Consider the following 112,444-nt stretch of genomic DNA (forward strand, 5'->3'; position numbering starts at 1 on the left):
CTCCAAATGTCCTGAAACGGATTTGGTCACAAGAGACCTAGGGTCTAAGATCGTTATTTCGACTAGGCATTTTGTGACCGTATCAAATGATACATACCCTCTCTAGCCATACAGCTGGGGGTATAATATGTTCCCCTTACCGGGCTCTTTATGTTCTTCACTAGAAAAAATACAGTGCTGATAAAAGCCACCACAAAAAACTTGTGCCAATTTCAATGCCCATCATCCTGTCAATTTATAATAACTACAATCAATAAATCCCTAAAAAAGTTTGTCAACGAAGAATGTGAAGTGTTATGACACAAGCTAGAATGCAAAAATAGGACTATAAGTTGTAGAAGTAATACGATTGTTTGTATTTGTTCTTATAATTTATTCAACAACTATACATTCATATTAATTTTTAATACAGCAAAACGGTAATTACGGCTATTCGTTGAGCGAATCAAACATTGTGGCTGCTTGAGGCGACACTGTTGACATAATTTCAAAAGTTCGCGTAACCCCTCGACTGTGACATAGCCTACACCACCAACATTGCCCTCGGTTAGGCAGAAATGTGCTGTTGTCATATAACCAAAACAATCACGAGTTCCCTGTTTCCGAACACTATATAGTGTGTCGGTGTTTTCGGGTAGCCATAATTTACACATTGTCCTCATGTGTTGCAAACACATGGCAGTGGTGTTGGCTGGCCGTATGACAACTTTTGTTGTGCTAGTTTCCTACAAGAAATGGAAACATATGTTTTTAATAAAAAAATACAATAATTACTTCTTAGGGGTAACCTACCTGTTTCTTGCGTTTCTCTCGTACACGTTGTCCCCTCAAACGTTTCAATTGTTTCTTGTGCTGCAAGCGAAGTCGTTTCCTTTCCTTTTCATCGATGTCAGGTAGCAATGGTTCAACATAAACTGGTTCATGATTGTGATTTTTTATTTGTTTAAGTTTCTTCTTGAAATCTTTACGATTTGGCAAACATATAAGGGAGAAATCCCCAGGATTTCCCCTTGAAGTCATGCTGATTTTTACTTGTATTAAACACTGGCCGGTGGGTAAGTCTTTGGGAAACTTGTATAGATTACATTTCCGCAGACACTCTGAAAGTTCTTGAAGTTTAGAGCGATCCCTGAGTACAAAGAAATCGGTTGTAGGTGTTCCACATTTTGAGCCATTGGTATCCCAGTCTCTTAATAGTTGGGGAAATGGTACTCGAAATGGTGATACAATGGCAAATTTACGATAATTACAACGTTTAGCCGGAGGTAGACGAAAATATTTGTTGTACATTTCATTGTAACGATGTCCTGATGTTTGCAGGCCTGTAATAAAATTAGATAAAGAAAGAAAAAATAATTCTGTGGCCTAAACTACTGGGAAATTTTTTAGATAAATCAATTTGTTTAAGTATTACATTTTGTTGTGTATTCTTTACCAAATGAAGATAAGATGAGACCCAACATCTTTCACACATTTCATATCAGCATCTACTACGTGCTCTACATATCAGTGGGGTGTAATTCGATACCGATGAAAATAAAAAAATTAACGACATAATGATAGATAGCAGTTGTAATAAATATAGTTTATTTCTTCATAATATCAGCGGAGATAATTTTAATAGCCAATCTATTTTAAAGAATTGTTTCACTCATTCATAAAAAAACTAACATGTGGAAATAAATTAATGCTTAAGAAATGATAGCTATATATTCTTGTCGTACTGATAAAAGAACGCTTCTGGAACATATAGGAAATTAAAGTCGGCTGATATAAATGGAAGATCCCTTTAGATATTATCTAAGTATTCGAGGTTTTAAAATATGATGTGTGGGGGATAGATGATATTTCTTTAACCCGGCACTTGTTAACGAATCGGCTGATTATTAGCTAGACGCCGCACTTAGTGAAATCGCACAACGGATCTAGGCATGTTTACACACCACAACAACAAATGGGTCATGTCATCTAAACGGGTTCGAACCTTTGCTGTCCTACTATCGAAAGCTATTTCACAAAAGGTTCGGGCTTTTGGAGAGCATAGAACCAGCTCGTACAGGGTGAGATGAAAAAACTGCAACCAACTTCAGACTTCTAAATTAATCTATTGGGATCTGAAATAGACAAGTAATTGGCGTGGTACACGTGGATTTAAGGTACAGAGCCATATTTTATATCCAAATTGACTGAAATTGTCATTGTAAAGTTTTAAAAAATGAAAATACTAGAAAAACTGCAACCAACTTCAGACTGCTGTCATTCCTAAGCCACTCGTCCGACAGCTGTTAAAATTATTCCAGTGACAGCGCATCATATTGCATACAAGCGTATAAATGCATTTTGGTGACAATTTTCCAGTTGTAGTATGATTTCTTTATATTTGGCTGGAAAACTACGCGTGGCTATTCCAAAAAGGGCAAGAACTTACACCGAAACTTAAAGAAAATAGGCTAAAAAGAGCTAAAGGGTTGCTTCGCTTGGCAGGAAGTGGTGAACCGCCGAATTTGGTTTTATCCGATGAGAAAACACTCGTTGTCCAGCAGTTTGTAAACAAACAAAATTATCGTGTATACTTGCCAAAGAGGTCAGCTGAAAATGTGCACATTCGGTTGGCCACCAGAACTCAAGCGCCGGCCATGGTGGTGGTGTGGGCCGCCATAACAGCCGATGGTCGCTCTCCGCTCGTATTAACCGACCGTGGCATCAGAATAAATGTCGAATATTATCGCGAAAATATTTGGAGGGTGTATTAAAGCCTTGGGGTCGCAAACATTTTGTCCGCAGATCTTGAACATTCCAACAAGACTCAGCACCATAGCACTCCCACTCGCACGGGCCACCCACGAATGGTTACAAAATTAGGTTCCTCGCTTCATTTCCAGCGCACAATGTTCACCAAAATCTTCGGATACCAATCCGTGTCGATCACCTCAAGCAAGCGCTTCGCCGGGAATGGGCCAAAATACTGCAGAGCAACATTCGGGCAGCGTGTAACGGTTTCATTGGCCGTTTGAAGGCCATAATTCGTGCCAAAGGTGATCAATTCAAACAAATCTATTTTTTTATATTTGATGCCATTTCCCGATATTTTTTTCTTTCATTCAATAAAATGTAAAAATTATTGCGTTTGACTTTGTTGCATTTTTTTATCTCACCCTGTACTACCATCATTTTGGCTATTAATTTCTTTACCTCGTAATGAATTAGCTTAGATATAATCCCAAAAAAAAGAATATTTCTTTAAATAAGTAGAAGAAATTTACATGTAATTACTTACCACCAACGGTATCAGGTAAATGTTCTTCCGTTCCTAGTTCGCGGGCAATTGATTCGAATTCTCTTAAACCACCCGGACGAGCACCCCACATAATTAATGACAACCATATGGGCATACCATAGCCAGCTGGTGCTATAATATCCCAACCACATGCATACGAAAGACGTTTATAATCGCCCTCCTGGGAGCCTGGTCTCTGTACCAACAACACGGGTATGGGTTGCATTGAATCTTCAAATTGACAAGCTTTGCCAGGTACTATAGCATGTTTTGCTCTTAGAGAACAATAATCATGTGTACTTAACATTTCATCAGAAATACGATTCCTCGTCTCTTCAGACCACAGTGGTGATGAACTCAGTTCTGGTATTATATCGCATAGTAGCTGTTGACTTGACTCATGAAATGCTTGGACATCATAAGTTATTAAAGCTTTTGTACGTTTTTGCGGGCGATTTAAACGAGGATCTTCTACATTCAGGCCCAGTATCATATTGGATAGTAGCTCGGCCGGTGAGGTAATACGTTTATGACACATATTCCAAAAATCTTTTTGTCTTTGATGCAATTTTGAAAAATTGCCTTCCTCTATTTTCCTACATATCCAAGTGTTTTGCTTACAGTCAACATCATCAATATCAATAACTTTAAAAGCTCTTTGCAGAACACTTTGGCTCAGGGGTCCCGTTAGACGGAACCTGTTCAACGTGTCCTTTAGCTCTTTGAGCTGAACAGCTGAGTCATCGCTTTGATAAATAGGAACTTTGCGCCGTGTTTGGGTTTTTGTCAAAAATTGCAAACGTCTTTGGACTTTGGCAGATTGTAGCGTTTGCTTTTGTGCATCCACCTGCTTTTCCACGGGATCTTCTAGGGATTTTTTTTCTTTTAAAGGCACTTTAATGGTTTTTTGACTTTTCAGCTCAAATACTTTAATTAGTTCTTCTAAAATCTGATTGTAGCTCGATGGATGTAACCAAAGCCAAACTATTCTAGGAATATTATCGTTACTATCGCCATCTTCCTGACAGCGCCATAAAAAGCTTACTTTACCCAATGCGTTGAGAGGATATTGCCGATCTTTAAATACATCAATACATCCTTCTCGGCGACCAGTCACAAATGTTTTTGCAGTTATTGACAGACCACATTCCCTGCTAGTTAACCTATCGAAACCTTCCTTTAGTCTACTTATTGTTCCCCTCATTTCGATACAAGCATGAAATGAAATATCCTGCAAAAGGCAATGTTCAGCGGTGGCCCGGTAACATGCCCGATAAGTTTTATCACAGCTAGCATATGGAAGTTTATAGCCCCACTTCTCGATCATATGAAAACGTTTGGCATGCCATATGTGGGTCTCCAGCCATTGATGTTTCCTTTGGCGTCTCAAGTATTCCTTTAAAAGATTCTGAGGGCGTCGACGATGTTTCCTAGAGGGTCTTTTTGTCTGTTGTGGCTTTCCCGATTTCGACATCTGATGAATATGACCGGCTCTATATTTCCGTGGCAGTCTTTTGGGATGATGGGACATTGCCCTCCGACGCATGTGTTTGGGCAATGATTGGAATATAAGCTTCGTTGATGTTGTTTGTTTTGTGGCGCTGATCAATTCCTTGAGTTCCTGCAGTGCGGAGGCAGCATATTTGTATGTGGGCATATGAGTGCCCAGTACCACTGGGCCTCCCAATGTGGAATCATATTCGAGTTTACGTTCATCCATTGTCTTTAATTGAAAAAAAACGATATTCTGATATTCTAATTTGAAATTAAAAAACACAAACAAACACGTCGAAAAGCATGCCGCACGAACAACGAGGCCGAGTAATTTTTTTGACTGCGTGTACTCACCAAATATGTGACAAAGAACGGCGGCGAGAGATGGTAGCTTTGTTCATCTACGGTTGAGGTGCAAGTACATAACAAGCTTGAAGTCATGGCTAGATATATTTATGTCAAATTATAATGGAAAAAGACGGCAGGATTTTAGTGCGGCTCTGTAATCCCTTTATGAAATGTCACAAAATATGCCTAGCTTAGAATACATAAAATGCATTTTGGCTGGCCTTGGTGAGAATACACAAAACGTTTTTTGATTGGATTAAGTCAGTGGCTGTTTTCTTCGTAAAGGAACAAGAAGTTTTAGGTTGAATTTGTTCGGTTGACGCTACGCTTCTTTGATATTATGTGGCGTTTCCACTGCATTTGATTCGCTCTCTATTCGTTGTTTGACCCTTAACTATGAAAAAACTACTTAATTCTTCACACAAAATTTCCTGAGCGAACACTCATATTTTTACATTGTTCAAATCAAATCACTTTCAGAACAACAAAAAAAAAAAACAAATGAGAGCATTTATCGAAAAAATAAATTATGACATTTAAAAATTGAAAATAGAAAAATTTAATGAAATTTTGATAATTTTTGGGAAGACTGAAAATTATGAATTGAAACTACAATGTTGAATAGTGTATGTACATTCAAACGAAAGTAAATTGTGTTTTCTCTCTCATCCGAGGTACGCATTTTGTCCACGAGTTGAAATTTCCACAGAAAACTGGAAACAAAAGAGGCAATATTTTCAAAATGTTTGTATCGGCAGAAAAAAATGTTTGACAGGTGTCTCTCCATCAGAAGTAAAAAAACAGAAAAATACAAAAATATGTTAAAAATGGCAACATTTACACAAAAAGTTGAAAACATGAATGAAAATTATAAAATTAATGATATAATAAATCTTTGGGAGAAAAACAATCATTTCTTCTACTCATATTAGTGAGAATTTAATGTATTTTAGTATAAATTCCCATTAAAATCAACAAACAAAATGTTTGAAAAAATGAATTATTTTACTATGAATTACGAATCGTGCCGTGTGAAGGGGTTAATTCGTGTACCTAATTCTGAGAGCGAACAACGTTGTTCGGATTTCAATGGAAACATGCTATTAAGAAAAAAAAAAAAAACAGCAGATGACTTAAGCCATTCAAGAAAGCATTTTATGTATTCCCACCTTAAGTCATTGATTGCCTTCCTTCTAAAAAAAGGGGTTTTAGGATGACATAGTTTAATTTTGGCCTGTTTCAGAACAGCAAGAATGCAAAAGTTTTTGTTACATTTACTGATTTCCCCTTTATGATATCAAAAAGAATGGTTATAAAATGAGGTTCCTCGCTTTATTTCCAACGTACAATGGCCGCCAAATCTCCGGATACCAATCTGTTGGACTATTGTGTCTGGAGTATTTTGAAAAACAAGGTTGGCACTAAAAAAATACCAAAGTTTCGATCACCTCAAGTAAGCGCTTGGTGGGAATGGACCAAAATACCCCAGAGCAACATTCGAGCAGCGTGTGGCGGTTCCATTGGCCGTTTGAAGGCCATAATTCGTGCCAAATGTGACCAATTCGAACAAATCTAAACTTATTCTAAAATTTGATGCTTTTTCCGACAGTTTTTGCTTTCATTCAATATTTCCGACATTTTTTTTCTTTCATTCAATAAAAAATGTAAAAAACATGGCTTTTGACTTTGTTGCAGTTTTTTTATCTCACCCTGTATATATAAGCACAAAATTGGCAGAAGTCAGGCACACTCAGAAAAAAATGTAACTAGCTGGTAGATTTACCCTTCATTTTTCATGTGCCATGAGAATGATACAAATTGTTCTTATGTTAATCAGTCTATTTCGGCGCTATATTCAAATAGCTAAATTTGACCGTTCGAAAAATGTCAATTTATACTTAAAATCTGCATTAAATAAAAATATTCATCGAATAACTCTAATATTGATAAAAATAAATGTGATGGTATTAGGAACTCGACATTGTGAAATATTTTCCCCGTTCCATTCATTTTTCGTGATTTTCTGTTCAATTACTATTTCTGCGATCTCATTATAATGGGAAAAACAATTATATACACAACATTTTAAAAATGATGTTGTTTTCATGCATCTCTGTACTTAAAAGCATTAACGTTAGTGAAAGTCTGCAGGCGTGACCACAGACTCTATTGTCACAGTAATAAAAACGTGCTGAGCGTATACGCCTTTGTGTGAGGTTGAATAGTCAATCTGTATGCGTCAAAAAGGGCTTAAAATTGTAGTTTCAAACACAAAATGTATATTTTATTTAACATATTTACACATTTTGAAACATGAACCATATTGAAATGTTCTATACAATTTTTTGTTTTTGTTTGCGTTTTCGTCTCCGTCTCAGTAATGGAATTACCGGCGTATTCACACATGCCGGGTTGCAAAGTACATTGTCATTTTTGCAAACGTTTTAACGCCGTCTCATAATTTGATTCGGCATAGTTTTCACCAGTTGTAGCGTCATACAGCGTCAAAAAATTTTGTGGATCTATTGTGTGTGAAGATAGGGAAACATTTGGAAAATAATTTTAGTCTGTTATTTGTTTAAATAATCGTTTTTATATTATAATAAAATATACATATTTTATGTATAGACGATGTATCTGTTCGCGTTCAAACGTATAACATAAAATTTGTTATTTCTCGATTGAAGAAAACTCGTATACATAGAATTTCGGAGTGTTGGTGGTTGAAAGAAAAATCTGTGTTTGCATTGTAACGAAGAAGAGAACCGAACAACATGGTTAAGTGTATTCTGTGTCTGGAATACCCTACGATACCGGGGCCAAAGTTCTTGGATATATTTTCTGAGGATGGATTGCGACTGGGCATAAGTGCGATTATTAACAAACACTTTTGGATAAAGGTAAGTTGGCGTTTGCAAAAATCGATTTTTCATCTATGAAGAACATCAGCCTTGAATGCAATTATTTTGTGTGTATACAGACATATCGTAATGGCGACGAGAAGCAGCAAGTTTGCATGACATGCTGGGAAGTTGTGCGAGACTTTCATATACTGTACGAAAGAGTCGAAGAAGCCCACAAACACTTGGGAGCTGTACACACAATAGATATACTAGATGATCCGCTACCTCAGCAAGATGTGGTTATGCTCAAATCTGAAGATACCCCCGTGCCTATGATGCTACAAGATCCCATAATGGGACACTCTTCCATGGGCAATAACTTGTTTGATCCTGAAGTCAAGGTGGAAGTAAATGACTTGGATCTGCTGCCACAAATCGAAATCTTGGAAACTGAACATGATATGTCATCGATGGGGGGAGTTGCAGGAGATGTAGATGATAACAATGAAGATGTAAAAAGTAGACGCACCCGCATTGCATCAGCGAGGGGTGAAAGTCCTAAACCAACGACAGCAGCGAAACGCATTAAAAAAGAGTCCTCACCTGCACTAGATAAGGAAATGGACGATGATGATGGCGATGTCTTTGGTGATAGTGCTCATGTGTATCACGATTCCAGTGATGAGGATTCTGATAAACCATTGCTGCCACCCCCTTCTTTGGATGTTCCACAAGAGGAGGATAATAAAGAAAAAGAAGTAGCACGGCCCAGGAGAGGTAGGCCTCGCAAATCGGAAGCTGAAAAAGCTGCAGCAAAAGCCGCATCACAGGCAACCAAAAAGACTCCCATCGCACGTAAACGTAATTCCAAAAAATCACTGGCGGCCACAGTTAAAAACGAGGGCGGTGAAAGCGAAGAGCCATCATGTTCAACATCGGCGACGACCACACACATCAAAACCGAGGGAGAAGTATCGGAGGACCAGCAAAGTAGAGACAAACCAAGTACCGCTGATCCGAGTAATGAGCCTTTCGATATACCCGACTTCACAAATGACAACGAAGACGACGACGATGATCCTGAGTATGGAGACAATGACAATGATTTTGTAGCCAAAGACTCGGATGAATCCTCCAATTCTGAATCCGAAGATGAAAATGAAAATGATTCGGATGCCTCTGACTGGGTGGCCGATAAGGTTAAATCAGAGAAATTTGCTGTTATTTTGAAAAAGGAACGCAATACGCCTAAAATGTATAAGAAACGGGAAAAAACCGCATCCGAGCCTAAACGTATGTCCAAGGAGGATATTGCTGCCCGCCAAGCTCAACAAGCCGAATACGATAACATCATTACCAAGTTCTTTGAGAAGTTACGTTGTCCCAAATGTGAATTGATGGTGCACACGTTCAGTGAGATGCGTGCCCATTTTCGACTTGATCACAACGATGATCACGGTTTTGTCGAGTGCTGTGGCCGCCGATTTGCTACACGTAAATTTTTGGCTGAGCACATTATGGTCCACTACAATCCCGAGCACTTTAAATGTAAAACATGTAATAAAATATGTCGTGATTCAACACAATTGGAAGCTCACGAGCAAACACATCTGCCCAATCCACCCGAATCAAAATACAAAAAGACCTTCCAATGTGAGAAATGTTCGAAGACATTCTCATCGAAAGCCTCGTTTGAACATCATATGGTGGCGAAGCATGTGCCACGCGAAGAATTTAAGTTCGAGTGTCCTGAATGTAAGAAAAAGTGAGTACCGAATTTTCAATTTTTCTACTATCTCTAGTCTTATTTTGCAAAAAAAAAACATAGTAACGAAAGTTGGAGTTGTTTGAGACAACGATGAAAAATGAAAACACAAAAAACAAATGCTTCCCTACCTTAAGTGGCCTAGAATATTATGTGATATTAGTAAATATTCCTTCTTGCTCTCTTTTTCTATTTGAAATTTGAAAACAAACTAATATCAAAAAAAAAAATCTTTTTTGAAATACAACCAAACACTGTCTTGTCGTTTTGATAGGGAAAGACTTTTTAAGAGGAAATGCGTTTTACAACGTTTTTAAGATTTTTCAATATTTTCTATTATTGGTACCTATAGAAATAGGCTTTATGGTTTGGTTTTCGTAGAAGGACTCTTGGAATACTTAATATAACTGGAATAGATAATCACCCAAATTTCAGGTTAAATTCATCCTTTTTTTCTAAATCTTGCTGATTTGGTAGAAAAACATTAGAATTGCCCCTTTTATAAAATGTAAATTGAAGAAGGTATAATATAGATATATTAAACATATAATTTGAAACCTTCGACGGATTTAAATGGCCTCAAAAAGTAACGTTTGAAAGTTAGCATTTGAGATACTATTTTATATTGACTCGTTTTTTTTTTGCCTTTTCACCCACGATAAGTAGTTGTGTAAAATGACTTGAGCTACTAGGACCTTTCTCAATTTGTTGGACTTTTTAGTTTGGTGTTGGGTAGAAATGTATGCCTTAGAAAAATGAAATTTGTGTTAGTTTAGTTTTCCTGGTATTATACCATAATAATATGGGGAAATACTTGGTTTCGTTTTTGCTCTTCTAAGATTGTAGTACTAATTGTGTCAGCCCTATATGTTTAAGAAGGTTCCCATTACTCAGAATGTGAATGTGAATATTCGCGAATAATGAGTTGTTCTTTATTCAGCGCAAATTCTTTTTAAGAAGGAACAGGCATTTTCTCCATTTATGAAGTAAAAATTTCCAGATTTGTTAATGATCCTCATCTTAAATCTTATTGACGGATTTTCTTTCTCCATGTCAGACGGATTACGAATTTTTTCATTTAAAAATAAAATGAAAAATAAAATAAAATGAAGCCACCCTAAATTGCGGTATAAACGAATATTCTGTAATTTAAAATACTCAGCGCGGAATCTTCTCGACGATTTTATATATCCAGGTTTTGTTACAAGTTACATCTTACGACACTGGCAGATTTTATTTTAATAATGGATCTACCTATATTATTCACCTGTAGTTTGATACATTGAAGTTTTACAGAGAAAATGTTAATATAATTATGTCCAAATATTGGGATATCCCAATTTAAAAAAACCGCCAAACTATCCATATTTAGTGTGGGCCAGGAGTTAGGTTGTTTTGTAGCAACTCGCAGGGCTGTTTTCGTTTCGAACTGCAAATTCAGAAAGGAAGTGATCCTTATAGGTTATAGATTTTTGGGTTTCATTTTACAACTGATTGGAATGTAATATATATTTTTTTTTAAATTGGAGCGGATGACCTGTCAAAACCGAATGACATGTTTAGAATTTAGTTATCCTTACAATCGGTTTCCAAACTTATATCGACACTCGGGGTTTTTCAGATTTCTAGCGTTGACGACGTAACCCAGCTTTTTTGAAAATTTACATTTGTAGACCTAATATGGTTTTATTTTCAATTCTTTTATTTAATTTTCAGAATTGGTTAAAAATTAAATATTGTTAATTTTGCTTTATTTACTCCAAACAGTAGATGCAAAAGCATTTTGATTAAATGAATAATTGATACAAACGTCATCTTGATCAGAGAGTTTTCTATGTACCTGAGTTTTTTAAAATGTTGAATAAATATTAAAGGTTTCATTTCATGTCCCGGGATAAGCAAAACCAAAGAAAAAAGTATTAGTTGATAATCCTAGTGGTTGACGTTGGATAGTTTAATGGTAAAGCGTTTCCCTAAGCATTGAAATCAATATTGAAAACATAATATTCAATTCTATGTCGGAAAGTTTTCACATTGGAGAACAATGTGTTTGTCGATTGAAGCTGTATTAAATGTTCCCTAAATTAATAACTCAAAATAATTTAAAGTGAAAAATAAAACATATTTAACATTTTCCCATAAATCTTAAGTAAAGTCCGAAGCATTTTTTCATGGATACTACGCGATTCCGCTTAATCATATAAGTTTCAAGTCTGGTGGTGAAAAAAAAGTGAATCAAAGAAATGAAAATGAACAAAAAAAAAAAGAAAACTAAAACCCTGTCTGTGGATCCTCAATAACAATTTTGTAAGTTACATCGCTATTTTGTAAATTTTCAATAAATCTCTATCCATTATTGTCTCTATTGCAGATGTACAACAGATCGTAAACTAAAAGATCACATGAAATGTGTGCATGATCCAAAACGAGCGGTAGACTGTAATATATGTGGTAAAACTCTAAAAAATCGATATAATCTTAAAAAACATCACAATCTACAGCATTCTGATAAACCAAGACCTATACCGATACCACAGCAATGTAAAATTTGTGGCGCATGGCTGAAGCATGTGGCGGGTTTAAAACAACACATGAAAAATTTACACGAATCAGTTGATGATGCCGCCGAGCATCGTTGTCATATTTGTAATAAGGTCTCATCGACGGCAAGGGCATTGAAACTGCACATTTACCATAATCATGAGTGTGACAAGAAATTCCAGTGTACCATGTGTGAGAAGGCATTTAAAAGGGCTCAGGATTTAAGGGTATGTTGTGGTGCTATATATAAAATATATAATTTTGATATTAATTCTCTTGTCTTTTTTTCTGTATTTTTTAAGGAACACATATCTGTACACACCGGAGAGGCATTATATACCTGCCCCAATTGTCCCATGACATTTTGCTCCAATGCCAATATGTATAAACATCGCCAACGTTCACATCGTACCGAATGGGAGGCAGATCGTAGTAAACCCATACCTCCCAATATAATGAGACAAGCCAAACAGGGCGGTAAAATTATTAAGAACGAAAAAGGTAGCGATAATTTTGATTCTGAAGAAGATGAAGAGTTGTTGGTGCCATTGTGCATAAAGTATTACCCGCCGCAGACATAAATCCAGCCAGCAGCCGACATTTCAAAGCTCCTCTTTTAATATAACATAATCAATGGTTATGTCTTAATTTAATGAGTCAAACAAAATGTTTTTTTTCCATAATTTGAATTTCAGCAAAAATACGATATATGGCATATATTGTTGTAAATAACTATTACAGTTTTAGAATTTATTTGAGTATGGTATTAAGTTTTTTTCCAAATCATGGACTGTCTGCTTCAATTCTAATAACAATAAATTAATTTATTTTCCCCCCCATTCAAAGATTCTGCCGTAATGTGCAAAGTTTTTGTCTCGCCCACTCGCTTTCTCTCTCTCTGTCTGTCTGTCTATCTATCTTCGTTTAAAGACAGTTTTACTCCAAATAATAATGGAAAACAACAAATTTTGAAATGATATTGAAATTGATTTTAAGGTCACCTAAGGTATGGAGGAAAAGTAAGATAGGCTGTAGTTTTAAAATTTTAGTTTGTAAGCTAACATTAAATTACTCACACTCACACACGAATATGGCACATTATTCATTTGCGAAAAAGAAAATGCCAAGTTGTTGTTTATATATTATCATCTTCACATATATATACAATTGTAATACCACAAAGGCGAAGAATGCCATCAGCAAACAAAATATTTCTGAATGATTCCAGTAAATGGCAGAAGTTTTAATAAGGTAAGTACTATTATCTTAATATATATGTATGTTAATTATTATTTTATTAATTATATATTTTATATTTAAAAACTGGACAATGCAATATTTGACACAATACGATGATTATATGTAATATGATAAGCCTTTATTTGAATTGGCAAGCCAAAAAAAAGAATTGATACAAAACGCTATTGAATAATTGACTACTATTAATAAAAATTACAATTTTCCTTGGGTGACATTCTCTTCCAAAATACCAAAGACTATTGCGAATGACAATATGAATGACTTCTTGATTATATTCAACATTAAAGACATAGTTTTTCTGATGGTTCATACAAAACGCCGAGAAAGTGATTTTTGCTAATAACTCCCAGCAAAGGAAATACAATTATGGTGCAAAACCAAACCGATACCAATGCCAACCAGTATCAATAATTTGGTTACTAAACAAAATTTATTTGAAAAACTCAACTATCCTCTTATAACACCGGGGCCACTTTAAAATATTTTCTATGTTAAGTTGGAAATCAAAAAATTATACGGAGTTTAAGCTTTCCTCTTTTTTTGTATGAATTGAATATATACGTCGAGCATGTAATGCAAATATGCTGTTTTGAGAGAATATTTCACTGATTATATAAACATATATGTTGTTAAACTTGTGTTTCAAATCGTTTTTAAATGCGCACATCGTGATAAAAAGTGAAAATAAGTTCTGTTATGAATTGTGAATGAATAATGAATGCAAGTCTATATGATGGATTTCTATATAATATTCAAGGAAAATCTAAGCCAATATATGAAAAAATGCGAATTAAAAACACTTTGCTGTTCAATGCTGCAAAATACTGGAATCATCGGAAGCATATTGAAAAAATAAAATAGGTAAGTTTTTCCTTTAAAATGTATTTAAGATGTTATAAAAAAAAATTTAATTAGGCTCTAAAGACTGCAATATTTTTACAATTATTCTGGACCATTGTACAAAGAACTTTTTGAGATGGGAAAAACACCCTAAGTAATAATTTGAACATAATTTAGAAATCCAATTTTTTCTCAAGACAAGTCAGGGGGAAATATTTTGTTTAATTTATATTATTTAGAAAATGTTTGAACTACAGAAGAGTATACAATTGTGTTTGCATTAGATATTCAAGATAATTGTTTATATGGCTCTATGAGAGGATTATATTTATATAATAAAAATAACTGCAATTTCCCAAGAATCCACACCTCCGATTCGTAACACGAATTGAATAATGCTCGAAAAGGGAAGTTCCCTACTCTTTGAAAACAAAAATTTTCCTCTTTATGTGGGAAGCAAAATTATTGAGACGACAATCACTCACCATCTTCACTATTCTTTAGAATATCTTAGTATATCTTTAAAATTCTTTACAAAAAAATTTATGGAAGAAACAACGTTTAAAGAGTGAATATTTTCAATAATGGAGACACGTTTCTGGGGGAAAAAGTGAGAAAAACATTCATTGTGTTTCTCGAAGTTTCGTCCTTATACAGGGTGAGATAAAAAAAAACTACAACAAAGTCAAACGCCATAATTTTTACATTTTTTTTCATTTTATTGAATGAAAGCAAACAATGAATGGAAGCAAATGGCATTAAATTTTAGAATAACTTTAGATTTGTTCGAATTTGCACCTTTGGCACAAATTATGGCCTTCAAACGGCCAATGAAACCGTCACACGCTGTACGAATGTTGCTCTGCTGTATTTTGGCCCATTTCCGGCAAAGCGCTTGCTTGAGGTGATCGACACTTTGGTATTTTTTAGTGCCAACCTTGCTTTCCAAAATACTCCCGACACAATATTCCAACGGATTGGTATCCGGAGATATTGGTGGCCATTGTGCGCTGGAAATGAAGCGAGGAACTTCATTTTGTAAACATTTTTGGTTGGCGCGTGCTGAGTGCGATGGTGCTGAGTACTCTTGGAATGTCCAAGGTATGCGGTGCCCAATGTTTGCGTGTCCAGGGATTCAATACACCCTCCAGAATATTTTCGCGATAATATTCGGCATTTATTCTGATGCCATTGTCTGTTATGGTGGCCCACATCATCACCATGGCCGGCACTTGAGTTTTGGTGACCAACCGAAGGTGCACATTTTCAGCTGACCTCTTTGGCAAGTAAACGCGATCATTTTGTTTGTTTACAAACTGCTAGACAACGAATGTTTTTTTATCGGAGAAAGCCAAATTCGGCAGTTCACCACTTTCGGCCAAGCGAAGCAACTCTAGCTCTTTTTAGTCTATTTTTTTTGTTGCGGTGTAAGTTCTTGCACTTTTTGGCTTTACCTCGAGCTCATTTTTCAATTTTTCCGAATGGAATATTGCGACATGTTCACCTCACGAGCCATTTTTTGGACACTGCGACGTGGGTTTCTATCAAGTCGCTTCTTTACTTTTCGAACCATTTCTGCTGATGTTGCTGTTTTCTTCCGTCCACTTCCTTGACATCGGGTTACGCTACCAGTATCACGGTAACGAGCGATGGTACAAGACACAAAAGATTTATTAACATTTAAATGCTGGAAATTACACTATCACGCTTAAATTCCATCACGAATAATTTTTTTCTGGAAAATTCTTACTAAAATGCTTTTGTACGCTTGTAATCAATATAATTAGCTGCCACTGGAATAATTTTAACAGCTGTCGGACGAGTGGTTTAGAAATGACAGCAGTCTGAAGTTGGTTGCAGTTTTTTCATCTCACCCTGTACATACATGCTGCTCAGCTCTTGATTTTCTTCCTTAGAGACACAAAATGAACGCAAAAACGTTTTGTGTTCAAAATGCGAGTATCAATCACCACGGTGGTATAACCATGATCTTTTAAGCAAGATCCGTAGCGCCATGTTATCTGCCATGTAGCCCTCCCAACAAATTTCAAACAGAATGAACTTTAATCTATCATTCAGATATGTCGCTTCCTGCTAAAAAAAAAACCTCATTTGTCCCTTATGCATTATACCCCCATAACAAATACTACCTTCTGCTTATAGTATTTTGGAAATATCTAGATGCACCTCCCGTTTTTAATATTTAGAATATTTCAGATTTTATTGCTTGAGTATTAAATCTTACTCTCCATTACAGAGAGCAACCATTTTCAAAACGAAACTGACAGCTAACAACATTTTTGTTTTATCATGATTTTAACCCGTCGAAGGGCTGTAACGACTTGGGTGACTCAGGCCGACAAGCTGCACCTACCAAAGTCTGTTTGATATGATATTGAGATTTCAATTCTGGAAAAATGCTCAATTCCCTGTTTTTCGGGGATGGTTTTTACAGATTTTTTCTGGCTACAGCGAATTTTAAAGTCAATTGTTTGGGCAAAGTTTAGGTATTCCCACAGTAAGGCCTTAAATTAATGTCTATTTTGTGGTTTTGTATCCTTTTATTGTCTTTTCACATTCAAATTTATTAAGGCTCCATTTCATCAATTAATCAAAAAATTCCTTCATTATTTTTTCCATATTCTCCTCATACGGTTCCTAAGGATTTTCGATATCAGCCGTTTTCAGTGCTTAAATTCTTTTAAACGGATCTGATTGGCTACGTTCTAAAACATTCAAAATTAAGTTTTTACAGAGAAAAAATGCACGGTTATGAGATCATATTATTTTTTCTTTTTTTTTCAAATTTGAGAATGTATGAATGATTTGTCATAAAATCGCACTGCAATAAAGAAAGCTCTGCTAATCACTTATTTTACCTTTTAAGGTAAAATAACCTTACTTGCCTACCTAATGATATAAAAACAAATGCTGAAACTTTTGGCACCTCCATTTGGTTTTAAAAACAAGTTAAATACTTTGTTTTAAGCTGAATTTATTTGCCAAAACTTGTGCGGCGTAATATTCAGTTCAATATTTTGTTTGAATATTTTGCGATTATCTGTTAAAGTGTAGTGAAATTGGACAATTGTGAAAAAATGTGTTAAATATGTGATCGCTGCAACAAAACATTTTTTTTAAAAAAGAAAAGAAAATGATTTGAACGTGTGCAGAAAATCAAATTCCAGAGAGCCAGAAAAGGTGGGTATTTATTAAAAGCAAATGTGTTTAATATTTCGTATATACCGATATTTTTTTACCATTGAATTGACACACCTTTAATTCTAAATACATGGATTATTTGTATTTGTAATTTCAAATGCTATGTTTGAAATTCAAAGAATTGATTGAATGAAATATGATAAACAAAACGAACAATTAAACCTACAAGCTTATAATTGAAATTGCGTGAGTAATGAAAGTAAAAGTGTACCCAACATACCAAAATGGCTTGAGAATAATATTACAATAAGCTTATGATCATAAGCCTTAAGCTTGAGAAAATCTTGAGAAAACATTGAAAAATGTTTGTGTAACAAGTATAGAATAATCGAAACGGAACCCTTATTTATAAGCTTATACTTGAAATTGTAGAATAAGCTTACAAAAATAATATTATAATAAGCTTATTTTTGTAATAGTATATAATATTATTATTTTTTTAATTTTTAATAATTTTTCACATTTTTTTCTTGATGGACATCCCAGTAGTCACTGCCTCATGTGGCCTTGATACCCTGACGCTTTCTTCTCCCTTATTTGAACTTCTGCATCTCTTCCACTAAGACTACACATCTATTGAATTCCTTCAACTTTTTTGATGCTTCCAATCTGAAATGGGATTGGAATAATTTATGTGAAAGATTCCCGGATTTATTATTCATGCATACCTTAAGGGTTCGGTCCAGAAATGGGTCCTAAATTCGCGTGATTTTGTTTTTTGCCAAAGAAAATAATTTCTTGCTGACAATTTTCACAAAAAATCAAAACTAATTTGTCAACAAGGGACAGATTTGAGAAATGTTTGTGGAACATAAGTGTTTCTCAAGCATCGTTGAAAAATTATATTTTTATAATATTGTTCTCAAGCTGTATTGTATTTTTGGTATGTTGGGTATTGAATTCAAAAATTAACTTTTTTGAAATTAATTTTAAAAATTCTAAATATTCTTATAAGTGTTCAAGAATCCTCAACATTGAAGTCCTTTGTCAAAGTCAAAGGCCATAATTGTTACATATTTTTTAAATTTTATTGAATGAAAGCAAAAAATATCGGAAATAGTATGAAATTTTATAATAAGTTTAGATTTGTTCGAATTGTTCGCCTCTGGCACGATTATGCCCTTCAAACGGCCCAAATGTTGCTCTGCGGTATTTTGGTCATTCCCGGCGAAGCGCTTGCTTGAGGTGATGGACACTTTGGTTTTTTTTAGGGCCAACCTTGCTTTCCAAAATACTCCAGACACAATAATCCAACGGTTTGGTACCCTCCACCATAGTATGGAGGGTATATTAAGTTTGTCATTCCACACCTCGAAATATACATTTAAGACTCCACAAAGTATATATATTCTTGATCAGCATAATCGACATAATTCTATGTCGATTTAGCGATGTCTATCCGTCTCTGGAAATCACTCTAGCTTCCGAACGAAATGAAGTAGATTGATAAAATTTTACTCCAATGTATATTATGTCTGCAGAACTTTTGGTATTGAAAATGGACCACGTAGTTTCACGTTTTGATATAGCCCCCATATAACGAAACCTCCCAATATTCGTTATTTTGATGATTTTAGCGACATTATTCAATGGAATTGTTTCAAATTTGGTATTTGAGGTTCGTAATGGATACTACAGCATTTGACATGAAATTTGTCTATGCAGGTCCACGTCTTCGTATAGCCCCCATATAACGGTACCTCCCGATATTTTGTATTTTGATGATTTTATCGGAATTGTTTCAAACTTGATATTTGAAGTTCGTAATGAATACTGCAGCCTAAGACAGAAAATTTTCTTTGCAGGTCCACCACATTTGGTATAGTCACATATAATAGTACCTCTCTCCCAATATTGATGAATTTAGCTACATTATTCACCGATTTTTTCAAGTTTCGCATTTGAATATTGTAATGGCTTATGAAAAAAGTTGCTTATGGAGATCCACTCGGCTACATTTGGTATTTTTAAGATTTTAACAGAATTTTTAACGGATTTTCTTTTTCTGAAAATTGCTAATTCGTTCCAAAGTATATTCAAACTACGGCCCAGCTGAACTTACAGCTTTCTTGCTTGTTTTTTTTTTTTTTTTTTTTTTTGTGACACATATCTTAAGAACATCCGTTCTTGGGTCATGATTTGATTTCTGCTTTCTGGTACATTTTTTGACAACAATTCAGCAGATTTTAGTTTTTTATCTAAAATGTCTTATTTCAAAAAGAGTTTTCCGAAATAGTTTTTCTTATGGAAAATGTTATTTGAGATGATGGCTTATTTCTTAAAGAAAAGTTGAAGTTTATGGAAAGATTTTTTAAAACATATCTTCTTTTGTTGATTTTCGTTTTTTCTAATAGTCATATTGATGAGGGGGGTATAATAAAATATATACCGTTCTCTATGCGTATTGAAATAAAAATTTGTTTATGCAATTGAATTACTGATCCCCGTAATAAGTTTTTTATTCGGATCTAAGTTCTTGCAACTTAGCTCCCATCGTTTGTTTTTTTACTATTGAAGTGTGTAAGTGAATGAGTTTCTCTATTCTGATCTACGTTCTTGCAACTGCAACTCTCATCATTCGTTGTTTTACTTTTGAGAGTGTGACAAAGTGAAAAATTTAAAAGAAAAAATGAAAAAAAGGGAAAAAGGAAAATTAATACAAACAAAATGGAAGTTAAGAAATGTGTCCATTTATCCATTACGAAGTTTGAAGAGTTGTTGGAATAGAGATCACTCATTTAAGCTAAATTTTGAAATATGTTTTGTACTGCAACTTATGACAATTCTGTAAATTTTGATCGCGATTAAAGCGATTAAACCTTTCTGTGATACCATTATACATGTGATAACAAAAACAACCATCAATAAGAGCCACTTAGGGTAAGAGAGTATAATTTCCAAAAAAAGAAACCTATTCTCAACTAAAAACAAATTTTACTAAATCACTTTTTTTTGTTTTATTTTGCTCCACTTTTTTGCATTTCAATCCAATTCAACTTCGCAGATGGCCCTCGAAGGCAAAATTACAAAAACACATGACCAGCCACGATATATCGAAACAAAAGATATGCGATCAATGTGGCAAAACGTTCCGTTGCAATACGAGCATGCGTAAACATGTGGAAGCTGAACATTCGGAAATCAAACCCGAACCACAACAGTGCACAATATGTAATACATGGTATCGGAACTTATCCGGTCTGAGGACACATCAAAAATTCATGCATGAAATTGTGGGTGGAGAAAATCGTTGTCACATTTGCAATAAAGTCTCCTCAAATTATCGGGCCTTGCGAAGGCATATATACTTGAATCACGAATGTGAAAGGAAATACAAGTGTCATATGTGTGAAAAAGCCTTTAAGCGGGAACAGGATTTAAGAGTGAGTTGGAAGAGGAGAATCCCCCGAAAGCGAAAAAAAAAAAACATTGTTACTATTTTTGTTGTATTGTTTATTTGTTACAGGAACACATATCCGTACATACCGGTGAAGCTTTATACACCTGTCCCAATTGTCCCATGACATTCTCTTCCAGTGCAAATATGTACAAACATCGTCAGCGTTTACACAAAGCCGAATATGCGGCACACAAACAACAACCATTGGCAGTTAATATCATTAAACAAGCCAAATCGATGCCGAATACGATACGCACCAAACGCCGTATGCCAACAACTACAACGGCTGACACGGCTCAAAACTCCAATAATACAGCCATAACAGATTCTTCGGCATCAGCTTCAGCCGTTGCTGCAGCAGTGGCCGCATCATCATCATCACCAGTTATTTTACCATCTACAACACTGAATTCGGCCGCAGCTTTTGTTAACAATCATTTAATACCTCCACATTTTTTGGTTGGATCACATTTTCCCACAAAAATGTCGGAATAATTTGAAAACATGTTGAATGTTTCTCTTTTTTTTTATTATGGATGACTTTTTTGAGAAAATCTAAGATGGTTTTCCATAAAACAAATATTTTGTGAAATGGTTGAAATTCTCTGAATTCTATAGAAAGTTAATCTGAAAAGACTTCTACAGGTTCAAAAGTTCATCTGAGATGACTTTTTCTATAGAAAAGTTCATCTGAGATGACTTTTTCTATAGTAAAGTTCATCTGAGATGACTTTTTCTATAGAAAAGTTCATCTGAGATGACTTTTTCTATAGAAAAGTTCATCTGAGATGACTTTTTCCATAGAAAAGTTCATCTGAGATGATTCAGTTTACCTGAAATAATCAGATAATCATCTAGGTTATCTGAGATTACTTTTTCGATGGAAAAATTCATTTGTGATTACTTTTTCTCTAGAGAAATTTGACTGTGGTGACTTTCTCTACTAAAGAGTTCTCTGATATGAATTTTCTCAAAGCATTAGCGTTTTAAAAGTTCATTTGTAATTGCTCTTCATTTAGAGTTCATCTCGAGATAATTTTCTTGCAGAAAAGCTCGGTTTTGATGAGTTTTTTAAGTAAAAGTCGTCCATCGGAGTTAATTTTTTTCTATAAAAAAGTTAATCAAGCCTGACTTTTTTACAGGAAAAAATAATAATAAATATATATTTATTACACTTTTTTAAAGTAATTTAGAAATTAGCACCTATTTTACGATTCAACTAGTTTATAGAATACTCACTTTTTTTTAAGTCGAAATTTTGGTTTGATACCATATAAGCAATTTATTTAATTTTTATAAATTCGAGTTATGAGTTAAATTCATTTCAAATTACTTCTATAAGTAATCTACTTAAGGTATTTCAAAAAATTCTGTTTATGATAGCAATAAACAAAAATACAAATGAACTTGTTATTGTTTTTCTGCAATGTATATTGGGAGTAATACAGTTTGAAAAATATTAAGGGTTTTGAATGTAATTTTTCTCCATGACATTAACAATATAAAAAAAATTATGCGAGGAGTGACATCTTTCGAACTTAAGACCCCACTTCATTTATGGAAGATCTGTGGCGAAAGATTTAGTGGACCTTTTTCATTGATTCTAGTATAGTAAATTGATTTTGATTCTTGAAAATATTTTTTTAAATTAAGTTTTCCTTATTTTTTAATGAAATGAAGTTTGAAAAAATCCTAAATATTGTAATAAGTCCTGAAAGATCTTAAAGTCAAAAATTTGTATAAAGCTTTTTTATTTGAGCTTTCGAATATAAAATCCCATCTGAAGTGGTTTTTTATAACGAAAGATTTCATTTAGAAATGACTGACTACCAGGAGAGGCACTCGAAGACCTGCAATTCATTGTGTCCGTCCTGGATATCAAGAAAGGTCCAAATTAAGAAAAGTGGATTATAAATAATCAAAATTATTTATAAAGCAAATCGAAATAATATTCCGGAACGAATTTTGAAGCGAAATCCCTCGCCAGAGTCCTTGGAATATCACATTGCAATTGTCATCTCAAGCCTAGTTTTCTAGTTAATGAAATAGCTAATAGGTGGTTTGACAGTTGTCTCATCGATTAGCAGATTGACCATGAGATTCCTGGGCTTGTTCCGACAGCAATTTCTTTCTATCTCTCTATTATTTTTGCTACGATATAGAACAGAGTCAAGCCAAGCTGTGTCACATTTCTTAAGCACAACCGTTTTAAGGTCAACAATTCAGCTGCTTAACTGGCTCAGTATTTCAGACTTAAGAAGTTGTTTTTATTATTAAGCTCATATGATTCGTTAATAGGGGATAGAGCAATGAAAGCCTTACACCAGATCAGATTTAATAAAATGTTCACAACTTAGTCGCCATGATGCTGCTGACTCACGGGGCCTGAAGCTGGTTTCATCTACCCCCGAATAAAAAGACCCAGATTAAAAAGAGACTTTTCATTAAGTACGGATTGAGTAGCTCACGTAGTCAGCAGGTTCGCTCTCTACTCGTATTTAATTCGAGTGGCTCTGCTTTTTCTGCAAGAGCTATGGGAAAGTTTGGAGATTAATTCAAGCAAATGTTTAACGCGATTGAGCTTCAAACAGTCCATAGGCTTAGTCCATTTTTATATCCTACACCACAAGGTGGTCCGGGCATTTGTGCATTTGTTTGTTACAGGAAAAAGTAAACGAGATAGACACATAGTTCCTCTCGACGATCTGCATACAATCACATTTTGAGTGGATTTATAAAACGACCGTCTGCCCATGTATTTTTGTAAACAAAGTACAGGTCACATCCAAATAAAATTTCGCACAAATCATTTGTTTGACCCAAGGACGAAGCCTATTGGAATTGGAGATAATCGGTCAAAATTTAGATATAGCTCCCATACAGGGTGAGATAAAAAAAAACTACAACGAAGTCAAAAGCCATAATTTTTACATTTTTTCTTAAATCTTATTGAATGAAAGCAAAAATTGTCGGAAATAGCAAAAAATTTTAGAGTAAGTTAGGATTTGTTCGAATTGATTACTTTTGGCACGAATTATGGCCTTCAAACTGACAATGAAACCGTCACACGCTGCCCGAATGTTGCTCTGCGGTATTTTGGCCTATTCCCGGCGAAGCGCTTGTTTGAGGTATTCGACACTTTGGTATTTTTGTAGTGCCAACTTTGCTTTCCAAAATATTCCAGACACAATAGTCCAACGGATTGGTATCCGGATATTTTGGTGTCCATTGTGCGCTGGAAATGAAGCGAGGAACTTTATTTTGTAACCATTCTTTGGTGTCGCGTGCTGACTGAGTGTGATGTTGCTGAGTCCTGTTGGAATGTGCAAGGTCTGCGGCCAAAATGTTTGCGTGCCCAAGGTTTTAATACACCCTCCAGAATATTTTCGCGATAATATTCGGCATTCATTCTGATGCCACGGTCGATTAATACGAGGGGAGAAGAAAATTGAATTCAGCATTTCACCACTTTCGACAAAGCGAAGCAACTCTTTAGTTCTTTTGAGTCTATTTTCTTTCTATTGCGGTGTAAGTTCTTGCACTTTTTGGAATTCCAATTGCAGCGTTATTTGTTTGTAAAAGTTTCATGGCTTAATTTATACGAGTCTGTAGATGTGTAGATGTGTCAGTGAAACCAGAGAGTTAAAAAAAATAATAGCTAAAAAATCGCCATGAATTCACGTATGATTTGTAGACAAAGTCCCAAATTTTTGCAAATGAAATTCTTTCAGACCTCTGTTTGCCCTCTTCTCTCCTCCTGTTCCAATCTATTTAATAGATGTATATAATGAGATATATTATAAGATATTACGGGTTAATAAGGTATATTACGTCCTCTCAAGTAGGTTTATTAAATCCACTCAAGTAAAAAGTTAAATTACAATGAGGTTTCGAATTAAATATTTCACATTTGTAATACAAAGTAATTGACACAATGGGTGCGAGCTACCACCTACAATCATTGATGAAAGTGCAAAAGTGACAAATAATATTGTTAGAATCATCCATTTTATGATAAATTCTACGAGAATGATTGCGATTGTATGATGGATTTAATATTATAAATTCCAATTTTCATATTGGAAATGTGTGAAAATAGTTCGTTCAGAAATTCTATAATTGGCCAAGGCTTTGTGTAACTGTGTTTTCTAAAAAACCATAGAAAGAGGGAGACAAACTGTTATATATCCCGGTCTGCTAGTAAAACAACTGTTGCCTTCAGGTAACTCATAACAACTGAGTGATGGTGTTTATTACATATGCTTACATCGATAGTAGTTTAGTAGTTACTGAATACGTAACGTATACAACACCTCTCCCCTCTCTTATAACAAAAATAATAAAATGAATTCAATAAAATACTATTAGCTAAAAAACTCCGAACACTAATACCTTTCAATCCGTATCGATAACATAATCATTTAGTCGATGAGGTCGCCGTATATTCCTCCTAGGATTCGTTCTTATGTTGACTGCCTCGCCATTCCCTGCTGGCTCTTCAAATCCGATGAATGCTGACCCCGGAGAACTTGGGGGCGTTGCGAAGGACTGATCTCGATTGTCTGACATCACGCATTCGTCTGTTGCTTCTCGTTCCGCATTACTCATACTTGTAGGGTTCTCTCTCTTCTCCAAAGTCAAATCTGATGGCTCATAACTAGCACTATGTGTTTCCTCAACTTCGTTATCCAGCATTACTCTGCCATTAATCTTTCTCAATTGATCAATGTGTCTGTTCCAACACCTACCATCTTCCAGCCTCACTTTGTAATGCAAATCACCAATTCTCTCTCTTACTATTCCAGGCTTCCACTTAAGCTTATCCATATAATCCCGAGCCATTACAGCGTCTCCTACTGCTAACTCTCTTGTAGTTTTTTGTCTTTCGGGGTCTCGGACTTCATTGTTGGGCAGTAGGAGGTCCAATCTGCTTTGTATTTGTCGCCCAAACATTGTCATAGCTGGTGATTTATTCGTGACCGGGTGAATTGCTCGTCGATATGCCAATAAAATTTGATCAATTTTTCGCTGTAACTCCTCCTTACGAGGCATTGCCTTCAACTTGGTCTTGAAAGTTTGTATAAAACGTTCTGCTTGACCATTCGTTGCAGGGTGGTACGGTGCCCCCAACTTATGCATGATACCATTTTGTTTTAAAAACTCTTGAAATTTCGCGCTTTTGAACTGCGTCCCGTGGTCGCTGACTAGAATGTTTGGTATTCCAAATTGCGCAAATATACTTCTACATACTTCGATTGTTGTCTCCGTGGTAATGTCTCGAACTATCCTTACCTCCGGCCATTTACTAAAAGCATCCACCAGTACAAAAAAATATTTGCCCAAAAAGGGACCAGCGTAATCCACATGCACCCTTTCGAAAACTTTCTTCGGAGGTAACCAGCAATGAACCGGTTCTTTCTTTACATCTGGTCGCCCGATCTGGCATTCATAACAGTCAGCAACCGCTTTTTCAATGTCCTTATCTAAATTTTTCCACCAACAATACGCTCTGGCAAGTGACTTCATTTTTGATACACCAAAATGTCCCGAATGTAATTCTTGTATTATTCTAGTTCTCAGCGGTTTTGGCACATACACTCTTATGCCTCTTAATAAGCATCCTTGTTGCAAGCTAAATTCGGATGGGTCGATTCCAAAACTGTCGGCAGGATCACACTTCCGGCCATATGACAAACTGTCTACTAAACGTCTTACTTCCGCATCTTTTTTTGTGGCTTGTCCTAATTCCTTGACGGTGATTGGCAAATTCTCAATTAATTCCATTTCAATTTGATCAATCTCGCTGATTGTTTTGCTGCATTCATTTACAGGAAGCCTCGATAGCGCATCTGCATTCCCATTCTCCTTAGATTTACGCAAACGAATCTTGTAATCAAAAGATTCCAGGAATACTGCGTAATGTTGCATACGCGTTGCAGACAATACCGGTAATCCCTTGTCAGGCGCAAAAATCTGTGATATTGCTTTATTGTCGGTAATTAAAGTAAATTCCCTTCCATATACATATTGGAAAAACTTTTTTACCCCGAATATTACTGCGTATGCCTCCTTGTCTACTTGGCTATACCGTCTCTGTGTTGCATTTAAAGTTTGCGATGCAAACTGTATAGGTCTTTCCGTTCCATCGCCAAATTCGTGACTCAATACGGCTCCCACACCCGTAGGGCTCGCATCCACTGCCAATGTTAATTTTTTTCTTGGATCATAATGTGTCAGCACCACCTCTGATCCCACTTGTCTCTTTACTTCTTCGAAAGCCCATTTACATTTAGCATCAAAATTAAATGGAACTTCTTTGTGCAGTAATCGATTTAGAGGGTAAACTATAGAGCTCAAATTTTTTATAAAACGACCATAATAATTCACTAGTCCCAAAAATGATCGAACTTCGTCCTTGGTTGCCGGATATCTCATTTCTTGAATAGCCTTAATCTTGGCTGGTATCTTACGAATTCCTTGTCGATCAATCACATAACCACAATACTCAATACTCTCTCGCAGAAATTCCGACTTAGCAAGATTTATTCGCATATTGTATCGGTCTAATCTTTTTAACACCTCTTCTAACCGGTCTAAGTGTGTCCTCTCATCCTTGGCTGTTATTTTAATGTCATCCAGGAACACCTTAACACCCGGTATATCCGCTAATAACTGCTCCATTAATCTTTGCCACTGAGACGGGGCGCTAGCAACGCCAAACATTAATCTTGTTGGTTGAAATAATCCTTTGTGTGTGCTCAGGGTTAAGAACTTTTGGTCATCTGGATGTACTTCTAACTGCAGATATGCCTTGGACAAGTCAATCTTCGAATATTTTTCACCGCCTGCCATTGTACTAAACAATTCGTCGACTGTAGGCAATGGGTGCTTGTCCACCACTAAGACCGGATTGATCGTTATCTTGTAGTCTCCACAAATTCGTATCTTGTCATCTTTCTTTCTGACCACCACGATTGGTGTAGCCCACTCGCTACGTTCCACTTTTTTCAATAATCCAGCTTTTACTTGGTCATCTAATTCATCTTCCACTCTCTGCAACAGTGGAAAAGGTACTCGTCGCGCCTTCATACATTTCGGGACAGCATCGGTTTTAATATTCAAACGCGCCTGAAACCCCCTAATTTTGCCCACTGACTTCGAAAATAAATTTGGATATTTCTCCAAGATACTCCTTAACTGACCTTCCAAATTCGCCGACTCCTGAATTTTGTTTACGCTTACCGATGACACACTCTTTCCTTTTAACATCTTCAGCCAGTCCAATTTAACTAACCGCAGCCACTCTCTTCCCAGCAATGGTTTCCGATTGGCCCGTACTAAATACATTTTGACTTTTGTTATGTCTTTGGCTCTTACTTTCACCCATATGTATCCCGCGCAATCTATAGGCGTCTTGCAATAACTATAGAGTTCCAAATCTGGTTCATGAATTCGTATTTTCTTCGAAAAATATTTGTACGCATCGGCAAGACTTATGATGGTGACCGGCGCTCCCGTGTCAACTTCAAATGTGATATTACGATCATTTACTTCCAATGTACATAGAATTTTATCCCGTATGCTGGGGCTCTGTCCATTACTTTCCATCTTACACAATTCTTGCTCTGAGTCCTCCTTTCCACTGACTTCGCCGTCAGATATTTGTTTCATTGTAGATCTTGCTTTAAAACACACACGCCTTAAGTGGCCTCTCTTTCTGCAAAAATTGCATACAGAATTTATGTGACGGCAATCGTTTGAATTATGCTTACTGCTGCCACATCTGTCACAGTTTGTATTCAGTTTCGATCTCGCTCTTTGTTCTGTCTCTCTGACTCTTTTCTCCCTCTCTTTTGTCTTTCTCATATTCACCATGTCAACGGCTTCTTGCTGCTTATTCATTTCCAGGAACCCCTTTTCAGCTTGTTCAAACATGTTTGCCAAATGTATTGCATCATCTAATGTTAAATCGTCCTTTTCCAATAACCGGCCTTGAATCTTTCTGTTCCCTATGCCGTACACAAACTGGTTCCTCAGTGCTTTGTCCAGGTATTCACCAAATCCACAGCCCGTTGCTAGATGTCTCAAAGCCACTAAATATTCTGCGGCGGATTCTGTAGGTTCTTGCTTACGTGAGTGGAATTTAAAGTTCAAAAATATTTCATTGGGTTTAGGGTTATAATGCTTCTCCAGCAATTCACAAATATTATCATACTGCAATTCCTCTGGTATCAAGGGTAAAGCCTTGTCACATAGCTTATTATAAGCCTCTGTACCCATGAAATGTAATAGATATTTAGCCTTCATCGCCTCGCTCGTACCAAAAATCGCCAACGCCGTCTCAAATCTTTTCACCCAACGATTCCAGGTTGTAGCCTTTTCATCAAATGGCTCCATTTGAAAATTGCCACGCGGTTTTGGTTCACTCGTCGCCATAATTGTTATATATCCCGGTCTGCTAGTAAAACAACTGTTGCCTTCAGGTAACTCATAACAACTGAGTGATGGTGTTTATTACATATGCTTACATCGATAGTAGTTTAGTAGTTACTGAATACGTAACGTATACAACACAAACAAATAAAACAGCGCCACTTAGGGTAAGGCACATTTCCCAAACAAGAGCTTTAGTAGTGAAATTTCAAAACAGTAAAAACTCCATTCATCACTCCTGTTTCTTCTTTTTTTGCTTCTTTTAGATTCCCTTCATTAGCCAAACAGAAAGAGCACATGAATACTCACGATCCTACAAAATGTCACATCTGTCCGAAATGTGGCAAATCCTTTAAGAGCATGTACAATATGAGAAAACATGAAGATTCTGAGCATGCCGCGGTTAAGCCCGAACCTCAACAATGTCTAATTTGTAATACATGGTATCGCAATCTTGATGGCCTCAAGACCCATCAAAAGAATATGCATGTTGACGAGGGTGTCGAACATCGTTGTCACATTTGCAACAAAACGTCGACGACAAATCGTGCTCTGAAACGTCACATATATTTGAATCATATATGCGAGAAGAAATTCAAGTGTACCATGTGTGAAAAGGCATTTAAGCGAAAACAGGATTTGAAAGTGAGTTGTATAATTTTGTTGCACCCAAAGGCGATTTTTGTATTCATGCCAATTTTCTGTATTATAGGAACACATATCGGTGCATACGGGTGAAGCTCTATACACTTGCCCCAGTTGTCCCATGACATTTTCCTCCAGTGCCAATATGTACAAGCATCGTCAACGTTTACACAAGGCCGAATATGCCGCCTGCAAATCGCAGGCAATGCCTCCCAATATCATTAAAGCAGCTAAATCATTACCCAATACATTGCGTACCAAACGACGTTTTATGCCCGCTGAAGCTAAACAAGAGTTTCTGTTGACACCTCCGCCACCCTTGCCATCGGCAATAAATTCCCAATCACAATCACAGTCACCTGCATCCCAACAGTTACAATTACAAATTCCACCACCCATAATAACACCCACCCATTCACAGTCTCAGCCGCACTCCCAACCACATTCGCCCATATCATCAACGGTTATTCCAAGAAATCCATTCTTAAATCCTCCACTATTGCCCATCAAATTTGAGGGCTACAATCAGGGCTATCAACAGTAGCCGAAAAGGCAAAAAAGAACAACAAAAAAATGCCTAATGTATTCGGAGAAAATTCTATTAGATTATAAGTTATCTAAATAAATAAACTTATATAGAAAACAATTGTGGATTATTTGTTATTTTGTTTAAAAATTCTTTTAATTTAAAAGTTGAAAAAATGAGCTCGAGTGTAAAGCCATTGAAATTCAAAAAAGTGCAAGAACTTACACCGCAACAGAAGAGCTAAAGAGTTACTTCGCTTGGCCGAAAGTGGTGAACTGCCGAATTTGGTTTTCTCCGCTGAGAAAACATTTGTTGTCCAGCAGTTTGTAAACAAACAAAATGATCGAGTTTACTTGCCAAAGAGGTCAGCTGAGTTTGGTTGGCCACCAGAACTCAAGCGCCGGCCATGGTGATGGTGTGGGCCGCCATAACAGCCGATGGTCGCCCTCTGCTCGTATTAATCGACCGTGGCATCAGAATAAATGTCGAATATTATCGCGAAAATATTCTGGAGGGTGTATTAAAGCCTTGGGTACGCAAACATTTTGGCCGCAGATCTTGAACATTCCAACAGGACTCAGCACCATTGCACTTCCACTCTCACGGGCCACCCACGAATGGTTACAAAATTAGGTTCCTCGCTTCATTTCCAGCGCACAATGGCCACCAAAATCTCCGGATACCAATCCGGTAGACTATTGTGTCTGGAGTATTTTGGAAAGCAAGGTTGTCACTAAAAACTACCAAAGTGTCGATCACCTCAAGCAAGCGCTTTGCCGGTAATGGGCCAAAATACCGTTTGAAGGCCATAATTCCTGCCAAAGGTGCCTAATTCGAACAATTCTAAAGGTATTCTAAAACTTGATGCTATTTCCGATATTTTTTGCTTTCATTCAATAAAATTTAAAGAAAAATGTAAAAATTATGGCGTTTGACTTTGTTGCAGTTTTTTGTATCTCACCCTATATTCTTGGGGCAAATTTTACAAATTTTTATATAAGTCCACTATTAAACCCCTAATACTTCAAATAAATTACTTCATGACAGAATATTGTGTCCAGGTTTTGGCTTTGTAGTTGAATACAATCTTGCGGGAAATGTTGGATGTTTGGTGTAGTCGGTTATAGGCATTTGTTAGTATTGGTCACATATTTTAACCGACTTGACAGAAAACATATATTTTAGGCTTTTAGTGAATGTAAGATACCGTTATATTGATAATTTATTATCAAGAAAATGATCCGTGAGATTAAAAATATTTTGACCACAAATTGAGCACCTCTCAATTTCAACCGAACTTTTGCCATTCGAGATTTTTAGTGTTGTACCATCGCATATTTTTATGATTATTCCACAGAAGTCCAATTTTGAATTCTTCCAATTATTTTTTTTACTTCACATAATAATCTCAAGAGCCACTTAGGGAAAATCGATTATGGGGTAAGCACAAGCTTATACTTTCAAACAAATTTCGTAAGAATTTTCCTCACACTTACCCTTTGTTATGCCATCTACTTCTAGATTCCCCATAATGTCAAAATTACGACTTCACATGAAAATCCATGGGGGCGTTACACGACAGATATGCGATAAATGTGGCAAAACTTTTCAAAGTAAATACAATCTTAGCAAGCACATTGAAAACGAACATTTGCGCGTTCAATCTGAACCGCTGCAATGTCTAATCTGTAACACGTGGTATCGCAATCCGGATGGCCTCAAGGCCCACAATAAGAATATGCACTCGAATTCGGATACCGAACATCGTTGTCACATCTGTCAAAAAGTCTCAACGACACATCGTGCCTTATTGCGTCACATAAATTTCAATCATGTGCGTGAGCGAAAATTCAAGTGTACCATGTGTGAGAAGGCTTTTAAGCGTAGTCAGGATTTGAAGGTGAGTTTGGAAGAGTATAGAAGAAAGTTGTTTTCTATAAAATCTGTGGTTTTGTCTATTCAAATTAGGAACACATTTCTGTGCATACTGGCCAACCTCTCTACACATGTCCCAAATGTCCCATGACCTTTGCTTCGAGTGCCAATATGTATAAACATTTACAACGTTCGCACAAGGACGAATACGAAGCTCAAAGAAAACAAAAGAAACCACCAAATTTCATAGAACAAGCCAAAGCTGGAACGGGATCACTAATGGGTGATAAACTGGGGAAAAGGAATGTGCCTAACAAGAGTGCGATAATGACAAATCAAGCAGAAGAAGAGACACAAGAATTCTTGCCGGTTGTATCAACACCAGCAGCAGCACCTGTGCCAAGTGACTTACCCGACTCGATTATACAAATTGACTGGACCCATTAGATAAAGATGATTGTAAATTGTTAGTTTTTTCTTTTTTGGAATTTTGTTTTTGTTATTTATATAAAAATAACATGAATTGAATTAGTTGACTTTATGGTGGATATTTATGAATTTGTAAAAAAAATGAAGAAAATGTTTTCAATAACCTATTTCCCCTAAATTAAGTTTTTCTATTTATTTTAATTATTTTATTTGGATTAAAACATCACTTCAAATGAAATTTGATGTAGTTAATGCTAAATTCGTTTTATTTTTAGTTTAGGGGATTCTAATATACACTTCTAATTAAAGTTTACAGGGTGAGATAAAAAAAAACTGCAACAAAGTCAAACGCCATATTTTTAACATTTTTTTAAATTTGTTGAATGAAACCAAAAAATGTCGAAAATACCATCAAATTTTAGAATAATTGGTCACCTTTGGCACGAATTATAGCCTTCAAACGGCCAATGAAACCGTCACACGCTGCTCGAATTCCCGGCGAAGCGCTTGCTTGAGGTGATCGACACTTTGGTATTTTTTAGTGCCAACCTTACTTTCCAAAATACTCCAGACACAATAGTCCAACGGACTGGTATCCCATTTTGGTGGCGATTGTGCGCTGGAAATGAAGCGAGTAACCTCAACCATTCTTGGGTTGCGCGTGCTGACTGAGTGCGATGGTGCTGAGTCTTGTTGGAATGTCCAAGGTCTGCGGCCAAAATGTTTGCGTGTCCAAAGCTTTAATACACCCTCCAAAATATTTTCGCGATAATATTCGACATTTATTCTGATGCCACGGTCGATTAATATGGGTAGAGAGCGACCATCGGCTGTTATGGCGGCCCACACCATCACCATGGTCGGTGCTTAAGTTCTGGTGGCCAACCGAAGGTGCACATTTTCAGCTGAACTCTTTGGCAAGTAAACACAATCATTTTGTTTGTTTACAAACTGCTGGACAACGAATGTTATCTAATCGGAGAAAACCAAACTCGGCAGGTCACCTCTCTCGGCCAAGCGAAGCAACTCTTTAGCTTATTTGAGTCTATTTTCTTTCTGTTGTGGTGTAAGTTCTTGCACTTTTTGGAATTTCAATGGCTTTACCTCGAGCTCATTTTTCAAAATTTGCCGAATGGAATATTGCGATATGTTCAGCTCACGAGCAATTTTCGGTCTCTGCGACGCGGGTTTCGATCAAGTCGCTTCTTTACTTTTCGAACAATTTTTGCTGATGTTGCTGTTTTCTTCCGTCCACTTCCTTGACGTCGGGCTACGCTACCAGCATCACGGTAACGGGCGATGGTACGAGACACAAACGATTTATTTACATTTAAATGCTGGAGTGCTCTAACGATAGCCATTTGTGGTTTTCCAGCCAAATATAAAGAAATCACACTATCACGCTTGAATTCCATAACGAATAACTTTTTTTCTGCAAAATTGTCACCAAAATGCCTTTGTACGCTTGTAAACAATACAATTAGCTGTCACTGGAATAATTTTAACAGCTGTCGGTCGAGTAGCTTACAAATGACAGCAGTCTGAAATTGGTTGCAGTTTTTTCATCTCACCTTCTATACTTCCCCTAAATTAATTCCCATCGAGATTTTCTATTTATTTTTTAAAATTATTTTATTTGGATTAGAACATCACTTCAAATGAAATTTGAAGTAGTTAATGCTTACTTCGGTTTATTTTTAGTTTAGGTATACAGATTATACACTTCAAATTAAAGTTTATATGAATTAAATTCGAATTCATCAAAATGTAGAATACTCAGCGCAGCGAATTCTTTCAATATCGAATGAAGGAATTTTTGCCCTTGGCTGCCAGTCATAGGGATGTCCAGTCGTCCAGGCCTTGGTAGGAACGTTTAAAAAATTGTGGAGTCTTGGAGAGTCTTTATTTTAATGGAAATAAGCTTGATCCCTAGCTTTGTTGCTGATAGAATCATTTTAATGACGCAAACGCCTTTCTTTGTTATGGGTCTTTAGGTTAGTCCCCTTTTTTTGGGGCCCATTTACAGCTCATTTCTTGCTATGTTCCAATTTAACCACTATGTGATTTAAAATTTCATATTTTTCAATTATGTCCCATATCACAACACCGATTGAGTTTGTTTCCGTTCTCATTACTTATTTGTTTCCTTTCACATGAACCTAGGCATCATTTTGGATGACATGTTCACGAACATTTGTGAGATAATGAATGCTTTTATGAAGTTTTCAATAAAGACCACTATTATATTCATTTGAAAAATATTTGAATTTAGGAAAATTTTTTTATACTCCGGTTGAAAGAAAATAATAAATGTTTCGACATAAGTTGAAATAAATATAATGCGTAAGAAAAACACCAATTTTATGTGTGTTTTAAAATTGTTAAATATTAAAATAAAAATCAAAATTTTGAAAAATCGGAATTTTATTTTAAACTTAGTTGTTTTAGTTACCAATGTGCTTTTGACAATCGCAAATTAATATTTCTCTGATTTAAATTCTAATCTCAAAAATATTTCAATTTCGATTTGAAACTTGGTAAGAGATTTTTAGAAACAATGCCCATTATTTGTTCGATGCCACAAGAAACAATTAATATTTATACCCTCAACCATATGGCTAGATACGGCCATTTGATACGGCCAAAACATCCCTCATTGAAATAACGGTTTTAGAACCACGAAATTAACATCCGAATTCATTCAAACTTGGCAAATTTCAATATTTTTATCCGCACAAGATCTGTTATAAAGATGGTAGGGAGCGGACCATTCCTTCTGGTACCTCCCAAACAAAGGGTCAACGTTTTGAATAACAAAAAGGATCATAATATCCAAAATAAGCATCCGGTTCTCTTCAAATTATACACATCACAATATTTTATTTACCCAAGATCTGGTGTGAAGATGAGATAAATCGGTCCGCTCCTTACGATACCTCCCCCACAACGGGTCAAAATTTTGAATATCCATGAGGCTCATAAAACGGGAAATTAACATCCTGTTCTATTCAGACTTGGTACATCTTGATATTTCCATTAACACAAGATCTGTTATAAAGATGGTAGAGATGGGACCATTCCTTCTGGCATCTCCCCCACAAAGGGTCAAATTTTTGAATACCAACAAGGATCATAAAATCCAAAATAAGCATCCGGTTCTCTTCAAATTACACACATCACAATATTTTTTTAACCCAAGGTCTGGTGTGAAGAATTTTGAATATCCATGAAGCTCATAAAATGGGAAATTAACATCCTATTCTATTCAGACTTCTCAATATTTCTATCAACACAAGATCTGTTATAAAGATGGTATTTCTCTTAACCATAAATCTGGTATGAATATGTAATTCGATCGGAATTTATGATTTCGCATAAAATTGGATATAAATGTTCGATTTTCTTGTAATTTTCCCCATACCAATATTTTTATCGGCATTAGATGTGATATAAAAATGAAATACTTTGGTCCGCTATATCTGTTATCTCACGTTTATTTCCACATTTTCAAAAATTTGCACAAATCTCATATAAAGTATAGGAAATAGTCGCCTTCAGTCTTAGATCAAATACGAATTGGTCAATATTGACCAACTGCTTCGGAACCTCCCCCATAAAGGGTCAACAGTTTGAATAATCATAACTCAAGGTTGGGTGTATAAATCTGTCGGCAAAACCGATTGATACTATTTTACTTGTTTAACGACATGTTAATACCAAATAATTTTTATGATTTTCTTATAAAAATAGAAAAAAACTTCGCCGTGAATACCTATTGCAAAGCAAACCTAATCTTGGCCATGATGACGTTCCATAACTTTTCTAATGACTTTCCTCGATTTCTAAAAAATGCCACTTCAATTCCTTTTCAAATTTAATATTCACCACTTATGGTAGGGAAAAGCAAGATCTAATTGTCCGCAACTTCCAATATTTTCCTGAATGTGATGCTTTCTTTTTCAAAAATAAAAGATATCTTCTCTTCCCCTCCAACTTGAATTTTGTTTTTTTGTACCTGCTTCTAGATTCCCCATTAGACGTAAACTAGAGTCACACATGCTAACGCACAGTGAAGTATATAATTCGATCTGTGATATCTGTGGTAATAAATTCAAAACAAAATACACTCTTAAGAAACACATACAATACTACCACACGGACATGGTACGCACCGACAAAGAGCCGCAACAGTGCAAGATCTGTTTCAAATGGCTGCGTGGCATGAAGGGCGTCAAGGCGCACATGAAAAATATCCACGAGGATCCGGGCGGTGAACATCGTTGTAAGATCTGTAATCATCTGTCGACAACGGCCAAAGGTTTGCGCGTGCACGAGGTATTCCGGCATGAGCGTGAAAGAAAACATAAATGTTATTTGTGTGATAAGGCATTTAAGCGTCCGCTGGACTTGAGGGTAAGTTGGGCGAAATGGTGGCATGTTAATATTTTTAATGTGTACAATATTCATTTTCATTTAAGGAACACATTGCCACCCACACGGGCGAATCGTTGTACAAGTGTGCTGAATGTCATGCCACCTTTAAATCAAATTCAAATTACTACCATCACATACGACGTTTCCACAAAGAAAAACCGAAAAAAGATTTAATGATTAAAATCGAAGAAATCCAACAGAAATGAGTTGTTGTGTTTCTCGGTTAACAGAGTCTGTTTTAGACTTTTTAATTTATTAAAAGTAATCAACGTTACGTATCCTGTAAATTATAGTGTCCATATAATAAGTCTGCAACAACAATTATTTTAATTAAGTAAAACCATGCCAATTTTTTTGAAAAAAAAAAAACTCAAATATTTGTTTTTATTTAGTTGTAAGAGTCTGCCTGTTGGGGTTTAAAAAATGTATCTCTATATGAGAAACTATTTAATTTTCAATTTCTTAAGACTTTATGGTTTTGAAATGTATTTCTATGTGACAAAAAAAATGTATCTCTATATGAACCCCTATTAAATTTGCATTCTGTCAAGATATCTTATGTCTTCAAAGCTATATGGTTTTATTATTGAAACTAAAATTTTGTTTCTTTTAATATCAGTAAATTTTTATCTGAAAACACACAGTAATTAAATTTTAAATGTGTACAGGGTGACATAAAAAACTGCAACAAATTCAAACGCCATAATTTTTACATTTTTTTTTTTAAATTTTATTGAATCAAACCAAAAAATGTCGGAAATAGCATCAAATTTTAGAATAAGTTTAGATTTGTTCGAATTGCTCACCTTTGGCACGAATTATGGCCTTCAAACGGCCAATGAAACCGTCACACTCTGCCCGAATATTGCTCTGCGGTATTTTGGCCCATTCCCGGCGAAGCGCTTGCTCGAGATGATCAACACTTTTGTATTTTTTAGTGCCAACCTTTCTAACCGAAGGTGTACATTTTCAGCTGACCTCTTTGGAAAGTAAACACGATCATTTTGTTTGTTTTTAAACTGCTAGACAACGAATGTTTTCTCGTCGGAAAAAAAACAAATTCGGCAGTTCACCACTTTCGGCCAAGCGAAGCAACTCTTTAGCTCTTTTGAGTCTATTTTCTTTCCGGTCTTACCCCGAGCTCATTTTTCAATATTTGCCGAATAGAATATTGTGATATGTTCAGGTCACGAGGCATTTTTCGACCACTGCGACGCGGGTTTCGATCAAGTCGCTTCTTTACTTTTCGAACAATTTTTGCTGATGTTGCTTCCATCCGCTTCCTTGACGTCGGGCTACGTACCGCTAATTTTAACAGCTGTCGGACGAGTGGCTTAGAAGTGACAGCAGTCTGAAGTTGGTTGCAGTGTTTTCATCTCGCCCCCTGGTACCTTGGAATGTATTCAGTATTTTTAATTTTTTTGTCTTATTTTTCAATCGAATGATTTGAAGTGTGATATTTCGCTTATATAAAGGCTTTAAAAATGTAAGCCTCATTTTTTAAAGTAATTGTTTGGAGTTCTTCAAACTCTTACCAGAAAGTGGCCCATATAGGTCCACTTTCGTATAGCTCCGATAAAACGGCAACTCTCGATATTCAGTATTTTAACTATTTCAAACAAATATGTTTGAAAGTTGGTATTTGACTTTTCTAATGACCACTATTTCCTCTGCCAGAAAAATGTCGTCTTCCTATAGCTCCCATATAACGGTACCTCCTCATATACGCTTTTTTAATGTCTTTAGCCATATTTTTTAAAATTCGATATTTAGGGTTTGTGATGGGTCCACGCTTTTGAAAAGCTCCCAGATAATTGTGTTAAATTTACGGCTATTAGCCGCAAAAATGTTAGCATAAAGGTATGTATGAACTAAACGCAAGGCAGACAAGGTTCCAGCGATCATAAAGAGTCAAAGTCCTAATGTTTTATGTGTAGCTTTGCCTATTGTCCATATAATTGCCTAAATGAACGGAGTTAAGATAAAAATGTGATTATGGAAGTAACCATTGTGTACGAATGGAACTAAATTTGTTACCATTTGTTCAGAAAGACATTATATAAGTTTCGCTTTCGGTCTTGGTGTGGAATAAAATATTATTCAATAATTTGTTCTGTAGTTACCAGCAGTACTTAATTGTACTAAATTTCCTAATTTGTACTATTAGAAAGGATAGTTTTGGAATCTTGAAATTTGGCAGGAGAAACGCTTTTGGTGTGCTGGTTTGGTACGGAAGCTTCCACATATCGCAAACTGGGTTTCGGAAACTTGCGGTAACTTCAAATTTTTATTTTGACAATCTGTCAATAATACTTAATGGTCCCAGCAAACCAATGATTTGCTAACCAATTTTTTTATAAACGTAAAAACTTACAAATCAACCTTTTAAATAGAAGATATATAAATCACTCAAAAAAAAAAAGATGTTTTTAAAACTTTTTGAAAATTTATAGATGCAGTGACGTATCTGCAATCTTGAGCATATCTTATTTCTTGTTTGAAGGTATATTAATTAGGTGAATAAAACTTCTTTAGATTGGCTGGCCATTTATAATTGTTCATGTAAATATATAGTTCCTAGTTTTCCCTCAACTGTGAATATTTTCGGTTTTTAGTTCCCACTATTTTTTGTGTATTGAAATGATGCATCTCGAGTGTCAAACCCATTTCAACTATGGACTATGATTTTCTAACCAGCTTTTCCAAGCTTTTATTTAAATTTGTCATTCAAATTCATTTCGTCCCCCAATCCCTAGTCCATAATTTGTGTAAATACTGTGCAAAAAATCTCCACTGCTGTATTCAGGCCATTTTCCTAATTATCCAAAAACAAAAGAATCATTGTTTCTCCTCAAAACTAAAAACTTCAACTTTCTTCTTCCAAATCTCAAGACTAAAATATAAATTCTTTCCAAAAAAAACAAACAAATCTTCAATATTTGTATAATACTTCTCTTTTAGATTCCCCACATCTGAACGTCTGAATAGACATTCAAAATTACACAATCCGGAGAAACTTTTCGTCTGTGATCAGTGCGGCAAAACATTCCCCGATTTGAGTCGACTCAAATTGCACAATAGACACGAACATTTCAATGAGCCCCGACCTGAAAGAGTGCCACAGCAGTGCGTCTACTGCGGCAAATGGTATTCAAGTGCATCGTCGATATACAAACATCTGCGAAATATTCACAGCAACAACGATGTTGAGCATCGTTGTCACATTTGTGGCTTTGTTTCCACCACCGCCACGGCACTCAAGAAGCATATACAGTTTAATCATGAAATGATTCGAAAATACAAGTGCAGTGTTTGTGAGAAGGCCTTTAAGAGGCCGCAGGACTTGAAGGTATGACCTCTTGTTTTTGATGGGTTTAGTTGTTCATTGGCTTTGTGCTCTTTTTCTCTGTATTGTAGGAACACATGGCCACACATACAGGTGAAGCGTTGTATTCGTGTGCCACCTGTGGCACAACATTCAAATCCAAGGCAAACATGTTTCATCATCGTAGACGTTTTCATAAATCCGAATGGGCCTTGGATTGCACAAAACCCTCGGCGACGGCAGTGAAATTGGAAAAACCTGATTTAACAACACCGCCACAAATGGCAACAGCGCGAACAACACAACAATTGTCAACATCGTCGGAGTTATCTACACCAACACCGGCACCGCAGCCACCACCACCAGCCCCAACATTACTACCAACCCAAACACAGTATTGAAAAAAGGGGTCAGGATGGGGCACCACATTATTGAACACAAATAAAGATTAAGTAGAAACGTACTACAATGCATATTATTTTTATCAGGGGACTTCTTTGCTAGATGAGGGCGATACTAATTTTCGGATGGGGTCTCAATATGGAAATAATGAAGTATTGAAGTCTTTTTTTTCATCGAAAGTTCTATATTGAACAATCGTTGTTATCATAATTTTTCCTATAGAAAGTACTTAACATAGTTTTTCTATAGGACGATAACAACTATCGTAACCGTTTCTATTTAAAATAGTTGTTATCGAACAATTCTCTTAGGGAAAAGTTGCTATCGACCACTTTCCAATGGAGAAAATTTGTTGTCGTCAATTATTTTTACGGAAAAAGAGTTGTTATCGACTACTTTTCTATGAAGAAAATCTGGTATCGACAACATTCTTACGGATAAAAGTGATTATCGCCAGCTTTTCTTCAGAGGTTATCATTGACAACATTTCTATACAGAAAATTATTATCAAACCTCGAAAAACTATAATCGACTGTTTTCTACAGAGAAAAGTAATTATCGACAACTTTTCCATGGTGGAAAGTTGTTATCGACAAATTGCCTATGGAGATGAGCTATTATCGACAAATTTTCTATGGAGATAAGCTGTTATCGACAAATTTTCTATGGAGACAAGTTGTTATCGACAATTTTTCTGTGGAGACAAGTTGTTATCGACAACTTTTCTGTGGAGACAAGTTGTTATCGACAATTTTTCTGTGGAGACAAGTTGTTATCGACAACTTTTCTATGGAGACAAGTTGTTATCGACAATTTTTCTATGGAGACAAGTTGTTTTTATGGGTAACATTTGTTATCGACAACTTTTCTATGAGAAAAAATTGTTATCGACAACTTTTCTGTAGAGAAAAGCTATTATCGGCAACTTTTCAATGGAGAAAAGTTGTTATCGACAACTTTTCTATGGAAAAAACTGTTATCGACAACTTTTTTATGGAGAAAAACCATTATCGGTAACATTTCTGTGAAGAAAAGTTGTTATCGAAAAATGTTTATGAAGAAAATTTGTTATTGACTTATTTATTATTTTCTATGAAGATGAGCTAATCAACTGTTATCGACAATTTCCCTATAGCAAAAACGCCGTTATTGGTATATTTTCGAAAGTGAAAAATTGATATCGCCAATTTCGCTAAAGAGCAGTTGTTATCGACACTTATTGATCGCAGAATTTGCCACGCACTGTTTCACATAGAGAATCGAGGTTGGTCGTTAGGATAGCTTGTAGTTTCGCATAAAGGTTCTCAGTATTTTCGTTTAATAGAGAAGTGACACATATAACTACCCTTTTTTCTGAGCTTCAGACCTATTCCATATTTTAATCTTATCTAATAGTCTTTCAAACCCCAAAACTCCTCAAAATTTAAAAAAAGAGAACGAGTTTCCTTGACTTTAAAAAATCAAAACGTCTCTACAACAAGCACAACAACTTTCAAAGCCACTCCTCCTTTCTCCCTCGAATTTCTTCGATTTTGTTTTCTTTGTTGTTGTTAATTGATGATGATGATCGCCTTCAAATCATATTCCTATCTCTTGTACATTTTGTATTTTCACATTCACATTTCTTTTAGATACCCAACATCTAAACGATTGAGTTCCCACCTAAATGTACACAATCCGGAAAATCATGCGATCTGTGATCAGTGCGGCAAAACCTTTCAAAACAAACACCGTTTGAAATACCACATCCGTTTTGATCATTTCAATGAAATGCGACCGAAAAAAATTCCCGAACAATGTTCGTACTGTGACAAATGGTACTCCAGCAAATGTTCGCTGTACGAACACATAAAGAACATGCACACCGACACCGGGGCCGAACATCGTTGTCAGACGTGTGGCTTTGTGTCGACCACATCGAAGGCCCTCAAGAAGCACATACTGTTCAATCATGATGTGGTGCGCAAACACAAATGTAATTTGTGTGAGAAGGCCTTCAAACGGCCGCTTGACTTGAAGGTATGACAAGATTGAGTTTTTTTTCTGTTTTGATTTCGGGGTCCACAGACCTCTTCTTGGATATTGACCCTCATTTGTTTAATGTTTTGCAGGAGCATATGGCCACCCATACAGGTGAACCTCTGTACACTTGTGTCAATTGTGGCACCACCTTCAAGAACAAGGCAAACATGTTCCACCACCGCAGACGTTTCCATAGGGCCGAGTGGGCTGCCGATCGCACGAAGCCACCGAAAGAGAAATACTCACGCAATTAGAGAGGGATTTGTTTTGTGGGGGAAGATTTTTTTTATTAAGAATAAACAGGCAGATTTAAATGAGTCTCGCTCGGAATTGCAAACAATTTCAACTTTTCTATTGTGTTTTTATTTTTTCTTTCTCATGTCCTTGTTGTTAGGTTTCTTTTGTTTTTGTGCTGGTACTGGGATTATTGAGTGTTTTGTTTTTATTTGTTTTGAACTTTCAGATATCCATCCGAAAAAAGTCTAAACATACATCGGGAATTACACAATCCCACAGACACAGCCGTTTGTGAGCAGTGCGGCAAGCTGTTGCTTACCCGCAATGCCCTAGCCATGCACATGAAGGCAGTCCATTTGCCCAAGGCGCCACGCACCAGGCAACAGTGTAAATATTGCCAAGCTTGGCTGGCCTCCAAGTCGGGTCTGCGCACGCATATCTTGAATATGCATGTCCATGCCGATGTGGAGCATCGTTGTGAAATTTGTGGTTTTGTTTCAACGTCGCGTGAGGCCAAAAAGCGGCACATACAGTTCAAACATAATCCCGAAAAAAGGCACAAATGTTCGGTCTGTGATAAGTCGTTTAAGGTGGCCATCCTCTTGAGAGTAAGTTGCGCTGAAGTTTTCTCAGTTGTATTTTATGTTGTAATTCAATCTCCTTTGTTTATTTCCCAAGGAACACATGGCCACCCATACCGGTGTCGATCTGTACAAGTGTCTGTATTGTGATGCCACATTCAAATCGAAATCGAATCGTTCAACCCATTCAAAACGTGTCCATCCCGTAGAGTATGAAAAAGCCATTATAAGGCGACCCAAGCCGTGTGGCATTAAGAATTTTGAAACATCGTCGTAATAGATTTAGTTTTGTTTTTTATGAGAATGCCAAGTTTTTGTTTTATTTCTTGTACATACGCAAAAATTATTGTAATAAATATTCTTAACTTGACAATTTGTGAAATTGTTAACATGGAATCGTACAAAAGTACGGGAAGCTGTACCATTAGTTTTGATTGAAAGAAAATAATAGAACTGTGGAAAATGGAGAAGAAGAGATCATGTTTACATCAAAGAAAATGTGATGTATAAAAATCAAAATTTTGGAAATATTGACATTGGGGTACTTTTTAAGATTGTTTTCGGATGTATTGTTTAAATGAAATTGTATAAAGTATAAAAGGAAGGATTCCAGTTGTTTTTTATTGAAAATATAAACTGCAAGACAATGTACAAAATGCAGAAGCAGTTCCAACAGATCATTTCGGTATCCAGTTGAGGCTCTGGAAAGACCGTTAGAATTGTGGGGGAAAGTAAGGAAAGCATCCAGAATTTGCACGACGATAGGAGGGGTGTTCAAGACCAGACCTTCAAATAGTCTTATAATAATAAAATAATGTCTTCCGTCCTTGAAAGACTATTAAAGACCTTCAGGGTTTTATGCAGACCTGTAGAAGGGTTCTATCCATAGAAGACCTGAAGATGATATTCCAATCCCCAAGGACGGATAGACCGTCTTCCAACTTGAAACATCTTCAGAAGGTCTTCTTCTTTGTAATCAAATTTTTAACCTTAGAAGGCCTTCAAAAGATCTTTTAGACATGAATATATATAGATGTCAAAACCATAGATCGTCAAAAGGTACTCTGTCCACCTTAGACTTTTTGGAACCCCTTAGTGGTATCTTCTGTCCATAATCCACTTTGGCAGGTCTTCTATACATACAAAAACCATAGATGTAATTTTATCCATAAAATGCCTTTATCAGGATTTCTAAGGTGGTAATCTTGCTATGAGAAAATGCTATCAATTTTACCTTGGCCCTAATTTCTTAAAATTATCCAAAAAAAACATCGGAAGTTTACTTTTGAGCCATATTGTACATTCATATGTACTTGAAAGATATTCCGATGTTTTTTGGATGTAATTAAGATATTAGGAGCCAATCGTAAAATGTATAACATTTTTTGATAGGAGGATTACTTTTGTGCAACTTCTCTTCGTAGAACACTTTATAGACACAGGACAGATTTTTTAGAAGGTTTTAGAGCATTGGACGATTGTCTATGGATAGCAGATCTTTCAATTGTCCTCTGATATAAAATACCTTCTAGTTGTCCTCTTCTCCAAAAAATTAATACCTTCCTCTTTGTATAGATACTTTCTATGGACAAAAACTTTCAACGAATCTTCTATGAAGAGAACTCCTTATTTCCTAACGGTTTTCTGTGGAAGAATGCCTTTAAGCGGTCTGTTATGGAGAGAATACTTTCTACGGGTCTTTCATAGATATAAGGTTTTCAGCTTGTAGACGATTTTCTTCTATGGATATAAGTCCGTCTTGTCTTCTATAGATTAAAGACTTTCCATATGGGGAAAACCTTTTACAGGTCCTTTGTGTGTAGAAGACTTTACCATTTTTTTGTGGATATAAGACCTTCTGCGGATCTTCAATGATTAGAAAGCCGTTCTCAAGCTTCTGTAGGTCTTCTATACATAGAGTTCTCAGAGATATTTTTATGGAAAAATCTCTCTAAAGGTATTCTATAGCCCTAAGCCAGCAAAAGGTGTTCCATTGATTCGTGCTTCTTTCTGAAAAGGGGTGTTATGGAAGACATATTAAGAATTGAATTTGTTATTTGTTATTATTAATATTTCATTGGAGAGTTTTAAGCAGTTTTTGTATTTATGAGAAATAGACCTTTTCCAATACTATTTCATTAAAAAAATAGTTCATCTGGACATTTTCAATATTTGAGGACCCACTTAATTTCTTTAACATAAAATCGTTTTCTTCAAACACTCCAATCATCAGAAAATATCCATATTCTTTTCCATTTTTTTTTGATTTTCTTATCCCCCTCCTTCTTCTACCTCAAACAACATCAACCATAACAAACTAACGAGTATTCTGAAATTGAATTTCCACCCTGTGTGTTGTTTCATTGCAATTTCAGATTCTCATGTGAAAAGTTATTGGCCAAACATCAAAAAGATCATCCGGCCAAAGAGTACATTTGTGAAACATGTGGCAAAGTGACACCCACACTGGCCGTACTCAAGCGGCACGTGCGAAAGGTACACGACCCCAAAGTACCGGCTCAGTGCACCTATTGCGGCAAATGGTATGTGACGCGTTCGCTCATGTTACGGCATGTCCTTAACATGCATACAACGGCCGATAGTGAACATCGCTGTGATATTTGTGGTTTTGTATCATCGACACGTTCGGCGACGCGACAACACAAACGTTTCAAACATAATCCCGAAAAGCGACACAAATGTACGATGTGTGAGAAGGCGTTTAAAACGCCCACACTCTTGAAAGTAAGTTCGGTGCATTGTGTTGTGAAAATCAAAATGTTCTAATAACTTTGCTTCTTGCAGGAGCATCTGGCCACCCATACCGGCATAGATTTATACAAGTGTGCCTATTGTGAGGCCACATTTAAATCGAAATCGAATCGTTCCACTCACTATAGGCGTCACCATCCGGTTGAATATAATGCGAATATGATAAGACGGCCTAAGCCCACAGCTATACCAAAGTATGAGCAACAAGTTGCATCATCTTCCAATGTAGATATGCCATCGTCCAGTTATGATACGACGTCTTTACAACCACCTCCTCCAGTCACGGATCAGAGTCCAGGTCTTGTCTAGTTGAAAGGGATTTTTAAAATAATAGAAGTTGGGGGTTATTTATGTAGGAAGAATTTATTTTTATAAAAAAAAAAATACTTACATATAATATGTACATAATATTTATTGCATATTCATGAAATCTAATTTAATATTATGTGGAAAATAAATTTTTTAAGAATCTTATTTAATAAAATTATGCATTTCACCCAAAATACATCAATAACGGAGTTAATGTCAATGGGAACGAGAGAGAGAGAGAGAGATAAATTCCCGTGGGGAATTTATGAACTTTTGAACAACATATTTGAAAAATTTAATGGTTTTTGAACAGGTGCCGATAGCTTTCGTAAGAGTAGGCCATCAGTTGGGGCTTTTTGTTTCTTAGCATGAAATGTGTTCACAATTTTTATAAAAAAACTTTATGATCTTATGATATCTATAGCAACGTTAAAGCTTCTCAAATTCCAAAGATTTAATTTTATGAAATTTTATGAATTTTATGAAACTATTTCGTAATAAGGCAATTTCATTGAAGTTATGAAATTCTTTTTTTTTGAACCTATGAAACTGTATTATTAATTTTATGAATTTTTTTCATTATACTATGCAACTCTAGATTATTGACATGAGATTTGTAATGACTGTTACGTCATTTTGTAACAATACTATATTATTGATGTTATGAAATTCTTTCATAAACATTATAAAGCTATATCATTTATATAATGAAACCCTTTCCTTGTTTCTATGAACAGTGCTTTGTAACCGCTGCTACCTAAAATCTTCACTTCGTATTCATCGGTTATCTCTAGCTAATGGAGGGTCCATTGAACTACATCGTATCGACTTCTTAAGAGCGAGTTGCTTAATTATACCCTCCACCATAGTATGGAGTATTTTGGATTTTTACATTTTTTTTTAAATCTGATTAAATCAAAGCAAAAATTTCGGAAATATCAGCAAATTTTAGAATAAGTTTAAATTTGTTCGAATAGGTCACCTTTGGCACGAATTATGGCCAAAAAACCGTCACACGCTGCTCTGTGGTATTTTGGCCCATTCCGGCGAAGCGCTTGAGGTGTCGATCACCTCTCATTTTTTAAATTTTATTGAATGAAAGCAAAAAATGTCGGAAATAGCATCAAATTTTAGAATAAGTTTATATTTGTTCGAATTGGTCATTTCTGGGCCGAATTTTGGCCTTCAAGCGGCCAATGAAACCGTCACACGCTGCTCGAATGTTGCTCTGCGGTATTTTGGCCCATTCCTTGAGGTGATCGACACTTTGGTATTTTTTAGTGCCAACCTTTCCAAAATACTCCACACATAATAGTCCAACGGATTGGTATCCGGAGATTTTGGTGGCCATTGTGCGCTGGAAATGAAGCGAGGAACCTCATTTTGTAACCGTTCTAGGGTGGCGCGTGCTGAGTTTAATGGTGCTGAGTCCTGTTGGAATGTATAAAGCTTTAGTACACCCTCAAGAATATTTTCACGATAATATTCGGCATTTATTCTGATGCCATGTCGATTAATACGAGCGGAGAGCGCCCATCGGCTGTTATGGCAGCCCACAGTAACATGGCTAGCGCTTGAGTTGTGGTGGCCAACCGAAGGTGCACATTTTCAGCTGACCTCTTTGGCATGTAAACACGATAATTTTGTTTGTTTACAAACTGCTGGACAACGAATGTTTTCTCATCGGAGAAACCCAAATTGGACAATTCACCATTTTCGGCCAAGCGAAACAACTCTTTAGCTCTTTTGAGTCTATTTTCTTTTTGTTGTGGTGTAAGTTCTTGCCAACGTGGATCATAATGGATATTACAGCCTGAGACAGAAAATTGTCTGTGCAGGTTAACGCCTTTGTATAGACCCCATATAATGGTACCTCCCTATTTTCGGTATTTGGGTGATTTTAACGACATTATTCATCGGAATTGTTTCAAATTTGGTATTTGAAGTTCATAATGGATATTACAGCCTGAGACAGAAAATTGTCTGTACAGGTCCACGTCTTCGTATAGCCCCTATAATCGGTATTCTGATTATTTTAACGACATTTTTCACCGGAATTGTTTCAAATTTGGTGTTTAAAGTTCGTAATGGATACTACAGCCTATGGCAAAAAAAATGTCTATGCAGTTCAACGCCTTCGTATAGTCCCCATATAACGGCACCTCCCGATATTCGGTATTTTATTGTTTTTAGCGACATTATTCATCGGAATTGTTTGAAATTATGTATTTAAAGTTCCTTATAGGTACTACAGACTGACAGAAAATTGTCAATATAATGGTACCTCCCTATTCGGTATTTTGAGGATTTTAGCTACATTATTCACCGATTTTTTCTAGTTACGCATTTGCATATTGTAATGGCTTATGATAGAAGTTGCCTATGCAGGTCCACGTCGTATAGACCATAACAGAATTTTTAACGGATTTTATTTTTTTGAAAATTGCTAAATTCTTTCCAAATGAGGGAGGGTATTTCTTTGTCTTTTTTCATGTAACATGTACTATACTAAAGCAACAAAAATGTTCATTAGATTTATGAAATGTTTTATTAACATAATGCAGTCAGAGATGAGAAGAGGGGTCTTTTTGAAATAATTTTTACAGGAATACATTTGTACGACTTGTATTAAAAATGCAAAAACATTTTTCATTAATTTAATGACATATTTCATTTATCTGGTTTCCACGAATCATAAATATAGACGGAAATAAATCTTAATTTTTTTTTAAATTATTATTTTTTTTATTTTGAAATGTAGATAGAAACTTCATAATAGAAATTAATACCTAATAGTAATTTGATCTTCGTATTGGGAAGTTTTTGGTGTTAAAAAAATGTTTTCGTCAGACACTCCAAGCTTTCATACAATCAATATTTACCAGATGTAACTGGTACCTTTGTCCCCCACATCTTCCATCTTATGAGAAATTCTGACAATTCTGTCCCTTCTAGATTCCCAAGCGAAACACAGTTGACTGAACATCAACAAGAACACGAAAAAGTAAAACACTCAAAGGAACAACTTCCCTCAAAATTATTCATTTGTGAAATATGCGGCAGAGCCTTGCCGAAACGCAAAGCACTCAAGATTCACAAAAATAAAGTACACGGACCGAAGATAAAGGCCCAGTGCAACTATTGCGGCAAATGGTATGCAACGCGTCAACACATGTTGGCACATGTCTACAACATGCACACCGCGGCCGATATTGAACATCGCTGTGACTTGTGTGGCTTTTGTGCATCGTCACCCTCGGCCTTGTATCAGCATAAACGTTTCCGACACGATCCCGAAAAGAAACACAAATGTTCAGTGTGTGATAAGTCGTTTAAAACTCGTGTTCAATTGAAAGTAAGTTTAAAACAGACGAAGTTTCGAACTCAAGCAAGAAAAGACTTAATTATTTTTCAATCACATTACAGGAGCATACGGCCACCCATACCGGAATTGATTTGTACAAGTGTGCCTATTGTGATACGACATTTAAATTCCAATCGAATCGTTGCACCCACTATAGACGTATGCATCCCGAACATTTTAACAGAACCGTGAGGCGTTCAAAGCCAACAGTGCTTACAGACACAACTATAAAAATGGAGACGATGGAGGAGGACAATGATGATAACGCTGCCGATTATGATTTGAAAAGTTTGGAAATAGTAATACTACCAATGAGTCCAAAAATGGAAGACATTGTCGACAACTACTGTTGATTCGATGAGAGCCTATTTAAGATGATTACATTCTGAATTAAATTAATTGATTTAAAGTTTTAAAGAAACTCTCTGGAATTCTGTAGTTATTTCCAATTATTAAAAAAAAGTCAAATATATAATGGATTTTTTTGAATGCATAAAATCTATGTACATTCCTTTTGTTCTCCTTAAATGCAGATTATATGTGGGGTCTTATTGTTTTTTCGAACAAGTTAATCAGTTAATAAAAATATTGTGATGTGTGTAAATTGAAGAGAACCGGATGCTTGCTTCGGATTTTATAATTGGTGTGGTTATTCAAAACTTTGTTAATTTCGTGTTCTATGAGCTCCATGAATATTCAAAACTTTAACCATTTGTCGGGGAGGTACCAGAAGGAGTGGACCGATAGGTCCCATCTTCACATCAGACCTTGGGTTAAAAAAAATATTGTGATGTGTGTAATTTGAAGAGAACCGCATACTTATTTTGGATTTTATGTTCGTTTTTGTTATTCAAAACTTTGACCCTTTGTGGGGGAGATACCAGAAGGAATGGATCTGATCTCTACCATCTTTATAACAGATCTTGTGTTGATAAAAATATTGAGATGTGCGGAGTATGAATGATTATGAGCTCCATGAATATTCAAAAAGGTTCACCCTTTGTCGGGGAGGTACCAGAAGGAGTGGTCGGATATATCCCATCTTCACACCAGACCTTGGGTTAATAAAAATATTGTGATGTGTGTAATTTGACAATCGAACTTTTATTTCACATTTTATTACAGTTATAATTGTTCAAAATTTTAACCCTGGATGGAGTGTACCGAATTGTCCATTTTCTCACCTGACCTAGCACTGATGCAAATATTAGGATTTGCAAAGTTGGTTCAAAATTATATTATCCTTTCTCTTATCTAAGATTGACAATAATATTACGATGTACCAAGTTTGGATTAAATCGGATACTCCCTTCGAGAGTTATCGAACACACCAGCCAGGCAGACAGACGGACATCGCTATATCGACTCCAAATATCCTGAAACGGGTTTGATCCAAACTGACGAAGGATCTAATTGGCCGTATTAAATTATATATACAGGGTGAGATGAAAAAACTGCAACCAACTTCAGACTGCTGTCATTTCTAAGCCCCTCGTCCGACAGCTGCTAAAATTATTCCAGTGACAGCTCATTACACCGTTTACAAGCGTACCACTCGTAACCGTGATACTGGTACCGTAACACGACGTCAAGGAAGTGGACGGAAGAAAACAGCAACATCAGTAGAAATTGTTCGAAATTGCAGTTTCCGAAAAATGGCTCGCGAGCTGAACATATCGCAATATTCCATTTGGCAAATATTGAAAAATGAGCTCGGGGTAAAGCCATTGAAATTCCAAAAAGTGCAAGAACTTACACCGCAACGGAAAGAAAATAAACTCAAAAGAGCTAAAGAGTTGCTTCGCTTGGCCGAAAGTGGTGAACTGCCGAATTTTGTTTTCTCCGATGACAAAACATTGGTTGTACAGCAGTTTGTAAACAAACTAAATGATCGTGTTTACTTGCCAAAGAGGTCAGCAACCTTCGGTTGGCCACCAGAACTCAAGCGTCGGCCATGGTGATGGTGTGGCCTGCCATAACAGACGATGGTCGCTCTTCGCTCGTATTAATCATAATAAATGCCAAATATTATCGTGGAAATATTCTGGAGGGTGTATTAAAGCCTTGGGCATGCAAAAATTTTGGCCGTCGCACTCAGCACGCGCCACCCAAGAATGGTTACAAAATTAGGTCATCGCTTCATTTCCAGCGCACAATGGCCACCAAAATTTCCGGATACCAATCCGTTGGACTATTGTGTCTGAAGTATTTTGGGAAGCAAGGTTGGCACTAAAAAATACCAAAGTGTCGATCACCCCAAGCAAACGTTTCGCCGGGAATGGGCCAAAATACCGCAGAGCAACATTCGCGCAGCGTGTGACGGTTTCATTGGCCATAATTCGTGCCAAAGGTGACCAATTCGAACAAATCTAAACTTATTCTAATATTTGAATCTCTAGCCATATGGAAGCCTTTAAATTTTCAATTCTCTACTTAACGCTTCGCCAAAATCTACCTGTTCTTGATCATGGTTTTTTTTTTTTGTGTTCCATCAAGCTGTATTTTTTCAATCACTTGTGACTTCGTCGTTCGTATGAGGTACTGCCAAAAATATTATCTTCAACTGAGTTTCAATACTGTCAAAGAAAAAATTACTTTAATTTTTCATTAATAGTATGAAACAATTTCATAAAATTTATAAAAAAACAAGTAAGCAAAGGCTACAGTCGAGCGGTGCCGACCGTTGAATACCCTACAACACTATAATAAACGATACAGTTTATATAGGCGAGATACTCGAAAGAATTCCACAAGATATTCTGATAAATAATAAACGAAAACCATCAGGTTTCGTTATCTAATTTTCGAATAATAGCAACTTAAAATAATTTGCTCATTTCCAATTTATTGGTAGATGTTGCACGTAAATGGTCTTCCTAGATCTGGAACCAATATTTCCCAAAGACCTATAATCTCTCAGAAGTGGCAAAACAATAACATTTATTATTGGTTTTTGACTGAATCGCATCTATATGTGATACAGACATTTGACTATATTCTTCAACGAAATCAGCGTTAAAGAAATAGTCAGAAGTGTGTCACTGGAAGAAAGTCACTGGAATGGATATTTTCGTATTTTATCTACAAAAATTGGCAAACAATTTCACACATTGAATATTTTTGGATGGCCATCCAAAACTGCTTGGCTTATGCAATGTCCGGTAACCCCATTCAAATGTGCGTGAGGATCGGGCGATAATTACGACCTGCTGACAATTTTGCAGTTTTTTTGGTCCATTTCAACCCCAAAATATATTCCGATCATCTTCAAAAAGAATAGGCTTCTATTCTGACCCTCTTCTTATCCCCATGCAAAATTTCGTAAGTATAGGGCCATAAATGCGATCTGTATATGATATCCTGAAATCCTAACTACTTAGTTTTGTTAGCTGTAGAAACATTACCAAATGTTTAATTCAAAATGAAAATATGCCAAAAATATGACAAAATTGAAAAAATATGAGAACATTTTACAAAATCAATATTTTCATCTTTAGAAAGATATTTTTATGCGATTTTTTTAGACGTTGTTTCTTTCCTGTCAAGAGGCCATTCTGAATTAATGAGAACTGTCGAAATCAGTTCAGCCGTTCTCGACATATAGGAGATCTTTCAAGCATATCTTTTTTGATAGACATATATATCGCACATATTTTGCTAAATATCCGTTTTGTTGGATATTAACATCAATGTAAAGATTAGAAGTAACCTTGTCATGGCTTTGTGATTTCGCCAGGATTTAAAATATTCGTGGTTTAATGAAAAATTTTGAATTTTTTCAACACGAAAGATATGGTGTATTTTACCCGCTAAATATTATCCGATGACCACCCAAATTGGTAGGCTTCTTCCTCGCCCTAAACTCTAGCTACATGCGAAAATCCGCGTCGATTGGTCTATAATTGCGACCTGTAGAGCAACTGAAAAATCAGGAATTTTTTCAGTTTTTGGTCCATTTCAACCCCTATATATTATGCGATCATCTCCAAAAGAAATAGGGTTCTATTCTGACCTTAACCCCACCTACATTCTAAATTTCGTGAAGATCGGGCCGTAATTGCGACCTGTAGAGTGATTACAAATTAACATGGACAGACGGACAGACGGACATACATAGCTAGATCGACTCAGCTCGGCGAGCTAGGAAGATCCATATATACTTTCCTATATGGGAAATCAATATTTCGAGGTGTTACATAAATTCTGGCCCAATCAAACTTATAATACCCCCAACACATAGTGTTGTAGGGTATAAAAATCATTAACTTTATGAAAAGCCTTATTAAAATGATATAACTTTTTCACAAATGTAACGAAGTCGTTTCAGTAATACTATGCATTTCTTTCTTTCATATTTTTAAAAATGTCATTCTTTTTCGTCATGTCAGTTGTTGCTTTTGTTACAGTGCTGATAAATCTGGCTCTGATAAAACTTTATTAATTGTATGATGCAATTTGATTAATTTTATGAAAAGCTTAATTAAAATAATGAAACTTTTTCACAATTGTAACGAAGTCGTTTCATTATTGTTACGAATTTCATTCATTCATATTGTTAAAAATATCATAATTTTTTCATCACGGCTGTTGTGTTTTTTTTTTTTTTTAGCAGATTCTGTATCTAACTAAAAAAAGCGTTTCAGCAAAATGTACATGACCTTGATCACGATTGCCTTTCAATGAACATTTTGAAGCTTCTTCAAGCTTCATCCCGTTTCATTGTTATCGATGTTATATTCTATATTCTCTTACACCAAAAATTAATTAATTTCTCAATTTAATCAATTTGACAAATGTCAAGGATTAACTTATAGCTTAATAACATCGTCCTGGCATATCATGCAATTTAAAAAAAAGTGTCTGTTAACATTGAAATCAAGTGAATCTTTATCGTTGTTGTGCCAAACACTCCATCTTGTAGTGTATATTATCGTTCTGCCAAATCTCCTGCTTCTTACTATGAATATATTCTCAAAAAATGCAACCCCCCCATTTTCAGATTCACAACCAAAGCTAAATTGGCCAAACACAAACGTGAACAACATCCCCAGCGCTATTATATGTGTGAAACATGTGGCAAAGTTACAGCCACACAGGCCATACTTCGAAGGCATGTCCGTAAGGTGCACGAACCCAAAATTCGTACCCAATGTACCTACTGTGACAAATGGTACTCGACGCGTGCCCTAATGCTTATGCATGCCCTCAATATGCATCGGACGGCTGGTTTGGAACATCGTTGTGATATTTGCGGCCATGTGTCATCGACACGTTCGGCCTTGACGCAGCACAAGCGATTCAAGCACGATCTGGAACGGAAACACAAATGCTCGTACTGTGAGAAGGCATTTAAGACGCCCACCCAGTTGAAAGTAAGTTCTATCGTGGTCGTCTTCCAAACAAATGTTAGATTATTTTTTTTGTTTTCGGGTTACTTCCAGCAACATGAGTCCACCCATACGGGCATAGATCTATACAAGTGTGCCTATTGTGACATGACTTTTAAATTCTATTCAAATCGCTTTACTCACATCAAGCGAATGCATTCCTTGGAATATGCCAAAACGGAAAAGCGTCCCAAGCCCAAGGCGATCAGTGAATATGAGGCGGTAGTGGGCCATAACAAGCGGCGAGGTGGTCGTGTGGTTAATGTTGATGATGAACCACCAAGGCCCACTGCTATCATTGGCTATGAAATAGCTCTAAAGAATGAAGACGAAGACTATGATGATGATGATGATTCCCAAATCGAATCCAAAGCTATTATTGAATATGAAATACCTCTGGATGAGCAGGATGATGCTGAATTTGTTGATGACGACGATATGGAGACCCAATTTGAAACAGTTGAAATATCTCGTGTATATGAATCATAAAGCCTTACTATTTTAAAGATTATTATTTTTTTTATTTTCTGTCTTTTTTGTCTGTATGTATATGAAATATTTGAATATTGAATGAATATAAAACATTTTCTTTGTTGCAAATGTATTGTTTATATTTAAAATTAAGTGGAAATTGTACATATAATGTAAAGTAGATGCATAAAATTCCGTTGCACAGATCTAAGAGATCTTCCACAGGAAGAAAGAGATCTTATTTGGCTCTTTTGTAAATAGAAACCTTTTTGTCATATTCTTTGGCTAGAAGGGCTCAATGAAACTTTCTATTGCTACAAAAAATTGAGAAATTTGGTCTTTTCCAGAACTGCAAGAAGGCAAACATTTTCCCTACGATAACAAATTTTCCCTTTATGATATCGAAAAATGGCAGAACTAGTAGATTTTTACAGGTTCTGGAACAGACGAATCATATATGGCTAGGAAACCTTTAAGAGGATTTCTACACAGGAAATCCATTAATGGTCTGCCAGTACTTAAGTAACTTTGAGAGGCCTTCTGAAAATCTAGATTCAGCAGACCTCGCAATGGTCTTTGATACATTTTCCAAGTCTACAAAACCTCTTTGAGTTCTATGACTTACACTCCTCAAAAAGGTCATCTATCACTAAAATACTATAGATGGTTAGAAGACCTTTAAGAGGTCTTCTGGCGGTAGAAGATCTGTGGAAAGTCTTCTGTAGCTAGATGAACTTTAAACATTCTTCTGAAGCTACATAACGCTTGAATGGCCTAAAGTTCTTTGGTCCTCTATCACTAAAAGACTATAGATGGTTAGAAGGTCTTTAAGAGGTCTTCTGGCGGTAGAAGATCTGTGGAAAGCTTTCCGTAGCTAGATGAGCTTTAAACATTCTTCTGAAGCTACATAACGCTTGAATGGCCTAAAGTTCTTTGAGAGGTTTTCTACGTCTAGAATACTTCTGAGAAGTAATCTATGGCTAGAATACTACTGTCATAAAGAACTTTAAGAAGATTACTGAAGCTAGAAGGATTAAAAGATGAAATTTTAGTTAAAGTCTTTAATGGCTAGATGGCCCCTCTGCTTCTAGAATACCTTTGGTGGATCTTTTCAATCTCGAAGACCTCTTCGGATGTTTCAATGCTAAAAAGATCTTTCAAAGATTTGCTATGTTAAGAAAACCGCTCAGGAGTCTTTTGTCTATAGAAGCCCTGTAAAAGGTCTTCCTTTTACAGAATAATTTTCTGTCTGTAGAAGATTGTCTTTAGAAAAGACCCCTCAAGAGGTCTTCTGTTTACAGAAAATCCTTCAATTACATGTCTTAAGAAGGCTTTTTAATATCTTTCGTCTATAGAAGATACTTCAAAGGTCTTCTGCCAATAGAAATAATAAGTCTTCTGTCTATAGGATACCTCTGTAGAGGCCTACGTCTATAGCAGGCTTTTCGAAGGTCTTTTCTCCACAGAAATAAGTTCAAAGCTCTCTTTCTCTAGAAGGCATTTCAAACTTTTTTCGAGAAAACCTTTTTAAGGCCTACAGTCTATCGAAGACCTTCTGTTTGTAGAAGATCTTTTGTCTGTACAAGACCCTTCGCTGGTCGTCTGTCGAAAGATGATCTCTTGTAGATCTCCTGTCAGGTTTAGAAAATATTTGGAAAGGAAGGGGACCCTAGACACCCTTTCAAACGTTTTTCACCTACAGATCTTTGGAAGGTCTTCCACCTATGGAATGCTTTTCGAAGGTTTTCTGTCTGTAGAAGATCTAGCGAAGTTTTTTGTGTCTGTGTAAGAGTTTTGAAGTTTTTTTGTCTTTAGAAGTCCTTTCGAGGGTTATTTTTCTAAAGATGATCTTTTGAAGGTCTTTTGTCTGGGGAAGAACATTCGAAAGCGCTGCTGTCTCTAGAAGACGTTTGGAAATGGCTTCCGTCTATAGAGACCTTGCGAAGATTTTTTTCTATAGAAGACCTTTGAACGATGCGAATGAGTTATGTCCAGAAAAGGCCGTTTGAAGGTTTTCACTCATTATTATGTAATTCAAAAACTCATTACTTTTTCATCTACTGGTAATGTCAAAAATGACTTTCACCAATATTTCGTGAGGCGTATTTTAAGATTTTTTTCGGTTATGTTGTTAGACTGCTGATGTCAGCTATGTTTTTGTCATTATTTGGAAAGGCATATTTTAAGATTTTTTCGGATTTGTTGTCAGACATTTACCTTCTATTTAAAAAATCATTACTGTTTGACTTACTGGTAATGTCAACTATGTTTTTTTCTTGTCATTATTTCGAAAGGCATGTTTCGGGTTCGAAGTTAAGATATTTTTGGACTTTATTGTCCAGCATTTACAGTGTATGCCGAGAGCATAATAGATTGTTTTGCGAATTGTATGGGGTTAACTCATGATATTGGGGCCTCCTGGTAATGCCAAATGTAGGTCGTTTGAGCAGCTACCTGTCAAACTTGGGCTGGGAAGCCATTTCAAATAAAATAAATCATTTATTTTGTGTCAAACACTCCATGCTTCGGTAATCTAAAATTAAATACCCTTCCACACTCCTGTCGTGTTCACCGTTCACAATTTTTTGCAGATTAACAACCAGAGAAAAATTAACCAAACACTTGCGGGAACAACACTCCAAACAAGACTATATTTGTGAAACATGCGGTCGAATTGCCGTCTCGAAGGCCAAACTTCGAAGGCATGTACGTCGGGTGCACGAACCCAAAACCCCATCACAATGTCCCTACTGTGGCAAATGGTATTCGAGTCGCCCATGCATGCTGGTGCATTTCGTTAATATGCACGAAACAGCTGGTGCAGAACATCGCTGTGATGTTTGCGATCATATATCGTCGACCCGAACGGGTTTGGAACAACACAAGCGATTCAAGCACACTCTGGAAAGGACCCATAAATGTTCGTACTGTGAGAAGGCATTCAAGACGCGTGGTATGTTGCGAGTAAGTTTGATCTCCATTCACACGAGAATGTCGGAAAATTATCTCAACACTTTTTTTCGTTTGGTTTTTGGATTTTTTGTTTCCAACGCAGCAACATGAGTCAACCCATACCGGTATTGATCTGTTCAGTTGTCACTATTGTGACATGACATTCAAGTTCAACTCAAATCGTTTTACGCACATGAAACGTATGCATCCCTTGGAGTATGCCAAGATGACAAGGCGACAAAAGCCCAAGGCGATCAGTGAATATGAAATGGAGGCAATGGAGGATGACAATAATGGTGATGATGATGATGATGCTCGGGCTGATGATTCCCAATCACCATGGCCCGAAACTATTGTTAAATATGAAATAATTCTTGACGATGGTAGTCGGAATGATGATGATGATGTTGATGAAATAAATCTAGCCTGAGCTATGATGACATAAGAAGATATGCGAATTGATGATTCCCAAAAATAATGTGCAAAAAATGAAATACCCCGCTAAAGCCTTTTAGTTGAATAATATGTAGTAATTTTTGTTTATCTATATACATTTTTGAACACTGAATGAAGATGAATTCTTTTTGTTGCTAACATTTTGTTCACATTTTAAATAAATGGAAAGATAATAATCAAATGTCAAGCATTAAGTAAATGATTTATCTCTTTTATCTAATCTAAGTATACCCTCAGCCATATGGCTAAAGGGGGTATATATCATTTAATATGTCAAAACGTGCCTCATCGAAATAACGGTAGGTCTCTTTGGACCAAATCCGTTTCAGGACATTTTCAGTCGATCTAGCGATGTTCGTCCGTCCGTCTCTCGGTCTGTCTGGCGGGCGCCCCATAGCTCTCGAAGGGTGTGTCCGATTTGATCCAAACTTGGTAAATCGTAATATTATTATCAAACTTAGATCGAGTTCGGAGATGGGCAATATCGGCCCACTCCTTCTGATACCTCCCACACAAAATGTCAACATTTTTAAAGAAAAAAATTTACTGCACAGAAAGAGAAAGAATAATCCGATTTTGCTCCAACTTTGCAAATCCTAATATTTACATTAGTGCTAGGTCAGGTCCGATAATGGGCAATATCGGTTCACTCCATCAAGTACCTCTCCTCCAAAGCACACAATTTTGAAAAAATATAAATCTTATAAAATGTTATGTAAGATGTTCGATTGTCTTCAAATTTAACACATCTCAATATTTTTATTAACCAAAAGTCTGGTGTTAATATGGAATATATCGGTCCACTACTTCTGGTGACTCCCGCACAAAAGGTCGAAATCTTCAAAAAAAAAATATTTTCTGCACAGAAAGAGAAAGGATAATTTGATTTTGCTCCAACTTTACAAATCCTAATATTTACATCAGTGCTAGGTCAGGTGTGAAAATGGATGGACATCGGTGCACTCCATCAAATACCTCCCCCACAAAGGGTCAAAATTTTGAATAATTATAGCTCTCTTACAAATTAGACACATCACAATATTTTTATTAATCCAAGGTCTGGTGTGAAGATGGTAGAAATCGGTCCACTCCTTCTGGTACCTCCCCCACAAAGTTTCAAAATTTTGAATATTCATGAAGCTCATAAAACACGTAATTAAAATTCGATTCCATTTAGACTTAGCACATCTCAATATTTCCAACAACACAAGATCTGCTATAAAGTTGATAAAGATAGGACCATTCCTTCTGGTAGTTCCTCCAGAAAGGGTCAACGTTTTGAATAACCAAAATAATTATAAAATCCAGAATAAGCATCTATCTCTCTTGAAATGTCACACATACAAGCATTTTTGCTTACACAAGATCTGTTGGGAAGGTGATATAGCCCTGCGAACATCTTTTGCTACCTCACCCACAATGGGTCACAATTGTCAATACTTTTGTGTGTCAAAACATTCAGCGATTCTATACAACGTGCTATATCTAAATATTTCTCTCAATAAGAAATCTGAAATGAATATGGAATTTATGATTTCGCATAAAATTGGATATAAATGTTCGATTTTCTTGTAATTTTGGCCATATCAATATTTTTGTCTGTATTAGATGAAGTATTAAAATGGAATACTTCGGTCGACTACATTTAACATTTTCTACAAATTATCACATTTCTCATATAAAGTGGCACCTTACAATATTTATATCATATTTATTTATGGTCCTATACGAAATACGACAATATTGGCTCATTCTTTCGAAACCTACTCCATAGAGAGTCAATAGCTCATTGATGGGCAACATTTCTTGAAGAATTTTAGCAGGAAAAGCTGAACCATTTGTATAAAAATTTGTAATTGTAGTTGTTAATGGGTTCTAGCTCCGGTGGCGAAATGTTTTCCTATATCGAACATATAACGATATCCACTGATATTCGGCATTTTGATAATCCTACCCACGAAATTGTTTGAAATGTGGTATTTAAGAAAATTTGGTAGATGAAAATCCTTGAAGTATAAAATTGCCTATATAGGTTCCCGTTTTGGTATGACCCCCCATATAACGGCCTCAACTATTTTATTGTTTTTTGAAAAGTTTCACAGCATTATCCAAACGGTTTAGTTGTAATTTGCAAGTTGGGTTCCAATTTGTATTTGGGTTCCATAAAACCATTGGTGATTTAAAGCAGGGTACAAGCGGGTTTCATTCTCTATTCGAATCCGAGCGGGAGTACTCCTGTGGGTTTTACTATAATCTACTCGAAATCGAGCAGATTAATTACCAAAAATATGAGCAATTAAATAATAGCTGTAATCAATTATCGTCGTTAAATCTGTAAAAAATTACATAATCGCACTATTGATCTGTTGTAAATTGTAATCATATTATATTCATTGATGTGTTCATGATTCATACATTCATTCAAAGCCATCCATTTTAGCAGGAAGTACACCAGCTATGTATTGCATTTTTAACTGAAAGACCCTTTCAAATTTAATTCTGAGCAGGACTCCTAAGAAACCACTTCTTCGCAAATTTAAATTTCTTGTCGGCTTTTTTTGTAGGTCTACTACTTTTTAGCTCCTCGGCGGGTATTTGACAGGGGGGGAAGCAAACAATTTTTGTAAATCTTCAAAAATCGAAACATTCCAATTTTCGCCCACCCCAAAGAAATATTTTATTATTTTATCCCAATTTTTATTTTGTTCAAGTTATACTCTTTTTTAATTTATCTCTTACACACACACACTTAAAACACGCTCTCTCTCTCTCTCCCTTATTTGAGCATATTCTGAAATCCTATCAATTGTCGCATTTCATTCGTATATATGTACATATAAATACAATTTCAGATATGCATGTGAAGCGTATTTGGCTAGGCATCTCAAATATCATTATCCGGATAAAGAATTTATTTGTGAAATATGCGGGGCGGTCAAGCCGACATTAGACACTCTCAAGAAGCACGAGAAAAAGGTGCACGCACCCAAGGTGGCGGCCCAGTGTAAATATTGTCAAAAATGGTATGCAACACGATCGCACATGTTGCGGCATGTGCTCAACATGCATACGACAGCGGACAATGAACATCGTTGTGAGATTTGTGGTTTTGTATCGACGACGCGTACCGCATTGCGACAGCACAAACGCTTCAAGCACAATCCCGAAAAGAAACACAAGTGTACGATGTGTGAGAAGGCGTTCAAGACGCCAACGCTGTTGAAAGTAAGTCCAAAGTTTTTTCTGGATGTTTATTTTGTTGTCTAATGCATATTTAATGGGATCTTGCAGGAGCACATGGCCACCCACACGGGCATCGATTTGTATAGCTGTGCCTATTGTGAGGCCTCATTTAAATCGAAATCGAATCGTTACACTCATTATAGGCGTCATCACCCAGCTGAATATAATGCCACAATTGTGAAACGGGATTTACCCAAGGCCATATCAAGTTATGAAATGGTTACGGCTGCAAGTGTTTCGAATCAGAATACAATTGTAAATCAAATGGAATCTTTGAATCAAGCTGAAATTGGTTAAAATTTCATGATATTCTTAAGACTTAGTTGTAGATATTTTAATAAATTAATTTTATTATATGAGAGAGAAAATTTGGATACTTTTTTAATTTATAGAAAAAAATTCTGCTGGTCTTATATTGATTAACGAAATGTTTAGCATAAATGGTGTTTCCATTTAAATACCGGATGGTATGCATTAGAAATGCGCAGTAAAACTAACTAATAGTACGTTTAGTTAGTAAATACATTGGATTTAAATTGCGAATTCTAATGCCTAAGAAACTCTAATGGGTCATTTTTCGTACCTAGTGTTCCCTATTTATTACAGCACTTATCGAATAAAATCAAAAATATAATATAAAATATATAAAAATGCAAAATATTAAGCCATGTTTACGTTAGAACTTTTTTCAGGGCTAACCTACTTCAAGAGTATTTATTTGAAGTATAAGTAATGGATATGACAATTTTAATCCAAATCCAGTGGGTTAACCCATTTGTATGTTAATGTACTGTATCGACACAGCTGCTGGGACAATGAACTGTCAAACCGATTTTGGAATGAATGAAAAATTATTTATATTTGCAAAAATTGTTGAGAAACGCGAATGACGTCGTATAAGAAAACATATAAAAATCTACTTATATTTGATAGAACATTTAAAATTTTTTGACATATCAATGTTCCCAAGCGTTGATGCATCTACCTGTATTATTCTACCATGATCTGACCAATTTTTTTATGTTTATAAATATCGTGTGATACATGGTCGCTACACGAGTAATGTACGTGTGTAAAAAAAATAAAATAAAAAAATAATCAAATGTCTTGTTTGTTGTGTGATAATATATTAAAGTAAATTTACAGAAAAACATTAGTACCAAAAAATCAAAATTAATTATAAATAAGTAAAAAACATTAAGTTCGGCCGGGCCGAACTTTTAATACCCTCCACCATTAGGTTGAGGAAACATTTTTATATAAAAGTATCTGAATTCAAACGTGTTCCACTTTAAACTTCAAATACCAGTAAGACCGTTTGGATAATGCTGTTAAACTTTTCAAAAAAACATAAAATGGATGAAGCCGTTATATGGTCCCCACATACCAATACCTATAGACAATTTTATACTTCAAGGATTGTCATCTACCAAATATTCTTAAATACCAAATTTGAAACAATTTCGTGGGTAAATGTGAACTAGGATTATCAAAACTCCAAATATCGGTGGGTATCGTTATATGTGCGCTATAGAATTACTTAAACGTAAATATTCAATATTTTGCCACCGGAGCTAGATCAAATTATGAACTACAAATAACAATTTTAGAAAAATCCGTGAAAAAAATGTGGCAAAAATCATCAAAACACCGAATATCGGGGACCCCCTATATGACGGCTATATCAAAAAGTGGACCTATATACCATGTTCCGGCAACAGAGCTAAAGTCCATTACGGACTACAAATACAAATTTTTAGACAAGTCCGTGGGGAAATGTGGCAAAAATCCTCAAAATACCAAATATCGGGAGCTATAACAAAACGTGGACCTATATACATGATGTTCCGCCACCGGAACTAGAATTCATTACGAACCACAAACACCAATTTTTAGACAAATCCGTGACAAAATGTGGCAAAAATCATCAAAATATCGAATATCCGGAGGTGATGGCTATACCAAAACCGAGGGACCGATATATCTCATTTTCAAATTCAGATTGTTCTGCCAAATTTTGAAGCTCTACCTCAAATAATGTGGGCTGTATCGAAATTTAATATACAGGCAGGCGGACATCGTTAGATCGACTTAAACACTTCAACAAAGTCAAACGCCAAAAATATTTACATTTTTTTTAATTTTATTGAATGTCGGAAATAGCATCAAATTTTTGAATAAGTTAGATTTGTTTGAATTGGTCACCTTTGGCACGAATTATGGCCTTCAAATGGCAAATGAAACCGTCACACGCTGCCCAAATGTTGCTCTGCGGATTTTGGCCCATTCCCGGCGAAGCGCTTGCTTGAGGTGATCGACACTTTGATATTTTTTAGTGCCAACCTTGCTTTCCAAAATACTCCCGACACAATAGTCCAACGGATTGGTATCCGGAGATTTTGATGGCCATTATGAGTTGGAAATGAAGCGAGGAACTTTATTTTGTAACCTTTTTTGGGTGGCGCGTGCTGAGTCCTGTTGGAATGTCCAAGGTCTGCGGCCAAAATATTTGCGTGCCTAAGGCATTTATTCTGATGCCACGGCCGATTAATACGAGCGGCGAGCGACCATCACAGGGTGCACATTTTCAGCTGACCTCTTTGGCAAGTAAACACGATCATTTTGTTTGTTTACAAACTTCTGGACAACGAATGTTTTCTCATTGGAGTAAAACAAATTCGGCAGTTCACCACTTTCCGCCAAGCAAAACAACTCTTTAACTTTTTTGAGTCTATTTTCTTTCTGTTGCGGTGTAAGTTCTTGCACTTTTGGAATTTCAATGGCTTTACTCCGAGCTTATTTTTTAATATTTGCCGAATGGAATGTTGCGATATGTTTAGCTCACGAGCCATTTTTCGGCCACTGCAAAGCGGGTTTCGATCAAGTCGCTTCTTAACTTTTCGAACCATTTCCGCCGATGTTGCTGTTTTCTTCCGTGCACTTCCTTGACGTCGGATTACGCTAGCAGTATCACTGTAACGAGCGATGGTACGAGACACAAAAGATTTATTCACATTTAAATGCTGGTGTGCTCTAACGATAGCCACTTGTGGTTTTCCAGCCAAATATAAAAAAATTACACTGGCACGCTTGAATTCCGGCACGAATAATTTTTCTCTGGAAAATTCTCACCAAAATGCTTTTGTACGCTTGTAAACAATATAATGAGCTGTCACTGGAGTAATTTTAACAGCTGTCGAATGAGTGGCTTAGAAATGACTGCAGTCTGAAGTTGGTTTCAGTTTTTTCATCTCACCCTGTATATACATTATGGGGTCTATGACGTATATTTGGGGATGTTACAAACGAAATGACAAACTTAATATACCATCCTATTCAAGGTGGTATAAAATATCACAGAACTGAGCTTATTTAAATAATTGCAACTGAATATTGGCGATTGATGTTATCCTGGCTGTCTTTGATGTTTATAGATTTATGTATTTTCTCTTGAATTCGTAGGCTCTCGAAAGTGCATCGTACATTTTCTCACTGCTCTTTGTATCTGTAATTTTCTTCTCTCTTCTCTCTTCAAGAGGTTAAAAAGAAATTGTGCCTACGAACGTTGAATAATGTCATACGTTAATTCATCTATATAGTTTTTAAGAACGAACAACATTATTCAAATTGCAATTAGAACATGGTATTAGAAACCATAGTTGAGGAATACCTAGGTCGATTTTGGATTTTTACGTCATGAATTTTAGGTGTCTTCAATTTTATGTTACCCGATTTTATAAAATGATCAACGTATCCTTAGTTTAGATTTTCCATTAATTTAATAAGGCCCACATGCAAAGAAATTGAACTTGATCAAATTAGCACTGCAACAAGTTCTGATAGGTTTTTTTTTCGATTAAGCCTAATCAGCTGTGAAATTGATGTTGATTTGTGGCCAAGTATACTCTGGTATGTGCCGGACTTTTAAGAAGCATTCCCAAAATTGATTTCAAACACTTTAAACTAGTTATTATTTTTGCTCTAGAAATGAAAAATTCCTCAAAAGAAAAAAAAAAACAAAATCGAGAAAAAAATTCAAACAAAAACCAACAACTTCCATTTCTTCTTCATTGCCATTGCAGATTTTCATGTAAAATGTCTCTGACAAATCACACAAAGATTCATGTACCTTCGAAGGGTATAATTTGTGATATTTGCGGTACCGTGACCGCATCCATCAACTCGCTGCAGCATCACAAGAAAAAAGTCCATGAACCGAAAATTCCACGTCAGTGTGAACACTGTGGCAAATGGTATTCGAGTCGATGGTCAATGCAACGACATGTCATCAACATGCATGTGCATGCCGAGGAAGATCATACCTGTGAAATATGTGGTTTTGTCTCCTCGACGCGTGAGGCTAAAAAGAAACACATTCAATATCGTCACAATCCGGAAAAGCGACACAAGTGTGCCATGTGTGAGAAAGCCTTTAAGACACCGACTTTATTGAAAGTAAGTTTTGTTTTGAGATTTTCGCCCCTTTTTTGATTTTCTAACTAACCAGTTGCGGCTTCTCTTGCAGGAGCACATGGCCACGCATACCGGAATTGATTTGTATAAATGTCAGTTTTGTGTTGCCACATTCAAATCGCAATCGAATCGTTCAACCCACTATAAGCGTCACCATCCCACGGAATACGTACCGAACATGACCCGACGTACTCGGCCAACGGCAATAGTCAAAGAAAACGCCATTTCGAATGAGCCTCATTCAGGGAATGAGATTGAAAATAATAATGCCGATTTTATGGAGGGATATGTGGGTGTAGTAAATCAATCGGGTCTTTTGTAGGCTGAATTTGGAAGAATTGTGAATTTTTTGTGTTTTTTTTTTCATCTCTAGTCGTTAACCCATGTGTAAATTATGTCCTACTAATTTTTTGATTTTAGAATACACTAGCTCTTATTTAGAACCCTTTTTTAATAAAGAGTTATTTCCATATACTACATTATAAAATATCGCAAGACTATTAAATTTTCGCAGGTAACATTTCTCTTTTTATACCCTACACAATAGTATGGTATATTAAGTTTGTCATTCTGTTTGTAACACCTCGAAATATACATTTTAGATCCCACAAAGTATATAGAGGTGAGATAAAAAACTGCAGAAAGTCAAACACAATGATTTAATTTGATTTTTAAATTTTATTGAATGAAAGCAATAAAATGTCGGAAATAGCATCAAATTTTAGAATAAGTTTAGATTTGTTCGAATTGGTTACCTTTGGCAAGAATTATGGCCTTCAAACTGCCAATGAAACCATCACTCGCTGCCCGAATGTTGCTCTGCGGTATTTAGGCCCATTCCCGGCGAAGCGCTTGCTTGATATGATCGATTAGTACCAACCTTGCTTTCCACAATACTCCAGACACAATAGTCCAACGGATTGGTATCCGGAGATTTTGGTGGCCATTGTGCGCTGGAAATGAAGCGAGGAACCTCATTTTGTAACCATTCTTGAGTGGCGCGTACTGAGTCCTGTTGGAATGTTCAAGGTCTGCGGCCAAAATGTTCGCTTGACCAAGGCATTAATACTCCCTCCAGAATATTTTCGCGATAATATTCGGCATTTATTCTGCTGCCACGGTCGATTAATACGAGCGGAGAGCGACCATCGGCTGTTATGGCGCCCCACACTATCACCATAGCCGGCGTTTGAGTTCTGGTGGCCAACCGAAGTTGCACATTTTCTGCTGACCTCCTTGGCAAGTAAATGGGATCATTTTGTTTGTTTACAAACTTCTGGACAACGAATGTTTTCTCATCGGAGACGGAGTTCACCACTTTCGGCCCAGCGAGGCAACTATTTAGCTCTTTTGAGTCAATTTTCTTTCTGTTGCGGTGTAAGTTCTTGCACTTTTTTAGAATTTCGCTTCTTTATATTTCGAACCATTTCTGCTGATGTTGCTGTTTTTTTCGGTTCACTTCCTTGACGTCGGGCTACGCTATCAGTATCATGGTAACGAGCGATTGTACGAGGCACAACAGATTTATTCACATTTAAATGCTGGAGTTCTCTAAGGATAGCCACTTGTGGTTTTCCAGCCAAAAATAAAGAAATCACACTGTCACGCTTGAATTCCATCACGAATAACTTTTTTTCTGGAAAATTCTCACCAAAATGCTTTTGTACGCTTGTAAACAATATAATGAGCTGTAACTAGAATAATTTTAACAGCTGTCGGACGAGTGGCTTAGAAATTACAGTAGTCTGAAGTTGGTTGCAGTTTTTTCTTCACAACCAGTAATTAGAGTTTCGAAGTCTCATACATTTCAAATAGCCTGCTAAAATTACTACTGGTTTACAGTAGAACTAAGATATCCCTATTATCCTAGAAAAAAGATCACATCGTTGTCTTAACATTTCCTTAAAGGTCTACCAAATATAACACTTTTAGAGTTGTGGAGTTCCCTCAACTTTTTTCTCTGTACGAAATCGCTATTTTGATATTCTCCAACATTTCAAAATCCATTACATTTTCAGATTTGCCACGAAAATTCTCTTGCACAGTCACATTCGATATCACAGTCCCTCGAACTTGGTGGTCTGTGATATTTGTGGCAAGACAATGCGCAGCCGCGACACACTGAAAAAGCACAAAAATGCTATACACGTTAAGAAACCCAAAGTTCCCGAACAGTGCAGCTATTGTGGCAAATGGTATTCGACCCGGGGTACCCTACAGACGCACGTTCTCAATATGCACATACACATTAATCAAGAACATCGCTGTGAGATATGCGGTTTTGTGTCCACGACCCGAGAGGCTAAAAAGAAACATATACGCTTTAAGCACCGGGCTGAAAAGCGACACAAATGTGGACTGTGTGAGAAGGCCTTTAAGGTACCCACCCTGTTGAGGGTAAGTAAAAACAAAAACGTTGGTTCACACCATTTGTTCTACTAATATTTTGTGTTTGTGTGTTTTCAGGAGCATATGGCCACCCATACCGGAGTGGACTTGTATAAATGTGCCTTTTGCAGTGCCACTTTTAAATCGAAATCGAATCGTATAAATCACTGCAAACGCCATCATCCTTTGGAGTATAACACTTCCATAAAACAGGAGCCCATAACTCAATCAATAAATATTGAATTAGTAACGGAAAATGTCGATGAAGATGACGAAGGTGGTCTTGTGATATATGAATTTGAAGAGATTGATACTGAAGATATTATTTGAATTAACAAAACAAATTGCCTTACAATAAAATTGAATTGAATTTAATAGAAATAAAAAAAAATATATGTATATGATTATTTATTTTGATATCAAGATTCTGAAGAGTAATAGAAAAAAAGCTTATGTTTAAGACTCTATAAGACTATTTTTTTTTTCACATAAGTAATTTTAAATTTTCCATATGTTAAAGTTAGACATATCGTGTGATACATGGACGCCATTTTAGTTGTGAAATACATGAGTAATATACGTATGTATTTTTTCGATCACTGCGTGTCCTATTTTCATCCTAAAACTAATAATTTAATCAAATGTCTCGTATATTGTGTGGGAATATATTAAAGTTAATTTACAGAAAACCAAAATTTATAAAATGCAACCAAAAAAGCAGTAAGTTCGGCCGGGCCGAACTTTGAATATCCTCCACCATTTGGAACGAATTTAGAAATTAAAAAAAAAATAAATAAAATAAAATCTTAAAAAATACTAAATACATCCATTATTTTATTTATTTATTTTTTTTTTTTAATTTCTAAATTCGTTCCAAATGGTGGAGGATATTCAAAGTTCGGACCGGCCGAACTTACTGCTTTTTTTGGTTGTATTTTATAAATTTTGGTTTTATATCGTAGCTATTCGAAGACCTGGATCTGCATAGACAAATTTCAGTCACAGGCTGTAGTACCTATTAGGAACTTCCAATACGAAATTTCAAACAATTTCGGTGAATATTGCACCTAAAATAAAAATCAAAATACCGAATATAGGGAGTTACAGATTTATGGGGCCTATACGAAGACCTGGACCTGCATAGACAATTTTCCGTCATAGACTGTAGTTGGCATTACGAATTCCAAATACGAAATTTGAAACAAATTCGGTGAACAATATCGCTTAAATCATCAAAATACCGAATATATGGAGCTACTGATATATGGGACATATACGAAGACCTGTACCTGCATAGACATTTTTCTGTCATGGACTGTAGTTCCGATTACGAATTCTAAATACGAAATTTAAAACAACTCCGGCGAATAATGTCCCTAAAATCATTAAAATACAGAATATCGAGAGGTACCATTGTATGTTGGCTATACGATATCGTGGATCTATATAGACATTTCTTTTCCAGGGGATAAAGTGCTTAGAAAAAAATTTCTAGTACGGATTTTTAGATAATTTCATTGAAAAATATAGCAAAAATCATCAAAATACCGAATAAAGGGAGGTGGGGGATAAACGATATCGTGGAACGATATAGAAAATACTCTTCCAGTGGGTAAAGTGCCTAGAAAAAATTTCTAGTACGGATTTTTAGACAATTGAAAAATATAGCTAAAATAATTAAAATACCGAATAAAGGGAGGTACCGTTATATGGGGGATATACGATATCGTTGAACAATATAGACAATACTCTTCCAGGGGGTAAAGTACTCAGAAGGAACTGCCTTTGTGGATTTTCACACAACTTAATTGGACATTTTGGCTGCAATCATCAAAATACAGAATATCGGGGGTACCGATATATTGTATATATCGTGGACCGATATAGTCCATCTTCGATCTTGACCTGCTTGCAGGCAAACGACTAATGGGTGAAAATTTTAGCTTCTTATCTTTATTCGTGTTGACCCTAGTGTGATTACAACAGACGGACAGAGGGACAAACGGACGGACGTCTTAGAATTTTACGCTGATCAGGAATATATACTATACTTTTTAAGGTCTAATTTGATGAGTTACAAATTGAATGAAACCCACATGTATAATAAAACTGGGAGCACATGTATAAAATACACTCCGCCAGATAGTGGTTTTAGCAGCGCTAAAGGCTAAAACAGATCAACGCAACAGATCTGTTTTTGTCTTAACGCCTGTGTTCGTCTTAGGGTAATATAGCCCGATTTTTGACACCGAAAGTCGATGGAGGATTGGAACCTGATTTATAAAATATATCTTCTGAAAATGTAAGACCTCGCTAAATTTTAAGAAGCGGCTCATGGACCACATGATTAAAATGCATTATGCAGACAACATTATGCAATGCGTGGGGTAATAAAATTATGAGCTATGACCTGGGGAACGTTTTCTTACAAAATTGTACAGTACTTGTTTGCTCTGACCCAGAACCCCAAGAAAATTCAAATGTTACGACTATAACTAATTTTTTTTACCCTCCACCTTAAGAAGGAGTGTATATTAACTTTGGTATTCCGTTTGTAACATCCCCAAATATTCGTCATAGACCCCATTAAGTATATATGTATATTCATGATCAGCACAAAGTTCTAAGTCGATCTAACGATGTCCATCTGTTTGTCTGTCTGTTGAAATCACGATAAGGCCCACATTATTTGACGTAGAGCTTCAAAATTGGGCAGAACAATTTGTATTGTGTCTAGGATGGTTAGTATTGAATATATCGGTTATCGTTTTGGTATAGCTGCCATTACACGGTACCTTCCAAAATTTCCTTGTTTGATAATTTTTCCCAAATTTTTCTCGGTTTTGCCTGAAAATTAATATTAGTAGGTTATTATGAGTTCCAGCTCCGTTGGCGGAATATAGTATATATAGGTCCACGTTTTGATATAGCCGCCATATAACGGTACCTCCCGAAATTCACTTGTTTTGATGATTTTTGTCACATTTTTCTAAAAATTAGTATTTGTAGGTCATAATGGGTTCTACCTCCGGTGGCGAAACATTATATGTAGAGGTCCCCCATATAGCGGAACCTCTCGATATTCGGTATTTTGATAATTTTTGCCACAATTTTCCACGGATTTGTCGAAAAATGTTAATGTTCATAATGGGTTCTAGCTCCCAAATTATGTTACCTCCGGATATTCAGTATTTTGATGATTTTTGAAACATTTTTCCAAGGATTTGTCTAAAAATTGGTACTTGTAGTTCATAATGGGTTCTAGCATGGTACAATAAAAAGGTAAGGTAGAGCTACCAGCTGATTACAATTTTTTTCTAAATGTGCCCGGCTTCTGCCAATTTTGTGTGTGTATTCATTTTTTGAAAAAGAAAAACAAAATATTTTAAAAATCAATGATTGGAAGACACGAATTGCAGGGTGCACATTAAAGTTAATAACCATTTTTTGTCATGGAATTGAAAGATGGATCAAGTTGGATAATATTTTTGAAAGAAAATCCGGCCTTGTCTCAAAATAAGGAAAGTGGGCATTGCCTCAGGGGTGTATTTCTGTACTTTTACGAAACTGTTGGACCATGGGTTCTAGCTCCGGCAGCAGAACATAGACAATTTAGGTCCAGGTTTTTCTATAGCGCACATATAACGATACCCAGCGATACTGGGTATTTTGATAATCCTAGTCACATTTACCCACGAAATTGTTTCGAATTTTTTATTCGAGAAGATTTGTTAGATGACAATCCTTGAAGTATACAATTGTCTATAGATGTTTCTGTTTTGGTATGGTTCCCATATAACGGCCTCACCCACTTTATGATTTTTTTTTTTGAAAAGTTTAACTGGATTATCCAAACGGTCTCACTGGTATTTGTAGTTTAAAGTGGAACGCATTTGAATTAAGATAGCTTTATATGAAAATGTTTTTTTCTTTACCCAATGGAAGAGGGTGTTAAATGTCCAGCCCGGCTGAACTCAATGTTTTTTTTACGTGTTCGTTTATGATCTCGAAAAAAAAAAACACAGCAGATATCGCCTGAAATGTAAATCATTTCATTTTTTGACCAGAAGCCACAGAGAGGAAATGAACATTCCTCTCTGAATATCCATTCTAAAGCTCAAAATACTGCTTATGATTATTCCAAAAATACACCCAATAAGGATGGGTGGAGCATTTGGTATCGACTCCTTTTGCCATTGTTAAAATCTCACTCGGAAAGAATGCTAAGTTGAAACTCCTCATATTCTTCTTAATACATTCAAACACCTCGTGTAAAACATTTTCTACTGGCTTCCAATTGATGTGGGAGTTTATGAATCTTCTAAGTTCCAGGTCTTTAAGGAGCCCTTATATTTGTTTTATATCTCATCAATATTCTGGGTATAACGTTTTTGTGTTTTTTTATGTTTTTATTTTTTTTTTCATACTTCATTATTATTTTAGATATCCAAGCAAGAAACGTTTGGCCCGACATCTCAACTATCACAATCCCTCCAAAGAGGTCATCTGTGATATTTGTGGCAAAGTGTTACGCACTCTCAATACCCTGCAAAAACACAAAAAGGTTGTACACACAAGCAAACCGAAAAAAGTTCCCGAGCAATGTGTACACTGTGGCAAATGGTATTCGACCCGTAGTACCCTACAATTCCATGTACTCAATATGCATATACATGCCGATAAAGAACATCGCTGTGAGATATGCGGTTTTGTTTCGACGACACGTGAGGCTAAAAAGAAGCATATTCGTTTCAAGCATACACCAGAAAAGCGACACAAATGTGGGCTGTGCGAAAAGGCTTTCAAGGTGCCGGCTCTGTTGAGGGTAAGTTCGACAATTTTACGTGCTTCTTTTTAAAGTAATTTTTGTCCTTGCCTTTTCAGGAGCACATGGCCACCCATACGGGTGTGGATTTGTATTCATGTCCCTATTGTACGGCAACTTTTAAATCCAAATCGAATCGTACAAATCACTGCAAGCGTCATCATCCTGTTGAATACAGCAGTACCGTGAAACGACGTTCCGTGCCCCAACCAGTGAAAATTGAAATAACCGAAGACAACGATGAAATTCAAAACGATGATGATATTGATGTTTTATATGAATACGAAGTGATTGAGGAAGATTTTGTAGATTAAAACAAACGACTTAAAATGAATAGAATTAAATTGATTATGTTGAATTAATATGAGATTGCTTTAAAATAAATGATTTGTTAATTGAAATGACAGCGGATTTTTTGACTATCTTTAAGAAAAAAATTGTTGGTGCGAAAAGAAAAAATCCAACGGATAGCAAAAGTTGACATTTTATTTCAAAAACATTCAGTACATTGTGCTTTAATCAACCAAAAAAGTATCCAATGGAATATGATTGAAGGTGTGCCAGGAGATCAGGACGGATCAGCCGTCTGAATTCATATTTCATATTGGACTTGGGAAACGATACACCTCATCAAAATGGCGCCCAACGTATATCAACAATGCGAGCATTCAAACGCTTTGAGATTTTTGGTTCAAATATTGTCTAAAATTTTGCTGGACCTCTTCGACTGTCTAGCAAATTTTACAGGTCACATTTTCTTTGACTAAGAATTAGAAATAAAGCTATATTAGTAAAAAAACACGTAAAATAGTATGAGTTGGTTTTTCCGAAATAAATAAACTGCAACAATGCCAAACGCCTTAATTTTTACATTTTTTTTAATTTTATTGAATGAAAGCAAAAAATGTCGGAAATATCATCAAGTTCTAGAATAAGTTTAGATTTGTTCGAATTGGTCACCTTTGGCACTAATTATGGTCTTCAAACGGACAATGAAACCGTCACACGCTACCAGAATGTTGCTCTGCGGTATTTTGGCTCATTCCCGGCGAAGCGCTTGCTTGAGGTGATCGACACTTTGGTATATTTTGGTGCCAACCTTGCTTTCCAAAATGCTCCAGACACAATAGTCCAACGGATTGGTATCCGGAGATTTTGGTGGCCATTGTGCGATGGAAATGAACCTCATTTTATAACCATTCTTGGTTGGCGTGTGCTGAGTGCGATGGTGCTGAGTACTGTTGGAATGTCCAAGATCTGCGGCCAAAATGTATGCGTGCCCAAGGCTTTAATACAGCCTCCAGAACATTTTCGCGATAATATTCGGCATTTATTCTGATGCCACGGTCGATTAATACGAGCGGAGATTGACCACAGGCTGTTATGGCGGCCCACACCATCACCATGAGCTGTCAGTAGAATAATTTTAACAGCTGTCGGAAGAATGGCTTAGAAATGACAGCAGTCTGAAGTTGGTTGCAGTTTTTTCATCTCACTCTGTGCAGGTCCAGGTTTTCGTATGTCTCCGATATAACGGTACCTCCCTATATTCGCCACTCCCCCTTTGAGCGCTATTTCGTCACTAGGAATACATAAAAAAACGAAAAAAAAGCTGAAAGTTCGGCCGGGTCAAACTTTGAATACCCTCCACCATTTGGAACGAATTTGGAAATTTTCAACAAAAAAAATTAGTTAACAATTTTAAAAATACCCAATATTTTGTTTTTTTCATCCCGCTTAGATCTTAGCTTAGATTTTATATATGGCGCCCAAAGTCGGGATTGTCGTTTAAAATGTTCCGCATGTGTCTCTTATGTTCACAGCTAGGATATCTTTCAAAAAACGACGCCAATTTAATATCTGCATCACCAGAATTCAAATGCTTTTATTGGATTTTTGTTTTCCGTCTTGTGATTATCCATGCCATTTAGATGTGGCGGGTGTAGAAATGTAGTTCATCTATATTTTAAGCCCCATTTTTTTGTATGCATGCCGAGTAATGAAATGGCGCCCAACATTGGGATTGGCGTCCAATATTTTACACAAATGGCTCTTATATTCATAGCTAGGCCATCTTTCATAAAATGGCGCCCAACGTATATACAAATCGAAAAATGTAAACGCTTTTATTAACCTTTTGCCTCCTGGACTTGAATTCGATCATTTTTTGCCTTGTGAGTGTTCATGCTAATTTCATTCTGCTTAGATCTAGTTGTAGTAGAGGGGTTGTTCGTCTTTCCTAGGCTCCATTTTTATATAGCCTAACATTTTACATAAGTGTGCCTTGTTTTCACAACTGGGTTATATTTTGTAAAATGGCGCCCAATGTATATCTACATTGCGAGTATAGTATTGTGTTACTTGGATTAGGGAAACCTAGATTAAAGGTAATTTCTTATAGGATAGCAGAATTGGTTCACCTAATAATGTGGATCCACTGTTCTTTCAAAGATAGGAACGCGATTGTGGGTCTGTTGCTTTGCCTTGTAATTTTCCATTCCATTATCTTTCCATATAGGTCTGACTTCGTTTGCACTTATGTTACCATAGCAATATCTGTTGTGGGAAAAACATTTTCGAACCTAGTTATCTAAATATCTTTCCTCCCATAGTTAGGCTCTAATTATACTTAACTTAATGTCATGATGATTCATTATTCTTAGCGGTTTTTAAAGCTCCCCCTCCTTTGTGCACTGGCCGAAATCATATTGATTGATTTTCCTATTTCCAAATATTCCCTACATTTTCAGATTCACAACTAAAATTCGCTTGCACAGTCATATTCGATATCACAGTCCTTCGAATTTGGTGGTCTGTGATATCTGCGGCAAAACCATGCGCAGCCAAGATACTCTGAAAAAGCACAAAAATGCCATTCACATTAAGAAACCCAAAGTTCCCGAACAATGCACGTATTGTGGCAAATGGTATTCGACACGGGGTACCCTACAGACACACGTCCTCAATATGCATATATACGCGAGCCAAGAACATCGCTGTGAGATATGCGGTTTTGTGTCCACCACTCGTGCGGCCAAATTAAAGCACATTAACTTCAAGCATAAACCCGAAAAGAGACATAAATGCGGAATGTGCGAGAAGGCCTTTAAGTTTCCAGCCCTGTTGAGGGTAAGTGAAAATTGTAATATTATTTTATTTATTTTTTTCGTAATACCATATGCAACAATTTGCAGGAACATATGGCCACTCACACCGGTGAGGCATTGTATTCGTGTGCCTATTGCAAGGCCACATTTAAATCCAAATCGAATCGTTCAAATCATCTCAAACGCCATCATCCTGTTGAATATGAGAAAACTATGAAACGACGCCCCGTACCACAACCGGTGAAAATTGAAATAACTGAGGAAAATGAAATGGAAAATGATGAAGATATTGGTGTTCTAGACGAGTATGAAGTTGTTGACGATGATTTTTAAACTAGAATGTGACTTGAAGTGAAATGAATTTAATTAAAAAATATTTAAAATGAAATGAATTTAATACAATTGAATTGAACAAAAAAAAAATAAATAAATAAATAAATAAACTTAACATAATAAACATAAAATGGTTTTTTTTTTGAGAATCTTAGACAGTGTTTTGATAATAATACTACTCCTCCAATGGCCTTTACATAAGCAAAGGCAACCCATTATTTACAGGGTGTAATGAAAACATACTGCTGTTATTTCTAAGCCACTCATCCGACAGCTATTAAAATTATGCCAGTGACAGCTCATTATATTGTTAACAAGCGTACAAAAGCATTTTAATGAGAATTTTCCAGAAAAAAAGTTATTCCTGATGGCTATCGGTAGAGCATTTAAATGTGAATAAATCTTTTGTATCTCGTACCATCGCTCGTTACCGTGATACTGGTAGCGTCGCCGGACGTCAAGGAAGTGAACGGAAGAAAACAGAAACAACAGTAGAAATGGTTCGAAAAGTAAAGAAGGGACTTGATGCAAATACACGTCGCATTGCTCGAAAATGTCTCGTAAGCTGAACTTATCGCAACATTCCATTCGGCAAATATTGAAAAATGAGCTCGGGGTAAAGCCATTGAAATTCCAAAAAGTGCAAGAACTTACACTGCATCAGAAAAAAATAGACTCAGAAGAGCTAAAAGGTTGCTTCGCTCGGCCGAAAGTGTTGAACTGCCGAATTTGGTTTTCTCCGATGAGAAAATATTCGTTGGCCAGCAGTTTCTAAACAAACAAAATGATCGTGTCAAAGAGGTCAGCTGAAAATGTGTACCTTCGGTTGGAAACCAGAACTCAAGCGCCGGCCATGGTGAAAGTGTGGGCCGCCATGACAGCCGATGGTCGATCTCTGCTCGTATTAATCGACCGTGGCATCAGAATAAATGCCAAATATCGCAAAAATATTCTGGAGGGTGTATTAAAGCCTTGGGCACGCAGACCTTGCATATTCCAACAGGACTCAGCACCATCACCCAGAATGGTTACAAATTGCAGTTCCTCGCTTCATTTCCAGCGCACAATGACCACCAAAATCTCCGGATACCAGTCCGTTGGACTATTGTGTCTGAAGTATTTTGGAAAGCAAGGTTGGCACTAAAAATACGGAAGTGTCGATCACCTCAAGCAGGGAGGTACCGTTATATCGGAGCTATACGAAAACCTGGGCGTTTTGGCTCTAGCGTGATTACAACAGACGGTCGGACGGACATGGCTAAATCGTCATAGAATGTTATGCTGATCAGGAATATATATACCTTGTTATGTCTAAAATTTATATTATTTTTTATTATTTCGATGAATTACAAACGGAATGACGGACTTAATATACCTTCCACACAATGTATGGTGGAGGGTATAATAGATAGAGCACTGAATGATCAAATTTTGAAATAGAATTCGTTGAAAATCCCCCAAAAATATTTCCCATTGAAATCTTGTTTGTATATAATAAGTCAAGTGGATTTAGACTGTCAATTCCATTGCGCATGCGTCAAATCGTTAATACAGCGGATTGAATTTGACACATAAAATCCACTGGATTTATTATTGCTCTGCTCCAGAACCTGCAAGAAACTAATATTTTTGCAATTTTTTTCCGATATCATGAAAAAGTAGTAAACGTGTTTAAATTCTTGCAGTTCTGGAACAAATCATATGCGTGTACATCGATTTAGTTCGTAGTGTATGTTACAAATTACTAGATTTAACAAATGTATGTATGTATGTAGCATTGAAATTCATCGATCATCCTGGACTATCCTTTTCCATATTTCGGGTATAACACATCTTGACGTGGTCATTTTTATGTTTTTTTCATACTTTAATTTTTATTTCAGATATCCCAGTAAAAAACGTTTGACCCGACATCTTGAATATCACAATCCCTCCAAACAGGTCATCTGTGATATGTGTGGCAAAGTGTTGCGTACCCTGAACAGCCTGCATAAACACAAAAAAGTTGTGCACACAAGCAAACCCATCAAAATTCCCGAACAATGCACCTATTGTGGCAAATGGTATTCCACGCATAGCAATCTCCAACTGCATGTTCTCAACATGCACATACACATCGATAAAGAGCATCGTTGCGAGATATGCGGTTTTGTGTCGACGACACGTGAGGCTAAGAAGCGACACATTCGTTTCAAGCATAGAACCGAGAAGAAGCATAAGTGTGGTCTGTGCGATAAGGCATTTAAGGCTCCGACCCTGTTGAGGGTAAGTGAAGTGAAGAATTGGAATTAAATAAATACAGTCTTTTGAATAGTTTATTAATTCAATTTCCAGGAACATATAGCCACCCATACCGGTGTGGATCTGTACAGCTGTGCCTTTTGTCCGGCTACCTTCAAATCGAAATCGAATCGTATAACCCATTGTAAACGCCACCATCCTGAGGAGTATAGCCGTTCCGTAAAACCACGTTCCGTGCCAAGCAAACCTTTGGAGATTGAAATAATTGAGGAAATAAATCAACTAGATGAGGAGGATGGCGATGATGTGACTGTTATTTATGAATATGAAATCATGGAAGATGGTGATGATTTTGAAGAACTATAAACAGAATATTTACTATGTTTTGTGTTTCAAAATAAAATGAATTAATTAAATCGATAATTTGATAACAATAAAAAAAAAACATTAAAGTGAACTAATTGAATTGATAAATTGTAGAAACTGGTCAAACTGTTATCGTTCAGGCCGAGAACTATGTATAAGTCATGTGTTCCGTATTCATTGAGGATTCGGACTAAATATTATTGAAATTGCCTAGTTTTAAGAGACCCATACGATTGATTGTTGTTATTTCTGTTGTATATCTTCAGGGTGAGATACAAAACCCTGCAACATTTTTACATTTTTTTTTAATTTTATTGAACGAAAGTAAAAAATGTCGGATATCATCAAATTTTAGGATAAGTTTAGATTTGTTCGAATTGGTCACCGTTGGCACGAATTATGGTCTTCAAACGGCAAATGAAAGCGTCACACGCTACCAGAATGTTGGTCTGCAGTATTTTGGCCCATTCCTGACGAAGCGCTTGCTTTTCAAAATACTTCGGACACAATATTCCAACGGATTGGTATCCGGAGATTTTGGTGTCCATTGTGCCCTGGAAATGAAGCGAGGAACCTCATTTTGTAACCATTCTTGGCATTTATTTGATGCCACGGTCGATTAATACGATCGGAGAGCGACCATTAACTGTTATGGCGGTCCACACCATCACCATGGCCGGCGCTTGAGTTCTGATGGCCAACCGAAGGTGCACATTTTCAGCTGACCTCTTTGGCAAGTAAACACATTTTATTTTGTTTGTTTAGAAACTGCTGGAAAACGGGTGTTTTCTCATCGGAGAAAACCAAATTCGGCAGTTTACCACTTTCAGCCAAGCAAAGCAACTCTTTAGCTCTTTTGAGTCTATTTTCTTTCTGTTGTGGTGTAAGTTCTTGAACTTTTTGGAATTTCAACGGCTTTACACCGTGCTCTTTTTTCAATATTTGCCGAATGAAATATTGCGATATGTTCACGTACCATTTTTCGGTCAGTGGGATGCGGGTTTCGATCAAGTCGCTTCTATACTTTTCGTACCATTTCTGCTGATGTTGCTGTTTTCTTCCGTCCACTTCCTTGGCGTCGGGCTACGCTACCAGTATCACAATCACGGTAACGAGCGATGGTACGAGACACAAAAGATTTATTCACATTTAAATGCTGGAGTGCTTTAAGGATAGCCACTTGTAGCTTTCCAGCCAAATATAAAGAAATCACACCATCACGCTTGAATTCCATCACGAACGACTCCTTTTCTACAAAATTCTCACCAAAATACTTTTGTACGCTTGTAAACAATAGGTGTGTCTGGTTACTTTTCCAGCAGGAATTGTCCAGCAACTTCTTTCTGAGAGAGTAAGGTAGTTTTATTCTCTTTTGCAAGGAAAATGCGAAATGTAAACAGACGCTATTCCTGCAGAAGCTTGCAACTAATCAGCTGATTTGTCAAAACAAACCAATTTGTCCCCCATAAGGAGAATTAAAACAAAGGAAGCAATACTAATTTTACAAGTTTTTTAAATAAAAATGTTGGAAATAGTCTTTTATTTTCTTATTACATATTAACATTTACGTTTTTCACATTTTGTAAAGTTGTTCTCCAAAAACAATTAGTCTTGCTAATTCCAAAACAATATTTTCAAATTAAAATCACAAAAAGAAATAAATAAACAATAGAAAACATCTGATTGAATGTCGATGAATGAGAAGAAGAAGAGTTGCAAGAGATTGCAAAAAGAAATTTTTCCAGCAAGAATTTGCAAACTCTCACTGAAAGAACTGTCAAAATTTCTCTCTCCAACCGCTCTCTTTTGCAGAACTTTCGGGTTAACAGACGACTTCCAGTAACAATTTGTAACAATTGTTACAAATTTTAGGGTAACCAGACACACCTAATATAATGAGCAGTCACTGGAAAAATTTTAACAGCTGTCGTACGAGTGGCTTAGAAATGACAGCAGTCTGAAATTGGTTGCAGTTTTTTCATCTCACGCTGTATAACATCTTAACAACAGATCTTGCGTTAGCAAAAATATTTGGATGTGTAAAATTTGAAGAGAGTTGAATGCTTATTGTGCTTTCTTTGAGCGATTTGTTTTTTTTTTAATCTTGAACCCTATGTGGAGAAAGTGCTGGAAGAAATAGTCCGATCTGTACCATCTTTATAACAGATCTTGTGTTGATAGAAATATTGAGATGTACCAAGCCTGAATGAAATTGGATGTTAATTTCGCGTTTTATGAGCTTCATGGATGCTCAAAACTTTGAACCTTTTGTACCAGAAGGAGGTACCAGAAGGAGTGGACCGATGTATTCCATCTTCACTGCAGATCTAGGGTTAGTAGAAATAATGTGGATTGTGTAATATGAAAAGAACTGAATACTTATTTTGAATTTTATGATAGTTTTTGTTATGTAAAATGTTGGCACCTTGTGGGTGAGGTAGCAGAAGGAATGGTCCGATATCTACCATCTTTATAACAGATCTTGTCTTGATAGAAATATTGAGATGTACCAAGTCTGAATGGAATCGGATGTTAATTTAGTGTTGTGTGAGCTTCATGAATATTCAAAATGTTGACGCTTTGTGGGGGAGGTACCAGAAGGAGCAGGCCGATGTATTCCATCTTCACAGCAGACCTTTCGAAGACAATTGGACACATACATCACATTTTATAAGATTTATAATTATTCAAAATTTTCAAAATGGAGTGAACCGATATTGTCCATTTTCGCACCTGACCTAGGACTGATGGAAATATTAGGATACGGAAGGTTGGACCAAAATTATCCTTTCTATTTCTGTACAGTAAATAATTTTAATTGAAAATGCTGACATTTTGTGTGAGAGGTTCCAGAAGCAGTGAACCGGTATTGCACATCTCCGAACTGGATCTAAGTTTGACAAAAATATTACGAGAGAGGGAGGGATGGACATTGCTAGATCAACTCCAAAAATCCTGAGACGGATTTGGTCCAAAAAGACCTAGGGTCTAAAACCGTTATTTCGATTATGCTCGTTTTTGACCGTTATTTCGATGATGCTCGCTTGATATGTACCCTCTAGCCATATGGCTGATGGTATAAAAACAGCAAGTTTGGCCGGACCGAACTTTAATACCCTCCAACATTGAGTAAAGAACACATTGTTTTATAAAAAATTTCTGAATTCTATCGTGTTTTACTTTAAACTACAAATACCAGTAAGACCGCTTGGATAATGCTGTTAAGCTTTTGATGAAACCATAAAGTGAGTGAGGTCTTTATATGTGCCCATACCAAAACGGGAACCTATATAGGCAACATTTTATACTTTAATCATCTACAAAATATTCTTAAATATCAAATTTGAAACAATTTCGTGGGTAAATGTGACTAGGATTATCTGCCACCGGAACTATTAGCCACTTTGAACTAAAAATACAAGTCCGTGGGAAAATGTGTCAAAAATCATCAAAATACTGAATATGCGGAGATACCATTCTGTGGGGCTATACGAAAACGTGGACCTATACATACTATGCTCCGCCATAGGAGCTAAAACTCATGATGACCTGAAAATACCAAAATTTAAAGAGGCCATGACAGATAGAATTTGCAAAACATGTCCTTACAAGTTCTCTCAAAACTCCACATTAACGACCTGTTCATTTATGTTGAAAGAAAATTGATGAGAAAGAATATCGCAAATTCCATCATGTCTTCAAATTTGTCTTTTTCATTTACAAAAAAAAAAAAAAAATATTTAAAAAATATAAAATTTGGAAAACAGAGAACGTGTGGTCTCCTCTCGCATTCACTTCCTTTCGATATCCATAAAATATTTTCGTTTTGTTATTCCATTTAAAAGAAAAATGTATATGTTTCCAAAATTCCGCTCAGGTTTGCTTGCAACTCCTTTTTCCCAAAATTAATATGTATGTCTAACCTGATCCTTTGTACAATTTCAGATTCCCGTGTGAAATGTATTTGACACGACATTTAGAACGTCACTATCCGACCAAACAAGTTATTTGTGAATCCTGTGGCAAAGTGATACACTCCCTCGATGCCCTCAAACATCATATGCGGCGAGTGCATGACAAGGTGTCCGAGCAATGTACCTACTGCGGTCAATGGTATTCTAGTCGGGCGACAATGCGTCGCCATTTATTGAATATGCACGTGCATGCCGATGAAGAACATCGTTGTGAAATCTGTGGCTTCGTGTCGTCTTCGAAAACGGCCAAGAAGCGACACATCGAATTCAAACATAATCCGGAAAAGAAGCACAAGTGTACAATGTGTGACAAGGCCTTTAAGACGCCCACTCTACTGAAGGTGAGTTGCATGATTTGAGTTATAGTTCTAAATTTTAAGCATTTCAAATTGTTTGTCTTCTAGGAACACATAGCCACTCACACCGGTGTCGATTTATACAACTGTGCCTATTGTGATGCCTCATTCAAATCGAAATCGAATCGTTCCACACACTATAAACGCCATCATCCGGCAGAATATATGGCCAATATGAGAAGACGCCCCTGTCCCAGTAGCATCAATAATTATATACAAAATCCTCCAGTTAATTTAGAAGCACAATAGGAACTAAGTAGCAGAAATGAAATATTCTATTAATAAAGGCTTTTCTTCTTCGATGGCTTGTAAAAGAAACATTGGAGTTTGATTTGACAGTTTAGGTCAAGAGGGTTCTTTTAATGGCTTATACATGGCAACAGATTCCAGTACCTGCAAGAATCTACTAGTTTTGTAATTTTTTTTTCAATATTATCAAGGGAAAATCGGTTATTGTAGTACAGTCTTTCTGTTCTGGAACAGACCAAAAATAATCTATGTTATTAGTCTGGAGGAATGAAGGGTAAATTTTTTTTAATATAAGTGAAAATATATTAAAAAATGTGTTATTTAAATATAAAGCAGCTCCAAAAATTATATCCAAGCTCAAGATACCCTCAAAAAAAAAAAAAAAATAAATAAATAAATAAATAAAAATAAAAACAAAACCAACTCCAACTCTCGATACAGTGTAGGTATATAAATGCTTAAGTTAATTGACATGATTTTCTTTTGCTTTATTTCCATTTTCAGATTTCCCTGTGAAATGTATTTGATACGACATGTGAAACATCACAATCCACCCAAAGAATTTGTTTGTGATACCTGTGGAAAGGTCTCGCACACACTACACGCCCTGTTGATACATCAGCAACGGGTACATGCGCCCAAAGTTCCGGAACAGTGTACCTATTGTGGCAAATGGTATTCCACACGATGGACCCTCAAGAGCCACGTCTTAAATATGCATGTACGTGCGGATCAAGAACATCGTTGTGAAATTTGTGGTTTTGTATCCAGTTCACGTACGGCCAAGAGGCGACACAAACAATTCAAGCACAATCCGGAGAAACGCCACAAATGTACGATGTGTGAAAAGGCTTTCAAGACACCAACTCTATTGAAGGTATGCTGCAAGTCCCATACAATTTGGAATATTTTTTCTAATGTGCAATTTGTTTTTGCAGGAACACACCGCAATTCATACGGGCATTGATTTATATAACTGTGCCTATTGTGATGCCTCTTTCAAATCGAAATCAAATCGTTCCACCCATTATCGTCGCCGTCATCCAGTCGAATATAATGCCAATATGATAAGGAGAGCTCGTCCCACAGCCATACCAAATTATGAATCAATCTAAAAAGAAAGATTTGTATCGTTTTTTTAATATTCTTTATTAAAAACGTATTTAAGTATCCAACAAAAAGTTGGAATATAAATAAGTGATCGTAGTTTATACAGTAGAAGAAATACATATCAATATAAGTACTTGTTGGAAATTAAACATTTTATATAGTTTTACACGCATTGAGATCTAATGGTTAAAAAGTCAGCTAATTTAACACGTTGGGTTTACGCTAAATATTGCTCTGTTCGGAACCTGCAAGATTCTACCATTTTTACAATTTTTTCGATATTATAAAGGGCAAATCGATTATCCTAGTAAAAAATGTTTATATTCTTGCAGTTCTGGAACTAACCATATTACTAGGGAAAATTTATATACATATTAGAATGAAACGTGGGTATAGATGCATATATACGTTTTTACAAAAGTGAGTTTATGGAACGACAAATTTCATTTCATGGAAGTTCTGAGGCGGGAACTGCCACCTTGGGAATAGCAAAGTTTTGTTCCTTTTCTTGTAATACCTTCTGCAGCTACATAGCTACAGACAGGGGGTTAATCATTTGAAATAACGATTTTAGGTCCTGTGTGTATTTGTACCACACATAATTATTGTATATACAGGGTGAGATGAAAAAACTGCTGCCATTTCTAAGCCACTCGTCCGAAAGCTGTTAAAATTATTCCAGTGACAGCTCAGTATATTTTTTGCAAGCGTACAAAAGCATTTTGGTAAGAATTTTCCAGAAAAAAAGTTATTCGTGATAGAATTCATGAGTGATAGTGTGATTTCTTTATATTTGGCTGGAAAACCACAAGTGGCTATCGTTAGAGCACTCCAGCATTTAAATGTGAATAAATCTTTTGTGTCTCGTACCATCACTTGTTACCGTGATACTGTAATATTCCATTCAGCAAATATTGAAAAATAAACAATTGAAATTCCAAAAAGTACCAGAACTTACACCGCAACAGAAAGAAAATAGACTCAAAAGATCTAAAGAGTTGCTTAGCTTGGCCGAAAGTGGTGAATTTGGCTGAATTTGGTTTTCTCCGATAAGAAAATATTCGTTATTCAGCAGTTTGTAAAAAACAAAATGATTATGTTTACTTGCCAAGGAGGTCAGCAGAAAATGTGCACCTTCGGTTGGCCACCACAACTCAAGCGCCGCCATGGTGATGGTGTGGGCGGCCAATGGTCGCTCTCCGCTCGTATTAATCGACCGTGGCATCTGAATAAAAGCCGAATATTATAGCGAAAATATTCTGGAGGGTGTATTAAAGCCTTAGACACGCACTTTGGACATTCCAACAGGACTCACAACGAATGGTTACAAAATGAGGTTCCTCGCTTCATTTCCAGCACACAATGGCAACCAAAATCTTCAGATACCAATTCGTTGGACTTTTGTGTGTGGAGTATTTTGGAAAGCAAAGTTGGCACTAAAAAATACCAAAGTGTCGATCACCGCAAGCATGCGCTTCGCCGGGAATGGGCCAAAATACCGCAGAGCAACATTCAGACAGCGTGTGACGGTTTCATTGGCCGTTTGAAGGCCATTGGCCATGCCAAAGGTGACCAATTCGAACAAATCGAAACTTATTCTAAAATTTGATGCTATTTCTGACATTTTTTGCTTTCATTCAATAAAATTAAAAAAAAAAATGTTAAAATTATGGCGTTTGACTTTGTTGCAGTTTTTTTATCCCACCTTGTATATAGAAAATGTATATATATTATACTGTCTGTTTCCTTTCCCCCTTCTTTTTTTGCAGATATCCTTGCGACAAGTATTTGAATAATCATCTCAAGGCAAAACATTCTAAAGCTCAAGTATACAATTGCAGTGAATGTGGACTCATTCAACGAACACCGAATGCCCTGCAGCGACATAAACGAAAAATGCACCAGCCACGAGATCCCGTTCAATGTAACTATTGTGGTAATCTATATTCCACACGGGCTTCGCTGCAACGTCATATGTTAAATATGCATGTGCTGATCGATGTCGAACATCGTTGTGAAATTTGTGGGTTTGTCTCATCGACACGAGAGGCTAAACGGAAACACATTCAATTTCGTCATAATCCCATTAAGAGACACAAATGTTCGATGTGTGATAAGGCCTTTAAGACACCCACTCTATTGAAAGTATGAGAATTTAGATGTTTTTGCATTATTTTTAAACTAATTTTTGCTTTCTTGTCTTTTAGGAACACATAGCAACGCATACGGGCATTGATTTGTATAAATGTGACTATTGTGAGTCTACATTTAAATCGAAATCGAATCGCGCCACTCATTGTAGACGTCATCATCCGGTGGAATATAAACACAATATGCTTATACGACCACGTCCAGATGGGGTTGATACGAATAAAACATTGGTTTGAGAATAAAGTACTGTATATAGTTGTAAGATAAATATGTAAATGCTCAATCTTAATAATATAAGTACAATTAATTAATAAATAAATTTTGTTGTAATTTTAAGTAATTTAACTATTATTTTTTAATAACTATGGTAGTCCAAAAAATAGATTTAACACTATATTAATTTAATCTATTAATTAATAATCATTTTAACCTATTGTATATGTGACAATTCTATACCTTAGAAAAACTCGTTAACCTATCTTAATGTTTTTCATATTTGGAAAGGCTTACAGAGTTATTTCTACTAAAGAAATAGCTTTTTTAGAAGGCAATAAATCTAGAAACTGTCAATACCCCACACGAGTTCTGGCGTCCTATACGAGAACTATCAGTTTTGTTAAAACACTAGCTGAGAAATTGTGACACAATCCAACCGAATAAGGTATGATGCCACTTCTTTTCAGACGTAAACATCGTGTCACTTGGTCTGTTCAATTCATACCGGAATTTAATAGAATCTGACAATCTACCCATAACGTCACACGCGTTATAACCAATGGAAAACTTAAAGGCCTAAACTTAATTCCCTTCAATGTTCTACCCAAAAAGCAATGTTCGAGTTGATAGTAGCTGAAAATTTTTCTGATAAATCATCACGACGACCGCCGATGAATAAGAACACCCACAGCCTTTGAATAAAGGAAAAGTTAAATAGTTCTTCAGATCTAAATATCAACAAATAAAATCAAAAATACGGTTTTTGTCGTGATTTTTTATGCTTTGAACACACAATTTTCTCCAACCAAGGATCCAGCAGCATGTGCTGATACGACAGAGCGGCTGAATGGTAACCAAAAAGTCTAAACACTAAATTCTAGTAGGAACAAAGACGCTAGCGAATAGCACGTTGGCTTCAGACAAAGATACCCTGTTGACCTATCATAAGGCCTCACTTGCGAATTTTTAATACCTCATTATGGTACCCGAAAACCATCTACACCAGTTTCTTCGGATGATCTCATACATTTATTCCATATCGGACCGAGACGTGAGAGTAATGAGAACCTTCAAAATAGGAAGGTTAAACGATTAAATAAAATAGCATCTATACCAACCCATACACGGTTACAAAAGTCATAAAAGGATATTGAGTAAATACTGTACTAGGGGACCATCTCCCTCTCATCGCAGCTGAAGAGCCAGAGCTGCCCTGACAAACCCAAGGAGTTTTGTCTCAATTAAGATCCGGATGGTGCAGCAGGCTTAATTCCTATTGGGCTCGGATGGACAGCGATGTGCAGAACATCTGCCCAGCTTGTGGCACAGATCAACATGACACGCTGCACCTATTTTGCTACCCTGCCCAACCTACTCACCTAAATCCAGTATCATTGTGAACCCAACACGTACAGGTTGCATCCTTTTTGAGATTGGACTTAGAAGCGGAACACGATTGAGAGGAGTCGGAACGAACACAGCAGTATGGGTTGCTACAACAATAAACAATAGGAAATCCGTCCATCCAGTCAGTCCATATTTACATAATTTTCCCTCAACTATATTCTAGAAAAGTACTGCAGTCTCAATTATTTTTCGAAAAGGATAAATATTTTTACTACGTGCGGTAAAGTCTTGACGGCCACTTTTCAACTTCGAGTTGGAAACAGTACTTGATTAGCTAGAGCAATTTCTATATTTCCCACAGATTTGTATTAATTTTCTTATATGAAAAAAATATCTAAAGGACGTCTGAGAGAGCATCTATAGAACTTCCATATTGTACACATTTTGTCATGTCTTAGTAGCTACTTAAATTAAGGAACTACAACCAATTCCTTTTTTCTTTCAATTTTCCAACATTTTGAACTTATTATAGTTTAATTCTAAAACTATTTCGAATGTAAGTTTAATAAAATTTTAATAATTTAAAATAAATTTCGAATAAAATAACTAAACATCAGAAAATTTATTCAAAAACGTTTAATTAATTAATTGGTTCCAAGGCGCTTCTGTTCTATTCACAGAGCTAATCCAACCTGTCTCTCCATTTCATCACTACTTTTAAAACCCTAAATTACACAAAAGCTAGAGCTTAAGCAACTTCATTTGCAAGAAAATTGTATAATTTTCGATTTCCATTGTTTCAGATTTTCCTGTGAGGCCCATCTAAATCGCCATCTGAAATACCACAATCCGGCAAAGACATTAATTTGTGATATTTGTGGCAAAGCGGAGACCACCATAACCACACTGAGAAAACACAAGGAAAATGTTCATGAACCCAAAGTACCGGAACAATGTAAATATTGTGGTCAATGGTATTCGAGTCGACGAACGGCCCTGAGGCATATACGGAACATGCATGTCCATGCCAATGAGGAACATCGCTGCGAAATATGTGGTTTTGTATCCTCATCGAAACCGGCCAAAAAGAGGCACATTGAATTCAAGCATAATCCCGAGAAGAAACATAAATGTTCGATGTGTGAGAAGGCTTTCAAGACGCCGACCTTATTAAAGGTAAGTAGAATGTGTTGTTGTAATTGGAAATATTAATATGTTTTTTTTTTTTTAATACAGGAACATATGGCCACCCATACGGGAATTGATTTGTATAAATGTGCCTATTGTGATGCTACCTTTAAATCAAAATCCAATCGTTCAACCCATTACAGGCGCCATCATCCGGTGGAGTATAATGCCAATATGATAAGACGTTCGAGGCCCACGGCAATTGACAATTATTCAAGTGTCTAGTGGGAATTGTTTTAAAATAAAAAGTAAATTTTGGAAATGAAAAACAAACGGCGGGCGGTGTTTTAATTTGGCAATGGGTTCCATTTTTAACATGAAGGAAATTTGTTTTGAAGCCAAAAAAAAAATTATAGGAAATAAAAAGAGATCTGCGATTTACTGAGTAGTTTTATTTAATAGGATCCTTTTTTATATATTTTTTCACATATACTGTATCAAGCCTATAGGGCCATGGATGCTATACATTGAGCACACTAATCAAAAACTTTTTTCCATTGAGTACACTAACCAAAAATTACTCTAGTTTTATGAAAGGAGAAAGCTTTTTATTTTATCAAGTTTAATATATTCCAAAAAATGTGTGTTAAATCAAAACATTTTTTACAGTTACTGTATGTCTACAAACCTTAAATTGTTATATTAAATATATATATATAAATACTTTTTTAATTCTTCTTACAGATTCTCCTGCGAAGCCTATTTGCTGCGCCACATGGAATATCACAATCCGAATAAGGAATTTATATGCGATATTTGTGGCAAAGCTCTGCCCACACATGATACGCTAAAGAAACACAACAATAAAGTGCATACACCAAAAATACCCGAACAGTGTCAGTATTGTGGCAAATGGTATTCCAGTCGTTGGACAGCCCAACGTCATATGTTAAATATGCACGTGAGAGCCGATGAGGATCATACCTGTGAAATATGCGGTTTTGTGTCATCGACCCGAGAGGCTAGAAAAAAGCACATGGAATTTAAGCATAATCCCGAAAAGAAGCACAAATGTACAATGTGTGATAAGGCATTTAAGACGCCCACATTACTTAAGGCAATTATTCAGATTCATAAAATGTTACAATTTTAATCATCATTATTTTATTTACAGGAACACACAGCAACCCACACCGGCATTGATTTGTATAAATGTGCCTATTGTGATGCTACTTTTAAATCAAAATCAAATCGTTCCACCCACTATCGTCGTCATCATCCAGTGGAATATAGTATTAATATGATACGTCGTCCTCGTCCCAGTGGCATTAATAATTATGAAAATGTAAACCAAAATACAAATAACAACAGCACTACAAATAGCAACACTCCAAATGACAACAATTCTACAATCAACAACAACAGCAGCATCAACATCAACACTAGCGTCTAATTAGTATTATTATTGAATAGACATTTTAACTAATTCATCTATAATTTTCTGCCTTTTCAACCAAATACATATTCGAATGTATAGAACTAAAGGAAAATTAAAAAAGATCTATGGAATCTACTGTTTGGAAAAATGCTGTTACGTTTTATCGATTCATATACATTTTCGAATTTCGGATCGGATTTCAAAAATTGGGATTTTGGGATGTTGTTGTATTATTGGAACAGATAAGAAAGTAGACAGATGTATACCCTCAGCCTGTGTTTGATTATTTAAGTAAATTTTGACTTGTGTTATGATTAAAATGACATAAATATTGCGAAATGCCAGGTATAAACTATATCGACATCTTCCTTCACTTTATACGATCATTTTAAGAAATGTTAAAATGTTCCTGAGACATAGTCGACCATTTTCATATTCCATCTCATAAGTTCCATATTAATCTAAGGTTACTGGTTGAGAGAAATATTTAGATATAGCAAGTTGCAAAGAATCGCCGCCTTGTTTCGCAAGTTATGACAGATAAATGCATTGAAAATTGTGACCCTTCGTGGGTGAGGTACCAGAAGGGGATTTGAGATGTACACATCTTCCCAACAGATCTTGTGTTAGTAAAAATGTTTGGATGTGTGAAAGTTGAATGATTTGGATGCTTATTTCACTTTCTTTGAGCGTTTTGTTTTTCAAAATCTTAAACCCCACGTGGAGGAGGTATAAGAAGAAATGCTCCGAGGTCTACCATTTTTATACCCTCCACCAAAAAAAGTATGGAGGGTATATTAAGTTCGTCATTCCGTTTGAAACAATCATTTTAGACCCAACAAAGTATATATATTCTTGATCAGCGTAAAATTCTAAGACGATTTAGCCCTGTCCGTCCGTCTGTTGTAATCACGCTACAGCCTAAACGAATTAAGATAGGAAGCTAAAATTTTGCACAGATCTATCTTTTGTCTGCAGGCAGGTCAAGTTCGAAGATGGGCTATATCGGTCCACGATATCGTATAGCCCCCATATAACTGTGCCCCCGATATTCTGTATTTTGATGATTTTAGCCACATTTTTCAACGGAATTGTCTGAAAATCCACACAAGTAGTTCCTTGTGGGTACTTTATACCTCGGCAGAGAATTATCTATCGATCTACCACAATATCGTATAGCCCCCATATAACGGTACTCCCCTATATTCGGTATTTTGATGATTTTTTCTTTTTTTTACTTTTTCCAATGGAATTATCTGAAAATCCACACAAGGAGTTCCTTGTGAGTACTTTACACGCAGACATAGATTTGTCTTTATAGGTCCACAATATCGTATATCCCCCATATCGGCACCTTCCTGTATTAGATATTTTAAAGATTTTAAAAGAACTTTTAATCGATTTTATTATTATTTTTTTTTTTTTTTGAAAATTTTCTAATTCGCTCCAAATGGTGGAGGGTATTCAAAGTTTGGCCCAGCCGAACTTACTGCTTTTTTACTTGCTATAACAAATCTTGTGTTGATGGAAATATTGTGAAGTACCAAGTCTGAATGGAATTTAATAAGCTTCATGGATATTCAAAATGTTGACCCTTGGTGGAGGAGGTACCAGAAAGTGTGGACCGATATATTCTATCTTCACACCAGACCTTGGGTTAATAGAAATATTGTGATGTGTGAAATATGAACAGAACCGGATAGTTATTTCGGATTTAACAATCGTTTTAGTTATTAGCAACATAGGCCCTTTGTGGGGGAGGTACCAGAAGGAATGGGCGATACATTCCATCTTCACAGCAGATCTTATGTTAGTAGAAATAATGGGATGTATGAAATATGGAGAGGGCCGGATGTTTATTTCGGGTTTTATGATCGTTTTGGCTATTCAAAACTTTGACCCTTTGTGAGAAGGTACTAGAAGGAATGGTCAGATCTCAACCATCTTTACCAAGTCTGAATGGAATCGAACGTTAATTGCGCGTTTTATGGGCTTCATGGGTATTCGACCCTCTGCTGGGGGAGGTACCAGAAGGAGTTGACCGATATATTCCATCTTCACACCAGACCTTGGGTTAATAAAAATATTGTGATCTGATTTGGAGAAAATTGGACTCTTACATCACATTTTATTATAGTTATAATTATTCAATATGTTGACGCTTTGTGGGGGAGGCACTTGATGGAGTTGGCCGATATTAGCACTGGTGCAAATATTAGTATTTGCAAAATTGGAGGAAAATCGGATCATTCTTTCTCTTTCTGTGCAGTAACTTAATTTCTTTGAAAATTTTGACATTTAGTGGGGAAGGTACCAGAAGCAGTTGACCGATGTTGCCCATCTCCGAACTCGATCTAAGTTTGACAATAATATTACGATGTAGCGAGTTTGAATCAAATCGGATACTTCCTCCGAGTTATCGTGCGCACCAACCAGCGGATTTCAAAAATTTAATAATTCTACCAATACTTTATTTCCTGTTCCAATAATACAACAATATCGAAGGACTGATTTGCAACTAATTCGGACAATGTTTTTACTTCCAAAAATGCCAATTCAAAATTACAATTTTTTACACTCAGTATATTATTTATGTGCGACCGAAGGTTATGGTTCCAAATATTTGCAATTATTGAATGTATAGTCAATATATAATCAATACAAAACTAGACTTTGAAAGATGTCTAATATTGATATCCTGTCCCTTTTGGGTACCTGGATACTAAACTTTCGATCTAACCCCACATCTTCATACTTTAAGATTTGTTAGATAATGTTTAGAAAAATGTATTTGTTTTAAACTTTTATTTAAAGAATGCTGTTGTTACAAGTTTCTGTTTTCGCGTTGTTTGCAATTACAAGTGACTTTTGCCCGGCTTAAGAATGGCTGATGATGGTTTCCCATGGAAGATGTTTATATCTTGGATCGATTGTTCTTCTGTCAGTATGAGTCTTCCTCCTCGTCCTCGCAGAGTCTGTATTAAACAGTGTCATCATCTGCTCAATTTTTCGTCATGTGTTCGGTGACAGTAAAAGTTCATACCACAAACGTTAGGCAAGATTCTTTAGGGAAGCAAATAACCTATTTGATTTTTGGATATGATTGATCTAGGTTTTCCAACTGTAAGCTGTCGCGAAGTCTCCTGCACCCATTCTCCATTGTATCTGTGACTTTCATAAAAAAAAGAGGTTCACCGTCTAGGGTTGGTTTCCTTTGCGGTCCAGACAGCGCAGTCAGGAATTCTGATATCAAGTTGCATTGTAAGATGTTCATGAGTGGTGATATATAATCTTCAAAATATACATCGTGACCAATCTGTGAACTGTTCACCAACTTCAGCTTCCTTCCTTGATGCTGCTTTATCTATAAATATAGTTAATGAATGTAAATTAAGAAATGTATACACTACAATCTTTGGAGCACTGCTATTTAATTTTGCAATAAAATTGGTGCAGCTCTCTGAAACCTTTCCGAATGTTATCTACCACATGCAAGATCTTGACTCGTCGCTGACTGACTGAAATGGAGCCAGGATCTGCGTTTATTTCGTAATCACATGTTGCTTGGCCTTGTTGGCATTTTCATTATCTAAGCTAGACCTTTGATCCACTATACTAGTTTTAATTTCTTAACAGGAAAATTGTTGGGGGATCTACAGACCTATCCAGCTCCGGTGAAGATTATCTAAAGGGCTCTGAGAGGGTATTTTCTGATGGTAAGACGGGCGCACCATGTGATTTTCTCCAGCCTAAAATGAGCAATTCATCCCAATTAGCGACTGCAAAATTTAAAATCGATCTTTCCCTTATCTAAAAGGACGCATATTTTCCCAGTAAGATAAAGTTTCGGGATTCTAAGGTAATATTTTGAAATAAAAAATATATAGGGACTTGCATCATTTTTAGTGTACCTGCAGCCACAGCGGAGTCGCTTTTGCGCCCCAAATTCTTTGAGCAATCTTTTCATATATTTTCCTGGTGCGAAATAAATGACTCTTTAAGTTTGTGTTTACATCCTCACTGCAATGAAAGAAGCATGCTAAGATTTAGTTTCTCTTATCTACGATTCATGTTCTTACCTTTCAGTGTTGGTGAGTCTAATTCAGCCGCAGTCTTGCAGTGACGCAAGTTTATGTACGTGATGCGAAGTTGCGGCTGCGTGGATACTCCTAGCGTGTCGGTGTGATACGGAATCGTATCCATCCCGAACCGAAATGTAATTTTCCCCCACGAGCCTGTAGATACTCTTGTCCCTTGGCATCGATGGCAACCTTAATGACAAGGCCTCCGCTATCCGGACTGGAATTAACTATATGCCAGTTATCCGTCTGTAGATTGGGATTCTGTTTAGCCAAGATCGTTAGAATGCGCGCTGGATCCACCAATGGTGGGGGTACCCATGCCGACAATTTTCTTCCGCAGGGAATCTCCTTTAGTGACACAGCCGCTAGTTCACTACCTTCCCATAGGACACCCAGTTCACCTACTGTTTTGACGAGGAAATCCTTGGATTCCACGTTTTCGCAGCAGATTACTTTGACGCCCTTATAAAGGGTTGCACTGCCGAACTGCATTTGCATGGGACTCCCTGCTCCCGAGAAGACAATGTCCCTAAGACATTCCTCAATCAGCAGCCACCGACTATCACTGATTCTTCCCTCAGGATGAGCTTTGTCAATGATCGCCAACCGAAGGTGGTTGGGATACATTGTATGAGAGTATTTTCCTTTCCTCGCCTGTTGGCCTTGTTGTTGTGACTTGGAGGTCGCCGTTTGGCTCAGATTGGAGTTTTGCATCGTCTGGGCATTGTCGACCTTCGTGTTCACAGTTTTCTGGCTGGTGGCAGGAAAAGAAAAAGAGGAGACTTGTGTCATAGAAATCCGATTTAGCGTGGGTTTCTTGGCATGCGGGTGTGGCCCTTCAGTTGACTTTCTTCTCTTTGCAGGTGTGTGTGGAGTAGAGATTTCAGTTTTCTTCGAAGCCATGGATTCAGAAATCGAAATCTGTTCCTCTGTTGACCTTCTTTTCTTTACAGAGTTCGAAATCGGTTCTTCAGTTGACTTTCTTCTCTTTAAAGTTGTGTTTGGTGTAGAAATTTCGGTTTTCGTCGAAGCAATGGAATTAGAGGTAGAAATCGTTCCAGGGCCATTCTTCTTACGCTTTCGTGTCCTTGATTTTTTTACAGAAGGCGCTACATGCTCAATTGGGTCGGGGCTTGACCTCACAGCTGGCGTTGTCGTTAGGTCGAGAGCACCGACAGCTGATGTGTTCCAGAACACGTCCGCGAAAGGCTTCTTCTCGTCCATGTCCGAGCCCTCAGTAGGGCACGTCCGTTTGTCAAAACCCGTCGCTGGAAGTAGGAGAGTCTCAAAGTCAGGAGATGTCTTAGGTAGATGCGGGTGATTCTTTTCATATTTGCGGACTACTTTCAAGTTCGTCTTGATTAAACACTTTTCCCTCTCCGTTATGGCAGAGCGATCCTTGTCGATAAATTTTCTGCAATATTTTACTGCCCGCTTGTAGCCCCTTTTGGCTTTCTGATCTTTGGTGTCAAGGTTTTCCGAAGAAACAGAAATTATGTCAGAGATACTCTCCGTTGATTGGTCTTCTTCTATCGCATCTTGCCGCTGAAGGGGTTCGTGGTTTTTATCCGACGCATTGAGCTCTTCGACGTTCGACCACACTTTTAAGAGAGCCGAAATTTCGCCGCTTGTGAGTTCTTCTCCGCCCGTGATTGCTGTCCTCAAAGCAACATACCTGGCAAAATTTAACGCCTTCGAAGTTGTGGGCGTACTCATGTCCTTGGGATGGTCCGGGGTCGTCAACGTGTTGGTAGAATTTAAATAGGGGGTTATGTTTTCAAAATTGTTGTTCTCCATAAAAGCATTTGGACTTGGGAGGAGATGAGGTCCGCCATGGCATAGCCTCCATACCATGGTAAGGACTTGGCAACTAAGCCTAATACTCGTTGAGGCGCCCAGGTATCAACGAGGTATCCGTTCAAATACAGTCGGTACCCTGACTGCAAACCTTAAGGAACACTGATGGGCACGGATGTACTTGTACACCCCAGTGTTAGGGAGTCTATTAAGGTGGTAGACCAGCACCAATATTGGTTAATTTAGGGGCGCCAATAGATTCGCCTCGTCAGTCCAAGGATCATAGGCACTCGGAAATTTAGGTCCGAGACTCTCCCCTCGGACCCGCTGAGCTGTCCGCGACTGCTTATTTCAAAAATTCGCAGCTACCCAATATATCTATTGGGCATCCCACTATCCGCAACCTGTGGACGCGTCCGATAGCATTCAGCTATGCTTCCGTAAGCGGCGGAATGAAGAAAATGTTGGGAAGAAATCCAACTAGCTTTGTGGAGCTGACCGAAATATACTTATATTAAATATTTTTCCACTAAAAACCCAATATTCCAATTTGTAACCATCTGGGATAAAAATTGAGGGAGAAATCTTTAAAAACCAAGGGTTCCATGGGGTAAAAGCTTTATTCTGAGAAAAGTCTGAACCTATACCCCTATCCCCAATTACTTAGATGATTTTCAAAAAAAAAAAAAAAAAAATACGTTACATATGTGTACTTATATATGAAAATAATACTGTGGGCCATGTAGGTCCACGTCTTCGTATAGCCCCCATATAACGGCACCTCCTGATATTCGGTATTTTTGTGATTTTAGAAACATTTTTTTACCGGAATTGTTTAAAATTTGGTATTTGAAGTTCGTAATGGATACTATAGCCCAAGACAGAAAATTGTCTGTGCAGATTCATGTCTTCGTGTAGCCTCCATATGACGGCACCTCCCAATATTCGGTATTTTGATGATTTTAGCGACATTATTCACCGGAATTATTTCAAATTTGGTATTTGAAGATCGTAATAGATACAACAGCCCAAAACAGTAAAATTACATCAAAACAAATCGCAGAACTAGTAGCTTTTTCCAGGCTCCAGATTGGAGCATTAATAGTACAACCAGAGCCTGTCATTCCAAAAGTCGCTTAGAACATTTTAGGTAAGGGACTCAAAGGCATGAATTGACATGTGCAGAGACTTGCTCAAAAAAAAAAAAAAAACACGTACGACTATATATTTCAATACCTTTAGAATAAGCTATTAATTTTCCAGGAAGATCAGATGCATATGAACTATCCAATTTAAATCGATTTTGGAAAAAGTAAAATGTTATTTTATTAATACTCTGTTTCATCTCTACATATTCGTTTAAGAGCCCATAGAGTCGATTTAACGATATCCGTCTGTTGACAAAAGGATACATCATAGAACTTGGAAATTTTACATAATAGTTTAAATGTACATCAGTCCAAGTTTTTCTAAAGCCCCATACAAGGTGAGATTAAAAAAACTGCAACCAATTTCAGACTGCTGTCATTTCTAAGCTTCTCGTCCGACAGCTGTTACAATTATTCCCGTGACAGCTCATTATATTGTTTACAAGCGTACAAAAGCAATTTGGTGAGAATTTTCCAGAAAAATATTTATTCGTGATGGAATTTAAGCGTGGTAGTGTGATTTCTTTATATTTGGCTGGAAAACGAAACATATTCTAAAATTTGATGCTATTTCCGATATTTTTTGCTTTCATTCAATAAAATTTAAAAAAAAAATTAATTGCCAAAATTAAAAAAAAAATTGGCGATTGACTTTGTTGTAGTTTTTTTATATCACCCTGTATACCAGTACCTTCCGATATTCGGTATTTTATGGATTTTTACATTTTTGTTTAATTTTTGTATTCTTAGGTGGTTTTTCCTCCGGTGGTAAAATATTTTCTCAACTTCCCAACGTTTCTGGTATATCGACCCTTTAGAACTTCCACTTTTATTTATAAATATTTTCTTTACCTCATGGTAAAAAATAGACCTTTTCCGAACATAACATTCTTTAACTTGTTATATATCTAATATTGACGCTATCTAAAGAAAGGATAGAACTCACCATTAGTTTCAAATTGAAATATGCTACGTATCTAACTACATAGTTAAACTACATTGGAAAATTTTCTAAATTAAATACCAAATATTCCAATTTGTTTTCTCATCAAATGAAAGTACTTGCAGCGAATTTAATAAATCAATCATCAAATGTTTTATTGTCCTGTGGTATATCAACTGTCAATTCCATATAGGGTTCTCTATGCAGCTGCGACCATCTTTGTGCGACACGAGGATCACTCGCCTTGCGAAATGCCAAACAAGTAATGTGCGGCAATTTTTCAAAACGTATGCGACTAAAACCCAGCATTCCCAGGGAATAACGCCAATTTTTCATAATGGCAGCATTCTTGCCCACATGTTGGGAATCGGGAGTGATAATAATTAAAATACCTTCATATTTCAATAGGTCATAGGCCTTTTGACAACATTGCAAACGTAGCTCCGAACTTGGTATGTATTCCAGCAACAAACTAAAGACTACACATTCATAATAGCTGGCAGGTAAGGTACAAACTTCATTGTGTTCATCCAACACAGTTTTCGGTTCGTCTGGCATAGATTGAACTTGAATTTTCAGGAAGTCCCCTTTGAGGACATCTTCCGTTGCTGGACACAAATCAATGGCAGTTACCTCAAATTGCTGTTGTGATTTTCCAAACGGATTAAAACAGCTACCCACATCCAGCACACGTATTTTCTCCGGCAATGTTTCGAGATATTGACACTGACTACAATCAAAACCTTCCCAAGATTCCAGCAGGCGTTGTTCTCTCAAACGTTTCTCCAGGTAAATGCGTTCCGAGAAGAAATATGCCATACAATATTCGATTGTCCATTTTACACGGCTCCTTGCCATTAGATCTTGATTGGTGGTGTTCGTCTCCCAAATATTTGCCAATTGATGCATTGCCTCTGCATATTCTTGCAAGCGTTTGGTGTCTTTGGTATGTTCCTGCCATGCTTTCTCTGCTCCGTATTGTTTGGTTAGGATGCGTAGGGAGTCGTGACAGGATTTAATTATGTTTGCCAAACGTTTGTGTTCCTCTGTGGCCTCTGTGGCCATAATAACCAACCGACGCCACCGAGAAAAGAAAAAAAGTGAAGTAATGAACAAAGGACACTACAATATGGCAACACTGAAAAGAAAGACAGCACAGAGAGAAAATCGATAATAAATATGGGAATCAAAAGGGAAAGGCGGACAACACAAGAGGAATCAAAACAAAACGGCCGACAACACAAGTGGTTTGAACACATTCACCAAAAGAGCATGGAATTGTAGGGCTTAGTAAGTCGATTTCGGATTTATCGATAAATATGCTTTTGGTGTTGAAAATTTAAAAATTCGAAGTTGACTTTTGCCTATGGTGAAAATCTGAAAATAGACTTTTGCTCTGTTCCAAAACCCGAAAAAAAATTAACAACGATAATCGATTTTGCCATGTGGCTGTATTAATGGTACTATTAATCACTTAAAATGGTAATAAAAACTCTGTTTTAAAACAATTGCTCTGTTCCAAAACATGCAAGAACTTACTTTGTTTTGCATTTTTTTAAAATATCACTAAGAGAAAATGGGTTACCGTTGTTAAAAAATTAACATTCCTCGGTTTTGGAACAGAGCAAATATGTGTTATCGAAAAATATCGGTACAATAAAAACGCAAAATTATGAATGAAAATACTAAATTAAAGTTGACAGCACTATTGCTATGTGTAGAAACTACCGACTACTTTATGTTGGTAACTAACTTGTGAAAAAATTTAATATTACCGATTTTTGAATTATCGAAAAATGTCGGTAAAACTAAAACCCTAAATTATTTTTTTTTTTTTTTGGGTTTTAATTGATTGTTGGATAGGTACCCGTAGTACCTATGTACCAAGACTGGTTATTTTAAAACCCTAAATTATGAATGAAAAGTAAAAAAAAAAAAAAAAAAAAAAAAAAAAAATGAGACTAACAGCATTATGACAATGGGTAGGTATTTCGGTATGATCGTTAACTTGACCAAAAATTAGAATGTTTATTTTACCACATATATCGGTAACTCAAAAAATTAGTTAAAAAATTCCTCCACAGGTTAAGAAAATGCTTCTTTGAACTCATATAAATAATTTTACATGCCAATATTATCAAAAATGGTTATTTCAAGAAAAAAAAAAACTTCGTTCCTTTTGGGTATGCGGGAGCAAGAACATAGATATATAAAGATAGGACAAGTCAGAGAAAATGTGCAACCTTGTGAACCTTGTGTTATTATATCATAACAACATATGCTCTGTTCCATAACTGCAAGAATGTAAACGTTTTTACTATGATAACCGATTTTCCCTTTATGATATCGAAAAAAAATTGCAAAACTAGTAGATTTTTTCAGTTTCTGGAACAGACCAATAGTTACCAACGTTATCTGATTTAAACCACTAAGGCAATATGAAATTTTTTGGAAAGGTCTGTGAAATAGAATTTTAAAGCCATATTTTTTTAATTTTTCCAACTTTTATTTGTCATACGTTTCAGTAATTGTGATTTTTATATTAACATGTATCGGTCATAAGCTGTTACTCCTTTGGTTACTCAATGTATTGTAGACACAAACCATCTGCTCATGTCTGTCTTTGGCGGGAAAACATAAAGGGATCAACAGATCGAAAAACGAAGAGTAGTTTTCTAGTTACCGATTACTTCTTTAAAAGTTTTTAACGAATCTTAAATAAGTTGGCAACGCGTAAACAATCTACTCCGTATAACTGAATTTTGAGAGTACACTGTTTATGTCACTACCCTTTTATGTATTTTAATACTTTTTCTGAAATGGTCGCATAGAAAAAAAAAAAACAAGTAAAAAACAGTAAGTTCGGTCTGGTCGAACGTTTCATGCCCTCCACCTTTGGGTAAAGAAAACAATTTCATCCACTTTAAACTACAAATACAAGTTGATTACAATTTTTTTCTAAGTGTGCTCGATTTCTGCCCATTTTGTGCATGTAATTATTGCTTTGAAAAAATGAAAACAAAATATTTACAAAACCCATGATTGGAAGACACGTACATTGCGGCTTGCGCATTAAAGCTATTAACCAGGGCCTCAATTCTTGTTCTATGAAAATATGAAATGAAAACTTTTAGAAAGGAAAGAAATGTCAAATGAAAAATTGTATCAAGGAAATTGAATGATTGAACTGTTTGGATCATATTTTTGAGAGAAAATCCAGGCATTTCATTCATTTTTCGCGCTATTTAACTCGTTCAAAAATGAGGAAAATGTGAAAAAAAAAAATGAAAACAACTTGTTGTTTATAATTTTAAATGAGTCTGGCAGGAAGCGGGCGTAGCCTCAGGGCTGTATTTCTGCAGTTTTACGAAGCTTTTCTACCTCCTTATTGTATCATAAGTAAGACCTTTTGGATAATGATGTTAAACTTTTTAAAAAACCATAAAGGGGGAGAGGCCGTTGTATGGGGGTCATACCAAAATGAGAACACCCATAGACAATTTTATACTTCAAGGATTGTCATCTACCAAAACTTCTTAAATACCAAATTTGAAACACTTTTGTGGGTAAATGTGACTAGGATTATTAAAATACCGAGTATTTTCAAAGCTCTATGCCGGAGCTAGAACCTATTTTGAACTTCAAATGCCAATTTTTGGACAAATATGTGGAAAATATGGCAAAAATCATTAAAACACCGACCGTTAAATGGGGGATATACCAAAACGTCTACTTATATATACCATCCATTTCGAACTACAAAATACCAATTTTCAGACACATCCGTGAAAAAAATGTGGCCAAAATCATAAAAATACCGAATATCCAACCACAAGTGTTTTGAAATTCCAAAAAAGCAAGAACTTACACCAAAATAAAAAGAAAATAGACTCAAAAGAGCTAAAAAGTTGCTTCACTTTGCCGAAAGTGGTCGATCACCCAAGCAAGCGCCTCGTCGGGAATGGGCCAAAATACCGCAGAGCAACATTCGGGCAGCGTGTGACATGTTTCATTGGCCGTTTGAAGGCTATAATTCGTGTCAAAGGTGACCAATTCGAACAAATCTAAACTTATTCTTAAATTTGATGCTACTTCCGACATTTTTTGCTTTCATTTAATAAAATTAAAAAAAAAAATAAAAAATTTATGGCGTTTGAATTTTTTGCAGTTTTTTATCTCAGTTTTTTTTTTTGGAATGTCTTTCGTTCTGCGATTCCAATCTCAATAGGTGTTTCGACAACTTATCTAGATGTTCATTTTCGGTAAATCCAGTACCTATTGAATGTGCGATGATTTATACGTCGAAATAAGCATTGTTTTCCATGCTGTGGATAAACCCACAATCGTAGGATTAGCGATTATCCTTGCGACAATTTAATCAATTCAGTTTGTAGTGCCTAGTAACCATTTCATTGCTTTCCGATGGAAAGAAATTAAAAAATCATTACCCACATTTTGGACTTTTGATTTATACGTTCGTCACAGTTTCGGCTACTGTGCATAACAACGATAAAGTTTGTCAAAAAATAATTAAATACTAAATAGACCCACAAAATATGAATGCATTTTAATCGAATAACAAGTGTTTGAGCATGATAATTTTTATGAGTTACACTCATAATGGATGGACATGAACGAACTAGTATCGAAAGCCGGGCTAGGGATGGGGGACAGGGCATAGATAAGGTGTTATTGTATTTATATCGGCTATGTTGAATTCGAAAATATTAGGTTTCAGATATGAAATGAAAACGAAGAATATATGAAAACTATTACAGTTCAGTTGAACTTGGAACGTGGAGAAGTGCGGAATAGGTTCTTTAAGGTAGTCCAAAGGGCATTTCGGAATAATATTAATTCGATGGCAACGACAATGATGGACGGACCATCGATCACAGAAAATGCCAAACAATTCGAGGGAAAACGTGAAACCGTAAATGCACAGCAAGAAAAAGTTTGCACAAAGAGTAAGAATGGATGTAGTAAGCTTCCCGAGCCATTCAAAGGTTATGTGGAGACATTCGTGGCGGGCTTGTACATAAATACATTTATGTATTTACCATTTATTTTTTGGTTTTTAAATGGAATTCTTTTTGTAAGTGAGAAAAAATGTGATTGCAGTTCTTTTGAAATTATGTTTTTAATGGATTTTATATTTTCAGATTAATGGAGGTTATATTGGAAAGACTATATTTTTACTACGACTAGCTTATATTTTTTCGCAACACAAATCGAATGCATCGACAGTTCGTGGCATTGGGTATGTAAAATGTGTCATATAAAATCAGTGTAACGTTTTTTACGAAACATATGCTTTGTTACAATAACTGAAGTGTTTTATCGCAAAGAGCATTTACATTAAATATTGTATATGACATTTAAGGATTCATTTACAATAAAACTGTTCCCTGGATTAAGCATCAAGCCATTGTAGAAGAATATAGGTAGATGCATCAAGGCTTAGGAACATTGATATGTCAAAATTTTCAAAATGTTTTGTTAAAAATGAGTAGATTTTTATATGTTTTCTTATACGACGCAAATCGGAGTTTGATTTAATTTGTATCTTTCAACAATTTTTACAAACTTCAATAACTTTTCACTCAACATTTTCAATTTCAATATCAGTTCGACAGTTCATTGTCCGAGCAACTGTGTCGATGCGACTACCTGTATTTTCTACCATGCATCAAACAATTGAAACATCTTTGTGCAATGAGTGGCTGTGTAAATACTGCATAAGGTTATGTTTATATCTTGGCAGAAGAATACAGGTACAGTTGAACTGTCAAACCAATTTTGGAATTGAAAATTTTGAATGATAAAATGCTTAAATTTTAAAAAAAATTTGAAAAATACTTAAAAATAATTTTATATTTTGAAATCGATTTTTTTGGAATTTTTAATGATTCTAAACTTACAAATGTACACATTTTAAATATATTGGCACACAGCTACGCCAAATAAAGATTGTAATATATCACATATATTCTGTAATACATGCTAATTGTATAACATATACAATTATAACATAATAAATAAATAATAATAGTAATAATAATATTTTGGAATCGAACATTTTCAATGAAAAATTGAAAATGAAAATCGGAAAACATATACAAATCTACGTACTTTTTTAAAAACATTAAATTTTTTGACATATCAAAGCGGTAATGCATCTACCTGAATTCCTGTACCTTGGTTTACATCATGGTAAAAAAATAAAGGGTGGTTCATCAACGCTTGGAAATTTTGGAAATTGACAAAAATGAGTAGATTTTTATTCGCACACAAATTACATTTTTTATAAAGATTTTTACAATTTTCAATAATTTTTCATTCAAAATTTTCAATTTCGAAATTGGTTTGACAGCTGTGTCGATGCGACTACCTATATTCTTTTACCATGGTTTACATGATTTTTTACGAAACTCGTCATTTATATTGTAATATCTATTAATTATCATATTTATTTAATTCTGAGATGTTCGCAATACACATTTTCATAATTATGTTTTTTATCGCTATGTTTGTAAATAAACTACTGAGGAGCTGTGTAAGCGATCAGCTGTTTATTACCCTTTTGGATATTAGATGTTTTTTATTGGAAATAAAAAGCCGTTTACAATAACTATTTTAAAGTGATTAAAAATACGTTTCTATTCAAAATCCGTACCCTGCTTAACCTTGGCATTCGAAAATGATAAATAATAAATCTGATTATATAAAAATAATTTATTGATATTGGTCAATTATCGGGGTTAATCCATCAGAAATGTTGTATGTAAACCTAGTTTTTTATAAGACCAAGCTTTAAAAAAAAAAGACTAAACTAAAACCCATGGTAATATTAAGAAGGTAAAGTAATTTCCAATAAGTATATCCATCTCTGCATTTTCTGTAATTGATAATGATTTATATATGCAATGGATTTATTTATCTTGAGAATTGGTTGTTTATCGACCTTTTTATTTGATTTATAAACAATAAGATTTTTTTGAGCTTTAGCTCATTGCACATTGCATTTATATATATTTTTTATTGATTATAATAAAGCAAGTAGATTTTTTAATATATATTTTGACAATAAGATGTTGTCAAATAAATAATTTTGAGAAAAAAATGTATGACTTTCCTTCTTAATTCTACCATGCTTAAATCAAACTATTTTTGGATAATAAAATCTCTAAATTTATTTACAGAGTACTTTCTATGCGCACCAGTGTAATGGCCGATTATTTACGATCCTATTTCCCAATAGAATTGGTTAAAACCGCGGAGTTGCCACCCAATCGAAACTATCTTATTGCAAGTTTTCCCCATGGCATAATTGGGTAAGTTATACCGAAAATTACAAGAATTCTTTATCAGAACCATTAAATGATATTCAGTTAAGAAAAGGTTGAAAGATGTTAACAGATGTTGCTAATTCTCTATAGGAAGCTAACATGGTATTTACACAAGACAAGACAATTATTATATCGTTACTGTCCTTTTTTAAAACCAGTAAATGATAATGTTTTTGTTTTTTAAGTACAAATGAAAAAGAAAAACAAGGTAAAACGTGTTAATAGCAATAAAGATCAAACAATTGGATTTAATAGATGTAGTGGCTAAACTTTGTGTCTTAAGCTACACCCTTATAGCGTGCTATATTTAAAAGTATAAAAAAATTAACGCATGACTATAGAACCCTACAAATAGAATCATGGTAGAAACATACAGGTAGATGCATCAGCGCTTATTTTTTTTTTTCAAAAATAAGTAGATTTTTATATGTTTTCCTATACGACGCCAATCGGAGGAAGATATAATATGCATTTTTTAACAATTTCTCAAAAATTTTATAATTTTTATTCAAAAATTTTACTTCTAAAATTGATTTGACAGTTCATTGTCCCAGTAGCTGTGTCGATGCTATGTATTTTTCTGCTTTGAATATATCCATGATAGAAGAATACAGGTAGATGCATCAACGCTTGGGAACATTGAAATGTCCAAAATTTGTTAATGTTTCTTCAAAAATAAGTCGACTTGTATATGTTTTCATCTTTGGCGCCAATCGGAAATACATTTTTTAGATATGTCAAAAAAAAATTCAATGTTTTTTTTTTTTTAATATAAGTAGATTTTTATAAGTTATAATTCGCGTTTTTCAACAATTTTTACAAATTTATTTTTACAAATCAATTCCAAAATTAATTTGACAGTTCATTGTCCCAGCAGCTGTGTCGACGTGTCTACCTATTTTCTTCTACCATGAATATATCTTATTGTTAAAGTACGTTTACACTTACGTAATCGGTTAGATTACAACTTTCAATTCCAATATACGTTAAATTAAATCTATTCTCACATCCAGTGGATGCACGTGCAATCGAATGACAGTTTAAATCCACTGGATTTGTTATGTGTGCACGGCGTACGAAGTGTCCTATATTCATTAAAGACTTTTCTAATCAACATAATTTCTTTGCTATTTTCAGAACCGGTGTTACCCTCAACATGGCTGTCAGCATTGGAAAATGGTTGGAACTGTTTCCCGGAATTCGTCCAAAAACTGCCACATTGGATATGTATTTTCGTACACCTTTAATGCGTGAATTATTGCGAGCATGGGGCATGGTTTCATGTTCTAAAAAGGCACTACTGTTGCAACTGAAAAAGTCATGCAATCCTCATCATCCGCACAATCTAGATGGTTATACATCAAATGCTGTTGCATTATTGGTGGGTGGAGCTCATGAAGCCATCGACTGTCATCCTGGTTCGTATGTATTGACCTTGAAGAAACGCAAAGGTTTTGTGAAAATTGCCATTCAATCGGGGTATGTATTGGAACCACATGGATGTTTACATCTAGAAAATATACCGGATTTTAAAGGTGAGAATACATAAAACGCTTTTTTGATTGGCTTAAACCATCGGCTGGCTGCTTCGGAAAGGAACAAAGGAGCGTAAGGCCTAAACTCCTTTGCTTCTCTACGAAGAAGCCAGCCGATAACATAAGCCAGTCAAAAAAGCGTTTTATATATTCTCACCTTATGTGTCAATTCCATTGCGTTTCTTTCAAATATTAAATCCAGTAAATTTTATTTGACGTACACGCAATGGAATTGCCAATTGAAATTCACTGAAATTTCGCATATGTAAGCATATTTTAATCTCAAAACGATAGTGACAGATCAGTTATCATGTGCAAATGATGTAATATAAACGTGGACTTTATAGCAGTACTCTGGTAAAAATCAAGTGGATTGCAACTGAAAATTAACTGTCAGTTGGGATCTACTCGATTTAACAATTAATAATGTTCTTTATATTCTATTCAACATGGTAGAAGAATACAGGTAATCACATCGACACAGCTGCTGGGACAATGAGCTGTCAAACCAATTTTGATACTGAAAATTTTAAATGAAAAAAAAATTGAAATTTGTAAAAATGTCATTAAAAATTTAAAACTTTTGACATATCAATGTGCATGTACCTATATTATTCTACTATGACGTATAAGTTACGTAAATCGTATCCATGGTAGAAAAATACAGGTAGCTGCGCCAACACTTGGGAACATTGATATGTCAAAAAAATTGATATGTCTCTTCAAATATAAGTAGATTTTTATATGTTTTCTTGTACGACTCCATTTGGAGCCTATTATAATACGCGTTTTCAACACTTTCTACAAATTTAAATCATTTTTCATTCAAAATTTTCAATTCCCAAATTAGTTTGACAGTTCATTTTCCCAGCAGCTGTGTCGATGCGCCTACCTATATTATTTTACCATACGCTAGAAAATTGACATTTAAGGTCGAGTAAATTTCGTAAATCTAAGCGTACTTTTAGACGCTTTCCATAAAACATGTGAGATTATAATCATGGTACAATAAGGAGGTAGAACAGCTTCGTAAAACTACAGAATTACAGCCCTGAGACTATGTCTGCTTTCGTCAGAATTTTTGCAAAATTATTGTAACAAATTGTTTTCCCTTTTCCTCATTTTTAAAATGAGTTAAAAAGCAGGAAAGATGTATGAAATGTCTGAGTTTTCTTTCAAAAATACCTAAACTATTTAATCTTTCAATTCCAAGGCAAAAATGGTTATTGAAAATATTTTGTTTTTGGTTTTCAAAACAATAAATACATACACAAAATTGGCGGAAGTCGGGCACATTTAGAAAAAAAATGTTAATCAGCTGGTAGCTCTACCCTACCTTTTTATTGTACCATGACGATAATGTTTCTGGTACAAAAAAATGGATTCCAAATTAAATGCCGTTTGAAACTGTTAATGACAAACTTTTAAGGCTACGTTTACATATTAGTCCTTTACCGTGATAATGGATCCATCTGGATTTTTTTGACGTATGTTGACATATATTTTGAGTCAAATTATGAATCATATTGCTGTGATAAAGTGTGTAAATAAAAACGAGTTCTAACTTTTCTTCTTCTTCTTTTAACTAGTTCCCCCATTGTGCCGAGTTTTTCCTTTGGTGAAGTTGACATTTTGGATCAAAAAGACAATCCTCCCGGTTCCAAGTTGAGAAATTTCCAATTATCTGTTAAAAATACATTGGGCATTGCACCTCTAATTGTAACGGGTCGTGGTCTGTTGAAAAATGGCATAGGATTGTTGCCACATCGTAAACGTATTGTTCAAGTTATTGGTGCACCCATCGATGTTGAACAGATGGATAATCCCGACGCCAAATATATTGATGAAATTCATCAAAAATTCATTGATAATATTCAGGAATTATTTGAAAAATATAAATATGAATATTTGGAAAATGCAGAATCTGCAAAGCTTGTTATAAACTAGCGATAGTTTATTGTGTTATAATATTGTAAATAATTTTTGTATAAATAAAATGTTTTAATTTGTGATAATGTGTATGAAAATTATATTTATTTGGAATTATTTAAACGAAGCATTACCTAGCGTTTACATAAGGGAAATTGTCTTAAATTAGAGTTGAGTTTTACTATCACATAAACGTTGGTTCAATAATAAAAGAAGACTAGAACTAAGACTCTGTTTACATCAGAAGAATTATTAGTAAAACATTTCATTCACAAAATTCTAAACATGGAACGTCACAAGCCCCCTGTTCAAGCGCGTATAGACTGTTAAAATGTTAATTTCATAGCGCATACGTCACGTTTATCGTATTTATAAATCCAGTGGAGAATGTCAAATAAGCTTTGGAATTGACATTTGAGATCGAGTGGATTTCATAAGTCTTAACGAACTTTTACTCCTTAATTGGAAATAATCATCAGAGAAACCGTTATAAATGAAGTTTTTATTAGATCTGCAAATAAATAAAGCCTGAAAGGAATTGGACTTCTAAATCACGTTCATAAAAATCATTATAAAATTAAGAAGGTAAAAACATTTTTTAAATAAGAATATTTTCTGTAACTTACCTTGTCAAATTTCACTGCCTAGAAAACAGGTTCCCATCTCTGATTTGTGAGTATACAATGGATTTGTAAATAAACATTTTTGACAATGAGATGTTACCAAATGAAAAATTGTGAAAAATTGTAAACATATTACATTGCAGACATATTGTAAACACGACTACCTTCTTGATTCTACCATGATATAATACATTTGTTGTAAATATGACTACAGCCACCCACTCTGTCATGGTAGAAGAATACAGGTAGTCGTATCGACACAGCTGCTGGGACAATGAACTGTCAAACCAATTTGGAAATTGAAAATGTTGAATGAAAAATTGTAAAAATTGTTAAAAACGCGAATTATAATAACCTCCGAATGACGTCGTATAAGAAAACGTATAAAAATCGACTTATTTTTGACAAAACACTTTAAAAATTTTGACATATCAATGTTCCCAAGCGTTGATGCATCTACCTATATTCTTCATCCATGCACTC

The 112,444-nt window shown here is 35.8% G+C and overlaps 8 protein-coding genes across 29 annotated transcripts; 4 read left to right on the forward strand and 4 right to left on the reverse strand.

Annotated features, from left to right (window-relative positions):
- Nucleotides 1–349: 349 nt before the first annotated feature.
- LOC101897529 (ribonucleases P/MRP protein subunit POP1) lies at nt 350–5,117 on the reverse strand. Its single transcript, XM_005189079.4, has 3 exons — nt 3,278–5,117; nt 793–1,322; nt 350–725 (listed from the first exon to the last, which is right to left on the reverse strand). Exons 1-3 carry the CDS (start codon nt 4,995–4,997, stop codon nt 384–386), a joined length of 2,592 nt encoding a protein of 863 aa, XP_005189136.1. The 5' UTR covers nt 4,998–5,117; the 3' UTR covers nt 350–383.
- Nucleotides 5,118–7,584: 2,467 nt separating this feature from the next.
- Nucleotides 7,585–92,703, forward strand: LOC101897365 (zinc finger protein 652-B). 21 transcript variants are annotated; one of them, XM_059120067.1, is made up of 4 exons: nt 7,585–8,019; nt 8,100–9,727; nt 62,463–62,835; nt 62,902–63,165. In XM_059120067.1, exons 1-4 carry the CDS (start codon nt 7,894–7,896, stop codon nt 63,148–63,150), a joined length of 2,376 nt encoding a protein of 791 aa, XP_058976050.1. In that variant the 5' UTR covers nt 7,585–7,893; the 3' UTR covers nt 63,151–63,165. The 21 variants fall into 21 exon arrangements, with proteins under 21 accessions (XP_058976050.1, XP_058976040.1, XP_058976045.1 ...); XM_059120057.1 differs by lacking the exons at nt 62,463–62,835; nt 62,902–63,165 and adding exons at nt 58,794–59,166; nt 59,258–59,679; XM_059120062.1 differs by lacking the exons at nt 62,463–62,835; nt 62,902–63,165 and adding exons at nt 46,275–46,644; nt 46,705–47,034.
- On the reverse strand, nt 25,208–29,518 carry LOC131801396 (uncharacterized protein K02A2.6-like). Its single transcript, XM_059120051.1, has 2 exons — nt 25,383–29,518; nt 25,208–25,314 (listed from the first exon to the last, which is right to left on the reverse strand). Exon 1 carries the CDS (start codon nt 29,424–29,426, stop codon nt 25,386–25,388), a length of 4,041 nt encoding a protein of 1,346 aa, XP_058976034.1. The 5' UTR covers nt 29,427–29,518; the 3' UTR covers nt 25,208–25,314; nt 25,383–25,385.
- LOC105261432 (zinc finger protein 141-like) lies at nt 66,658–67,803 on the forward strand. The gene is made up of 3 exons (XM_020037030.2): nt 66,658–66,762; nt 66,936–67,308; nt 67,379–67,803. Exons 2-3 carry the CDS (start codon nt 66,949–66,951, stop codon nt 67,646–67,648), a joined length of 630 nt encoding a protein of 209 aa, XP_019892589.1. The 5' UTR covers nt 66,658–66,762; nt 66,936–66,948; the 3' UTR covers nt 67,649–67,803.
- Nucleotides 84,399–85,234, forward strand: LOC101896884 (zinc finger protein 555). The gene is made up of 3 exons (XM_005184375.3): nt 84,399–84,463; nt 84,532–84,901; nt 84,965–85,234. Exons 2-3 carry the CDS (start codon nt 84,545–84,547, stop codon nt 85,163–85,165), a joined length of 558 nt encoding a protein of 185 aa, XP_005184432.1. The 5' UTR covers nt 84,399–84,463; nt 84,532–84,544; the 3' UTR covers nt 85,166–85,234.
- A 2,642-nt stretch (nt 92,704–95,345) lies between the features above and the next one.
- Nucleotides 95,346–98,898, reverse strand: LOC101893482 (uncharacterized). 2 transcript variants are annotated; one of them, XM_005184355.4, is made up of 3 exons: nt 96,635–98,898; nt 96,467–96,575; nt 95,346–95,919 (listed from the first exon to the last, which is right to left on the reverse strand). In XM_005184355.4, exon 1 carries the CDS (start codon nt 98,489–98,491, stop codon nt 96,725–96,727), a length of 1,767 nt encoding a protein of 588 aa, XP_005184412.1. In that variant the 5' UTR covers nt 98,492–98,898; the 3' UTR covers nt 95,346–95,919; nt 96,467–96,575; nt 96,635–96,724. The 2 variants fall into 2 exon arrangements, with proteins under 2 accessions (XP_005184412.1, XP_019892592.1); XM_020037033.2 differs by lacking the exon at nt 96,467–96,575.
- A 1,756-nt stretch (nt 98,899–100,654) lies between these two features.
- On the reverse strand, nt 100,655–101,770 carry LOC101893866 (S-adenosylmethionine sensor upstream of mTORC1). The gene has a single exon (XM_005184356.4). The coding sequence runs from the start codon at nt 101,588–101,590 to the stop codon at nt 100,664–100,666; it is 927 nt and encodes a 308-aa protein (XP_005184413.1). The 5' UTR covers nt 101,591–101,770; the 3' UTR covers nt 100,655–100,663.
- A 3,492-nt stretch (nt 101,771–105,262) lies between these two features.
- LOC101894040 (diacylglycerol O-acyltransferase 2) lies at nt 105,263–111,420 on the forward strand. The gene is made up of 5 exons (XM_005184357.4): nt 105,263–105,620; nt 105,688–105,785; nt 107,728–107,859; nt 109,012–109,353; nt 110,999–111,420. The coding sequence occupies exons 1-5, from the start codon at nt 105,288–105,290 to the stop codon at nt 111,354–111,356; spliced, it is 1,263 nt and encodes a 420-aa protein (XP_005184414.2). The 5' UTR covers nt 105,263–105,287; the 3' UTR covers nt 111,357–111,420.
- Nucleotides 111,421–112,444: the final 1,024 nt, after the last annotated feature.

The sequence above is a fragment of the Musca domestica genome, unplaced genomic scaffold, assembly GCF_030504385.1.
Source record: "Musca domestica strain aabys unplaced genomic scaffold, Musca_domestica.polishedcontigs.V.1.1 16, whole genome shotgun sequence".
In the NCBI taxonomy this organism is placed as follows: domain Eukaryota; kingdom Metazoa; phylum Arthropoda; class Insecta; order Diptera; family Muscidae; genus Musca; species Musca domestica.

What these genes read in the sequence shown, in the direction of transcription:
- LOC101897365 (XM_059120054.1), top strand. Translation starts at nt 7,894, where the DNA reads ATGGTTAAGTGTATTCTGTGTCTGGAATACCCTACGATACCGGGGCCA. An exon ending in ACAAACACTTTTGGATAAAG is followed by an intron (nt 8,020 to 8,099) that starts GTAAGTTGGCGT and finishes GTGTGTATACAG; the next exon opens with ACATATCGTAATGGCGACGA. An exon ending in AGCGAAAACAGGATTTGAAA is followed by an intron (nt 30,069 to 30,135) that starts GTGAGTTGTATA and finishes TCTGTATTATAG; the next exon opens with GAACACATATCGGTGCATAC.
- LOC101893482 (XM_020037033.2), bottom strand. Translation starts at nt 98,491, where the DNA reads ATGGTATGGAGGCTATGCCATGGCGGACCTCATCTCCTCCCAAGTCCA.
- LOC101896884 (XM_005184375.3), top strand. Translation starts at nt 84,545, where the DNA reads ATGTATTTGACACGACATTTAGAACGTCACTATCCGACCAAACAAGTT. An exon ending in AGACGCCCACTCTACTGAAG is followed by an intron (nt 84,902 to 84,964) that starts GTGAGTTGCATG and finishes TTTGTCTTCTAG; the next exon opens with GAACACATAGCCACTCACAC.
- LOC105261432 (XM_020037030.2), top strand. Translation starts at nt 66,949, where the DNA reads ATGTCTCTGACAAATCACACAAAGATTCATGTACCTTCGAAGGGTATA. An exon ending in AGACACCGACTTTATTGAAA is followed by an intron (nt 67,309 to 67,378) that starts GTAAGTTTTGTT and finishes CTTCTCTTGCAG; the next exon opens with GAGCACATGGCCACGCATAC.
- LOC131801396 (XM_059120051.1), bottom strand. Translation starts at nt 29,426, where the DNA reads ATGGCGACGAGTGAACCAAAACCGCGTGGCAATTTTCAAATGGAGCCA.
- LOC101894040 (XM_005184357.4), top strand. Translation starts at nt 105,288, where the DNA reads ATGAAAACTATTACAGTTCAGTTGAACTTGGAACGTGGAGAAGTGCGG. An exon ending in TCGACAGTTCGTGGCATTGG is followed by an intron (nt 105,786 to 107,727) that starts GTATGTAAAATG and finishes ATTTATTTACAG; the next exon opens with AGTACTTTCTATGCGCACCA. An exon ending in AAAATTGCCATTCAATCGGG is followed by an intron (nt 109,354 to 110,998) that starts GTATGTATTGGA and finishes TCTTTTAACTAG; the next exon opens with TTCCCCCATTGTGCCGAGTT.
- LOC101897529 (XM_005189079.4), bottom strand. Translation starts at nt 4,997, where the DNA reads ATGGATGAACGTAAACTCGAATATGATTCCACATTGGGAGGCCCAGTG. An exon ending in TTTACCTGATACCGTTGGTG is followed by an intron (nt 1,323 to 3,277) that starts GTAAGTAATTAC and finishes ATTTTATTACAG; the next exon opens with GCCTGCAAACATCAGGACAT. An exon ending in GAGAGAAACGCAAGAAACAG is followed by an intron (nt 726 to 792) that starts GTAGGTTACCCC and finishes CATTTCTTGTAG; the next exon opens with GAAACTAGCACAACAAAAGT.
- LOC101893866 (XM_005184356.4), bottom strand. Translation starts at nt 101,590, where the DNA reads ATGGCCACAGAGGCCACAGAGGAACACAAACGTTTGGCAAACATAATT.